A 144,179-nucleotide genomic window follows, 5' to 3' on the forward strand; every position below is an offset into this window, starting at 1 on the left:
GCCATTGAGGTATCAGAAGTGGCAATACAAGAGTTTGATACGGAGTAATTGACTCTCAGCAGGTAAGCTGGTTAACACTCAGTTCCTTGCTGCCATGGATAGCCTTCTAATATAAACTTCTAATACTTGACCAGCCAGCTTAAAATTAACTTGGCTATCTCTTTGCAGTGCTGCACTAGCTACGTTGTCTTTATGTGATAACTGCTGTGACTTACTGGCCTAAAATGGTTTCTGAATTCTCTTTTTTTCTTTCTCCTCCATTCCAAAATAATAGTAATACATGTTCATTCATATAGCAAGATGTATTTTTCTTTTAGGAGGGTAGAATTTAATTTCTGTAGTCGAAGTCCGTCTTCTATAAAAGTTCAATTTCCATAAGTTAAACCCCCGCCCTCCTTTCAGCTGACTGGAAGAGAGGTTCAGATGTTTCATCCTGGAGATCACCACCTTGAGCCTCAACATTGAAGATACCTAAAAACAGCAGATGGATTTCTTACTGTACCAGATGAAGTAGAAGGAGTTAAGTATGGTGCCAAGGTTGATAACCTGTTTTAAGACATTTCTTTTATGTCCAATGACCCTTAACATTATACTCAAGTAATAGTCATTCCTCAATTATCGCTGTCGAGAGTGTTACCATACTGCAGTATGTAGCAGTTCCTATTCCATATGCTTAGAAAATAGGTCCAAAGACAATCACATGAAAAATGTCCAGGTTTTTATTGCTGTGCCGTCTGTGCTGAATAATTCTGTAGTTTCTGGCTTACATTGACAGCATCGTGAAAACTGATGATGAATAGGGGGGAAATAATAACAGTTTCATTCAAAAATTATTCCTGCAATTGCTGAAATCTATGCATTTATCAGATAATATGTATTTAAACATTTGGCTTAAGGAAAGTTAACATTTTGAGCAATGGTAGGTATGGAAGGGCAGGCTACAGATCTGGCTGAGAAGTGAATGGACCAATCTTAACTGTGCTATTCAGGTAGTATGATACCTATCATATTCTCTCAGTGCTTGTCCCTGCTGTTTTTAAATTCTTCATACATCATTTTCCTTTTCCTTTCTGTAGGAGTGAGGAAAAAAATGCATATATGTATGTTGTGTGTGTGTCTAGAACAGCTTAGGAGAAACCTTAATCAAAGAACTGAGATTTTAGTGAGAGATTTCTACTGTCTTTTGAATGTGATGAGATTTATAGTCATCCGCTATTGCAGAAGAGGCTTCCAAAGTATGAATCCAATTCTTGAAAAAGTTCTGTTTCCTGTCATGATCCTTCCTGCAGGAAGGATGCCATAATATATTTGTAGCTTTCTCTGAATTCAGAGAACAGTTTACAGATACGGAATTGCAGTTATTTACAAAGACCTAAAATAATTTTGTATGGGTTTGGGAAGGGAAGGCTAGATCTTAAATAGTTTTGTATATACAATGATTACTTTTAGTTTCAGCAAAGTGGAAATAAGGAGTTGCATAAGCCTTAATTATACCTAGTAATTGTATTTCTCAAAATAAGTAACAAAATCGAATTGCTGTTTAAGAAATTCTTGTGGCAATTTGAAACGTCTGCTGTACTCTCTGCAGTATTTTTTCTATAGGTGCATTACAGTAGTGGAGAAATTACTTTTACAATCAAATTTACTGGGAAATTCATATTATTTTATTCCTTCAACGTGTTTACTGAAGTACATAGGTCTGTATTCTGTTTGTTGAAGATGTTGGTTTAGGTCTCGGACCTGCTCACCAGTCTGCGACCTGGCAGGTGCTGCCTGTGCTGACTATAACCCCGCAGTCGTGATCCTGGCGAGCGGCATGCATCCGCGCAAGTCCTTGGAAATACGCTGCTAAGTCTCTTCCTAGAGCTGCGTGCCAGGTGGGCTCTAACAGGAGCCACGCCTGGTGTCGCCTGCAGGTACAGGACGTGTGGACGCTTACGGGATCCGCGCTGTGTAACCAAGGGTAGTACGTAGCCCAGCGCAGGGAGAAGAGATTCTCGCAGAGAGGCTACCTTGTGGTGTTTAACAACCTGGATCGTAGTCTTGCTTGGTTGTGGGTCTTTTGCACTCAGAGGTGGGAATTTGGATTTCTAGGTTGTTAATGCTAATTATACAAGAAGATACTTAGCAGTTAGAATGCTAGGTTTCAGGTTTTTTGATGGTTTTTTTTTTTCCATAAACACTGAATGGCTATGATGTTACATTGCTGAAAAAACTCAGAGCATTTGGGCCATAAATTACTAGTCTATTCACTGCTTTAAAGATGAACCTGAACTATCTGGGGATGAATTGCCCAGACTGAATTGCGTGAAGCCAGAACCTGCAATATCTCTTTTTATCCTGAAGGCAGGTACTAATGCCAGACAATTCCAGGCACCTGGTTTCAGTGCTGCAAACTAGATGGCTAATCTCTCTCAGTTCCTGGTAATGAGCTTGGTGCTCTGGACTAAAAAGACCAGTGCTCCTGCAGAAGTTTCTCTCCTGTCACTCTGTAGCAATATCTAGCTGGCTAGATACCATTTCTGGAGCATGAGTGATGTACACCCTTCTTAAGAAACTCTGACATAACTCCACAATTTAAAAAACAAGGGGAATGCATTTATAAAAAATTTCAAAACTCTTGCATTTGATATATTATTCTACGCTAAGCTGTATTTTTAAACAAAAAGTTTACAAAGGTAAATACTGTCTTTCTCAATTTTAACACCATGGTTACGGAGGAACCTGTCAACTGATGTTCTCTGCCCTCTCTCCCTTTTTAATTTTGTACAGGCATTCATTTTGGGACAGGGAGGGGACAGAAGAGAAAATTACAAAAGAGAGAAGATGTATCTGCAATGTCTGATTGCTGGGAAATAAATATATCCCACTGATTTCTCTATATGACACGTTTCAGCGAGAAAGTCATGTTTTTCAGGTGACTACTTTTTTGCTGTGTAAAGTGTTAATTAAAAAAGTTGTTGTTATCTAGGCAGTGAAGACCCAGCCTTGCCGTTGCCCTTCGCTCACAGGGGAGTTTATACAGACGGCAGGATTAGACATGGCTGATCTCAAATCTTGCCCTGTGGTGGCTCTGAGTCGTAACATCACCACCAACTTCAGAGGACGATGTGTAGGACTAGTGAGTGTCATTGGCTGACTTTGCCCATGAGAAAGCTGAAGACATTATCAGCGCGTCCAGTTCCACCCTTCCTTGTTTCATTTGTATGGGCTTTCTCCAGTCTTCTGTTATAACCTGGAATCTTGCCATAGTATTTCAGAAAGCTGTAACATATGCTCTGTTTCATATGAAAGTTGTCTAGCTTCTTCTAATTACAATAGCTCCTTCTTCCGATGCCAAGAAAACAACATCATCAGCTAGCTGGATTATACAGAATATTACAGAATAAAGACAACAACAGAAATACACTGTTATTTTTCCTTCCTTATATCCTGCCTTATGACAGGAATCCCTCCCCCTGCTAAGTTCATTGATTAACAATAAACAAAGCTGCTTTCAACAACTGTCTCACTATAGCCTCTGTGGAGCATAATATAGTAGAGCCGTGATAGTATTGAAAAACTGGCTTACCGTGATAGTTCTGATTTTTTAGTAAACTTTATTTGACTTATAACCTCTCCTAAACAGAGATGATACCCTTTTCTTGCATCCGCATAGAATGGGGTGTCTACAATCCCAATAATAAAGAATAGCATACATAATTTTCTTTAGTAAGTGTTTTATTAACATCAGCAGAGAAAAAGGTTCACTGCAAGAGATACAGTGTCACCACAAAGATTCCAGAAGTGACCAGAGGTTGTAGTTTACTCAGCCTGGAGATTCTGGGTTGCCTGTATCTTTCATTCCTATTAACAGAAGCTTTTGTCACTCAATGTTTTTGGAAATTATGTAATGGTATTTGGCTGAATCTCAAACACTGATTTATCAGAAAACATTTTTTAAAACCTTAAAAATTTGTCTACTTTGCCCAAGGGAAAAGCCTTGAGGAAAGGATGAGGACTTCACATTCCCTAGCTTTAGGTGACTAATTTTGGTCAACAAAATTAAGACTTTAATTTCCAAGGACTCCCTCTGTAGTCAACAGAGATAAAGAGGATCTTCTAGGGGATTCCTGACCAGAAGTGTAACTCAGATATTCTGTGCTACCTTTCAGAGGAGGCTTGTGTGAGAGACGAGAAAACTCTCTTAGATGCCCTCAGCAGTATGTGAGGGGCGGACTTGCATTGGTGGTCCCAATTTTCCAGTGCTGGAGGCTGGCTGCCAGGTCTGGGGCTCTCCTGACAGGGTGCCATGCACAGACGCAGAGGGAGGTACCAGTTTTCACCAGCTGTCATGCCCTGCCTCCTGCAGAACTGCTGCAGAAAGGTGGTGAGTTAGGGCCATCTTGTGTGCCCAATACCTGACTTGTTGGCCACCAATTCAGTCACCTGTTCTTAGGAATATCAGTCTGTCCTTTCTCTTCCCTTACAGGTTCTCTGTCATACCTGGCTTTTGTTTTTCAAGAATATTTTAGATGATGTATCTGACATTTTGGGGCAAGGTCGTCTTGCTCATGCTTACGCCAGGCAAATTATATGGCATTAAGTTCTGACTAATGCTTTGCTCCACTTGTGGTTGTCAGCTGTGGATGATAAGATCTGTATTCAGAAAGCACTGACTGTGCCTTTGCACTTGAAGAGTGGTCTCAGGAACAGGCACAAGTACCGCAGGCCGTCTGACCTGCCCTGTGCTGTCCCCACAGCTGTCTCACAGACTGACCACGAGGAGCCTGTTCAGTTGTATCTATGAGACTGGAGTTGCTCAGGTGTTTGAAGTTGTGGGTGCACCCTCACCACATCTGGGATTGTCTTTCCAACTTCACAGTTTTGGATCTACCCAAAACTGGACTTCAGAGAGGTCACTAACAGACTTCAGAGATAATGTATGCACTGACTGATTTACTTTAGACAATCCTCTAGGTGGGCACTGACCTCCTGCATCTTTGTGCTGGACAGTCTCCATTAAGAAGTCCTGTAACTTCCTGTCCTCTTTTGCACTGCACTGCTATATCCTCTTATTTAGTTAATATTAAACTTTGACTTGAACAGAATGCTTTAAGTATATGGATCTTGAAATTTGTTGCCAGATTCTTTAGTATTCATCCTTCTCATCCAATAAAATTGCTCAGCTCTCCTACAGCGATTACGACATAAAAAAACTTCCCTGAATCTGAAACTTTGGTGGGTGCAAAAGTCTGAAGGCTACTGGCTCTTCTGAGTATAATGGCTATGCTGTTTTCTTTGCTGTTATTGGTGTTTCTTTTTATTAACAGATACTATGTTTTCTTTCTCATTTAGCATGGCAGCCTAACGTTTAAAGTAGGTGAGAATCCGATTTTGCTTACAGAACATTTCATTTATTTAAGGCTATTTGAAATGACTTGTTTAATGAATGTATTGTAACTTAGTTGATGACCTCATCCTCCTTCTGTGCAATTACAGTTCTACATAACAACGAGAGGGCCATATGTATCTAGGGGAAACTGAATCACTTAAGCAGAAACTGAAGTCTGTCAAAACACTACATAAATGCTGTACGTGCACCTTTTTAACTAAGCCTGGTAAATTGAGAAATTTCCAGTGTATTCTGAAAGTGTAGTCCCTGGACCAAGTCAAAAAGTGATCCACCACTCCTCAAGGTAAAATATAAGTCACAAGTCAAACAACTAGTCCTTTTAAGGAACAGTGAATATGTGTAAAGTGGTGATCATTTTAGAGCTCCTTGGTTCAACTCATCTCATGAATTTAGTTTATCAATTAAGAAAGTTGCTGCATCAAGGACTTCATTGCCACCCTCCCCGCAGAGGTGGAACCTAATGCACTAAAGTACAGGCTGACATAAAAAGTGTTTGAAGTTTACAGTGCTAATCAGAGGTGTGCCTGTATCCAAGAGTAGCTCTTACAGTACATTTGGCTTAGCACGTGCAAAAGACCTTCAATATTTCTATTTCGTAATGAGAGCTTTAAAAACCTCCTCTCATAGGGAAAAGACTTGAAGGGAGGGGAAGAGGCTTCTTCACTTAGTGATTCCTTTCAGTGGTTCACTGCTCTGCAGTGGCTCTCTGAACTGCTATGGATTTTAACATTTACTCGAGCACAGCTGGGCATTTTTTTTTCCTGGCATTTTTTATTCAGATATAAATAGGTACTAGAGCAATATTACCAAGAATATTTTTAAAGAAATAACCACTGAAGCCATAAAAACTTCTTGAATTAAGGCCTTCCAGAATGACTGCCATCATTTTTATGGCATCTCTTCTGGGTGCATATGAGGCTGTCTAGTAACTGTAAACTTAGAGAAAGAAATAGAAAGGTGTATGCCAAATACAGTAGATGGGATCTTTAGTGTAACTTCTTCAGAGATTCTTTTTGTTAATGCAGCGTTATTTCTGTCAAAAATGAAATGCTTTGAAAAAATGCTGATTGGATGTAAATCAGAGGAAAAGGAAAACTGATAAAGTACTAAGGAAAAAAAAAATCCAGGAAAGAACATTTTGACCATTTTTAGAAAATTTTGAAGTGTGAATTGTTCTATTTAAAACAATTCAGACATTTGAACTCTGTATGAAATGTATTGCAACTACAGAAAAATGGAATTTATTAGGTTGAAATGGGAAAAAAATTGGCAGCATGAAGTTTCCTGTGAAACAGAAAATCCAGTTCCTGGCCAGGTCTGTTCAGTGACAATTTTCCTAAATCTGTAAATACTTTTGATTGATCGTTTTAAAGAGAGAGAAAATTCTTGAATGTCAACTCACAAATGCAAATGGATTAAAATCTCCCAAGCCACCTGCTTACTGTAGTGGGGATGGCTTGAACCTAATGTGGAAACCCTGTTCCGCATGTTCCTCAGAAAGGTGCCTTAGTACTGAAGCTAGTCGTGCCCTTCTGTGAAAGCTGGCTGAAAATATTTTCCCAAGCTGTAGATATTAATGGTCTCAGACTAATTATGCTTTTGCAAAGCCTAAGACTCTCAATTACCTGAAGTGTAGGTTGCTGTTCATTTGCTGGCTGCTGACAACTTGTGAGTTCAAGTTGGCCTCTGTATATTTTAAATTGGGTATTGCCGTTGAAACAAAAAGAACATGTCGGATGAGCTATTACCACATCTCTCATGTCACCACAGAGCGCCATGCCATAGGTCTCACTGGGAGCATGACAGTGACAGTGGAAGAAAGATGGGAACTTGTTTTATTTTAAAGAACATCTTCGTAAGTGGAAAAAGTGTTGGTGATGACAAAGTGTCAAGGAAGCAGAGCCCAGTCATTAGGTCTTCTTTCTATGTGGGAAATTGAAACATGAAGTAAAGAAGGACTAGTTGCACTGTGCAACTAGTTGCTGTGCAATGAGCATTGCATCGTGCTTTGAATATAACAACCACCGAGTATAACAACCATCTAGTAGCCAGCTTTCTTTTTTTTCTCCAGGTATTTTGATCTATTTCCTGTAGAAGCAAATTTTTTTGTGTCACATCCATGCATTTCCCATCCCTTTGTAAGAAATCCAGTCTGCCAAATTAATTAGCTAGAATTCTCCTACTAGGAGACCGTGTAGGAGTGTGTAGACCTTAGAGGAGTGTTTGTCACCAAATGAACGTGGCTGTGCTAGTTCAAAATGCCCTTCAAGCTATGTCTGAAATATTTCTCTGTTCAAATGAGTTACTCCTCCTGGTGAGTGGAATGAAGAATCTTGTCCTTCATCTTTATTTGTATACACTAGGTTCATGACAGAGTAACTTAGTCATACAAAAGAATGCAGATACCACCTCCCTTCTACACCATGCAAAGCTGTTGTGAGCCAAGGAGTTGTACAGCTAACAGACTAGTAAAACCAGGCCTGTGACGTCTACCAAAACAATCGGGATGCAAACTCTGCATAGTCAAGTTAAAAATCTAATTTGGCTATTTGTATGGGTTCTTAATCATACATGTACAAGTTCACATTAAAATTAGACTTAGTCACATCTCTCAACTCATCAGTCTAAATGAACAATGCTTTGCTGAATGTAGGTTTGGTTTTTATAAATATCCTCCCATTATACAGCAACTGAATATTCCTATTTTACCTTGGCTTTTGGGTGTGGGAGAGGCACTCTGAAAACTAAATATATCCAATATTAATTAAACAATGTATCTAGGAAGGACAGCAGGACAATTCTTTATAGTTTTATAATGAGATTTGTCTGTACATGAAAAAAACTCTGCCATTCAACATTTTTACTTCAATTTTAGATCTATCTTTACATCTGTGAGAGTGACCAACAATTAGCTCCTATATTTTACAACCTGGTACATGTGAAAAATGAGCTTTTGTGAAATTGAGTTTTAGAAATACTCAGAAAATGGGAAGAAACAATGCACAGGGAAAAAGGAAATGGGGAAGAAAACATGGAGAAAATGGTAAAGATTTTTGGCATCTAATGGAGAGAGAAATGCCTGTGAAATTTGAATCTGAACATGAAAGTCTTGCTGAATCCTAAAAATGACGTGCAGTATGTTAGATCATAATTTTCTGTCTCTCTCATGTCTCTCGCCCTATTAATCCCCCTACGTATACCACATTTGATGTGTTCTCTTTGTGCTTATCTTCCTTCCTAATACCCCGTATGAGCTAGCAAACTTACCATGGCTTCCCTTGAAGCCCGTGAGGCTGTAGTACCTACGTTTTGTGCCATGAGCAGTTTGCAGAGAGTTACCATCAGTCTAGCTAGCGTAGTGTGGTACGGCCCTCTCTTGGCACGCACACCAGCCAGCACGCGTATCGGCACCATGCTGTCCTGAGGCCGTGATGCTGCCTGCAGTTCCCGGGCCTCTCTGCGCTGTGTAAACATGCCCAGAATCTTTAATGATCTCGGCTGGTGGCTCTGATGCAGAACCACAAAACCCAGAGGCCTTCTTTTGCTCTCAGCTGTCTGCAGTAACCATGGAAAGGTTTTACCTCTACCCTGGATTCAGCAGGCGGCCACCAAACCTGAAGGTGTTGTGAAGTAAGTGCTCTGAACTCAATGAACCAGAATTTTCCCACTGAAGTCTTCTGCTTGGAAATGGGAGAAGTCACAGGTTTACTTCATCCATCACGCAGGTACCCTGTTATGCATAACACTTGTTTTATTCCTTGAACAAAGCAGTTTACCCACTCTCAGTCCAGGGACGAGGACAGAGACAGCCTGGCAAATTGAGCTGAGGTTGTTCAAGGCAGAACCCCTCCAGCTGTCTGTCCCCTGCCGCAGCTGGCCTGGCAGGGTGGAGCACCAGCACGTGTCTCAGCGCAAAGTCTGCTGTCTTAGCACAAACCAGCTTTCATCAGCGCTTTAAAGAAAATTGCTAGACTTTGCATCTGAGGCATGTTCTCAACCGAAAGAAAAAAAATGTGGTATGCAAGCACCGAAGATTCCAAATAAATATTTTGCCGAACTGCCTGTAATTATGCAAAGTAAATTTTATGCAAGGAGTGGCGCCACCTAAATGGCAACGTAACGTATGCACACATTCAGAAAGGAGTCTTTTCAAACCAACTATTGCCACCATCCTGGAATAGCTTGATTCTTCAATTACAAGTTAATCTATCCTAGTAAAATGAATTCTTTAATGTTGGGAGTGGTCCTCTCATTTTTTACTAGAAACTGTATTCTTTCTACTATTCAGTGTCGAAACAGTAAAGTGGCGTTACAGAAGGCAGAATTACTGCCAGTATGAGCGCCGTATGTGGCAACATGACAGCAGTTCTGCTGCAGCTTTCCTCATGACAAGGTAAGAAATCCAAAGTTAGATGGCTCAGATGTTACCAAGGCTGGTTTATAGCTAGAGTTTGTTAATTTCTCACTTCAAACTCAGACCTGAGCAGTAAGTTTTGTACTAGCAACAATTCCAATACTTAACGGTTTTCTCCCAGTTACCCTCTTTTCTGTGTTTCCTGATTTGTAGAACTGGTTCTTGTGGCGTTGGGCTGCAGTGCTTTCCCTGCAGACCCAGAGGAAATGGGGCACTTCCAGCCACCACAGTTAGTATCTGCTGTCTGCTCCTGTGCCATGATGCATCTTCTTCATGCGGCCTCTCCGGGGAGCTCAACTGAAGTTACAGCACTGTGTTTGAGAGTGCAACTGCCTTGTAGAAGGGAAGGAGGATACGAGTTTATAGGTTGCAAACTCGAAGCTCCCTTACCTAGTTGGTGCAATGAGCCGGCTTCTAACTGCCTGCATTTTGAAAGTTTCCAGAAAGTCCATGAAAGGGGTATCTGATGTGTTGGCGCTGCTGCAGTAATAGCTGTGTCAGAACCAGAAGGTGTTGCAACTTCCTAAGCAGTAATAATAGATGGGTTGATACCATCTACTTCCTTGGTTTGTCTTTTCCTGCTTTGTCACAAGGGTGTCTGTCTGGCAGGGCTAGAAGAGGGAAGACACTTAAGTTTTGAAAGATTTGCAATTGTAAGCAGCTGGGAAGGAAATGAGTACTAATTCTTGTCAGAGGCAGACTACTGCCCTGAAGGCTCTGCTGTGCAGTGGAGCAGGCTGAGTGACGAACTGTGGGTCCAAGCTCCACCACAGAGAAAGGGGAGTAGTGAATTCAAAAGGTAAGAGTCTCAGTTGGCCTTTAGTAATTCTCCTGGTCACCTGTGAAAGTCTTAGGCATGTGCCTGGCGATAGAGTCATATTATTCATGAATCTAAGTTTAGGACACTCTAAAAAGCGTAGCAGGCTTTAAGAAGAAAATTTGAATGGATCAGATTGATTCTGAGAAAATAGATGCCTTCATCTAGGACCTTTCCAGATGAGTCCTCAAATCCATGACCACTTGTGGCAAACTTGACTCTACAGTCCATACAACCTGGTCTTTAAGTATGAACCCTAGAGCCAAAGTTTTCTTTCCCCTAGTGAAGATCCAAACTCTTTGTTATTGCGTGAATTAATAGATACGCCCTTTGAATCACAGAACCTTACACAAAGATGTTTAATTTGTGTATTACATTGATCCATGTGTCTTCTCTGTGGAGGCCAGAGTCCCCTAGAATAGAAAACAGTTTGAATTCTCTTTTATCATATATATGAAAGAAAACAAACAGACAAACAACAACAAAAAAACCCACACCGTATAAGATGTGTTTACCTGAACTTCTTACCTTATTACAGATGTACATTTGGTGGGATGGGGAATTCTGTGTCTTTCGCCCTGCTTGTCTTGCTCTGTCACCATGTGCGTGGAACTCATATTTCCAGTACAGCATTGTGACTTGTCTTTGACATGCCATGAAGGTGTGTTTGCAAAGGCTCAGAGAGTGGTGGAGGCACCGTGACGTGGCCACCTCCCAGGCTGCATGCTGCAGAACTTCCACGCCAGTCACCCAGCCTGGTGCAGAGGGCTTGGTTGCCTTCATACTGTGGTTTTTTTCCCCCACAGTCCCTCCTTGCTACTGAGTATGTCCTTCTACTGTTAACATTTTGCCATCCCTTAGTACTGTTTAGCAGTACCATCTCCCAGCCATGGTAACAAAAAGAGAGCGAGCCCTCAGAATTAATAGCTCTGCCCCTGTTTTCTAGATGGACCACTAAACTAAATGCATGAGGCTTCACCTACCTGTAATGCTGACCAGCTACTGTTAAAAAACCTTCTTACCTGTCTCTGCCTTCATGCTTAGATAATCAGTCCCCATCCTGTTCATGTGATGAATTATTTTACTGTCTTCATTTTGTCCATTTTTATAATATATACTTCCCTTAGGTTTTTGCCTTTGGAGTTTTTCTTGCTTCATTGATTCTCTGGAATATTATGTTGAGCTCGTTTTAAATTGCAAAGTACACGCGTGTGTAACATGCCTCAGTAAAACGTACAGGAACTGCTGTTCAGGGCGGCTCTTGTTGTCAATTGGTACATGATGTTTCTGATGGGACCGCGGCACCCAAGTTCCCCAAAAGCATTGTCTAACGTCACCCTCTCAGTCCTGTCTCCATTTTAAGTCATGGACTCTCCCTCCCCTCCCCCAAATTAACCACTGCTTTAACTGTGCAGCAGGGAGTCCTAGCTAGTGCAGCACTCCCCCCCTTTCTGCACAGATGTTGAGTTTCATGCCGGCAAAGCTTGCCCCGAGAATGGTTTCCCTTGGTAACGTGTACCAAATGTGCAATAGTGTAAAAAGTTCAATAAAGTTTTACCAATGCAATACTAAAGATCATCAATGAAAGTCCCCACCGAGAAGCAAGTGCCGCTGGAGATCATTTGTCAAACAGTGTGACTAACGCAATTTATGACCCCATCTCATCTCATCAGCCTCCTGTTTATCTAATGTGCCACCCTTTAAGTCTTATGTTTCACCCCAGCTGTCCATGTTTTAACATTTAAAGGCTTTGCGTCTGCTGTGCCTGATACCGTAGTAGTGAAGGTCACTAAGCTGACTTTACTGTTAGGTGGGTTTCATTTTTATACACCAAACGTGATGAGGAAGAGTCATAGTGAAGTCTGTTGACAAGATCAGCTTTAAATGTTGCACGTATTAAATTACTTGCTTTCAGTTGGTTGTCTCAGCACAAGTGGGACTGGAAATCTCATTAGAATATATAAAGTGACAGATTTTGCGGTGCCAGCTGTACTCTTGGAGCCCGATATTGTCCTTCGTGTGAATACACAGAGAGTATAGTTGCATATTTATTTGGAGGTTGTCCTACAACTGTGTCTAGAGCGCCCACTGACAACAGCCGCACACTACCCGCAGTGCTTTTCTGAATGGGTTAATAGCAATAGGGAGGTTTTTAAAGTGACATTTTATATTGATTAAAAACTTTCTTTTTCTTTCTTTCTGGTAGGTAACCTCCCCAATATTAATTATTAAAATGTTAACTTTTTAATCACCCAAATGAACGCTGGGCTCAGATAAAACAAGTCAAAATATGGCAGAGATGTGAAATGGTCTGCAACTGTCAGCGTTCTTCTGTAAAATTTAAGTGAAGCAGGCTTGTTGGTTAAAACCATGAAAAGAAAACAAATACTTTTTTGTTTTCTCAGATGCCTTCTGACTTACAAAACTGCTATTGTTGCAGTCAGTAAATGTGGTCAAATGCCATGGGTCATTGAAATAACATGGAGAATATATTATTTTCTGCCAAAAAATATTTTAGAAAGAATTATTTTCTACATACAGGTAAAAAATAAAAGATGGCACGAGCCTGACCATGCACATATGTCAGTAATGTTTCACATCTACTTGAATTTTTACATATAATTTCTTATGGTAAATAATAAGATACAAAACAAACTGACACTTATTCAAGAAAATGAAGGACATGTGGTCCCATAACTGGATATAAGGGAGAGAAAACCTCTCAGACAATATAAAATAAGCAAGCACGCAGTTAATTTTGAAGAAGTTACTACATCTACTACTTAGTAGTTTTGTGTGATCCAAACTGAGAAGTATTAATTTTAAAAAACCTCTGGGCTGAGGGCATGAAAACTTTATGCTATAAAAATCCTACAAGATCCTATTAAAATCCTAAAGGTCTGTTTTGTCCTCTTTTTTTTTTCCTTGAAAAAAAAAGCTGTAATCAAGTCCTGCCACGGAGCCCACGGTCATTTGTGAGGGACTGTCTGATCTTTCCCTAATGTTTCTAAGGGCTGAATACAACAAACCTTGTGCTAATAACCACCATGTTCTATAGAAAGTTACCTGTGTACAGCTGGGTTGACTGAAAATACAGATCTAAAAGAAAAAAAAAAAAAGCAAAGTCCCACCTAAATTTTTAGACAAACAAATTTTCATCGGGAAAGTTTCCGAAGTCCTGGGGAGGCTGTCTTTCTGTATGTGTGCTTCCACCCCGCCAGGGCAGAGTGCCTAGAAATGTTCCCCAAAAGGGTAGCAGTGGTATTCCCCAGTTCGTCTTCCCTGAGACCACTTGATAGCTATGCTTTGAGCACGCTGACGGGAACGAATCAACATGACACACAGCAGCCTTGGGTGCTTACATTTAAAAATACAGCCAGCGAGGGAGGCGGTAATGATGTTTGTTCCTTATTTAATCTCCTCGTGTTTGGAATACTCTCCCAGGAGATGGAAGGTTTGGGTGCCGTGTCCTCCTACACCGTCAGGGGTTTGGTGTCAACATTCCCCTCGTTCCAGAGGAGCGGCCAGACAACGAGGCTGTAGACCGTGCTGCGATAAGGAAGTGGCATGGTTGGACGTGAGCAAGAATCATTAAGCTTCAGTTGTGAAACGTGAATCCTTATCTAAAGCAGCTTCCCACCTGTTCAAAAGTAGCTTCCCAGTCCATAGTAGGGGTAGGATATTAGGCACGTGCCTCTTTCAGCAATTTAGCAAGTCAGAGGTTGCTGGATGTTGTAGATCCCAGCTTGCAGCATCCAAGTCCCTTCCATACCTAGGGCAGGGAGCTTAGGTAACTAGCTGAGGTGTTTTGCTATTGCCCTACGAACTGAATACCTGAAACCTACGTGAAATAATGCACTTCAGTGAGCTGAGTCCTTTCATTTCTCTATCTTTGAGTAGCAGATTATGGGTGACTAGACAGGCATCAAAAAATGACAGAAGCAAAAAATGTGAATTTTGTACTAGTCCCATCAGCTTTGTCTTCTAGTTTTATCTGTGGATTACATGATTCTGATGGAGAGCAACCTTCAGATGTAAGGTCATTGGTTAAGAAGCAATTGTCTGTCATTATTAAATTAAGCAAGAGTGTGTGCATGTACATGACTGCATGTATGGGAAACTTGTCCAGGAGGTATGATAGGCTGTCATCATGGTCAATGAGCATTAGCTTGAACAGAAAGCAAGAAATGACTGAGAAGATGAGGGGAAGACAAGGACGTGACTTTTTACTTTATAGGAAGCTCTGCCATTTGAAAAAATATATTCAAAGTAAAAATGAAAAAAAAAAAAATTTTGCCGCAGAACTGGCTTAATTACTTTGTAATCCAAAATAGGTTGTTTAGACCTTGAATATCTGAGTGTTACACACTTATGGTGCTAAAAATTTTAAATGTTTCAAAATAAACATCGGAAAGAATCATTAGGTGAAGTTTAAAATGGGGGGCGTGTGTGTTTAATTATTATTTTACCTAAAAGGAAATTCATTGGAGATAGTAATTTGTTGTGAAACATGCTCCTTTAAATGAGTTACTTTTTCAATGACAAAGAAGTATTTTGGGGACAAGTTCTGAAACTTTCTACTGCTTGATAAATGGTGGGTAATGCCTATTGGGAGGACTAGTATTCATTGCTGAGCTCTAAATTACCTCCAGCCACGTAGGAAAAAACCTTATTGCCTCTCAGGAAAGCCGTATGAAATATATGATCAATGCGCAAGTGTGGTCAAGAAAGTAAATAAAATGTGAAGATGGCTAAGGTTAAATGTAAGGCACTTGAACCAGGTTCTCAAAGAATCCATAATTTCTGTGGAATTCAGCTGCAGTTACATGGACTCAGGACTTGAAATACCAGTTTTTTATTTTGAATGCAGCATCTGACTTTTAGAAGGTATACGAATAGGCATCTACTGTCGGGAAGCAACTGGAAGGTGAGGGACCTTTAATTTAAGATATGTAAACCGTGGAATATGTAGCTGTGTTTTGTGCAGTAACAAAAACTACATTCATATCCTTTTAGTTTTACTTTTAGATTTTCAAAGGGCTTTCAGATAACGATCGCCCCCTGTGCTGCGTTACAACTTTGGTTAGTTTTTGGTTTGGTTCCCTTGGGGAATAACCAACATAAGATTTTGCAACCGCAGAAGCACTGTTTGGATGGTTACCAGTGACAGAGAGAGTAATTGTCAAATTATGATTTAAAAGGTGTCGTGCTTAAAAAGCTTCTTGAGTGGCGGTGGTTTTGTTTCAGGTGGCTGAACTATTTACTGCAAGGCAAAAAGGCCTAAGTGAAAGTGCTCCAAAATGGGTTTTATAAATGCGAACCCAGAGAAACTCTTCTCTAGGGTTAATTACAGAAGCTGTGCGTTTGTAGCATTTTCAGCACTTTTTTAAAGCAGTGCAATATAGCAGGTTACACATTTGCGAAAAGAAAACCAAGAAGTGCTTGACTTGTACTTCCCCAGCTGTAACCAATGCAGCCACAATATAATTAAAGCTCTAAATAAATGATGCACTTAATTAAAGACAAAAACCAGCCTATTGAAAACGGAGGGAAATAATGAGCTATTTCTTGTTGTACATGATCTTTGTATACAATAAAACATGTGCTAAAGTGTTTTGTGGTTGGCTGGCGTTTCGTTTGCTCTTTACAAAAATGGGAAGAGAAGGAGCCTAGTGGGCTTGGAACACGGTTTGCACCCAACAGGTGGTCTGCAGATCAGAAAGGCGCGATCACTTACTGATTTAAGAAATAGGTGAAACGAAGCTCAACGGCTATCATCGCTGAGCCTGTGTCACCCTCTCTTTTGGGCCGGCACAGCTGTTCATACGGCCAGTCAGTGAACCATTTTGGGGAACTGATCTAGCAGAAGAAAACAACTGGTTTAGGGGGGAGGGGAGGCTGTGGTTGTATTTCAGGTGGATCTCTTCTCCAGCACTGCTGGCGAGGAGACCATGCAAACAGGGGTAGCCTTGCCGAGGGGACCAAGCAGCCGGAGGCAGAGGTTGTACAACGCGTTGCCAAATGTTTAACAACCAAACCCTGTAATACTGTTAAAAGGTGAGGAGCAACTACGTGGAAATACCATAAACTTCTGGGTAAATATGGATGGCTGTGCCTTTTACTATTTAAGGTGTTAAAGGTACATTCAGGTACATTGCCCAACTTGTAACCAACAATATAAGCAACAGGAAGGGATAGAAAAAGAGAAATGAATTTCAGCTCCTGAGACTCATAAGCAAATGTGATCACCTCTCTTTCTGTGCACTAGTATCATCAATAATACTAGCAAGAAAATGCTTGCGGCTCTGGGAGTGTGACAGCTAAATGATCACTGCAGACTAGCAACGGGAGCTCAGAAATTTAAGACTGTGGGCTCTTTGTTAAGGTAGCATGTCTCAGAAACAGTACTTTACAGGTAGGAGATTAGATGATATTACATAAGTGGAAAAAGCAAGTCTCCTATATGGTTCTTTTTTTACTGTACCAGTACAGCTTTCGGACCTTGAGTTATCATGCCGAATTCTCTGCTAGGTTCACACAAAATTCATCTGGGCTCCAGTCAATGGGATTTCAAGGCAGAAAAGGAAGGAGGGCTGAAACCAAGCAATCTGCTTTTTTAATTTCTGCTGAAACAATAGTTCCTTGATGTATTATAGACACTAAGGAATACTAATATCATCAAGTCAAGAGCTCTTTCTAAATTGTGGCCCTGACAAAATCGTTAAGTGTTTTCTGATGAGGTACGAATTCCAGTCTTGTACTCAGTGTAGTTCATATAGAGCTTGTGCTACAGATGGAACACGAAACCCTGTTCTGTCTGGTTTCCAGCAACACCATATGTACGACAGAATCCTAATTTGCATGGCTACGGCTCAGATTATGTCAGTATTGCAACGATAAAGCCCTGTCTCGGGAGTGGATTGCTCAGCCTTTTTTTATTTTAAAGAAAGTGAGGAGCCCTCAAAAGTGATAGTTTTGTTGGGAAAAAGGGGGAAAGAAGGAATTCAATGGAAGAGGATACTTTGTCATCCTATCCTGATTTGAGGCGAATTGGACAAAAATTAAAATTTCTTTCCATCACTTTCTTTCTCCACATATTCTATCTGTCAGCGAAGCTCTTCCATTGAGTTAAATGAAAGAGAAAAGACTTGAAAAAATTATTGCAAGACAAATGTATTTTTTAAAAAATGCTGCATCAAAGCAAATATTTTCAAATATAAACAATGAATAGCTTTGATGAAAATTATCTGAACACAAATAGTGCAGCATTTGTCAAAAACACAGGGTGTAGAAGAAGCTGTGAAACTGTATGAGGAAAAGCATGACTATATATTGGAAGAGAAGGACAGGGAAATTGGTCTAGCACTCTGGCACAGCAGTGCAACAGAAAACTGTTCTTAAAAAACCCCCGAACTAACTACTACTGTTATCTTTCTTACATGTAGCCATCAGCCTGAGCAGAGATCATTTCTGCTCTTACCCCCAGAAAAGTAATTTGCAAGCCATTTCTGATCTCATCTGCACAGTTTGTCTTTTGCACAATAAATTCTTTGGGAACATAATTTTTAAAAATCGCCTTGTATATTGCAGCATAAGAGGCAAAAACATTAAAACTGATACAATCTATGAGCAACAGACCTTAGAAGAGCAAATTTTGATCAAATTGCAACATCTCCTGCACAGAAGCTACAGTGAAATAAGGCAGTGTTTGCAGGCTGGCACGAGCTGTGCAAAAATCGGTGTTTTACTTGAAGTCCAAGAGCTTGTAGTGATGTTACTACCTGATAATCTCAGCTTTAAAAAGATTCATACTCCACTGTGGGGAGAGGGGGGAACTGAATCACAGACTCGTAAATGCTAAGGCTCTGCGTGACAGACGAGCAGCGGCCACGAGTCATTTCGTTGCATTAGGCTCTCAGCTCACGATTTTTAGGTACTTGGGGCTATCAGAACCGTGCTGCTCTCCTCAGCTTTTCCTACAGACCAAGCTTCAGCAGCTTGAGAAACCTAACCAGGATGCAGCTACCATTTATTGTGCAGGCATCCAAAATATGGGGTGGGTTTCTCTGCGTCTGCTCAAATGCATTTTGGACGGCCCAGTACACCCGGGGCTTTCCAAGACTGGCTTTCCCCTGCTTGTGCCGATGCCCAGAGCCGAGTCCTTTCCCTTCGTTGCCTTGACGCCACAGAGCGGAGCGACAGAGGGGCAATCTCTTTCCTAATACCGTTTATCTGCGGTGCCAAAATTCACTGTGGGTTGCCGGGACCCGAAACCCTTCCCATAATCAGCAGTGAAACAGTTAAAAGACGTTCCCGTTTAATTTGAATGCCGAATACGATCACCTCACGGCTCACCCTAAGCAGGGAGGGGAAGATTGCAACGTTAAGTGCCGCTTGGTGCCGAGGTCTGCTGTCGATACGAGCGGCCAGCGCGGGAATTGGTCAGAAATTTCCTGCAAAACCCCTGGAAAGCGCCGGGTTCTCGAAGCCGAAAGAGGCTGATGACCGTCAGACTGGACTGACTGCAGGGCAGGTCCCCCTCGGCTCCCACGCCCGGGGAGAAGCCTGCAGCCACCCCACGCACCCCCGGGGCGTGGCGCCGCTCCCCGGCGGGAGCGAGGTGCTCTCGGTTTCGCCGCCGCCGTGGCCAGACCGCGGCTCCCCCGGGCGGCCGCGGCGGAGCGGGGGAAACTTCGCTTTCCCTCGGGACGCAGCGCGGTGGGGCTGCCCCTGCGAGGGGCGGAGGGAAGCCCGCACCCGGCGGAGGACGCGGGGTCCCTCCCGGCAGAGCGGCCCGGGGCGCCCAGGGGCTCGGCGGGGCCGGGCTGCTCCCCCTGAGGCCAAGGCCAGGCCGGCGCTGTCCCGCGGGGGCGGGCGCCGCCGCCAAGATGGAGGCGGCCGGTGTAAATACCGCGGGGAAAGGGCAGGGCAGCAGCGGCGGCGAGCGAGGGGCGCCGGGGGGCTCCGCCCGGGGCAGGTGCGCGGGGCGGCGCCGCCGGGGAGCCGCTGCCAGGCGGCGGCGCGGGCTGAGCGGAGCCGAGCCGAGGGTGGGGCCGGCGGCGCGCTCGGCGCTCCGGGCACGCTGGGCGGCGGCGGGGGCGGCCGCGCTGGGAGTGACAGCGGGGCCTGAGCGGATCCGCGCTGCCCCATGGCGGCCGCCCGCCTCGGCGGCCCGCCCGCCTGGCGGTGAGTCGGGCTCCCCCTCCCGCCCCTCCTCCTCCGCCACCGCCTCCTCCTGCTCCGTTCGCCCAGCCCGGGCCCGGCCCAGCCGCTGCCGCACGGCGCCGCCGCCGCCCGCCGAGCCCGGGGCGCAGCCGGGAGCCGCGCGGGGGCCATGACGGTGGAACAGAACGTGCTGCAACCCGGCGGCGCCGCCAAGGTGAGACACCGACACGGCCCGGCACGGCCCGCCGTCCTGCGCCGCGGGGGCCCGCCCGCTGCGCCAGGGCCCGGCCTGGGAGCTGGCTGCGCGCCCCTCGCCGCCTCCCTGCCCGCCGGCCTCGCCCGGGCCTGGCCCCCACCCCCTCCCGGAGCCGCTCCTTTCCTGCGCGGCTCCGGCGGCTGCCCCCGCACCCGGCCCCCGCCCCGCCGGCAACTTTTCCCCCCTGCAACGGGGGCGCAGCCTCCCTACCCCACGCCGCCCCCCGGGCCCGTGGGAAGCTTTCCCCGGCCGAGGGGTGGCCCGGCCTTCCCCGCGCCGCGGCCTCTCCCTGCCCCCGCCGCTTCAGCCTCGGGCTGGGGCCGCGGCGACCGCGAAGCCGCCGGCGGGGCGCGGCGGGGCCGGGCGCTGCGCTGGGGCGCGGCCGGGCAGCGGGGGTCCGCCGTCACCCCGGCACCAGGTCAGCCCCGCTCCGGGCCGTGTCCTCCCCCCAGCGCCCCGCGGCTCGGGGGAGACCGGCCGCTCCCCGGGCCGGCGAGCGGGTAGCCCCGGGCCGGGCCGGGCCGGCGCCGGGGCCCCGGGCGAGCGGGCCTGTTGCACTTGCAGAGCAGCAGGACGGGGAGCAGCGTGTCGGTGAGGCCCGCGAGGTCCTGCCCGAGCCCCCGGTGTGAGCCTTGGGCTGGGAGGGAGATGCTGCACACGCACGGCGTGACCCTGCTGCACCGGCATCCGCGCCTGCTAAAGGTGAACGCTATTTCCAGCGTGTGACACACGGCTGGCCCTGACGCGCTCTTGCTGGAGTAAAGAAGTGCTGGATTTAGGGACTCGTATTAACGTGCATCATGAAATGGGGTTAAGCGAATGGCAGCGTTTATGAGTCTTTTACTGCGCGCCAGGAGTTGCTGGAAAATGTTTCTTTGTCAAAAAAAAATGGGACACCTTCTACAGCTCTTCTTTGCTTGAAGTGAACAGAACTGGCAAGAGAAAAAGAAACCTAAAATTAAATCGCAGTGCTTTTTAAATTATTTTTTTTATTTTTGAAAGGTAACTGTTGCTGGTTAATGCAACTCTTGTGGTTAGTGATGTGACTGTCTCCTCCCTGTTTTTTTTTTTTTTTATGGCATGTGATGCTTTTATGAGAGGATAAAGGTACATTTGCTTTGGTATAGTCAGTGTGGAAGTTTAATGTCTCCAGTCGTAAGAGTGGACAGTGAGAATGTGGTGATTGAGGTATAATTGGTTAAAGTGGTACAACTTGCATTCAAGAAGCTCGTTTGAAGGGAGAGGCATGTCTCGCCAAAGACTGCTATCATAGTTGGAAGTAGTTAGCACTGATTTTGGCTGCTTCAGCAGGAGGGCAAGGGCGGAACTCGCTGATTTTGTCTCTTCGTTCCTCAGTCGGTAGTGTTTTAAATTGAGGTGTGCTAGCAGGTTAACGTAGCAGAGTTTTGCTTCCAGGTCCCATGCTATGTGTGTGTCTTGTATGTTTAACACAGCTTCATTTGTTGCTACAGTGCACCTGACAACTTCTGTGAGCAAGGTTATCTTTTACAAAACCTGTTGTTGATGGTTTACTTAAATATCCCTTAATTATTGTATCAGCTACTCTGTTACGTAATACCTGGTAGACACTGATCAGAGCTGCCTGTTTGCACTTTCTGTCAATAATACTGAAGAAGAAATGTTAACAGTTTTCAACTAAACTGCTGCTTGCAGGTCAGTAGTTCAGGATTGCTTTAGTTTTAAATTGAGGATAAGCTTAAAGGGTGGTTGGAGATTACCAGGTGATCTGCCACAATCCATACTGCAGTAAAAATGAAATTAGCAATAATTCTAAAGTTGTAATCAGCATCTATGGATGATGATTTCGGCATCTATGGATGAGGATTACTTGTCTAAGTATCTAGGGAAACAGTATAAAATAACAAGCTTTTTTCATGGCAGGGATTTTCTTTTTTTATTTCTGTTGAATCACCTGATTATTATATTACCTGAAACTCCTTGTTACCTACGTTATCCCTAATTGCATTTTGGGGTGGGGAAGGCCAATCTTGAGAATATTTTGTAAAAAATATTATTTGACTCCAAAGCAAGTATCTCATTGCTTAGTGAGACTAATGGATAGCTAATTGATGACAAACTTTAACATTGTTCAGCTTATTTGCATGTAAGAAGAAAAATTGTGAAGGTACAGTGGGCTGATGCATGGTTGAAAGGTGGAGAGATTACCATACCACTAACTCATCATCTTTCCTCAAAAGAAGAAAATTCTGTGCTCCATGAGTAACGAGAGTTTGTTCTGGAGACCTCAAAGTTTGTCACGATTGTTTTCTGTTAGTGTGAAGAAACCACATACAAGCAGAAATATATTGGATTTCCAAGAGATGCCTGAGTCATCAGCATACCTTATTCAGAACTGTGGTTCCCAACATTGTTCATCGGATGTTTTCTTACTGTCATACAGGAAGTATGTGTCAAACTTCAGCAGTACTTGGAGATGTAGGTTTGTATTCATAAGTGCTCTAACTACAAACAGCCCATTTCTCACTGAAGCTAGCTTTAGTTTATTGTGTAGTTAAAGCATCTGGATCATGTCAAAAGAAATTTTTTCTTTCATGTTTACTGGTCATCTTGACTCCTAGTTAAAACTTGTAATTCATCTCCTGAAGCAAATAATTAATCATGTTACTCTTGTTGCTCGCAGCTCTTGTGTGCTTCTCTAACGTCATTAGGTGTCTCTTGAGTTATCTGTAATGTTCATATTAAGACTAAAGCATGTGAATAAAGGTAAATGGCCTGGGAAGTTTAAAAAAAAAAAAGTAGCTTCTGATTTTGCCCGGTCTGTATTTCCGTCCAGTAAAATACTTTTTATCAGGCATTTTGCTGCTGAAGAGCTAAGGCGTGTGTATCGCAGGATTCCCCGCACTCCAGGCAGTCCGGCACCGCTGATGTAGGGGCCGCTTGCACTGGTGCATGTGTACGTCCATATTTTTTTTTTTCTTCTCATGGAGGAAGACCATCCCAGGCTGCCCATGGTGCTGTGCAGACCCTTCCCTCGGCCAGTGTCCTCTACACAGCGGGTTCAGTGATGGGGGTGGGTAAATGGTGATTTTTCTAGTAGTTGGAAAAAACGATGTGGAGAGGTCATACGTGTTTCAGCAGTGTGTCAGCTCTAAGTAATAATTATCATGATGGTCATCTCGGAACAACAGACTGAAGAAACTGGATTTTAAAGGGTGATATTTAGCTGGCCTCTCAGCAATGTGTATTATCAAGTTCTACTGCTTCTGGAGAGAGACCGAGTGTTGGTTGATAACACGGATTTAAAGTCTGTTTTATCTGTCCTTTGGTTTCCCACACCCACTGTTATTTCAGACCTGTGATTCAGCAGCATATTGGCAAGTGTAATCACTGGAATAGCAGAAAAAAGGTGTGTCAGCTCAGCCCTTTTTTTTTTTTTTTAAAAGAAGCACAAACCTTTAAGGATATTTACGTCTCGAAATAATGTATGGTGTTAGGCAAGGTCTAATACTACTTACTTCCTCTCTTTGCTCTTTTTTGAGGTAGTAAGGAGAAAATTGTCATAGCACGTGTGTGTGCTTCTCCTCATGCCATGCATTTGATGTACTTATTATTGAAAAATTTTAGCTAATAATATGGTACGGACTGCTTTTCTTTCCTGAAGGCAATAGCCACTAACTTCTTAATACTGAGGTAGTTCATACAGAAGATGATAGTTGTATGTCTCCAACAATCAAAATAGGGATGTTGATGCAGTCCTGAATGGCAGGAGGTGATCGCATGGAATATCCACTCAGGACTTGGTACACAAGGCAAGTGTTCTGGGAGTTGTGCTCTTTTTTTTTTTTTTTTTTTTTTTTTTTTTTCCATCTCGATAGGTGGCAACCTTCCAAGGATACAACCTTCACAGTTTTTGTGTTTTGATCAGTTGAGTTCAGGGTTGCCTGACTGACCATTTGCCCGGTGGATCCGAGAGGCTGCAGGCTCGTGCTCTCATCCTACGGCCAGAGCTGCGCTTGCCTGTGACCAACATGCAGGTGTCCTCCCTTACCTCAGAAATGCACCCTGGGTCACGTAGTGGGGGTGGGTTACATATCTCCCCATGAATGGGCTGCATGTGTTTGGACTGTGTGGCAGGCGGGCTGCTTGTGTGATGGGCTTGAATATGGGGGGTTATACCTGCTACTGCTGGTATTTAAAGCTTTATTGCCTCTTGGTGAGGGAGAGCGGAATAACCAGACTGGTTTACTGAAAATGTTCGTCCCAACCAAAGGGATGTGGTTGTGCCCCTGTACTCGGCACTGGTGAGGCCGCACCTCAAATACTGTGTTCAGTTTTGGGCCCCTCACTACAAGAAGGACGTCGAGGTGCTGGAGCGTGTCCAGAGAAGGGCAACGAGGCTGGTGAGGGGTCTGGAGAACAAGTCTTATGAGGGGCGGCTGAGGGAACTGGGGTTGTTTAGCCTGGAGAAAAGGAGGCTGAGGGGAGACCTCATCCCTCTCTACAACTCCCTGAAAGGAGGTTGTAGCGAGGCGGGTGTCGGTCTCTTCTCCCAAGTAACAAGCGATAGGACGAGAGGAAATGGCCTCAAGTTGCGCCAGGGGAGGTTTAGATTGGACGTGAGGAAAACTTTCTTTCCTGAAAGAGTGGTTAAACATTGGAACAGGCTGCCCAGGGAAGTGGTGGAGTCCCCATCCCTGGAGGTATTTAAAAGACGTGTAGATGAGGCACTTAGGGACATGGTTTAGTGGGCATGGTGGTGTTGGGTCGATGGTTGGACTTGATGATCTTAGAGGTCTTTTCCAACCTCAATGATTCTATGATTCTATGAACTACTAAGTAATTGGCAAGATTTACTTGAAGTGCTGTAGAGTCACTCTTTTAGATACGCACATCTTGTTATTTATTTAAAAAAAAAAGTTCATTAAAAAAGTTCATATTACATGTAGTTACACGTTCCACAGAGACTCCTGTTTGTATTTTCTGGATGCTGGAGCAAGGTGCAAAGTTCAGTGATCCAAAGTAATTTTGAAAGCTCTTGTCAGACTGATGTGCTAAATGCCTTCCGGTTTTGTGAATGTCCTGATGGGCTTTGGTGGGAGGGGTGTGTGTGCGTGTGGTTAGGTTTTTTGGGTGGTTTTTTTTTTTGGTAGCTATGCAATCCTGCTGAATCTTGGAATTTTTTTGTTGGTGTAATATGCTATAAATCTGTACCTTTCAGAAACCTTTAATAGCAGTTTAAAACCTGTTGCATTCTAGAAAACCTTTCACAAAATTTCAGTAATGATTTTGATTGTGGTAGCAGGAGTTTAGAACTATAGTACTATCATTAGCATCTGTCCAAAACAATGTCTTTAAATATCTTTTGGTCCACACCTTGAAAGAAAAATACTGCTTCAGAACATGAAAACGTAACGTTTTTACATTTTCCTGTTAACCTTTTGTAATATTATTTTGAAATATCTTTAGTACTTCCTAAAAAATATATATTTTTAGGATAACACTGTATCTACAACTACTAGGAGCAGCAGCTACAAAAGATGACAAAACCCATCAGCTTCTATGCAAAGGTCAAAAAGCAAATTACCCGTGTCTCAAAATAGAAAAATATTTCACATTTCTAAAAGTGCTTTATAAACCTAAGTGGGAGGATAATTGAACAGTTGCTTTTCTTGCACTCTTATGCCTGAAAAGGTATGTTAAGGCAGGAAGTAGCATCTCTTTAATCCTGTGAATTCAGTTGGTGTTCATGGACTTCTCTAACTGAAGATGAATGAGAGATAATTTCCATTCTGGTTTTGGCTAAATCTTCTTTTATTCCTGGCTGAAGAACCCATCCAAGTGTCAACAGTCCGATTATTTGGTCTGCGAGAAGCTGGCTCCGTAACTTCAGTGGTGTGAATGGTTGGGTTGAGGGACACCCTGGACGCTGGGGACCGGTGCAGTGGCAGAGTTGTTAAATTGACCTGATGCCCCAGCTGACTTGGAGGCTGCCTTCGCAGGCTGGGCCAAAATCTTTGCAGAACTAGCTGGGAGGTGTTTAACCCTCACACGTCACCTGTGCCGGGAATTGTTTGGGGTGCTGCATCAGTCACCCCCTTAGCGCCATTGCTGGCAGTGCCAGTGATAGGGGGGGTTATCCAGGCGCCCAGGGATGCTTCCGGAGTTCCTTTATGTTTTATTGCTCTTCGCTTTCTGTAGTGAAGATGCTGATTTGCAATTCCCAGCTGGTCATTTAGCAAAAGCTAAGAGCCAAATGTGACATTCCTGATATTCCTTAGCATAAAAAGTAAACAAAAAGCTTAAGAGCAGCATCTTCACTTAAATGTTTTCATGCAGGAGTAAATTCCTTTAAAAACCTGACTTTTTGGTTTTGTTTGTTTGGGTGGGGGGATTTTTTTTGTTACTGACTTCTTGTACTTATTATGGAACAGAGCTCTTAAAATTCTGAGGGGGGTGTGTGTGTTGCCAGGACCTGGACGGAGACAGGAAAGTCTTGCTTACTTTCACTGAGTGGGAAAGCCACGTGTGTGGGAGCAGCTTTTCTGGGAAACGAAAGTACCCTGCGTGCTTTCACTTTCTAGTTCTCTTGTGATAACCAGTGTGCTTATGTAAGGGTGGGGAAGGTTGCATTGAGTCACAGCAAAGGGGTGGGGTTTTTTTGTGTGTGTGTGTGTTGGGTTTTTTGTGTTTGGTTTGGTTTTGTGGTGGGTGTGTGTTTTTCTGTGTGTAGTGAGGTGTTTTTTTTTTTTTTTTTTTTCCCCTGGAAGTGTTAAACTTCCCCATCAAAACCCAGTGACTGAGTTACCAGTGTGATGGTCTTCAGTCAGCAGATAGACACCTGTAATTTGAGAGGATTCAGCTTCTCACCAGGGGGCTGTTGACTTGTGCCTAGGGTGGCAGCCTAGCATCACAGTGCAAAGAGCAAGCCGGAGTGTTAGGTGAGTAATGTAGGAGAGGCTGTTGTGACAACGTATTTCAAAATGATTTTATGAATTCAGGGTAGACTTCAGTCTTTTTTTTCCATTAGGAAATAAAGATCGCTTCTGTTAGCTGATGATTACACTTCATCAGTTGGGGTGCTGTTAAAGAAGTCAATATCTGCCAAGAGTAGAAAATACTTGACTGGAGTGAATGTTAGTTTAACCAAGTTCAGTGAAACTAATATAACTTGCATGTGACTTCTGCCAGAGAGCTAAGTGTGCAATAGGTGGGGTGGTGACTCCTTCCATTCACTTTGGGACTGTGATACGTGCAAAGTTCTGGTTAATGGGTGGTCAAGTATAATTAATAGGGAAAAGCTAGTACTGGGAATCACAATAGTTAGTTGCATGTAAAACTATGTAAAGTTGAAACTTTTCTGATAAATTCTTCATTTTTTTATTATTTAAATAAAAATATTTTTTTATTTAAATAATACTTTTTATTATTAAAAAAAAGAAAATACGGTGACAAAGTAATCTAAAGGTGTGAGGCTGAAGTAAAGATGAGGTGCTGAGATGCTTTACTGCTGAACAGGATAGCGGGGGCATGCGTTGCATAATGGTACAAACTCAGGCTTTATGCCAAGTAAAAGGAAATACTTCTTCCCCTTTCCTGCATCAGGTTGGCAAATGGCATCTCTTGCCAAGTTTTTGTGAACACTTATAACTTCTAATTTGTCAACAATGCATTCTGAACAGCGCATGTCAGATTTTTAATGTTACCTTACATTAATGCTGTGCTGCATATAAATGTTGTCATAAGCTGTATTGTGCCAATGCACCTCAGCCAAACTTGCAGGTAGAATGGAGAGCAGCCGTAGTGTGTGCCATGGCTGAGTACAATCACCAACTAAAACGTTGCTTTTTCACAGCATTAAAATGTCCACTCTCTCGTTGTATTGCAGGCTTTAGATTTTTTTATCACTAGATCTCTTTAGCACTTCAAAACTTGCAATACACTAACTAAGGGCTCTACAGACCATTAACAGAAAATTTTCATGAAACTTCATTTTGATTAATCTTGTTCATACCACCTTTCTGCTCTATGTTACCATCCCAGTTTTCAGAGGTAAATAAAGGGAATGCAAGTGTGACTCTCTGCTGTCGTGGGTGACGCCTCCCTGCCCGGATATTCGGGGCGAGTACACTGGTCTGTGATCTGGAGTGGCAGAGGTGTTGTGCTGCCTTCTGCTGATTGCTGCAGGGCTGTATCTTCTGGTAGAGGGGTGGTTTTAACACACTGAACTATGCAGTAGTTTTCCTGGTGAATGACGTGCAGAATCTGTGGGTTTAGGCTTTAACAGGAATGAGATGCTAAGCAACATTTTTAGTCAATATTGAGATTCCTGTGAAGTGCTATGAAGGAAGAATTGGTCCTAAGATGGTGTAAAGGACAAATTGACACAAAATGTCCTGAGTAGGACACTATGATAACTTCAGTCGTCTGCAGCAGGCTTTGTGAGTTCTTGTCTATTCAATTATGGATTGGTTTTCCATGTATTTAGTAACATCATTAATTCCAAGCATTTGAAAATCACAGTGAAAATATTTAATCTATTTAGACGTAGACTCCTGCAATTTAAGAAGGCACTGATAATTTCTTCAGTTAGGTTTCATAGTTTTCATTCTTTTGAAAATGTCATTAGCTACATACTTTTGCTTTTCTTTGCCATAACGGATGAAATTCAGGAGCATGTTGAAAGCCATCAGCATGAGAGTTTTCCCAAAACCTGATGTTTCCTGACGGTGGGACTTTAACAGAAACAGCACTGTTCTGAGAGGTGGCAACACTTGAGTGTCCACAGTTTTAATGTAGCTCTCTGAAGTAAGGATGTTGGAGAGGTGAAATCCAAAGAACATGTGATGTGGAACAGCTTGAAGGCTGGAGTGCAACTAGGTTAACTTTGGAGACATCGCCTGACGCAGATTTGTGTATGTAAAACACTTTTTTTTTTTTAAGGCAGCAGAAATATCGGTATGCAAATTCTAATAGTTTTTATTCTGAGATGCACAGCTTTGTCTTGATGCTTTTGTTTATAGTAGGTTTCTGAATTATTTTAACTGGTGGATTCTTGCTGAAAAAAATTATACCCTGTACAACATTTCTTTTAAAAATGTTTCTGTTATCAACTAATTGGCAACAGTCAAGCTTATCAAAGTTTAGGTGTCAAGCAAATGCAAATTGTGCTTATAATATTCTTGACTAAAGCTTTTTTTAGCCATCAGGTGAAAGCATATTTTTAAGCTTTACAGTAAGCACACGTAGACAGAATAATGTATTTAATAAAAGCTTTTCAGAGAGGCATTAGTGTTTTCAAGGCATGATCCATAACTATTTAAATTTATTTGACCCGTGGATCTTACCTTGGTCTAGACGGAATTCGTGGAAATTAATGCATGTGATAAAATGGCATTACCTCTGTGGCTCCTTCCCACCAATTGACGTGTCATCATTTCACTTGTGTTGTACCCCATAATCCAGAGGGCTCCCTTTAATTAAAACAGGATGTTCACTTGACATTAGGGTCTGAGTCTGAGACATAAAAGTTTTGGACTGTCAATTGTGTAGCTATATTTAATGCCATCTATTACTCTTTGTGAATAAGTAAATGCTGAGCTTGAGTTCGTGCACGGTTGCTGTGATAGCTGTTCTTCTCACAGCTGTATGACTTCAAGAACAGTCAGATACCTGTGCTGAAAATTTCTATTCTTATTCTCAAATAAAAAATGACTCTTCCTGAATTTCAATAAAATTCCAATTAAAAAAAAAAAATCATTTTGAGAAGTTGAATTTAGCTGTGTTTTTACTAGGATTAAGCCAGAAAAAAAAAAGTGCTATGTGGAAGTTGAAAATAGTATTCATTTACATTCAGGTGCATGCTTTGAGAGTGCTTTAAAGTAAGCAGCTGGAAAAGGCTGGGTATGCACGGGCACGTGGCATTCTTCATTCTTTTCAGAAGAGGAGGAGATAGAACCGACTCCTACTCCACTTTCCTTTTGTGTTCAGTTTCATTTTATTTCTCTGAAAGTTAGCTGCTTTGAAAAAGAAATTTCTCCTGGGACCACAGCTGTTGGAAATGTACTTTTCTTTAACACTTTCCAAAGTGCATAGTTACCAATGGCCTGGTTAGAGGACTGAATACTGCGTATTTCATCGTATCCCAGAAATCTTATGTTATGACTGAGAAAGCATTTCTATATTTTGCAGATTTTAACTTTTGCTTTGTTTTGGTACAGAATCATGGGAAAATATGTAAGAGAAAGTTTTTAAGCTTGTGTCCTGGTTTTGGCTGGGAAGGAGTTAATTTCCTTCCTAGTAGCTGGTACAGTGCTGTGTTTTGGATTTAGCATGAGAATAATGTTGATAACACACCGATGTTTTCGTTGTTGCTAAGCAGTGCTTACACTAGTCAAGGACTTTTCAGCTTTTCATGCCCTGCCAGTGAGAAGCTGGGAGGGGGCACAGCCAGGACAGCTGACCCAAACTGACCAAAGGGATATTCCATACCATGTGATGTCATGCTCAGTACATAAACTGGGGGTGTGGGGGGGGTGGGGGGTGGGGTTGGCTGGGGGAGGGGGGGCCGCTGCTTGGGGACTGGCTGGGCATGGGTCGGCGGGTGGTGAGTAATTGCATTGTGCATCACTTAGATTGTGTATTCTTTTATTATTATTATTATTATTATTATTATTATTATTATTATTTATCATTATTTTCCCTTCCTTTTCTGTCCTATCAAACTGTCTTTATCTCAATCCATGAATTTTATGGTTTGTTTGTTCCCCCCGCCCCCTGATTCTCTCCCCCATCCCACTGTGGGGGTGTGGGAGTGGGTGAACGGCTGTGTGGTGTTTAGCTGCCTGCCGGGTTAAACCACAACAGGCCTTTTGGCACCCAACATGGGGCTGTGTTTCCACCCCTGGGCAGTCGGTTCCAGGTGTACTGGACGCCCCTCCAAGTGAAAGCAAACTGTGTCCTGCACTCTGCCGCCAAAGGGATTGAGTAAAACGCATTAGCGATATCAGTTGTGGCATACCACTTGGCTGCCTTTGAACAAATTAAAGAGGAGATAGTTCACGCAGTAGCCCTTAGGCTGGTCTGGGGTTGGAGTAGCGGCAGTGCCTGTTGCGGGGGTTTGAGTAGAAAATTAACTCTATCCCAGCTGAAACCAGGACAGATTCTAAATACGATTTTAAAAAAAAAAAAAAGGCTAAATAGCTTTTGGACAGCTTGTTGCAGAATTGCATTTCCCTTCTTGGTATTACCTACTTTCCCATTTGTCAGCTTCTTTTCTTCAAATTCTGCTTGTGTCTCTCATGTAATTTCTCACCTGTTTGAGGACCGTGCTCTTTTCATTTAGAGACTTTCCCACTACCGTTTTCTCTTCTTACATTAGAACCTTTTAATTATTTGGTGGTAGTAATTGGCAAGCTTTTTTGATTCAGGCACCTAAGTTTATGACTTTTTTTTAATGGGGTACTAGAATTAAGCCTTGTCTTTCTCTCTGTATTCCTTGTTTGGAAATTAAAAAGTAACCAACATCTTACTGGCAACTTTTAAAAGTTCCCTCTAGCCTTGCATGTGTTCTATGAGACTTGGTGCTGAAAGCTGCCAAACATCTCTCGTGACAAGCCTGGCTGGACCATAATTGTCCCCTTGCCTGAAGCTGACTGGGCTGCTTTTTCGGGTACAATCTGCTGGTCTACTGGGTAACCTCTGGATTTGTTGATGGTAAAGATGGACAGAGTTCCCCATCATCACCGGTCCCAGCTCTTGCTAACTTGGCATGTTCTCTTGAAGCTTTTTCTGGGGGTGACTTAAAGACGACTGGTGAATGTGCCACCTGCTTCCTAGTGCTGAGTGGGGATGTTTGCAGTGTACAGACTCTGCTGTGTTGTTATAGACCAGGGAAGGAGTTTGCAGCTGCCTGCCATCCTCAGCAAAGATGCCAAAGTCTCTGTTGCTTTGTGACCTTACTGAGGAGAAAAGGGTTAAAAATTTTGCTATTGGAGTTTATCATCTCTGTTTGATGGGGAGTGTGTTGGCATAATGTTGCTACTAGGAAGGCAGCACAGAATTTTAATTTTTTTATGTTTCAAATTATTTTTCAAAAAAGTGAACTCTGTAGAGGAGTCTTTCATACTCCTTTTACTCAAGTCAGCCTGTGAAGTTTCGGTCAGGTATGTGGTGATGACGGATGGCAGGAAGTCCCTGTTGATGATATTGCCACAACACCGCTGAGGCAGGGGAGACTGATAGGGCTAAATTATAACAAATAGCAGTTAAAAACCAAAGTTGTCATAAGTTTCTTGAGACTATGTCCTTACATATTCGAATATAGCACGTTCAGCTTTTTGTGGGAGCTGAGGCAAATGTGCGTTTCAAAATCAGGTAATTCAAAGTCCATTAAAAAAAAAAACCCAAAGATTCTCAAGATTGCCTTTTTTCTTTCTTCTTGAAAGAAAACGGCCTAGAAAATTTCAGCTGCCCTCTGTGGCGTGCGCTGCTGAATTTACTATTTCTTTAATTGTGAGGTAGTAAAATTATATGCTGATCCTCGGTACAAATCTCAACACATCTTGAAATACTATAGTGTCTCTGTTGTGTTTTAGGCTCATTTTAATTCTAACGTAATCTGCATCCGTTGAGGTTATTACTTAATGAAAACAAAAGCTGCTCGCTGACCTTCACAGGCCGACAGTGCGTGGTGTTGCAGTGGCCTTTCTGCAGGGACGCAGCACGTGCCGGCGGCTTCCTGGCACTTGACCCAGGAAAGGCTGTCTGGCTGGAGAAACTGGAACTGCTGTCGGAAACCTGTCACCTTGCAGGCAACCTGTTAAATACTGCCCCGGATTTTAAGTGACTTAATGTTATCTGTAGTCTCGTTCTTCTGAGAGTTTGTTTATTTATTAATTTATTTTCCCCCTCAAGCTAACAATGTGTGTCTCTTCACAGGATTTCTTTTTAAATTATTAGTTGGGGGCAGGATAAGCTATTAAATAATTGTACTGACTGCTGCAAATAATGGTGCCTGACTCTTCTGATGGAATTTCATCTTGTAATGCACCTCGGATTAAAAGTTGGGGTGGGGGGGATCCGTTGAGGCTGCAGGATGAGTTCACCTCTGGAAGACCTCACTGCAGTGGGGTGGAGGTGTTCCCCTCCACTCTTCTTCCCCAGCCCCCTGTGTCATCTCACCTAATTTCTTTTGGCCTGGGAAGAGGGCAGCAGCAGGCAGTGCGATCGGGAGCTGCATGCTGGCTGGCTGAGCTGCCGGGTGCAGCCCCTGGGCTCCCCGGAGGCAGTGGGTGCTGCCAAGGGTGTCGGGGAGCCCCGGGCTCGGGCCAAGCTGCTGGAGGTGGCCTCGGGCTGCCGGGGCTGTTGCTCTCGAGAGACAGGAGGGCAGGTGTGCCTGGGTACGTGCATGCTCTGTGCTCACAAGGCCCGTTTCTTTGGGCAGTCAGGTTAGTAATTTTTTTTTTAATCGGCCTAAATGGAAAAGCCTTTATTGAAAGGCTTTCTGTTAAGCTTTTTTTCTTCCTATTCAAACCAGACAGCTGAGCTCTTTGCCCAAACGTGTCCCTGCTATTGAATACTGTGGACTCTGTAATAGAAACCTGTCATAAAAAGTGCAATTTAACTTTTATTTAGGATTTCCATGCTGTACTATTCTGAATTTTTTGTGGAAAAATTGTTCGTGAAATCTTCCCTGGTATCGCTTACCTATGGCCCATAGCGGAGTTGTCTGAGGTGAGGTGGGATCTTTGATACTTGTGCCATTAACAGTTGCAGCAAATGAGATCTTTCTGGATGTGAACACCTAAACCAGGGAGCAGAGGGCAGCATACACGGTTTCAGCCCATGAAGGAGGGGGCCCGGGTGTGTGCATTCGCTTGCGTGGTGTGCAGCTTTGACCACTGAGGCACACCAGGAGCATCAGATCCCTGCAAGTGTGCTGTTGCTGTATGAATTTTATATTCACCTCTTGTTGGACTAAGTTTTCTGCAATAGTGCCTAAGTAGGACGAGGACTGCAGGAGGCTTCCCCCCCCCTCAGTTTCTCTCACTGGATAAAAATAAGATTAAAATAAAGGCAGAGAAACAATTCACTCTCATAAGGCTGCTGCTCCACAGTTTAATCCAGTGGAAGTAGGCGCAGCTTTGGTCTTGTCCTCTCCCTTGTGCCACCCCTGGCTCTCACTAAGTCAGCAGGAAATTAATTAAAAGCAAACAGCGGCTCTCTGATAGTTTATTGAGAGCCCGGCTGGCTTGCTGGAGGTTCAGGCAAGTGGCAGTGCTGGCTCAAAGGGAGGAGTGGCTCGTGGCCAAAGCGGGTGGCATCTGGCAACACCAGCCTGGGCTGGCTGACGTGGGCAGGAGCTAAAACCAGGACAGCTTCTGAAAGTTACTGCCACAGAGCGTGTCCTTTTGCTTCCTTGAAGTAAGTTTGCTCTCAGTCCAGTTGCAGGTGGGTAATTATCCACTTTGCACACGCTGCTGCTAATTGGCGGGTTTTGGCAGTCTGCGCAGAGCAGTCCCAGTCTGAAAATCTGCAGTCTCTCTGCACGTCCTTTGCTCTCCACAGGTGATTTTGTCCAAGCCAAAGCTGAGATGCATTTTGCATTTGTCTGTATAAAAATACATCTTTACCTACTTTCTTAGAGGATGCAGTGTCGTGTAAGAGGTTTCTCTTTTCATGACTGAACAAAAGGAAACCCAGTTAGCAGATACCAGGCAAGGGAACCTAATTACCCCGTGCTCTAGGAAATACTGTAAGAATGAACACCTTAAAGCCAGTGCAGAGATTTAACTTGGTCTTTGCACTGCTTTTAAAATATATGTATACATATGCCCACTTTTTAATTTACATATTTTTATATATATATTTATTCTGCACATATACACACAGAGAAAAATCTTGAGGAGAGAGATGATAAGAGCAAAGACATGCAACAAAGCCTTCTGGAGTTGACTGTGTGTTTTCCCTGTGTTTCAACTTAGTATCTTCATGGAAGGAGTTAGTTTTTATTTACCTATTTGGAACTTGACCAACAGCTTATTTAGAAGATGGTCAATGTGTCTGTGTTGCTGGAAGCCATAATGCTCAGCAGTGTATGTGGGCCTTTTAACTGTTCCTGGGAGATATGATTAATGTGGCAGAAAATGACATTCACAGTAGTAATTGAGGGTCTTTAGTATGCTCGTCCTTTGTACGTTAACTATTTTTTGTTTATTTGTTTGTAGCAGAAACTTAAAGCCTTTTTAGAGAGGATTACATTCCTCTAATCTCTCAGTGTTCTTCTCATTACAGCAACATCATATGAGGAAACTAGCTTATTAGCTACTTGTCTGCAAACGTACCATTAGCAGGTCCACTGCAGCTCAGCTTACATTAGAATTGTCTTTCATATAAAATATTTTGTGCAATGTCATTCGGGTTTTCCTCCAACAAATAGCTCTTGTAAGTTGGTGTTGCACCAGAAAGTAAAGTAAGCGGGTTTTCTGCGGAGGGACTGAGTCAAGATGCTCTTCTCGGCATTTGCATTTTCCCTCCTCTTTCTTTTTGTCTCTAGTACAATTTTTCATTCCTTGAAGGAAGGGATTGCCATAGTTCATTTTCATTATGTACTATTTAAATGAACTGCGTAGTGAGGCAGTAGGCCCTGTTTTCTCCTGGTAATGGTTGGATCATCTCATTTATTACTAAATGTACGACTTTTTCTGTGCTTGGAAACTGAAGAGGGTTGTTTTATCTTCTAAGTCTGAAAGTGCTTGTGTTGCAAATACAAATATTTGGATGTTGCCATGAATAAAGCCAAAGCTTACATGTACTTCAGAAGCTACAGAAATGAGAAAATAAAAAGATCAAAAGGTGGCTAATTTTTTCCCCCAAATTTATCTGCAGTATAATTCAGAATTAGTCAACTTATGAGACTTACCTTGTCCAAAAAAGCATGTGTGTAATTTAGCTTTTTGCTCTGATTTTGATAAGTTATCAGAGTTTACAGTACTGTTGTGGAACTAACTTGGGCACAGTATCTCCCTAAGCAGATAATAGTGTAGATCCTTTTCTGCTTCACTAGTGCTGGCACAGCTACTGAGTATGCTATTGTGTGAGGTTATAAACCAGATAATCTTAATTGGGCATTTCCTGAGAGGAGGGGAGGGATGTCTGAAAAAGGAAAGAATTGGAAATAAGGACATGCATTCCTAATATACAAATTTGGCTTCCGTCCAGGAAAATGGGAGAACTTCCTGTTAGTTAAAATCTTCCAAAAGCTGGAAGCCTGGAGATACGTGCTGCATACCTCGGGGAACCAGAGGAAGGGGGAAGGCTGGGAATAGCTCGTGGATGAAGGCCCTGGGGAACTGATTGCTGCATGATGCGGTGGGACTGAGGGGTGTGAGCAGCTGATCTTAGGGCAGCTAAAGCATCAGCGGACCATCTCCTTCGCCTGGCCAGGGATTTGGGTTGTCCTGCAGCACTTGCACCAGCAGAGTCTGGTGTCGTAGATCAAGTCCTGGAGCCTTTTTAGAGTTGAGTCAAATGCAATTCAAGCTACATGGAGTATATGTGTGTCTATGTTATATATGTGTGTGCATGTATAACGTAACACATTTGGTGGTGCATGTACACTGCAGATAAACGTGGAGTATTGACTCACTAAACTGGAGGATCTGTGCTGTAGGTAAACTATGGAATCTGTTGTGTAAATTTGAGGAAAGGATGGCAAACAGAAGTGGGTACAGGCAAATAAGCTTTGAAAGAACTGAAGTGGGTTTCTTTGCACCAGTAGCTGCACCTGGTTCTGTTGGAATAACCTCTTTGGATCTGCATTTGAAGAGAGAGGTTGCTTATTAAATTGAATTAAAGTGCAGTGAGTTATAATTCAGAATTTGAACCTCTACTAATGCAAGGTTGGGAAAAACAGGGAATCGGGGAAGAGCTGTGTTGAAAAAAGGACACAACTTCTTTATGTTAGGACTGCTAGTTGTGTTCTGAATCTCCCTCGCTGACCTGATTTAATTAACATATATTAGTGTAGATGCTTCAGACATTTGTAAATACTTGTAGGCCTCTGGCTTCATTTTTTAGCTTTGCTTTAGTGGTGTGAGCTTAATTTTGAGTATTTTTGGTAAGCCTTTCAGTGAATTATGATCATAATTGTTTAGAATAGCTACATTAGTGTTTGTGGATGTTTGAGGGTCTATATGCTACAGTCACTTCAACTCAAGATAGCCTAGGCTCCAGGAGGGGTAAAGCTTCTAGGGTAGATGTAATTGGGCGGAGTATTAATAGGAGTAAGGAGGGTGGCTCGCTTTGTGTGTAGAAGTCTGTCCTAAGTATTCTATTCAATATCAGTTACAATACAGAAGAGACTTAATTGTTTAGCAGTTGCATTAGAAATTGATGTCCAGACTTCAGTCATGGGTAATAATAAAATAAAATCTTCCTAAAAATCATCCTATATGCCACAATAGCATGTACTAAAAGACTATAATTCAAAACAAATAAGCTTCACCCGTTTTGACTTTGGCAGTCTAGTGCAGATGCACTAAATTAAAGTTACATCAAGAATGAAGTAATCCCAGCTCTCTGAATATGAGTACAATTGTGTTTCTTAAATTTCTTAAGTGAAAAGAAAAACAAAAAGAAAATTTGATCTCGTCCTCTGATTAACGAATGAGAAAAGGGTTTGCACTGTCATTTGTAATGAAAAGAAATAGAATTACCGGCATTAATACAGTTTCATGGGTGATAACATATTGTCAGTTTAATAGTAAAGGAGAATAATGGCGGTTAAACATGCAGTTGCAAGAAAGGTCTGTACACAGTAAAGATGGTGCAGTTATGTCAGATTTGAGAGGATGAGGGGAGAGCGGTGAATGCCTGGAAGAGAAGGCCACCAGTCTAATGCCACATTAAGGAGTTTTTAGGTGCCGTATGCAGTTTCAGAATTGTTTCTGAAGACCTGTTCTATTAGAAGGTATTAAGAGAACACATTGATCAGGTGGAAACAACTTTAAATTATACTTTTTTGTTGTTGCTTTGTTTTTACCTTTTTCCTCCTCCTTCTAGGAAGGGAAGTGCATTGTCATTCTTTAACTTCTGTGTGATTTGAAATAACTCAATTAGAGATTAATGGCAGCTTGTCCACATTTACCTGAAAAGCCAGTAATGTATAAATCAGGTGTTTGTGGTCCCAAAGCAGTTTAGCTCCATTTGAGGTATTCAGGATAACTGTTAATTTTCCTCTTAATTTCTGTCACTTGTAACTAGGATTCTTATGGATTCTCTGTGTTGTTCACTTAATTGCCAGTTAGAAATTTTGGAGCTGAGTGACTTAAACTCTTGGCCTTAAAAAAAAAAAAAAAAAAAAAAAAAGTATATTTAAGTACTTAAATAATCTCTTGATGAGAAAGGAACATCTCTAGGTCTGGTTCTGATCTGTTAAATGTGTATGTCCTTGGGAAGGGGGCCTCGAACCACAGCTTTACACCGGAATACTGAAATCTGGATATAAACCACAGATGTCTAGGTTTATAAGTTGCAGCTGTGCTCATAAATTAACAGCCAATATTTTGAACTGCTAAGAGATTGTTTGTTAGTAAACTGTCTCTTCTGTATTTTCCCAATCTCTGTGAACAATGAATATCCTCCAGTCAGCCTTTCCAAGTGTTGTGTATATTGTGGAAGATACAGAAATCTGTTATAACTTGTCATAATAATTTATAGTGAAACTATTTTCCATTTTATTAACCATCACGTTGGTAGCAAATACAAAAAGAAATCCATTTTGTTGCCATGCACTGCTCTTGAATTGCTCCTGCCAGTTTTAATGCTGTTGTAATTACTTTTCCCAAATACTCTATTTCTTTTCTTTGCTTATTGCCAGACTGAGGGGCAGGAAAGCAACTTTATAGGGGAAACAAGTCCTGCCTTTGTACAGTGCTATGAAATGCACAGAGTAAACAAATGAGGGGGTGAGGGATGGGGATAGAGTGGGAGTTTGTTTTCCTGCATCACTTCACTTTTCTTGTGCCAATAGCAGGGTTTTTAAAAAGAAAAGGAAAAAAAAAAGGCAAATTGGTTTGTTAGCAGTGTCCCTTAGGATCATAAATAAAGGGAAGATTGTGTATATAATTCATAAACATCTTGAACTAGATGCCTTCTATTTCAACTTATTAGGGTATGAAGTAGCGCCTGCCAGGTTAATTTCACACTGGGGAATTCAGCATTCATGCAGCTCTTAATTTCCTCTTCTACACAAAGCTGTGATAAGGAGAGAATAAGGGTATTTGAATATTTGATTACAAATAATTTGTTTTAAAGAAAAGTATTTTATAAGTAGCCGCAAGACAATTATAGTTGTGTTTTTTTTAATTGAATTTGGAGATTAACATGAGAACGTTTATTTGTCACTGGTAGGAAATATGCTTTTTGTCTAGCAGACAAAACCCTATACTTCACAAAATCTTGTCTCTTATAGATGAAATTATTGTTTTGAGTTCAGGATGTGGTGGGCAAACAATAAAAAAGAAAAACCACTTGCAAATACCACCAAGCTTTTCTCCTTTTCCCATCTGCTAAAGGAAGAAAGGAATTAGTATGTTAGTATGAAACAATGGTCAGACCTCTGTCTTAATGGTTTTAATGGTTAACTGGAGTTCAAGGATTGTTCCCGTCTAGTGCCTGCTTTTTGCTTCTGTGACGTGATACCTGAGCATGAGTGGAGGGAGGTGTCTGTTGTCTCTAAACAGGAGTGGGACCAGGTTTTTATTTAAAAAAAAAAAAAGCCTCAAAATTCATATGAATTGAATATTTAAGAGACCCGGAACCTCTTATTCTTTTCTAACTCCAAGTGTTATTTGAAACTCAGTCATAGATGCTGACTGATGTTGTGATTTGGGAGGGTTGGATTCAACTGGTCTAGGAAGGTGGTTAAGACGGATTCCTAAGGTTTTGCTTTAGTCTCGAGAAACTCTGTTTTGTGTGGATATTCTTACAGTACTTCTCTTAAAACACCTAAATGATCAGTAAGGATTAATTTCTTAGTTTTGAGGTAGGAATGGCTGATAATTGTGTATGTTAAGGAAATAGTGGGATTGAGAATAATTGGGAGTTGAAGAAGCTGGTTTTGATGGGAGTTCAGTCAGCTATTTCCCCTGCTGCCTTTGGAAACCAAGCTATGGAGTTTTATTTGTTTAGGAGGGCCAGTTGTGGCTTTATATAGGCTCCTTAAACCCGTGTTGCATAAGCTCACCCATCATCAATTTTTTTTTTTAAAACATCAAAACCAACCAACCAAAAACATTACATTTGAGAATTAAAAGTGCCCAAGTTGCAGAAACTAAGACAAACTTGAATAACAAAGGCTCCCTTTGTAGTGCATAAAGCTTATATGGAGATACTTTTAATGTTTGTAGAGAAGCATACTCTTGTAAGTAATTGGTTTTGCTGTTATTTGGCTCTTATCTTGATGATCTGTTTTTGTTTTTAGCACCAGCAAACATTTTTAAATCAGCTGAGGGAGATCACTGGTATCAATGACATCCAGGTACTACAACAGGCACTGAAGGTAAGATGGATGTGTCTGACTTGGAGCTGAATGTATACATCTTAACTGCCTGTGAAAGCCGTAAACCCCACGCTTTCTTACTCTAGTCTTCCTTCCCTTCCATTCCCAGCTTGAATACTTTTTAGATTTATTTCAGGGAAAAAAAGCTCATCGTGATGGCTTGTTCACTTTAGAGGGAATCTTGATCTGTTTTGGTACTGACATAAAAATTAATCTGGTGTTGAAAAATGAAAAGACAGGAATGGTATGACTTGCCCTTAACCTTTGGCTAAAGTGTTTTGAGATACCTTGGTGCTACTACAGCTGGTCAACTCCTGATGAGTTAAGTGTTGTTTTCTTGTCAAGATGTAGTTAAGCTTTCTATCATGGACAAGTCCTGTTCAGTATGTAGAACGAAGAACTCTCCTTGAACTTGCCACCTGTTGCTAATTTGCTATTGTTTCACTGTTTTTTCAACCATTGTAAATTCTTTCACAGCCCAGAAGAGTTCTTTGATGCAAGTAAAGACTGGCAGGTCTCTGTGTTCTGTTTCCCCAAATATAAATACAAATAAAATAAAAAGCCTTGTCTCCCTCAGGCAGAGCTTTTTAGCCATTTATACATGGTAAATGAGGATTTAGTGAATTTAAATTTTGTGTGTATGTATATATATATATATAGTTGTTGCTTCAGATTCAGCATAAATCATGTACACAACTGCCCCTCAAAAGCCAGTATTTCTGGCTTTAAAAATGAAATGGTAGATTTTTCAGAAGAATTCAGCTGACTGCTGTTGAAGTCCGTGAGAGTGTGCTAATTATGCTTGTTGAGGGGTTGACCTACACTACAAGACCTTTAATTTTTTTCTGAAATAAGTGGAATTCTACCAAAGTAAATTTTTTAGAAGATGTTTTATCTTAATTTTGGTTAAAAATAGTGAAGTATGCAGAATGTGTCAAGTTTGGAAACTTTCTTTTCTAATCAATATTTCATTTGAAAATACAATGTGTCATTGATCTTATAAGTTGCTTGTAATGTCGTCCTTTGCTGTTAAGAAAAATTAAAAAAGGGTGAGGGGACTCTCACTTCCTATTTTGTTGGTGCTTAAAGGACAGCAATGGTAATCTGGAGTTGGCTGTGGCTTTCCTCACTGCGAAGAACGCCAAGGTTCCCCAGCTAGAGGAGGCAACTTACTATCAAACAGCCCTTCCTGGAAATGACAGATACATCAGCGTGGGCAGCCAAGCAGACACCAGTAGGTATTTTTTCTTTTCATAAGTTTAGTTTAAAGGCAAGGAAACTAAAAACTTGCCTGTAAGATGACTGTTAATCTGCTGACAATTCTTACTTAACGATTCTTAGATTATTACGTATTCTTTCTTTCCTTATTTCAGTGTATCTTTATTTTATTTGAGCTATCCTTTAAGCATTACCTTTACATGTATGTATGGTAGTAATCAGAGGGCAAATAACTGGGTTTTCAATGGTTTTTTTCCTTTTCTTTTCCCCCCTATTACAGGCTTTATTTTGCGGTCATGCAGTAAATAATTAAAGGTGAAAGCTGGGTACTCTTCCATCAAAATAAAATAAAATCGGAGAAAAATCTGTGAATGTCTGTCTGAATATGCTAAAGCTTATTAAGAGTAGCTTCTCCCTGACAGGGATGACTTTCCCAAAGGGAGAAGTGAGAGGTTAGGTGTGCATTTTGTAGGAAAAGAGTACGTATTTTATATGTGAAATTAACATTAAATATACTTAATTTTAAACAATTTTATTTAGTTGATGCAGGACCTCCCACAAACTCTCTTTCTCTGAGCCTTGCAGGTTCTATTCCTTTGCTTAAGTGCATAGTTATTTTTATGGGGGGGAACAAATGTGTTAAATGTGTTAAACATGTTAAATGTGTTCTGCAAATAAACATGGGAAATAACATGAAAGAAAAAGTCAAAGGAAGTTTTGTAGTTGAATTGATTTCTGTAAAATCTGAGTTTCTTGATACTGTATTTACATTCCAACATTCTAAACATAGATGTATTAATTACATATTGATCCTTTGACCATATATGTAGTACATCTATGTAGCTTTTATTAAATGAGTAGAATTCTTTAGCTTCACCCACAGTAGGATTTGGCCCCCCCCCCCCCCACCGTTTCACTAATATTGGGGTGGCTACGGTGGCACCATTGTAAAGAAGTTTAGTTAGATCTCCTTGTCAGTTGTACAATTGTCTTCGTCTCTGGCACCTTGACATAAACTTTTTTTTTTTTAAAATTAGAGATGGGTTTATTCCCAACATCTTAGATCTGAAAACTGCATTTTAATCCTTGGTATTACTAGCAACCCTGTATAAAATGCCCTGAGTGCATTATAGGTAGTTGTATTATTCCCCCACTAAGTTGTGGGAAGTAGTTCTGTTTTTTTGTGTTTTTTCTTTTTCTTTTCCCTCCTTTGGAAAGAAAACACACACAAAACCCCACATGTATTTAATTTTCAATGTCAGAAAATTGACATTGAGGAAATGGAGACTATTTTCAACAAACTTTCTACTGTTGTCATAGTCTCCAGTACTGAAGATCATCTATGGCAGTGGAATAGTAAGCTGGATTCTCTTGAATCTGTGTTTAGATTTATTAGCAATCCCATTAATAAAGTGTTTAGTTTTGCTGTCACTTACTGTGTTATGCAACCTTATTGAAAATATGAGGTGACAAGGGATACGAGAGGGAAGAGTCAAGCCTGCAGAGTCTATATTACCCATGACTGATGGTCAATCTAAAAGGAGTCAGTCTTGAGTTGCACATTCCAAGCTGAATTTCAGGATTCTCTCCTCTTTTGTGGAGGGCTGAAGGCAGACCCAGATTCCTTACAGTTACATAGTGCCACAAGTCAGTACTCAGGAAGCGCCAACTGCTGTGGAAAAAGCAGGCGGACTTTTTTTTGTCGCATCTTCAGTGTCTGGTCAGGTACTCACTGGCAACAAAGGTGAGAGCCCTTTGCCAGCCTTTGTTTTAGTTAGACTGAAAACATGTTATGAGATAAAGGCATCTTGGCCAACTTTCCTTCATGTTGGAGGACTCATGGGGCAAGAACTAAACACCTGCAGCAGGACAAAAGTCTAAACCAATCTCTGATCATAGAGCCCCCCCCCCCCCCCCCCCCAGTCTGTAGAGATCTAGTGAAAGCTTCTTGCAAGAACCCTACAGTTCTTTTTGTTGGGATCTGCTTGTCTGTAATTATTTTGATTATGAATTTTAAAAATGCAGTACACTTAAAATGGACAAGGTTCAGAGCCCTGCATTGGTAAGTACTGTCATGTAAGGGAGCGTGGTGAAAGACATTGGATGACCTGGGAGAAGAGGATGGAAGGGTGGGCATAGATGGAAAACATATTCAGTAATGATTGCTCCAACCATCAACATTCCCTTCTGCAAAGAATGTTATTAGCACTTCTCAGTAACCATGCTGAGTTGCTGACAGTATCTTGCCTTTCAAATTTGACTCCCTTTTACTATCCCACGTAGGTATAATTACATGAAGATAATTATAACTCGCCCTTACTGTTCCTTACTGCTTAACTACCTCTGTGCGTTTGGAACTTACGATGTTATGAGTCACTGAGCTTCACGGTCTCACCAAGTTAAGTCATCCAAACTGGGGATGAGAGGGAGTTATAGATAAATATCAGAACTGTCTTTGATGCCGCAGAAAAACTCCAGCCACTTACAAAGGCTTTGAATGTATGCCTTTCATAAAGGTGTATCACATGTATTCTGCGAGCTTGACTGACTACATTTCTTTGAAATGGTTACTTAGTTAAGGGGTAAAATAAAAATGTATGTAACAGGAAGTCATACCTTAACAATCAGTGGTTAGCCTGGATTGTGCACTGACTCTTCCAAAAGTGGCAGTGGTCATTCAGCTGTTTGAGAGTTGCATTCTGTATGTTAAGAGGTATAAGGAAACCTCATTTCTCTTATTAGCAAATGCAACACTTCAGCAGCTGCAAAAATACTGAGTTTGCATAAAATTTACTCCATCTTTAAAAGCAAAGGCTGACTTGCACAGTGTTATTCATAACGCTTGCCTTTTTGCCTGTTCAAAATGGTATGTGCAAGCACCTGTAAGTGTAGCTTTTTCATGTCAAGAGTGATGCATGCTTTATCTGATCCGTTTGCGAAGGTGGTTTTTTCCTTTCCTTCCTGCAATCTGTTAGTGAGCAGAAAGTGCTTTAGTATTAGGGTTGCAATGTACAAGTGAACTCCTTTTAATCCAAGATCACTTTAATGTTCTGCTTAGTAGCATGAATGCTAGGTGCTGCACTTAAAGCAAAAATAAACGAAGTTGTTTAGTACTACTTTCCAATGTTCTCACTTTATTGATTTCTCTAGAAACCTTTTTTTTTTCCATTTGCAGTAATTCAGTGTATTTTCATCTATGGCTGCACCATAGAACTATTGCATTGCTAAACATTTATCCATTTCCTTCTCGTTATTTGAGAAACTTGCAGAACCCAGGGTTAAAGGAAGCAGCAGAATGAAGAGAAGACATGTTTTAGAAGATGTATTGTCTTCAAATGAAATAGCTCTCAAGACAAATTCTCTCCCTCCCTTCTTTTGAAAACTCAAAATTCTTTTTCACAAAAACTGAATTATCAGTCTTTGCAATTGCACATTCCACAGCCAAGACAAAAGATTTCAAACCCTTTTATAAGGGCATAGTACAACGTAACTATAAAATACCATGCACACCAGCTTGAGGGTTGTAGACTTCATTGCTTGTGGAGATCTGGCTTTTATATCTTCCTGTTCCTAGAGTTTGAGCCTTTGCATAGGTTTCAAGAGTCATTCAGTCAACCCTTTTCAATGAGGTAGACTTGACTGCACCTAAAACCTCCCTAAGTGATGTCTATATAACATTTTTCTTAAAAACCCTTCTGTTCTAGAAACTCTGAAAAGTTTATAGAGTAATTTGTTTTGGTGCTTCACTGTCCTTACTTTTAGACTCCTAATGTCTCGCCTAAATCCCTCTTGCTTCAGGTTAAGTCTTTTATTCTTTGTGCTATCCCCTATGAGGATTATAGTACACTTCATTCCTTTTGTCTTAGATGGAGGGTTGCATGCTTGAAGACAGTGTATCATAATGTCCCCTCAGAGTTTTCTCAGCTCTAAACTAAACAACCCAAATTCTTTCCAAGTCTTTGGATGTATTTCCTATACCTATTGTCAATTTTTCTCTCTTCTGGACCTTCTCTAGTTGTTCTGCCTTTTTCGTGAACTGTGGCATTCAAAACAATAACCAAGACTTCAGCTGAGTTCTTAAGAAAAATGGGTGAATCTCCATAAATGTCCATGTAGTACTCTGACAATATACCTCAGTGTAACACTTGATATTTTCTTCAACGCTGTGATGATGTGAATTGCAGGTAGAACATGAATCAGCTGTAGCTTCTAGATACTTCTTGGCACAAGTCCTGGTCAGTTCTCATTCTACAGCTGTGCATTTTACTGTTTCTGTGAGTAGAATTTGACACTAGTTTCTTCTGTCACCTTACCTAACTTGGATATTGCTATGTGTCTTCATGACGTTTCCTTCTATTTCAGGGATTATTTGTGTCATCTCCACCCAGGTTCCTGGGAGTGTCTCCAGCTTGGTATGGCAGGATCCCTGCTTCAAAACGTCAGGAGTCTTGTACCTTGAGGTCCTCCTTTTATCTTACAGATTCACTTGTTCCTTTGTTCTGTGACTACCTCTTTCCTTCCCATCCTTGTCAGTGTGAGAATCATCAGTTTTAAGGTGTTATCATCCTAGGACAGTGTAAATGCAGCTGAGATGAGGAAGTTCCTGTAAGATAGTGGTGGCTAACATTTGCTAGCTCTTTCATCAATAGAGCTGTTCGGGTTGGCTAAGCAGCTGCTGAGATCCTGTGTATTCTTTCCCCATCCAGTTTTAAACAAAATTGGCATATGCAGCCAATTAAATGCCTTTTAATGTAGGAACTCAAGACCATCATGACGTTTAATGTCACGTAGAATATAGGATCTTGCTTAGCTCTGCTTGTGATAAAAAAACCTGATGTAGTTTCAACTTCATTTTTTCTTTCTTTTTTTTCCTCTTTTTATGTTGTTGGTGTGTTGAAATTGAAGTCTTGCTGCTGGATTTCCATACTTGGCACCTGTCCATTGAACCCATCAGGCCTGCCCCTTCATTTTCCTCTCCCTGTGCCAGCGGTTGCATCACTGTGGTTGTTTATTGCCTGTCTCTGGGTTCAAATGCTACTTCAGATCTGTCCCTCATGCTGAGTTTCCCAGCCTACTTAAGTTTGAAGTTCCTACTCTCTGCCTCCTCTTGGTATAAGTAACAAGTCAATAACACAGTAATTATTTTAATGACCTAGGCACTTACCAAGTAAGAACCATTTATTTAAATGGTGATAGAAACTTCCTAAGTAAACAGATAAGGTTTTTTAGAAAAGAAAGAAGATATAGATAGATAGATATAGTGTGTGCATTTACTATATATACACTAGCATATTTGTAACAAATATCAATATACAACTTAAAATTGCATTGTAGAATTACAAATCATGTCGAACTCTCTGGATCTTATGTACCAGAAGCACATGTTGTTATATAATAATGTTGTAAACAAAAAATACATTTCTTAGTAAAACAGTTGAATAATTCTGCATGTTAATTTTAGTTGAATAAACATCATGAATGCACTAAGCCAGACTGTTTTGATGAGCAGTTTCTTTGTTCATGAAGAATTTTTTCAGAAGCAAACTTTTTTGTTTGTTTAGTAGCCATGGCTTAGCTAAGAACGTTTGCATTTTCTAAGGCTATGTGATATACAATAAGTATCTTTATGAGGATGAGTCAGTGAGAACTAAAGCATTCTGTGGCCTAAATGAGGAATATTACAAAATTGGTACATGTAAATTAAAGTCAGGTAACTATAAATTTGGAGAAGTGGCATTATTCTTAATTCCTTTATGAAATGCATCCCTCAGCCTATCACAGGAAACTCATTTGTGTCTGATAAATACTTTGGGTAGAAGTCAGCTTTTTCTTTTTTTCTTCAAACTCAGACCTTGAACGCAGAAATCAGTTGGTCAGATAGGAAACTTCCGTAGATCAGTTTCATGAATGAATTCCACTACTAATTGCTATAAAATAAACAGTCACAGGTTTGCATTAACACTAAAATTGAAGTAAAATAAGTGTTTTAAAAGTAGGTTAATGTTGAATTTATTAATGATTGTGAGAGGAGGCAAAGTGATCATACTTGTAGAATAACTGCTTGAAAATTGGACATCTTTTCACTAAAAAAAAAAAAATCCCCATGTAAGAATTTACAAAACATCAAGATATTTTAAAACAAAACAAAACACCTGCATGAATTTCATGTAGTATATGTGCATTTGTATAATTTATAACCAACTGACAGGAATGCAAACTGTGCAGACAAGCTGATTTTTATTTATTTATTTTTTTAAAAAAGAGTTTAGTCTCAGACTGTTCCCCTTCTGTATGACTTCTATTGATATTTCCTCTTTGTAATCCTCTGATTTAGGATTCAAGTCATACGTGAACTGTTGCAGCTTAATGAGTTTGTGTCAGCTGGGATGCTGAAAAAGACCTTGGACCTGCTCCAAGTACAGCAAATGTGAGCTAAAATACATTAGCTTAAATATCCAAAACATTTTTAGTTTACATTTGCTACAAACTAAAGGCTTGCATGGAGTAGGTTACCAAGGATCAGCTGATATTTAGAAATGTATTTTTCTGACATGTTACGCTAGGTAAACCCTCTGTGACATAAATCAATTGCACCACTCACATGTGGTGGTAGTATCTGGCAGCAGGTCTTCACTGTATTGTCTTTTTTCATGCAGATCAGGAACAATGTATATGTGAAAACAACATTTCTAAAGAGAATCCTGTATTGTCTGCTCCAAAACTCTTGCATGCCAAAGGAAACCGTTGTGTTGATCTGCTTTCTGAAACCAAGCAGAAGTCAAGGATTTGGGGTTTTAATATTAAAGCGATGTAATCACTGGAATATGAATGGTAATAAACTTCTGAACACATAGGGTGGTGGTATAGATTAATAAAGATTAAGGAGCTAAGAAGGTGCAAAGAAGTTGAATAATTTAATGAAAGTGAGTTGCAGCTGACCTTGATGGATGACTTTTTTTTTGGGGGGGGGTATAACAGTGGGAGCTTTTGTTAACCACATAGTTTTCAGCTAGGTTATGAGTTCTTTTCTGAAAAGTACTCCCCATATAAAGGAGCTTACTTCTTAATCTAACTTTCTTCTTTATTGTTGTATAAGAATTTCATCACTCTTACCTGACTAGCTAAAGGAATATTCCCCTCTGTAAGTAAGTGATCGGAGTAATCCCGTACTTCTCCATCAGCATGTGTGGCTGCTGGATTGAGGCTTACTCCATCTTCAGTTGTGACCACTATTACTACTACTTTCAGAAAAATGGCTTGTCTCTAGTGGAGATTGAGGTGCTTGTGTGTGACTACCTGCAAATGGGTAGAAAATACAACGTAAGCACCACATTTTAGAGGTAGTGTGTGTGGTCACGGGATCCTCTCATCGCTCTCGACTTTTCTAGCCTTTCTCTTGCTCTCAGGCTGTAGAACAGAGTCATGCTTGCATGTGACCCAGGCTGATGTATTATTTTAGCCCGAATTACATTGTTCTCAACATGGCAGTTCATGTAGCAAAACTCCTCTGGGTGAGACTTCTGCTGGTGGTTCTTGTAATTGCTTTAGTACTTCTGAAGGAGAATTTCAGGCATCTAAGTTAAGTATCCTTCTGATATGCTGGAAGATCTGAGCTGACTATAAAAGACATGAGAATAAAATTATGAAGTGCTTTTGTGGTCATACTGTTTTTTCCATACTTCCAGATCATGAAAATTTGCCCAGTTTACTTTGCAGGTAAGACTGCTTCCTTTAAAGGCTCACTAAATAAAATAGAAATTCAGCCATCTTTATTTGGGGGAAACAGGGCTGAGCTGAAAACTAGTTTTTGAAGATGCTGGTGTTAACAGCTAAGTTTCTTTTACAACTTCTCTTCGGTTTCAGCATTCTGTGAGGACAAGTCATCCCATTTTCTGTTCATACACAGCTATGGCAATGATATTTGTATCGTAAGTTCAGTGTTCTATTTCGATCCAATGAGAAATGTCACAGACAAGTAAGCCCAGGGAAATGGGGGAAGCTGTCTCTACAGCGAGTCAGCCCATCCAGGAGAAAAGTCAGAAGCTAGACGGAGAAGCTCTTTGGGTATGAGTAATTGAGCTGGCCTGTGAAAGGAGAAATGCAGACAAGCTGCTCATCTCTCTTTTTGTGAGCAATCATCAGTTTTGAACCTGTATCTCTTTCTCCCAGAATCTTTTAGCTTTTAATGTCCAAACTCCAGGCTGGAGGGAAGTCCCTTTCATAGCTCTTTGGGTAAACTTTGGCCTTGGAGGAGGGAGACTAAAAGCAGCCAGTGCTCCGAGTGTGTGTCTGTCTAATAAAAGTCTGCTTGCACTTTCCCCTCTCTCTCTGTCTGGCTGACTTGCAAATTGAGACTTTTGGCCCTTGAAATCATGATAACCAATGACCTTGTTTTTTCTGAAGGTCTCGGGCAGTTGATGGACATTCCTGTTGGCCCTGGCTGCTCTGAAAGTATGGCTGTGCCCAACGGGGGGATAATTGGTGTCACGGTGCGATGTGGGTAGTGAAATCCCTCCTTACTCGGGAGGGGGAGTGCTGTCACTACCCTCAGGAAACAGGGAGGTTTATGGGGGGATGTTAGTATTTCATTCTTTAGATAATGGGAGCTGGAGAGGAAGGCAGAAGTAGGGTTGTTTTTCTACTTCATTACCCAGTTGGTAGCCCATCCAGCATTCCCCACATGTCCAAGTATGGATCCTCATTTTGACTTCAGTATTTGTTTTCTTACTTCTTCTGTTGAGATGGGATACTTCCAGTAGACAGAAATTGGATTTAAATACCTTCAGAAAAGGAACGCACAGACAGGATAGAAAATAGTTAGGTTTTAAGTAAGGAGCTCTCCCACATGTCATGAAACTGTGTGAAAGTATTTGGCTCACCAGTGCACAGAAATACTTGTAGAATTTGGGGCTGTTTTGGGAAAACTCCGCATGCGTTCCTTCATGAGGAGGGAAAAACAACTATGCTTGGTTAAGGTATCCTTTTTAAGAGAAGGTTGTCTTCATGATGTGTTCCCTGGAAGCAACTGATTATGGTAGCTGAAGTAATACATTCAAGTGCATTGCTTCAAGAGGGCTTTCAGAAACCATGGATTCCTAAATTTGTCCCATAGCTTTGTGAAACTTAAGATCATTAGGAGGAAGGAAGACTATTGCCTGTCATATCTTAGCAAGAGCAAGCTGCTGAGGTTTTTATCTGGCTTGGAGGTGGAAGGGAGCTGTTAGCAGGGTTAGTGGTTGGAAGAGCGCAGGGCGCAGGAGGGGTGGACTGGAATGGCGCTCAGCAATCCACGTGGGCTCTCTCTCCTCTACAGTAAGACTTGCCTTTCATTCTGTTTCACTTTTAATTTTGAGAAAGATAGTTTTGCTTTTCAGATGTGATTGATCTCACTGGAGATGATAAAGATGATCTTCAGAGGGCAATTGCCTTGAGTTTGGAGGAATCAAACAGGGCATTCAGGGAGACTGGAATAACAGATGAGGAACAAGCCATTAGCAGGTAAACGAACAACTTATATAAAGCAGAAATTAAATTAAAGAGTTGGAGATTGGCCTGTATTGCTTTTTTTAACTTTAACAAAGAATAACTTGTTTACTTTCACTTGTGCTACTGATATGCCTGGCTTCAGGATGTTGCTTTAATGTATTGTATGTTCTACACTGGAAAATAGTCTATTATGTGTGGACTAGGATTTAATAGTATGTTTCATGTTGATGTATTTGTTTAAATATTGAGGAAGTGGATGGAGATAGAGGATATACGGTCATATTTAAATAGGATCTAAAACTAAGAGTTTCTCTTGTGTATCAGGTAAAAAGCAATGAAAACAAAATATAATTAAGCAGCTAAAAAATTCTTTGTCCTGTTTTTTGCAGTGTTTATTTTACAGTAACATTTTCTTACCTCTGTGCTATGGCTGAGTTTGAGGGAGGGGACAGTAATGCTATGACTTGAGTATACTAAGAGCAGCTGCTGTGTATTAGCTGATAAAATATGTTATTAACCTATTTAACAAATAGGATTTATAAGCTTTGAGTGAAGTTAACTTCTTGGTTTAAAGTTTTATGAACTTAACTTATCACGCCCAAGTTGAGAAAGCTAACTTTTGATCAGGTTTTATAATAACTTCTTGTACAGTGTGTGTTTCTATGTAAATATAGATATAGCTATGAAATATTTGGGACTTGAACTAAGCCTGGATGTAGGGTTGTGTGGGAGGGGTGTTGGTTTTTTTCATCTGTCGCTGGCCTTGGGAGGGATGTTGGTTTTTTTCATCTGTGGCTGGCCTTGTTCTAGGGGAGAAGGGCAATGATTTGATCCTTGTGTTAGAAGGTTAAGTACTGCCTCCTTGTAAAAGACTAATTTTATAAAAATTGATTTAGATGGGGGAGATTCACCACAATAATTCTTTTCCTCAGTTCACTGTATTTGACAGTCTAAATGACTTATCAGAATAGTCCAGCTCTGAGAATATGAAGAGTGTTACTTTATCCACAGTCACTTTCTTTTTCCTTTTGAAAAATAAATGTACTAATTGTGAGAATAAACATACCCTTCCCTCCCTCCTCCCGTTTGTGATAAAAGCCATCTTGTTATATGGCTTCAAGATAACATCTTTTAGGAGAGAAAGATGGGATGAGGGGGATTTGTATTATCATTAATAATTGGAAGAGAATGTTAAGGTTTGGGTTTGTTTTTTTCCCCTAAGACCTCAGTATGTGCATGTATACAAGATTATGGTGGGAGTTCTGTCCAGTTCTGATTCAGAAGTTCAGCTCTTGCATGTTCCTTTTTGAAGGACAGAATTGTCATAATTAGAGTTGTGATTTAGGCAGACAGTCAGAAAGGTGGACCTATTTCTGGATATGGAAATGTTTTTTTTCCTTTTTTTTCTTCCCCAAGTTTGGCTGCTTCTGCTGTGCTCACTTCTTGGAGCCTCGAAGCTTCAGATTTTTTCCTGTAGACTTTGTTTTTTCACTTCTCAGATTAAAAAGCCCTTTTTGGTCTTATCTGCTTAGCCCATAACTAAGTATTATAAATACATACTACTTAAATTATGGTCTATTTTTTTCTGGTTGCAGAAAATAACAAAGTATGCCACTTTTTTTCCTGTATGTACAAAGGCATGTAGGCAATCTGTTCAGTTACATACAGAGAAAAATGTTGGTCTTCTGATGAAAGAGAGATGTATATTTGAGGGCGAAATTACGGACAATAGCATGTGCCAAATTAAGAGCTTGTGGCTACCAAGGGGGATATGGCCTGCACACTGTACCACATCTTCTATACTTGCCGTAGTATTCTTCGGAGCATTTGTTGCATGAGTTCATCTCCTAAGACCATACGAAAATACTCACTAAAAGATCCAGAGTGTGTCATGGCACAAGAAAGGGAAATGGGATTTTGCTTGTGAATGGAGGCAGAGAAGAGTGAGAATCTTCGGGGTTTTGGCAGTATTGGGGGTATTAAATCAACTCGGTTACATACACCCTGAGTTGATGGCAAATTATGTCAGAGCTGTACAAATACAGGAAGTTCTGAATTCTTGATCTGAACTGTTCAGTTTCCTTTCGGACAGGACTTCAGACCAGTTTTTGGTTTTGTGTTTTTTTTTTTTTTAAATAAAAAAAAAAAATCAGTTTTTAGTTCACACCCCACAGAAGAATGTTGGCATTCCAATAGAAAGCACAGTATCTGTGCAGGACTTCTCAAAACAAAAAGTAGAACGCTGTGGTTGTTAACAAGTCATGCTGCAGCCATTTACTTTTGTTTTTTCTAGGTTAAGTAAGAAGCAGAAATCAAATAGGAAGTAAATAATAAGCAAATTAAGCTATGGAAATCTTTCATTTTTAATAATGTAGTATGTGTGCATATTTAAATAGTCTTTGGTGTGGAGGATATTTTTTTCAAAAGTATTCATAGTGGTTTGGAACCTAATTTGCGCTGATTTTGTTAAGGTTTCCAAGGGAGCATTAATGGAATTTCTTCAGTTGTGTAATTAATGTTGTAAGGCACGTAGAATTTGTCTTCCTGAATGTAATTGCCTTGTGCTACTTAATGAGGACGGATCTGATTACTATGTAGGTGTTGAGAAGAGTGCAGCTGAAATGTCCAAGTGTCCAAGCTGAACATCTTGTACATGGCACGTTTAAAGTTTTTTACTATTCCCTCTTTAAATCTCCCAGGGAAATGTGCATGATCAGTCTATTTCCTAATATGAAAAAGTTTCTCCTGTTTATATTACTTTTCATGGACTGAAGGAGAATGAGGCTAGCCAGATAGGGCTTCACTGGGGAAGCGACTAAGATATGGCTGAAAAGAGACATTAGCTGGCCTGTGTTGTGCCTAGGATAGTAGCCATATTAAAAAGAGAGCCCATACGGTAAGTGCATAAGGATGTGCACAACCCCTAGGCATTTTTTTTTTTTTAACATGGTCATTGAAACTGCTGGGGACTCTGTGCTGTGGTTAAGCATTGTGTGTATAGATCAAAGGTGAAACTGGGGAGGGATGTAGTGTTGGGGATATTGCTGGATGTCCAGCTGTAAGACAGTCACAGCATAAAGACCTTTCCTTGTTCTTTTAGCTGAGTAGCCTGCTGGAGTGGGCTTTTCTGCAGCGTGTTTAGTGGGCTTCCTCAAAATGGTTTGGTTGAACTTTTGTGCTGTGGACTCGCTTTGCCCGAGGCTTATTGCATTGTCTGGCGAGCCCCGTGCAAGCAGCTCTGCAAAGCTGCTTGGCTGTGCCCAGCTTGTTACAGAGAGAAATAAAACACTGCTTTTAAGCCCCATGCCATGCCTGGCATTAACTAACCCTCACTCCAGAGTTTCCTTCCAAACAAGATTCCAACGTTTGGAGGTGGGGAAGCCTTTGGTCCCGCGAGGCTAGAGACATGCCATACCCTGCACGTAGCTTATGGCTCTGCTGCTAGCGACTGCCTCTGTGGTCTCTAAGGGTCACAAAGAGGGTGTTTCAGGCTGCGTGATTGCTAAATCCTTGTACTAACTTTCTGGAAAGATGCTTGTTTTGTTGAGAGTAATGTGTGAGTAAGATGCTTTGTAAAGGTAGTCTCCCAAACCAGGACTGTATGAATATAATGTAGTGAACGTTATAGTATAAGAGATATACTCACTATGCTGTTAAATACATTTATTTGTGTAGGTTTTGAGCTGATCATTAGGTTCCTGTTCACTGTGCTCACTTTTATTTCAGTTTGCATCACAGCTATCATTATGGCTGAAAAAGAATTTGGCACATAGGGTGTGCAGCTATTGCATGTGCTCTCTGAGTACAGATAATGTTATAAGTAAAAATAAGGAAAAATATAATGAAGCTTTGAGAATCAAATACTTTACCTTGATGGAAACAGATTTGAGGTGGAGCTACAGATGAGGAAATTCCTCACCTGCTAAAGAAATACAAAAACAAACACAAGGAAGAAGTTTTAGCAGGTAATTAAGTTGATAAATGGTAATACCCTTGGGGTCAGGGAACTATTTCAGTTTGAGAATATATATTTTTCTGAACTTGAATCTTGAAATATCTTGAAATGTTCTTGAGCTTGGGGGGGGGGGGGGTAAGTTTGATTGTTTCCTTGAAACAAAAGTGGTATGGAGTAGGTATTGTAGTCCTGTTACAACATCATGCTAAATTTATTCCAGTCTGCCAGAGTCCCTTCAGTTTTAAAGGTCCTTTCAGTTTAGTTTAAACAAGAGTTCAGATAATTCTACCTGAATGAGAAATTATTTGAAATATGTATGACGTTTGTTTTGAATTAATTTTTAATGTCCCCATCAAATAACTTTTACTTTCAAAGCAGAGATACACTGGTCAGCTAACATTTTTGAAGGATTGTATCAGTGAGAAGGGAAATGAATTTGACTGGTTCCTTACATTTTGGGGTTTGCTTAGGAGATAACGTTATCATTGCTAGTGTAAGAGTCTCTTACCACTGAAGAATCGGGTTCCATCCCTGTGCATTGTTTGAAGAGATGTCCGAGCAGAAAGTCTTAGAGGATTATATAGCTGTCCTTTCAGTGTCTTTTGAAAAAAGATGTGCTGTTTATGGGGTAATATGTCAAAAACTAAATGTCAGAAATTGATTAATCCTTAGGAAATGACAAGTTTTAGGTTCTTCCTGAGACATATTGATGCAAAAGTGGTATTTATACCAAATGGGCTCTCAAATTCTGCATGCTTCCCCCCCCCCCCCCCCCCCCAAATAAGTAGCAATAACAAATTAGTATGTCCCCCAAAGCAGTTACCTGCAGTAAATTCATATGTTTCATAGTTCTTGTATATCTTGTAAGATACCTTTTCTTACTTTGACAAGAGCATAGCTTGAAACAAAAATTTACAGTTAGGAAACTGAGGGATTATATTGTGTAGTTGTTTTTTGTGGTGTCCCTCCACCCTGCCCCTGTTTCTTTGTTTTTTTTTTCAAAGGTGTTTAAACTTTGTCCTTTAGTAACTACATTTGCAGACCAGCCTTAGACCTGCCTTTCTTTTGATGTTTAGTGAGTCTAGAACAGAAGGGGGCAACCCTTCAGGACACACAGATTACTTCAATGCTTGTTATGCAGCTCCTGAAGTCCTGTGCTTGGCGAACGTAGTAGTTCAATAGCAGCTCAGCCCTTTGTGTGATAGTTGGACTAGACGGTTGGGGATAGTAACTGTGTCAGTAGTGCACACGCCAGGCATCTTTGCTGATTGGTTAGAGCCATTGTTATATGACCTGAGTGTATCCATCCCCATCTTTCTATTTAGAATTTGTGGCTACCACAAATTACCTTTAAGGTGTTCTTTGTCACCGGGCTAAGGATATGTGCTGATGCAGAAATACTGTGTTGAGTGAAGCTTGAGTTTGGGAGCATAACACACATCAGATCTTACTGTCATGTGAAATACAGACATTCAGCATAAATCACGTAGGAGCAGTTTCCTGCAAAAGAGTGTGGTCATTGAAACGTACAATTAACTTGTTGGCTGGCATTTGAAAAATTGTGGGGAGATGTCTTTCCGTGGCTCATAAAGTAATTACTTGCTATGTAAAGCGATAAATACAGTTGCATAAGTTACAAAAATGGAAACTAAAAAAGCGTCTTCCATTTGTGAAAGTTGCCTAGCTAGCTTCAGTTTCCTGTCAGTAAAATAAATATTGGTGACTTTGTGCTTTGCATACCAATAAAAGCACTTGCAGATGAAAGCACTATACTAATAGCGCTGCCTAAAATTCCTTGTTGTCCGTCCTATTTGAATCTAGTTCTTAAATAATTGATGACTTACAGACATGGCTCTTGTATCTGGAGCTCTCACAGGAGATTCACTTACTCACTGATACCATTTTCCAAAAGGTAGTGGAATTACTGTAACATATCTAAAAGTAAAATAGCATCTTACTTTTGAAGACATATTATTGCATATAAATTTAAAACCAAGTTCAGTAACAATGTTAGTGAATGATGTAATTAAGATGTCTGTATTAGTAACTGAAGGTGGTTTACTATGTCTTTTTTTTTTTTGCTTTTTCTCACATTTTTCCCTCCCTTCTGTTCCCGAAGAGTTCTAGAAGCCAGTATTGCAGAAAATAAAGCAAGTTTAAAGAGGACACATCCAGAGGTATGGAGTGACTCTCCAAACCCTTATGATCGAAAGCGGCAAGACAACTGTCCAGTAGGATTAAAGAATGTTGGCAACACCTGCTGGTTTAGTGCTGTCATTCAGGTAAGCACCCTCTTCGATTAGCTGTGTATACCATTCATTGTATTTAATGTGAGGCGAGTTATCTTATTTTAAGTGGGTAACTCAAGATATCTGGTTTCCTGGGAAGTTTAGGCCACTGCATGATATGTTTTTGAGCATTACTTATTTATTGCATCTCTTAACACGTTCAGCCATAAGTCTGAAGTGTAGAAAGTACTGTAGCATAACTAAGTGAAGCTTCAAAATGTTTCTTATTAAAAAGTTGTAAGACAAGGAGTTGAGTCTCTGAAGATCCTGGGTGTCTGCAGCTCATGCTGACATCAATGACAATTGTGGATGCCTAAAAACATGTGAAAATTGGATTACAGATGAAGAACAGACTTTTAATATAAAAAGGAACGCATGCAAATGACTGAAGGGGGGTGGCTGACAATGGAGGTATGTAGAGGAAATGAGACACCCTCAGTCATGGAGTGCTTACTAGAATAGCTACAAGGAAATAGGTAGTTGAGTAGGGTAAAAGAAGGAATAACTGATAGAGAAGGAAACTTGAGAAGGAGAAAAGTGAAGGTTTGATCTGGATGCAATTGTGTCTGTTTTGGGTTGTTTTACCTAATACAGCCAATATGTGTGTCCTTATTCTGTTTTTGTGTATATTTAGCTGAATTAAAAGCTACCTTTTTTTTTTAAAGATAAGGTCAATAGGGAAATGAGTACAGGTACTGCAACTTGTCTAGTGAAATATAATGTTCTAATATCAATAATTCATTGTACATAAACTTTATGAATCCATCTTTTAAGAGATTTTTTTTTAGAAGTGATTGCTAAATCTGTATATGTTTCTGTAAATAATCTGTAGATATATTCATAAGCATTCAAACTCAGAATACTGTGGGTGAAACTGGAATACAATGGGGGAAATTTATTTTTAGTCTACAAGAAGTGAATTCAGCATATTGTAACTTTTCATAGTCTGACATTTTGAGAGGAAGCAAATAAAATATTTAATACCCATTTTTAACAAATTACTGTCAGGCTGAAGCACTTCAGATAAACAAATATTGTTACTTTCATAGTGATGGCTGTTGTACTTCAGGCTGACTCCATTTAGATCAGTGTTCTGCCTAGCAATTTCTGCAAATGGGTGCTTACAGAGGAGTACAGTGTGCGTGATACTGCTTTGTTAAAACACTCCCAAGCCTCCAACTGCTTTCATCTTGCGGGATTTTCTTGATCCTTTGCAGATTGTTTAGTTGGTAATCCCCAGTGGACCTCTCTTTTATGTACTTGTCTCCTTTGAACCTTGCAAACTTTTTGCACCCATAGGGTCTTTTGGGTAGGAATTCCATAGTTGTGCTCCCTATTGCATAAAGAACCGCCTTGTTTTTGTTTGTTTTTTGAACGTGGCTGCCACTAGCTTTGGTGGCTTCCATGTCTCCTGGTGGACAAGACAGTTAAAAATTGATTGCCGTTACAGTTCTGTGGACTGCTGTCATAGTCTCAACAGGTCAGTGGTCTCTTTCCAAGCTGACTGCTGAGTTGTTGCCTATATAAAATTTGTTCTAACCTCTGATCCACCTTGTTGCTGTTCTCCAGATCTTTTCTAGCTCTAGTAGCATTTTAATTGGGGGACCAGGAAAATTCTCAAGGTGTGAGTGGGCTATGAATTTGTGAGGTGGTATGATGGACAGATACAGGCTCTTCAGGAAAGACAAGTAGGGATGACAAGGAAGGGCATTGCCTTCCTTGTGAAGGAGCAGCTCAAACGTATGCAGTACTTGTGTGGGGCAAGACAGTTTAAGATGAGAGTTTGTGGGTCAGGATCAGAGGAGAGGCTGGTACCACCCTGGTTAGTCTGTTACAGACCACCCTCCTCAGGATGAGGATACGGACAAAGCTTTCTTTAAAGGCAAGGAAGTCTCTGAATCATGGTTTATGGTTCCCGTGGGGAACTTTATTAAACATCCTGACACCTGCTGGAAGTCCAACACAGCAGGACACAAGCAAATCGGATTTCTGGAGAGTATCAGAGACAACTTCTTGATACAAGTACTATGGGCCAACTAGGGGTGATACACAGCTGGATCTGCTGTTCCCTAAAATGGAAGAACTGTTCAGAGATGTAGTAATGTGGGTACTCTTGACTGCAGTGACCAGGAAATAGTGGAGTTCAAGATCCTGATGGGAGTGAGGAAGGAGTAGCAGGGTACAGACCCTAGAGTTCAGGAGAGCAGACTTTGGCTTCTTCAGGAAGTTGGTATCTGGGATCCCATAGGAGGCAGCTCTAAAGGGCAGAGGGGCTCAGGAAAGCTGGCAGCATCCTCTAATTGCAAGAAGGGTCCATTCTGCTGCTCAGGGAACTTATGGTCAAGCTCCAATGCAAGCAGGCAGTGTTCAGGATCTGGAAGTAGAGATGGGCTACTGAGGATGAGTTTGGACATGTTGCCCAGGCATGAAGGGATGGTCTTAGGAAAGTGGAAGCTAACCTAGAGTTGATGCCTCAAGGGACATCTAGGGTAACAAGAGGAGGTTTTGATGCTACACTAATCATAAAAGGCTGAGCAAGGAGAACGCCGTTCTGTTGCTGAAAAGAGCAGGTGATTTATTGACAGCAGGCTTAAATAAGGCTGAGGTACTCGGTGCCTTGCTTTGCCTCAGTCTTCACCGATGAGGTCTCCCTGACCACTGTGCTTAGTTGGGGGAGAGGAACCCTGAGCAGTGGTTAAGGATTGAGTCAGAGATTACTCGAGGAAACTTCACCCATGTAAGTCCACAGGACCCACTAAGCTGCATCCAGTGGTGCTGAGAGAACGGGGGGAAGTCTTAGCAAGGCCACTCTCTATCATCTTTGGAAGGTCATGGAGAATCAAAGAGGTTTCTGATTAATTGCAGACAGGCCAAAAAGTCAACCTGGGAAGCTATGGGATGGTCTGCATTAGCTGACCTTTGAGAAGATGGAGCCAGGCTTTTCACAGCAGTGCATATTGGGGGGATGAGAAGAGGCAATGGGAGTAAGTTGAGATAAGAGAGATTCAGCCTGGATATAAGCAGCGTTTTTCCCATGAGGGCAGGCAGGCAGTGGAGGTTGCCCAGGGAGGCTGTGCAGGCTCTGTCAAACCTTGAAGGCTTCTAAGACGTGCCTGGAAAAAGCCCTGAGCAGCCTGGTCTGATCTCACAGGTGACCTCCTGCTTTGAGCAGGAGGTTTGACAAGAGACTTCCATCAGTCCCTTCTGAGCTGAATTATCCTATGATTCTATAGTAATGTTTTCTGTTTCATTCTGTCTTCCTTTCTTAATTATTTTATTCTGCTTTTAACTATTTCATGTATTGAACTAATACTTTCATGGAACTATCTGTCACAAATTCAAAGTTTTGAATAATACTCATTAGCTTGGTGCCTGTCATTGTCCATAAATCTTAGGGTTGCTTTCCACCATGTACCTCACTGTATGCTTATCTGTGTTGAATTTAGCTTTCTTATTACATAGTCACTCAGTTCCATATGATCTTTCTGTCAGTTCATCTTTGCCACCTCTTGTTTTTACTACATTGCCTCTCTCTGTACTGAGCAAACTTGGTCATCTTGCTGCTTGCACTCTTTTCTAGATCACTTCTGAATTTTGCTTACCAGCACAGACTTCATGAATTTGCAGTAACCTCCCTTCAGGCTGGAACAGATGGTTTGCTCCTGCCCTGTTTTTCTTTTTGATTGCCTGTTTGTCTGTGCCTGGACCTTCCATCTTACCTCATCACTGCTTAGTTAAAAGCTTTTGTTGAATGACTTCTTCAGAAATTACTCTGAAATCCCAGTAGACTACATAAATTGGATTGCTGTTATCTGTGTTCTTTTTGAGTTCCTGGGGTGTGGTGGTTTTTTTTGTTTGTGGTGGGTTTTTTGTTTGGTTTTGGTTTTTTTTATGGGCAGGATTTACTTACCTGCAGGTAATACCTGGGTAACACTGTAAATAATGAAATGGAAAGACTTCTTTATTTGTTCTACCACCACCCTTCCCACCAAAGTTTTTATGTACTTAGGCCTCTTTCCTTTCAGCATCCAGTAATTTATCAGGAGTTTGAATTTTCTGTTTTCCTGACATCTTTTGATGCTTCCCTTGTTCATCTCTCCTCCTTTCCTTATTCCTTCACATGCGTAGCTCTTTTTCCAATAGCAGAAACATTGTCGTGGTGCTAATATAGAGAAAGATTTTATTTCCACAAAGCTCTTCGTGGAGCTAATATGACTTGGCATTTTACCTTCTCTGTTGTGTAATCAGATTTTACATTCCACAGTAGTCCCGAATTTCAAGATGACTGATTTTATGTGTATGTGCATTTCTGTAAAAGAAATTTATACATAGGAAACTGCAAATGTTTAAATAAAAGTTTTCAAGAAAACTTGAATTTTAATTTATTAACCACAGAGATAAGAACAGAGGCTAGGGAATGTAAAAACCTATGCTAGACCTATGATCTCATGTTATTTATACCCGATGTGCAACTTTATACCTTGAAAACGGATTACAAAGAGGGTTAGCTCATTCTATGGTCACCACCCATATTATGTGAAAATCTGTGGCATTTGGAATTATAATGGTTTGATCCTAAAAAATAGTTAAACTTCTGTATTTAGGTCTATAGAATGTAATTCAAGTAAACCACTGAAAGACTTATAACTTGGTTGAAAATTTGGGTTATTAATATTGTCTGCCAGCCAGGAAGACTTATGTTTCAAACAACCATCCCAGGAAATGTAATGCATGTTAATTTAGAGCATTAGCTAATACCATATTTATTCACTGGGCAGATTGACTCCTTGGGTTGCATTGACTATGTAGAAGTATTTTCAAGCTTTCTTTAGGAGTGTTTTGAAACCTGACACATCACATAGGTCAACAATATCTAAATGTTAACTACTGTCAGTCACAATGATATATTGTGTAATATAATCTAAAACTAAATCAGAAGTAAAAAGGTTTTTCTTTCTCTGCATTTAAGGGGTGCTTGTTAAGGGGAGAAAAAAGCTTTTGACATTTTGACAGTTTCCTTGTGCAATGTATGTTTTTTAGAGCCACCAATGAGCTGACTTAGTCAAATGCAATCATCAACGGTTTGCGGTATTTGTATTAAGAGCATGAAATTCCTTAAGTTGGGTTTGCAGTGAGTGACAGCAAACCCTAACAAGATTCAAACATTGCTCGAAATACTGCCTTTTAATCTTGATTTATTTGTGCGTTAGAGAAATATGCACATGTTGAAGTCATGCTTTTCTGTATGGGAAGAGGGGAGTCTCTCTTCAGATAGCTCCAAAACAAAGTTTCGCTTTCAACAGTTACATTCAGCATCATTAGAATGAACAGTAGTATTTTCTTCCACAGTGTAGTTTCTAAAAATCTGTCCTGCTGTTGAAGACTTTTGACTTGATAATAACTTGAATTTAAAACTGAGTCCTGAAGAAAATATGTCAAAACAAAACTGTATTAAAGCATGTTCGCTTCTTCCTTACCTGCCAAGAAATGAATCAAGTCCCTCAATGATTTTCCCACCTCCTCCTGAACTTGTAATAAACCTACATTTTTGACAGGAGTTCACCCATACATGCTTTTGCTACTGTTTAGTTAGATTAACTTTTATAGAAGGATCCCTAAATCTTGAGGGTTTAGAATATTTCTAGAAGGTTGTGTGGTTTTTTTTAATTCTCATTATTGTAACTGCATATTCTGCTCCTGAAATAGAACTTAAGATACCAAGTTCTTTAAAGAAACAAAACATGAATATACTACTACATGTTTAGATTAGATGTAGCCACTAGATTTCAGTGGCTCCCTTGTAAAAAGGTAACTTCACAATTTTCCGTGGTTTTAAGAGTTTATAGTCTGAAAATGGCTTATAAAGAATATATTTATTGAGCCTGTGAAGCAGCTTCTTTGTGTCATGCTGAGCACAAGTTAAGTGTTTGCAGGACATAGGATGTAGAAGGCAGGTAACTCACAGGACACAGATGCGCTATTGGAATAGTGTCTGTAGGCTTGCTGCCTCTGCAAGTTGTCTCCCAGGTGTTTTGCTTTAAGAAATTGCACAAGACTAACTTTACCTTTTGGAGTTCCAAGTAGGGTTTCAGTCATGTGCGAGAAGTAATGCTCTGGCAGTACTTGCCCCTTGAAAAACGTGTCGTGGGAGATACTGAGTAGTTGGTCGTTTAGTGAATATCGTCCACTCAGTGCACTAAGACAAATTTCTGATGGAAGGAAGAAAGTGTGTGGGGAATCACATGAAAATTGTACTGTCAATTCTGCTCTATTCTCCCCCCCCTACTCTCCAGTCCCATACCTAAATTACGAGGTGCAGCATTTTCCTGGGTCTCATGACTACCCAAGGGCCTGTCCAGATTGAAGCTTCTCCCTTTACCAAATAAGTTATTCCAGCAGGACAGCTGGGGTTTGGCATCTCCACACTCTTTTCTTCGGGAGTCTGTCAGTGTCTGGTTAGTCATTCAAAAATGAGAAGCTTTAATTTTTTTTTTCCCTTCCCCAAAAGTGCATAGCTTGCAGAACAAAGAATTAACAAGCTACCATCTTACAGGCATAAATCTCCATGCTCTTTAACTTTTATTTTCAGGGTCTCTAACACTTCTGGCATTTTACTCTGTTGCACTGTGTTTAGGAGCAGCCTTCTTGCCTTCCTGATGTCAATATATTCGGGGTTAGGATCTCATTTGATCCTAAGCTTTTAGTTCTGGGAGGAAGCAAGCCAGCTTGATGGGTGAGAATCAAGCAAGTATTTTCTTCCCAGTTGGTGGCTCGGCTATTGTTCTTACCGTCTTTGAAGCAGCCTACCACAAGTATCCAACTTTTGCATTGTTTTGTTTTTCCTATTTGTCACGTTGAATGAAAAGGATTGTGATGAATGATGTGGTAGTGCATTAATACCAAAAAGCCTAGTATTATATAATGAGTTGCATATATGTACATTGTGCACGACTCCCTTGCTTCCCTGGGCATGCAATGGAAGGTTGCATGCTGAAGAACATTCAGTGCACAATCCCCATTTGAGTTAAAATGGTCATTGATGGAATATTTTCTTTCCACTATGTTCTCTGTGGAACAGCCTGGGGCAGGGGTGGGGTGGGGGGATATGATATAAGCTGTTCTGTAGGGTTTCATGGGCAGAGGAATAATGATGTTGGAAATCTAGTTTCTTGCTTTCCCTCCCTCCATCACTCCCTCTGTTCCCCTATTGAATAAAGAACGACCTGTCACTTCCAAGTTGAGTCATCCTATGATTTTTGCTGACAGGATATTCCTTTCCCTGCTTTTTGTTCTTCTCTATGGTTTCCAGTTCCCTTGGGTCGCTTGTGCGATTTTTTCAAACTCTTACCCTATATTTAGTGGTATATAATACTGCAAAATTTCTGTTGTGAAGGGTTGGAAAGCTTTAACGGATGATGGCTTTAGCTTTGACTCATAAATAGTTGTTCATTTAATTAAAATAAAGGATACGGAATAAGTGTTGGGTTGTGATCCTGTGTGCAGTTCCTAGGTTTAGAGGGGCATAAAGCCATTGTGTTGTTTAGGTGTGCTGTTTAAAGTTATACCACAAACTTATTTCATGTTGTTGCGCATTTAGACAGGAAGTTGAAAACTGTAACTATGTAAGGAAATGTTGGCTGTTATTTTATGTCCTAACAGATTTTTTTTTTTTTTTGCTTTGAACATGTAATAGAGGAGTGGTTGAATGGCATTTTTTAGTATGTGCCAAGACACAAGTATAAAGTGAATTCTTCTGGACACATCTCATATCGTATTTATCTGTCTTCTGAATTGCAGTAATGTTCTGAGTTTGTTGCTATAAACAAGTAAATGTTCTCTAAATGCAGGCTGGTAATACCATGGTGAAGCTGTTTGTTTAAAATGTTGACTTAACCCAAGTCTGCTAGAGGTCTTAAGTTAGTTTGACTTTCTAGATCAAACAGTATGAAAGCTGTTTTCCATCTTCTTCCATGTTACACCTCAGCTTTTTGGAAAAGCAAAACATGACAGCTTAAAACTGCATTTTATACCGTGGTTTTCAGCAGTTTGGAATGCTGATTGGTTGACTGTTTATAAATAAAAATGTCCTTTTTGAGATACTTTTCAAAGCTTTTAAGATCTGGGATTGAATCTCTCTGACTTTGAAAATGCTAAATGTTTTCCTGACCGCTACCACTGTACGTGTGGGGTTGTTCTGCTGAAGTTCAGCCATGAGATAGTGTCCTATCTGTCTGTAGGAGTCTTGTTTCAGAGAGGGAGAGAGAAAAAACCTCCTCCTCTTATACTTTCACAACTGAATTTGAACAGGAAACCTGCTCGAGTCCCAGCTTTGAAGCTATTTTCCTCTTCCCTTCCTCTTCCTTACATGCAATTTTCTAAAGAATGCGAGGATTTTCAGGAAGGCTTTTGACTGTGCCAAATTCTCAGTGTATGGAAAGAAGCAATAGCAGGAATATGTTTCGGGTGACTTCCTCATTTTCTTGAGGCGTTTTTTTTTTTTCTCTAAAAGGTAGAAGACAATACACAGGGCTACTATGTGCTTGAGAGAAAATATATTTAAAATTCTCTATAGTCTTCTTACAATAATTATTTTCTATGTTGTAAGTAATGTGTTTAAACTAATTTGCATATACATATAGCAGTCAGTTTCCTTTTAGTTTAAGCATTATAGGAAGAATTCTTGTTGTATTTATGCTTGCGGATTTTTACTGCTGTGCAATGCTGCATAGGCTCAAATATAGGCCTGATGACCACATTTAATGCCTGTTATTAGTCTCTATTCTGAAAACAGGATTTACCACTTACATGAATAAGGCATGCACAAGTGGAGTAGGAGACAGCCCCAGTGTGACTTACAGGGAGACGCTGGGTAGAAAGGAGCGTAGCGCAGGAGCAGAGCGGCCAGTGCAGTGGCAACAAACAGCCATTTCATGGACTGTGTTGTGAGAAAAGTAGGTTCAAGAATATGAACCAAAAGGTAAAATAGTAAAATAGATCAGTAAATAGAAAAAGTGAGGAAAGCCTTAAAGAGAAGGAAGAAGTGATTCTCCCAAATTAGTGGTATAGAGTCCAAAAGACTTGAAAGTTGGAGAGAAGTGGACTTAGTTGCCAGTGAAGTTGCTTATGTTTTTGCAATATGGAGCTTTGCTGGACATCAATATTCAATCAGAGGCATGCAGGAGCGTTAAGTCACTAATAAGCCTAAGTGCAGTATTTAGGAGTACTTTTATTTTGAACCCTTAGCACTTCAAATATTGATAACTAGTAAATTTAAAGTTCTTAATGTTATTGGAAGAAACATATGGTAATGCGTGCAGGTGTGAGCATACATTCCACAGCGTTATGCGTTTTGTTTTAGATTATTGGCATGAATAAAAAGTTAACCCTAATAAAGGCCGATCTATGCCACTAAAACTAGCTCTGTATACAGTAAACCACCAAAATTGTTTATAAAGTGAAGTGAGAATGTAAGTCTAATTTGTCATGTTGGCAGAGGCAAAGTATTGCAAATAATATACTTAGTGACATAGGCAGAGCTCTATTTTTGCTTTTTATTTTTAGAACAATAATAATGTATTCATTCTTTAAGATTGCTCTCCGCTTGCTATACAAAACGAAGGTAGATATGGTCTCTGCTTTCTGGCTTTAGAATCTGAATAAATGTAAAATTGGAAATGTGTAAAAGGCCCCAGATGATTAAATGAGGCAAATGGGTGTTGCAGTGTGTTAATGCATATATAAGCTTTCAATTTACACAAGATCATGTTTTAGCTAAATGCCAGTGTCTGAAGCAATTCGTTTAGGAGCTCTGTAGGAATGCATACTTTTCTTCCCCCCTGCCGAAGAGTTGCTTTTCAAGCTGTATTAATAAGATATATTTAGTTTTTGGCTGCTAGCCAAATTAAGTCCTTCCTAAATTTTCTTTGCCAAAATTCAGGTTAGTCTTTGTCTTTTTCTCCTGTTAAATCTCAAGCCTTGGCACTAATTTGGACAAATTCCTAGCCAGTATTTGCTGCTGACACATAGGTGTCGTTATGCGCACCTACACTAGTTGTGGCATCCTTGCCTGTTGTTAATCCCCTTCACTTTAGTAAAAGGGACCCTACGAACCGGCCTGCCACAAGACTAGAAATTGTGCAGCTTTTCTTGGGCTGCTCTAAGAGACACCTGAATGATGACTGCATTTCACAATATGCCGGTGGTGTTCCAGCTGTCTGCCAGTAGGGAGGTCCTATTTTGTTTGCTAAGCTTCATTTTTCCCCCCTGCCTCCCCTTACTTGTCACCTTAGGAGAAGTTTAGGTTTTCTGCAGTCGTTATAGCACTGGTCAAATGTATTCATTCTACTTAAGCATCCTAGATGATTTTCTGCCAAATGAGAATGTTTTTGGCATCTTGCTGACAAGTTTAGAATTAGTAGCCCGAATCTCTTTAATACGTGTTTCACAGATCTATTTGAAAATCCGTCCTTCCTTCCAAGCTTAATCTTTAGGAATTGAATGGAAAGATGGCTATGTTCATAGTATTATGAAATTATGGCTTTCGTGTAGAAAGGTGATCAACATTAAAAATTCCCCAGTTCTTGCACAAAATTTTTTGCTTTTTTGTTCTCAACAGTGGAAACAAATATAAAATTGCTAGTCAAAGAAAACAGAAGGTTTTCATACATCTGCTACTGAAACAGCTGTTTTTAGTGCCCTGTGCTTACAGAACTTGCAAGAATCCATCAGAGAGCCTGTCTAAAGCCCTGTGCAGCAGCTTGATAGGTCATCTTTTATCTAGATGCAGAAGTACTGTCTTCCTACTCTCCAAGTATTGTTGATGTCAGTACCTTTACTATTTTAGGACTCTGCTGGCAGCTCTTAATGATCTGTGTTGCATGCCAAGCTTTATGGATTTAATATGCTGACTAATTTATATTCTTGCAGTATTAACGTAGCATCACAGTTCTTGAATGTTAAGAATTAATCCTTTACTCAGGCAACCTAAATTCTGCCGAGGTCCTTATATTTGATAATCCTAGATATTAAGGGGGAGGAAAAGGGATAGGCAGGGTGTTTTAGGTGAAACGAAGGCAGCTTATGTTCTGAAACTGTGTTTGGACTCTGTATAATGAGGGTAGACATTACTTAGAGAAGTGAATGTTTTTAACATCTTATAGTCTTGAAGCTACAACTCTACCTAGCTCTTTCTGGCATGACAGAAAATACGTCTACATCATTACCACCTATAGCAGAGGAAAGCCACAGTATGTCTGTTGTCATTCAGCACGGTTAGTTTGAACACCCTAAACTGATGCTGGATTTTTGTTGTTGTTCAGTCTCATTTTTCACTTACTCCTTTTGTTCAGTCCCCAAACTGACATACTAGGAGGCAGGTATTCTGAAAATCTGTTGATTTTCATGATAATTTGAATTGTTATAACTTGCCTTAGCCTTAGCTTGGTCAAGTTTCCAGATGACAGCTTTTTAAGTAGGTTTAAATACACTGGGGAAAAAACCCAAAAAACAAAACCCCACCTTTTAGAGAATTTTTCTTGCATGCATAAGTTTTGCATACTTTACGTTGGTAAATTTTAAACATATTTGACCAAGGCCAGTAGATATAAAGTATCCACCTTTTAGATCCAGCCTGTTTTCTTGCGCTGGGACTCCTGACACCTTTCCGTAGCTGAAGCCAAGTAGGTGAGAGATGAAGTGCTGCCCCATGCAGCATGTTTGGAAGGCCAGTGCTTTGGCCTGGGGCCAGCGGGTGGCACTCGGGCCAGGGACAGTCTCTGCTGTGTTTCTTTTGGTGGCTGCAGAACAGCAGCTTCTGCTCCATGGCATTGCCTACCCTGGGTGTAGGAAGCTTAGTCAACAGGTGGCTCAGCAAATTGGGAATTGTTTTGCCTAGCCCCTTTCTGAAGCACTGGGGTGGTTGACCATGGGAGGTCTCTGCTGCAATGAGGGCTTAGGTGAGCTCACGTATATCTTCTTACCTCAGGAACGACTGTAAGTTCCTCCTTGAGGTACTTCGGGCACAAAAATTGTTTGGTCTCAGGCACACTTACTGTATACTTGTTTACACTTACACTGGGAAATTATCTTTTTTTTTTTTTTTCATGAAGATGGAAGTTTCCTGAAGTTGATTTAGCTCTGTATATGAGAGCTACAAGATGATACTGTCCTGTTAGCATTAGTGGTGTTGGCGGTAGATTAACTGTGAGTGTTCTGCTGCATAGCCGTACGACCACTCACAGTGTAAGCTGTTTTGGAGAAAAGTTTAATAACTAAATATAACAAATATAACAAATATAACAAATATACATATAACAATATAACAAATAACATAACAAATTTTGAGTAGAACAAAGTTGAAGAAGAAAAGAGCATATCAGACAATCCTCTTAATTATTCTCAGCAGCTTGCAGAAATACGTTTGTTCACCTTAGTAAAGCATGAGTTACATGTTTACGGTTTAGAGTTCTGTATTAAAGAAATACAGTTTTTGTGAAAAACTTGTGGATTGAATGTCAGGCAAAAATTCTAAACTTTAGTACAGTTTTCTGCACTTAATTCGTGTGTGTGTATTACGAAATTGGCCAGCTCAGATGCTTGGCACTTTGATGGCACTTGGATTAGTCATGGAGAGAAGTCAGTCTTTGGACATTATACTTCAGCAGCTGGTTTATTTTGTGCATAAGACATTGCTATGTTTTGCTGATGAAGAGCCCACCAGTGGAATGCTGTTACATCATGAGACATAACTTCAATTAGTATCAACTTCTAGAATGACACTTGAATTAAATATTAACATTTTCTATGCTTTGAGTAAGTAAACAAAGGACTCTGTGTTTTAATCTCCCTTCTCTGCAAGGACGGATAAAAGGGGAACCTGTATTTTGAACAGCAAAACAGAGAGAGAAAAAAAAAAAAGCTTGACTACTCAATTGCCTGTGTTGATTTAGCAAGGTCAGAAAGGTCTTTTTTGGTTGGTGTTTTTGATTTTTTTTTTAATTTATTTTTAAATCTAAAAATGTTAGGAAAGACAACTTTAGCCTCTTCATTTTGCTGGAAATGCTGTATACTGTGGGGTATGGGAAGAGGTTAAACTCGGTACAGGCTCTTTCATGAGCAGAGTCGGGAATGTTGCTACTTTTCACAAACATCTTTTGTTTTCCTTCCAACATGTTCTAAATTATTAGAATAAATGCAGTGCCTCTTTACAATTTGAGTTTCACTTTCCTGGCACTGTAGGGTTGAAATCCTATTAAACCTGCTGTGGTCTGTGACTTAAGTCTTTACCTGTGTAGGACAAGTTGTGGGATCAAAGTCTATTGCTGGGGTAGGCAAGCTCTGCCTTTCCAAAAGAAATAGCAGTATGTGATCAGGGGGAAAAAACCCATTAATTATAGATTGTAAAACCAAAGGGGATGAATAGGAGGGCAAATCTTTCCTGTGCTTCTCTGGTGAGCATGTTTAAAATACTTCAGAACTTTTCTGCTACCCTTTCTTCATTAAAATGCTAGTCTGTGGTAATGAAGTGAACTTTAACTAAAGTGCTTTCTGCCTGGACAGAAAAGCAACGATGCAATTATGCAAGTGCCGAAGACTTCAGTTCTCGGCCACTGCTTTGGACTTTTATTTTTGCAACCTGGAGTCATCTTATTCTTGTACTCTCTTGGCTCCAGGCTCTGTGTTACACTGTGGGGTTCTTTGCAGGTATGCCTGTAGACACCTGTTTTCATGTATTGTTGTCCGTAAAATGAGAATGTTACCAGTTCCTTACCCGCAAAGATGTATAACCCAGTTTCCTTACTCTAATGTACAGTATTCAGATCCTATAATAATGGGAGAAGTGGACAGAATGCAAAAAGTACAGATAATTGGAAGTGGATTTAAGTTGTGTATACAAAGATGTACTCTCTCTGCACTGAGGAGGTAGATGATAGAGGGGCTACAAGATGAATTTTACATGGCTAAACAGGCTTTAATTTCGCTTTGAAAACTGACAGTTACAGAATTAATAAAATTCTTGTAAAAAGTAATTAACTTATTTAAAATTATTGTTCCATTTATGTGATTAACTGTAAAGAAGTTTTTTTCATTATGCTGTTTTCTTGGCAAAAAGTCTTCTGTTGAAAATATGTTTAGCAAAGTTAAGTGACATCATACAGCTTCTGAAATGAAACTTTGCAATTTCATATGTTCGACATTTTATTTAATTCACTAAGGCACATTTGGAAGAATTTTGTATTGTTTACAGAAGTGCTTAAACGTTTTTTTATTTTTTTTTTTTCCTTTTCAGTCATTATTTAACCTCCTGGAGTTTCGAAGACTAGTTTTGAATTTCAATCCTCCTGCAAATGCTCAAGACTTGCCCCGAAACCAAAAGGTAAAATTAGAAGCTAACTTCCCCTAGTGGCTGATAAGGGCATTTCTCTCTTTAATTGAACTTTGCGCTGTTCTTTGGCTCAAATTAGCATGGGTTTTATAGGTGCCAATTAACATTTCTCTGAGCTTCCTGTTGCGGATCTTACGTAAAATACATAAGCTTCACAGTAGAGTACAGGGCAGGGTGTTGAGAGAGGCAGAGTTTTCTCTGTGTACTGCTGCTTAGACCAGGTTCAGTGGAACGGCTTTGCTGATACAGCTGTACCAGCACTGCTGCTAGTTGGGGAGCATTTCTAATGTGAATGGAGCTTGTGTTAACAAACATCTTTTTATTTTAGACCCGTCGCACTGTGCAGCTGCAGGCATGTTTTTTGGTTACCCGCATGTTTTTGATCTGTGTAGCTTTGCCAGCAGCATTGTTAGTGTTGGCCTGGCCATGTAATTGTTTTTTTGGGGATGTTAATTACTAGTAACTCATAATCTGAGATTAAGCTTTTGGTTATTAGCTTGTCTCTTCTGGCCTTTTCATGAGGTGATTGTAAACATAAATTTTCCTATGTTTATTCTGGTACTCGTATGGGATTGGGGAGGGGGGGCCTTGGCTCAGGTTTCTTGCGACCTCAGACTAGTAAGGGGGAATGGTCACGGCCTGAGGGACAAAACAGACCTATTTTTCTTCCTTCATGGATGCCCTCTGAGGAGAGATACATGGGGGCACCTTGGTTTCTATGTTATGAAATGGAAAGGAAGAAATGGGAAGAGGAAGTGGCTGTATGAAGCATGAAGGCACTTGATGCCCTGATTTTTAGCAAGGGTTTACAGAGCAGTGAATTTTTGCATATCCAGAAATTAGATTATTGCCTTTTACCCCTTTCTTTTGGATTTTAAAAAGGAAGTGTGTTGTCAGCCTGTTCTTAGTTGTTTGGCACTTCAGGCTTGACTGGAATGTTTGCTAGCAAAAGTAAGAGCTGCAATTAAAAAAGCAAAAGAAAACAGACATAGAGAAGATAGTGTCCATTTTCTAAACCTCTAGGTATATACCATAAAAGGGAAGTTGCATGTTCAGTCAGAACTGTATAATTTCTCCCCTGCCCACCCCCACCCCACCCCCCCCCGTTCAAGGAGCAAATTGTCACTTGTTTTTTTTTTTGTTTTGGGTAGGTTTTTTTTTTTGTTAGGAAAAAATGTTTGCATTAGGTCATGAGATGGTGTGCAAATACAACATGGGTAGTATCGGGAACATGTCACAACAGGGTGAGGGGACACTGTATAAAAAAGACAGGATAAAGTCATGCTTTACCAAAGAGTTGTACTGAAATAGTTATGTTTTTTATTTTTAGATTGACTTTCTGCCTGGTATTTCATTATTCGTCATACAATTTGTTTTAGTAATATCCTCCAGTACTCAGAGTTCTTTACCTTCATTTTTCAGGGCATAAAAAGCAGTTGGCATCTAAGAGGTGGGATGAAATAGATAATAACAAGCTGTTGTCTTTGAAAAACGTCTTGCCCAAACATTGACACTAGCAGCCGGACACCTTTAGCAATTCCAAAGTGTTATTTCTTAGAAATACTGACCATGACAGACAATATTAAGGCTGTGTGAAATGGTGTGACACCAGGCAAGTATATGGATTTGTGCAGAAACTTTGCTTTCTGCAAGCCTGCTAGTAAGAATCTCTGGCAGTAGTTTGTATCCTCTCCTTTCTTAACTTAAATTCCAGAATGAAATAACATTATTAATTGATGTACTCATCTGTCTTATCTACAGCTGAAAAAGGATTGTCTTAGTGTTGAAATATGTTTTGGGGAGAATTTAGAAAAAGAGATGGCTTCACTAGTTGGATCTTAGACAAATAGAAGAAATAAGCATGCATGCCCCCAAATATGGTGCTTTTATTTCTTTACAAGGTGAAGGCAAGTAGAGGCAAATTGATTTGAAGTTGTCGTATAAGCTACCAGTTAACAAAAAAAAGCCCTGGAATTTACTTCCATCTGCTTACTCGTTTTAAAACTATCTCGACTTAGTTTTGTTTTGGTTTTTTTTATTTTTAACCTAGTATTAAGTACTGTATGTGACTGACACTCCCTAGGATCAAATTTCCTTGCTAATAAGGACCAAGTTTTAATAATCCCAGATTTTCAAGACTTTGGTTTACATCTTCTTGTTCTTCCAGCTGGTGGAAAGTAGAGTTTAATGCTAGGGTCATGACAATCTCTTCATTTAGGATTAAAGCATGTGGTTGTACTTCAGGGGGTCTTGCATGGTGGGGTGTTTTTGTTCTTTCCTATCAATATATTGAATCCAAATGCTATTAATAATTTGGTATATAAAATTTTTAATCCAGAAATCATTGGTATAAATTTTGACTTAAAAAAAACCAAACCAAAACAAACAACCACCCCACCCTGTTTGCCTCGGCTAATTGGACTTTGTTTTTTTGGATTGGAAACTTGGGCATACTTAAAATCTCCAATCTGGTTTTGTTCTTTTTCATTTGAAATTAATTTTTCTTCCTTGGTGTGTTCCTCAGCTTCCTTCTGTAGAACAAATATGTTTCTCTGTAGTTACTGCAGCCTCTTTGGTGTCTCAGTTCTCTTACCTCTTGCCGTCATACGAACAGATCTTCTTTGCTGTACGCAGTGAGGCCAGCTACATATTTGGCCTCAACAATATCTTCAGGAAACGTTTTATCAGAGGAAGTGGGTTACTGTGCTACAGGTTAGCACATCCTTCCCCCTGTTTCAACATTATTGTTATGCCAGTGTCCTGGCATACTGATTCACAATAATGAATGTTTGCTATGTATTAAACATGTAGATTGCTTTAGAAGCATTTCTTAATCATAAATTGTTCCAACATCAGTGTATTAAGAAATTATTTATGCAGGCAGGATAGGTGATAAAATAGAGAATGCTTTTGATTATGAACTTTCCATACAGCTTTTATTTTAAAATCAATGTTAATCTTTTTTTGTGTTATTGCACCTATAGTATGCTTTAAAATTGAGAGCTGTATGCTGTGCTGTGATTACTTTATTAGCTTTTTTGTTTTAATGTGCAAGTCCTTTGTGGAACTGTATACCTTGTCTTGGGGACTGGCTCATGTCCTTTTGAAGATTTTAGGCTTCGTTTAGTCAGAATCACTGTTTGTTGTGGTAATGCCCACATAATCTGGTCAAGGATCATGCCTAATGCATTAAATCGAGCTTTCTCAAAAAACAACAAGGATTTTTCTAGTTTTAAAGAACTTTTATAGGCTTTACAGAGATGTTTGTTCTGAGTAATCCTACTGACATCAGTAGCCAGTTGTTCAACCTAAAGCTACAAGTATGCTTAAAACTCAACCAAACTAGTAGTGTAAATTTGGCTAAGTAATGCAATAATACTCACTGCCTATGTACTTCAAATTTAACGAAAGGAAGGTGAGATCTAGAGTATTCTGTGGTCAATCATCTATATTATACATAGAATTATCACTGGTATTGAAGCATCTTGATAAAATATATCTGTATCTAAACTTGATATTCTATTAATTTTTCGTAGATCACTTTATGAAAATAGAAAAAAACCACTTTCACAATTTGTTTCCCTGTTTTGTTGTTATAAAGTGCTTTAAATATGTAAACAGGAGACTGCTTTTATTCTTAAATTATGATGATTTAATGCTGAATTAGGGTGGCATTTGATGAAGTCTTCAGCCTTTTCTGTGAACGTTGTTTATAATTGGCAGGTGTTTTGCACGGTGGACTAGAAGAGCAAGTAAAACTTGGGAATTTACATGACTAGAAGTTATTTTTTAGGTATTATGCAGAACATATTCCAATTCACCATGCACAGTTTTTAAAGCTGAAATAAAACAGACTTTATGTACAAAAAGCTTTATGCATACTGGATTGACATAGGAGTGACTAAACAAGTCTGCTGTTTGATGAGCATGTGAAATAGTTTGTCATCAAGTAATTCCAGTTTGACCAGCATCTGACATCTGTGCTGCCTTTGAACGATACTTTGTTCTAAATACAAGTGGATATTACATAGGTTTTAATTTCACAAGTTATTTGCCAGCTATCTACTCAGGAGCATGAGTGATATCCAATCTCCACAGCATTTGTAACCTGTGGTTTAATCTATGGTATGATGGATTTGTGTTTCAGTTTACTTGCTTTTCATTATACAGGCAGAAGGTATTTCTTCTGCTTCTCTCCTGGAAACCAGAAAAAGAACTCCATATTCCCCATGAACTATACTTAAAAAAAAAAAAGTAGAAAGGAGAGCAGGCTATTTCTCTTACTCCTTTCAAGAGAAATAATAAAGAATCGTGTACACCTTATAAATTTAGTCTTCAGTAAAAAATAAACTTTAAAAGGTACTAGGCAGTGTGTAGGCTCACAAGAAATTCTGCTAGAGGTATAGAGGAGTACTAATTTCGATAAAATCAATGCATATTGTTGCAGTGCGTTACTTAAGGCTTTGTAAGTCTTGGGAACAACAGTTCTGTCTTAAATGCAACTCAGTTTGTCCACTTGTCCATTCAGCCCCATTTCAAGTCAAACAAGCACGTCTAGATGTGGTTTTGGGGAGCTTTCAGTTTCTGAAATGTAATTTCTTCCCAGAGAACTACATTATTTTGTAAAACTGACAAGTAAAAGGCATGCAACACTACCTTGGTAGTACTACAAGTAAGCTTATATACTATTATGATGATTGGCTGGATATACGCTTAATTCATTGGGTAGCACTTCTGTAAAGTACATTTTTGTGACCTCTTTGTTAAATATTTTTATTTCTTCTTCAAATACAGGAACATAGGAATCTGCCTTTCATGCGTGAATTGAGGTACCTGTTTGCACTTCTAGTTGGTTCGAAGAGAAAATATGTTGACCCATCAAGAGCGGTTGAAATCCTTAAAGATGCTTTTAAATCAAATGATTCCCAACAGGTGATTTCTATGTATTTTTATTCAAGTTTATGCATGTTTTCATATGGTCATCTGACAATAGGAAATACTTAAAATGGACAACAAAAATTCAAAATGTCCACAGAAAAGAAACTTCGAATTATCACAGTCTTTGAGCTTTTTCTCTAATATTATGTGGTCTCTTGTCACTTTTATTTAAAAAAAAAAAAAAAAATTCCAGACAGCATGACTATTTTATTCAGTACACTTTTCCTATTATTTTAGAAACTAACTAGTAGTTCCACATTCTTGCTTTTAGGGTTTAGTTTAGCTTCTAAGTCTGTGGTTTTTGAAAGAGCTTTATTCTTCTGATCTAACAGTACATCCAGGGCTGGTACAGTCCTAATATACTATTTGTTTATGTAGATATTGGTTTGGAGGGTCCTAATATTCATATTCAGGATTCTTGTCTAAACTGTAGTGGGTATGTTTTGCTTTCCTGAGAAACACTTTTTCTTCAGGTGCTTTATTTTTCCCAGATGAGGTTATGTAGCTAAGGTGTTTAATTACAATAGCATGCTGAATTTAGTGCTCGATGAAAGTAATATTAGTCACCACTTGTTAGATACCAAAGGGTTTGAACAATAGGATTCATAAGATGCCTTTGGACTAGCATGGTATGAAAGCTGAGCCCAAGTAATAAGGATCACAGGACAGTGTAATGGCTGAGGAACACCAGAGCCTTAGTGTGCTCTAAGAGCCACCCATAAAAAAACCAATCATGGCATAGTCTTAAACATAGTGTGATTCTGGAGCTCTTCAGGGCGGGGAATACTGCTATACTCATCTTGTAAGGTGGCACTTCATTGTGTTCTGTTACATATGTGAACATGTACTAATCACTTTATATTTTTCAACAGCAAGATGTTAGTGAATTTACACACAAATTATTAGATTGGCTAGAAGATGCCTTCCAAATTAAAGCCGAAGAAGAGAGGTAAGATTTTTTTTTTTTTTCCTAGCTCTGTATCCAACTCGGTTGAATCTTTTTCAGCCATACAGTGAGAAGTGGATTTTGGTTGTTTGGTTTGCTTTTTCTCATCAAAATGTTCATTATACTTCTCTTTGCAGAAGTAAATACTCATTGTTTGTATAAGTGAACATCTATAAACTGTCTTTGGAATACATAATTGTTTCTAGAGTGTTGCAGGAAATAGTTTTTACAAGGGTTTTGTACAGTTCAACCACTCACGAATAGAATCTGATTTACATAAATTTTCTTAGAATGAAGCACTTCTGAAAATTTTCAGAATGTACTTATCATTGCAAATATGTGAATCATTGTTACTGTCATTAGAGGAAAGTACAAAACTTAATGAACAGTAATTGAGTAAAATAGGCAGCATTTCCATAATGAATTCAGAATATTCTGCTCATAGTTTTATAAAAGTCCATAGCTTTGTATTTGATTTTTGCACTAACGCGCTTTCTGTTTTCAGGGATGGAGAGAAACCAAAGAACCCAATGGTGGAGTTGTTTTACGGGCGATTTCTAGCAGTAGGGGTACTTGAAGGTATGCATCTGAATTTACTTGGACTTTTGTGCTCATGTCTGTTCAGTGCTTGTCTAAGTACATAGGTGAATGATGCAGTTGTAGCACTTTAGCTACTCCTGCAGAAGTACACTTGGAGAATACACATTTGGTCTGTGACAAAAGGTTTGTCCTGAGAATATGAGACTGAAGGTAAACGTAGTGAGCTGCATTGGTCCAGAAAGACGGTTTTGATAACTTTCAGGAGCTGAGCGTATGTACTCAAGTGCAGTAGAAGGTAGGGTGAGATGCTGAGCAAAAATGCTTGCAAGAAATTATTATCAGGGCACTTTTGCCACTTGCTAATGGCACACAGAAGGCAAATTACTGTATTTCATTGAGCTAGTCTCTCGCGCTCTCTCTGCTTCATCTAATGCAATTTAAAATTTCAATTATTGCATTTTCTTCTGCACAATTTCTGGTATGGATAACTCACCCTCTTAAAAGTACAGTTTGTTGAAAACAAGTCAGTGGAAACCTGCTCAAGGGCAGTGTCGGAGAGAGTACTGAGGAGGAAGAGACTGTACAACAAGCTTCCCTTTATCTTAACTGCATATAGTTAGTAGATCTGCAGAATTACAGCGTCCTCTATTTTTAGGAGGCCAGCAGTTGTGAAAGTATTTTTAATGTTGGTGATTCTGTCTCCCATCCCGAGAGTGAATGACTCCTGAGATTCATTGAGTGCCTGAAGAGCAGCACAAAGGAACCCCAGCCAGTAAGACAGCTTCATCGGAGGCCCAACTTAAATGCCTCTATGCAAACACACGTAGCATGGGGAATAAACAAGAGGCGTTAGAGACACGTGCACGCCTGCAAGGCTACGACCTTATTGGCATCACGGAGACATGGTGGGATGGCTCCTATGATTGGAGTGTTGGGGTGGAGGGATACAGGCTCTTTAGGAACAGGGAGGGGAAACAAGAGGGTGTGTCGCCCTCTATGTCAATGACCAGCTGGAGAGCATGGAGCTCTGCCTGGGGATGGATGAGGAGCTGACCCAGAGCTTGTGGGTCAGGATTAAAGGGAAGGCAGAGACAGGTGACATTACGGTGGGGGTCTGCTACAGGCCACCTGAACAGGAAGACCAAGCAGATGAGGCCCTCTACAGGCAGATAGGAGCAGCCTCACGCTCACAAGCCCTGGTCCTCATGGGGGACTTCAACCACCCCGACATCTGTTGGAGGGACAACACGGCAGGGCATAAGCAAACCAAGAGGTTCCTGGAATGCGTCGATGATAACTTCCTTCTCCAAGCGGTAGAGGAGCCAATGAGGAGAGGTGCTATGCTGGATCTTGTTCTCAGCAACAAGGAGGGGCTGGTGGGGAAAGTGAAGCTTAAGGGCAGCCTGGGCTGCAGGGACCACAAAATGGTGGCGTTCAAGACTCTTAGGGCACTGAGGAGGGCACACAGCAAGCTCACTACCCTGGACTTCAGGAGAGCAGACTTTGGCCTCTTCAGGGATCTGCTTGGTAGAGTGCCCTGGGACAAAGCCCTGGAGGGAAGAGGGGCCCAAGAAAGCTGGGTAATACTCAAGGGTCACCTCCTTCAAGCTCAGGAGTGATGCATCCCAACAAAGAGGAAGTCTGGCAAAAATGCCAGGAGGCCTGCATGGATGAACAAGGAGCTCCTGGACAAACTCAAACACAAAGAGGAAGCCTACAGAGGGTGGAAGTAAGGACAGGTAGTCTGGGAGGAATACAGAGAAATTGTCCGAGCAGCCAGGGATCAGGTTAGGAAAGCTAAAGCCCTGATAGAATTAAATCTGGCCAGGGACATCAAGGGCAACAAGAAAAGATTCTATAGGTACATCGGGGATAAAAGGAAGACAAGGGAAAATGTGGTCCCTCTCCGGAACGAAACGGGAGACCTGGTTACCCAGGATACAGAGAAGGTGGAGGTACTCAATGACTTTTCTGCCTTGGTCTTCACAGGCAGGTGCTTGAGCCTCACTGCCCAAGCCGCAGAAGGCAAAGGCAGGGACTGGGAGAATGAAGAGCCGCCCACTGTGGGATAAGATCAGGTTCGAGACCATCTAAGGCACCTGAAGGTGCACAAGTCCATGGGACCCGATGAGATCCATCCATGGGTCCTGAAGGAACTAGGGGATGAAGTTGTTAAGCCACTATCCATCATATTTGAGAAATCGTGGCAGTCCGGTGAACTTCCCACTGACTGGAAAAGGGGAAATATAACCCCCATTTTTAAAAAGGGAAAAAAGGAAGACCCGGGGAACTACAGGCCAGTCAGTCTCACCTCTGTGCCTGGGAAGATCAAGGAGCAGATCCTCCTGGAAACTATGCTGAGGCACATGGAGGACAGGGAGGTGATTTGAGACAGCCAGCATGGCTTCACCAAGGGCAAGTCCTGCCTGACTAACCTAGTGGCCTTCTATGATGGAGTGACTACATCAGTGGACACGGGAAGGGCTACAGATGTCATCTATCTGGACACCTCTGTGAGGCCTTTGACACGGTCCTCCACAACATTCTTCTCTCTAAACTGGAGAGGTATGGATTTGATGGGTGGACTGTCCGGTAAAGGGTGAGGAATTGGTTAGCTGGTTGCATCCAGAGGGTAGTGGTCAACAGCTCAGTGTCCAGATGGAGACTGGTGACGAGTGGTGTCCCGCAGGGGTCTCTATTGGGACCGGTACTGTTTAATATCTTCATCAGTGACATAGACAGTGGGATCGAGTGCACCCTCAGCAAGTTTGCAGATGACACCAAGCTGAGTGGTGCGGTCGACACGCCAGAGGGACGGGATGCCATCCAGAGGGACCTGGACAAGCTCAAGAAGTGGGCCCGTGTGAACCTCATGAGGTTCAACAAGGCCAAGTGCAAGGTCCTGCCCCTGGGTCAGGGCAACCCCCGGTATCAATACAGGCTGGGGGATGAAGGGATGGAGAGCAGCCCTGCCGAGAAGGACTTGGGGGTACTGGTGGATGAAAAGCTGGACATGAGCCAGCAATGTGCGCTCGCAGCCCAGAAGGCCAGTTGTATCCTGGGCTGCATGAAAAGAAGCGTGGCCAGCAGGTCGAGGGAGGTGATTCTGCCCCTCTACTCTGCTGTGGTGAGACCCCACCTGGAGTACTGTGTCCAGCTCTGGAGCCCTCAGCAGAAGAAAGACACGGACCTGTTGGAGCGGGTCCAGAAGAGGGCCACGAAAATGATCAGGGGGATGGAACACTTCTGCTATGAAGAAAGGCTGAGAGAGTTGGGATTGTTCAGCCTGGAAAGGAGAAGGCTCCGGGGAGATCTTATTGCAGCCTTTCAGTACTTAAAGGGGGCTTATAAAAGAGATGGTGGCAGACTTTTTAGCAGGGCCTGTTGTGACAGGACAAGGGGAATGGCTTTAAACTAAAGGGGGGTAGATTTAGACTAGATACAAGGATGAAATTTTTTGAGGGTGGTGAAACAGTGGAACAGGTTGCCCAGAGAGGTGGTGGATGTCCCGTCCCTGGAAACATTCAAGGCCAGGCTGGACGGGGCTCTGAGCAACCTGATGTAGTTGCAGATGTCCCTGCCCACGGCAGGGGGGTTGGACTAGATGGCCTTTAGAGGTCCCTTCCAACCCACAGTATTCTATGATTCTATTTGAATGGAGCAGCTATAATCTTTAAAGTGGCTTCCAGGTTGTTCCTCAGCCTGGAACAGTGTATCTAATGATTTGTTGTCAGATTTCAAAACCTTTCTGCAGGTTCCTTGCTACTAGCTAGCTTTCTCGCTCCTTTGCATTTGGGTACTTTCATCCTCACATTCTCATCTTAACTGAGGAGATGTAAAAACCAAACCAATGAAAAGAAACTGACAGATGTAAGAAGACTTGTTACTGACTTTAGGATGAAATAAATTTAAATTGTAGATTGAAATCACTTGTCACCCATATTTCTCCTCATGTTTGAGCTTACATCTTTATACACTGTTACCAAATTATGATCTTGTTTTCAGGACAGAAATCATGGATGTTCTGTTTGTGGTTTATTTTTGCGAAACGTACTTATACAAAGGGCTGTTTCATACCAGCAGTTTCACTGATTTTGCCGATACAATGTAGGGTTGTATTACTGAGCTGCTGTTTGCAGGAGGAGGACAACTTTGATTTATGTGTGTGAAACTTCCCATACATCTGTGGTGCCAAGCCATTTTGAGTTTTGCTTATTACCAATAGTTGCAAAAACAGTCTAAAAAATGGGCTGGAGAGGAAAATACAGTAATTTTCAGTATTATGTACAAGCAACTTTTTCGAGTAACTTGTTTTCATACATATAATTGAATTGTTTGATAAGAAAATGTGGGTATTGTTCAGTAGACTAGGTCAAGTGACCTAGGATTGTTAGGTTTTTTTAAAGGTAAATGTTTGTCCCTAAAACCTTAACTGTTTAATTTCTTATGTGAAGGTAAAAAATTTGAAAACACAGAAATGTTTGGCCAGTATCCACTCCAGGTTAATGGCTTTAAAGATCTGCATGAGTGCCTAGAAGCTGCAATGATTGAAGGGGAAATTGAATCTCTCCATTCAGAAAACTCTGCAAAGTCTGGTCAGGAGGTGAGTTAAGGGCTCCTGTGGGCTTTTCTCAGGGTGTTGTTGTAGTGCTCTTTGTTTTTCATTGGGGTTCATGGTTGTTTTTTATGTGACCTGCTGCTGTGCAGGTTCTGATGTCTGGTGTAACTGGATTGTTAACTTGGGGTTTGTATCTCTTTTGGAGTATCCAGAGTATCATCTTTTTATATTTTTCAGAAGATACAAAGTTCATGCTTATTAAAAGCTGGTGCAATTAAGTGCTTACAGTGATTTGGCACAGGCTGATTCCCACCTGTTGCTGATATTTTGATCTCCAGGGAGGTCATGGGTATAAAGTCCTGTGGTAGCTGACCACTGCTCTCACTGACTTGCTGCCCCATGCCATGCTGTAAACAGCATGTGCAAGCTGTGCGTTTGACCATTGCTTTAGAGCATTGTTGTTATTTCTCTGTGCCTCTGTCTTGTAATTCCTCAGTGCCCTAGTTGTCTTCCCCCTCCCCTTTTTACTGATGTTTCCCAGCATCCTCCTGTTTGCCCCCTACGGTGGGCAGTTCTCCTCCTCTTTGTGGCGGACAGACAATACTTGCTCTACGGGCTGCTGTTCCTCCCAGGAGAGCTCTTGCTAGAGCAGGAGGCTGCTAGATGTCAGAGCATGCTGGAGGCATGGGTGGAGGGATTCAGATGGAGCCCCGCTAAGAAGCGGGGTATGCAGTGTATGGTGTTGAGATGAGGTGATGAATGAGATTTCTTGTGCAGAAGACACGGTTAGGGAAAAGAGGTAGCTGGATCGATGGTGGGGTGTGCTCTGAAATGTCCCCTCTTATTGCTGGCATGCATTTACTATGCCCAGCATTTTTTTTCTGGCAGAGCTCTCTAATAACCTGTGGGTTATTGATGTGGAAATATGGGAATCCCCATTGCCTGTAAAGGATGAGCTACTTTCTTTTTACACCGTTGTTCGTGTTTCATTACAGTTATTTTAAAGATGTGAAATCTTAGGAGGTTTCTTCTACTTAAGTAAAAAGTTCAGGTATAGTTTCGTCCTTGATGTCAATCTTTGCAGTAATGAAATCTTGCTTCCTTTAATCATATCAACATACAGACAGGGTTTAATTACGAAGCCTAGTGATGCACACTGAAATCATCCTCCAGTCTGAAGTTGTATTTCCAATTTTGTTATCAACAAAAGTTTTATAGCATCCTTTTTGCAGTCTCTTTTTCTGATCAGCTATTATTGATCAAATATTGATCAACGAAAGCAGATGTTAACAAGCATTTTCAAATGTATTTACCCATCTTACTGGATGTGTTCTTCTTTCACAGGATGTTTCTTTTTTTTTTTTTTTTTTTTATTCCGGCACTTGTAGAAATGACTTCTTACAATGAGCATGTTTCCTGAAATATAACTGGAAGGAAAAAAAAAAAAATCTCATAAATATCTTGGTACAATCCAAAGTTCAGTTTCTTTATGCAAGGTGAAATCTTGTATGTACCTACTACAAGAGCACGATTGTTCATCTTATGGACTGAAGGTTGTCTTGCAGTTAAAACCTGTGTGCATTCATGCATAAAATGTCAGTTCAGTTATAAATGCTTGGCTAGGAATGTCAGACTCGGGGGTTTTTTCTGTTTTGTTTTTGAGGTTTTTTTAACCTGTAATGTCAGGAAACTATGGGGAACAGAAGGATAGTCATGTACAGGTGTAGAGTGTTAAGCTTTGAGTTCTGTGAAAATGTCAGCTTGGCTTCTTAGCATGTGGAAGTGAAATAGTCATATGACAGACTGACAACAGTGGCAAAACAAGAAAGGTAATGTGTTAAGTCCTAATCTAGAAAAACATTACTGCATTATTACCACGGCCAAGTAAATTGGTTATATTTCCCTGAACTGCGGTGGTTGCTGCTGTTAGTAGTTATGCTTAAACATAATGCTTCAAAGATTTTACAGTGCATTGGAAAGTTTGGAAGTACTGAAGGAAGCTGAATTTCTTGTAGTTTTAACAAAGTCCGTCTCCGCTGAACAAAGACTTCAAGTGGCATTCGTCCGAGCTGGTAGATGTCAAAGCTTAAAGAGAATAATATTAATGTGGTAGTCGCATGTGTTGAAAGATCCATTTTATCCTGAAAGTAACATTCTATTTTTTTTTTCCTTGTTTCCACCATTGCCTCTAATGGGGTATTTAGCTTGTTTATTATTATTATCATCACAATCCTAAAAGCCTCAGCCATGGAGTTAGGGTGTCAGTAAGCAAGCTAATGTACGAACAGAAAAAAGAGACTTTCCCTGTCCCAAGGAACTTAAATCCACATTCAAGAGAAGATGGAGGTCAATGCACATATTCGGAGTTAGAAGTGTGGGGAAAATGAGATAATGTTTGTCAGCATCATGGTTGATGAACTTCAGCACATCATCAGCTTAGTCATCGTTAAGTGGTTTGGGGGCCTTACAATAAAAGGTTTTTAGGGGGAAGGGTTGTGGTGTGGCTTTGCTGACTTTAGCATTGACATTTACTGCTGTGTGAAGTTGCTGCAAGAGGGAAGTCATGATTGTCTCCTTTAAAACTGAAAAGGTGGCTGGTGGAGGCTGACATAGGCAAGAAAAGGGAAGGTAGCTCATTTTGCATGTAAACAGATGTGAGGAGTGATGCTGAAGGAAATGAGCTAGGAAAATTGAGCAACATCCTGGAAACCTGCTAGTGTGACAAGGCTATGTGCACTAAGGCCGGGCAAGGGGAGAAGAGAAGAAACATTGCACTGAGATGTGGAGTGATGGGAACCTAGACCCGAATTTTAGCCATGAGCATGGGAAGAAAAGGCTGTTTTGGAGGTATAGTGTGAAAAGACTATTCAAGACATTTGGCTAGATGGGAGAACTTGAAGCGAGCCCCGAGTCAAATGCCACATCTGGGCTGAGGGCGTTGACGTCAGAAATGTGTGGCAATGGTGTCCACAGCAATCAGGGAAGCCTGAGTTGATGGTTAGACATCCAAAACATATTAAATGGATAGACTGTGGTTTTTACGTTGCAGAGTGGGGAGAAAAAAGGGACTCTAATGCTGGAATTAGAGCTGAATTTGTCTTGTAGTTGAGAAATGAAGTATGTAAGGAAAGAAACGAGGACTAAGGGTAGACCTCTACTGAATACTCAAAGAAAGCTGGGGTAAGGTGATGATAACACAGGTTGGTCCATGGACGGATTAGTAGTGATTAGAGACGTGAGCAGAAACTTCAGGAGAGGTTGTTAGTACGGAGGAGATTTCAAGGAAAAAGTACCAGTCTTACAGTGCTGAGAGAGCTTGTCTGACCCAGCCCAAAGTAGTCGCTGATCCTGCTTCAGAGGAGGTCATTAGAAACTTTGAGTGATACCAGGTGAATGAAAGGGTCAGAAACTTGAGTCTGAGGCAGCTAGTGGGAAGAGCACTTGATACAGTATAAACAACCCTTTAGTGACCTTCGAGAGGTAAAGGAGAACAGGACAGTTGGCAGGGCAGGTAGGTTCAAGCGTGGGCTGCTTTTAGTACGAGCAAGACAAATGTGAAAGGAAGAAGCCTTCCCGCCTACTCTGCTTTAACGGAGATAGCAATAGATGAGTTGAAAAGCTCTGATGCAGCATGGGTGACAAATGGTCTGTGTTTACAGTGCAGGTGAAAGATGGGAACTTTGGAAAGCTTATGCCGATCCACCCTCTAAAACCGGTTTCTCCCATAGCTATGTCGGTCTGCAGGTATTGTAACATTATTACCAAAGTTCTGCTACTGGAAAGCATTCATTGTGGGGTTTTCTGTTTTTCTTTTGTTCAGCACTGGTTCACTGAGCTTCCTCCTGTCTTAACTTTTGAGCTATCAAGATTTGAGTTTAATCAGGCTTTGGGGAGACCAGAGAAGATACACAACAAATTAGAATTTCCTCCAATTTTGTATCTGGACAGGTACAGTATAATATTATCAGCAAAGTCCTAGTATGAATAAGAATTAAATCGCATGAGTTTGGTAAAGTTGCTGGTGCATCTTATACTCGTTTAAATCGCAGTAAATTTCTGTTCTCGCGGGACAAGTTAAATTTTTCATGGGTTTCATCTGTTTCAGAAAATATACATAACAATTTAAGACCTACTGCTGCTTTGTGCCAAAACCTGCTTACACTGCAGTCTTTGATTTATTGCTAGGTAGTTGTGTACACAGGCAAAATACTCTGAAAAAATCACACTGTTTATGAGTCCATTTGGGAAAGAGGGTGAGTAGTCAGATAGACTGCATGGATTGAAGAGGATTCTCAACATCAGTACATGCTGTTTATATGTAGAGGTGAAATACTTGGCTTTCAGTTAGCTGCTGAATGTTATTTGTGAGCCTAAGCAATGAAACGGGAGTATTGCTACGTGGTTGCTACTTAAACCATATAATTTAGAAGCTTTCTAGTATGCATTTGTGTACATTTATAAGACACATCCATGGTATGAACAGAGCTTTTGACACTGGGGATAAAGCATCTTCTGAAAGTTGTTAAGGGGAGGCTTAATGGGGTTACCATTTTCTTCTCAGTTCTGTTTTACTGCTCAACGTGTTGTAGGTAAAACAAGGCTCTAGAGAGGGTTAGTTTATCTTAGCACTAAGCAGCATGGCTGATGGGTACAGACCTCAGTTTCATTGTTGGAATACTATGGGCTGACATCTCTTTCTAACTTTCATGTTTTACAGGTATATGCACAAAAACAGAGAAATAACAAGAATTAAACGGGATGAAATCAAGAGACTGAAAGAGTACCTCACGGTTTTACAGCAGAGATTAGAACGGTACTATAGATAACTGTTCCCAGTGTAAATGCAAGTAGTAATATGGGCTACATAGAGTAACTCCTTTCAACTATGCACTTTGTGTGTAGTTATTTGCTCTAAATTTCCCTGCTGTATCTCTTTTCTTTTACCATTTTCCTTGGAAACTGTGTATAAATGCGGTAGTTCCTAGCACATTTCGTGCATCAGAAAGGCTTGCTTTACTTAATTGCAGTCAACCAGAAAAAAAATCCTTTTTTTTTTTTTTTTCTTAAAATGTGTGAGTCATGGCATTAATACGTTTTATGGTTAACAGATATTTAAGCTATGGTTCTGGTCCTAAACGATTCCCCTTGGTAGATGTCCTGCAGTATGCCTTGGAGTTCGCCTCCAGCAAGCCGGTGTGCACGTCTCCTGTCGATGACGTGGGTGCTAGTGCCCCTGCCAGCGGCACGCTGCCGGCCCAGACATCGCCCAGGTAAGGGCTGCTTCCTGCTCTCCCAAGGTGAGAGGCCAGTCATCTCCTCAGTGCAAACCTGGCTGCTGAGAGGGAGGGGAGGACATTTAACTGCTTCGTTCACCAGATTAATACAACTAGGCATCTCCTAAGGGGTATAGCGTAAAGTTTCTGCTCTCTTCCTAGAAGTATTTTTCAGCACGACAAACTTAAATAAATAAACCAAAATGTTAATAATCTGGGTTTCTCTCATGCACTTCTAAAAATGTCTTTAGGTGGAGAATTACCATTTTCAAACAAAGCACAATTCTACCTACAATTCCAAATAGACACAGTATCTGGTGAGGTCACTGCTTCCCAAACGTGTTATCTAAGAATCTGAATTTGGGCAGCATGTATGTTCTGCGGAGCTTCAAGGTTTCTGGTGTACAATTTACCTGTTAATTTGCCTGGGAGTTAAGCTCCTTTTCTGCTTTGCTGCTTACACTTCTGACTGAGATTGTCAGGAACCTAACAGTCTGACTTTTTAAATACAGACTAGCCAAAGTAACAACATGATTGGACCTTTATCTCCCTGATGTTCTCATTATTGAAGATAGTAGTAACTATTATAAACAGTTAATAAAGTAGAGTATAACTTAGGATAGGGTTTGGCTAGGTGGACACTAACGGTTTATAACAGAGCTTTTCATATTGCAATTGGAAAGTAGGGTTCTAGGTTCTGGTCCAGTCAAGATGGTTAACTTTGTAGTTCAGAGAAGTTAAAGGATTTTTAGACTCATTTACTTAAAAGATTTCAAACGTCTTCCTGATATCAATCATCATGATTTCTATTGGCATTATAAGAGAAGACAAACTTTTAAGATAGCATTGTTTTCATGAAATGCAGTATCAAAAGTAGTATACTCTGAACAAAGTCCTATATAGGAAGTTTGTTTTGTAAAAATGTAAGTATTATGACTTTTTGTCAGCCTGTAAAAACACAACAGCATGTTATGTGGAGTGACACTGTCAGCTCTTAATGTTCTCAGAACTTTTTAAACTACTGAAGAATCCAAGTTCCTCAGGTTGTGTCATGATGCCACACAAAGTAAAAAAACAATGGCCTGCTAGAACTTCAGATTCCTTTATGTGTATGATTATATATAGGTGGTCTTGATGGGAGGAGAAAAATCTGTAACAGATTTTCATTTTTAATATTCTGCTGCTCTTGTGGAAATCTCCCGAGTTGGCCACTTCGCTGTTTGAGTTACAAGAATTGTTTGGGACAAGTTTAGAGGGCTTGGTGCTAAATTTCCAGAGCGCCATAAATATCAGAGGTCCTTTCACTGTTGCTGTTCAGTTAAGGTGTAGGTAGGCAATTGGAAAAAAAGTCTGCTAGACATAAGGCATGAAGTTATTAAACACAGAACTTGTCTTTATTGGATTTTATGGTCAGTGGGCCATAAGACAAGCTGCTGCAATTTTTCTCTCTGCAGTTTGGCAGTAAGTGTTTCAAACCACAGCGATTACTCGTATGACGTTATTTGAATGTATTTGAATAGCATTTCAAGTAAAGCGAACTGTGGCTTGACTGAGCCAATTCCGTTATCATTGGTGATGACAACCAGAATTGTTATTGTGCTAACATATAATACACCAGAAAGTTTTCAGAAGTTATATAGTAATTCCATATTGATGCTGTAGGTACCTTTCCTGGATTGCGCTGTAGGAAATTATTACCTTTAAAACTTCTGTTTTCAGATGAAAAGTTTATTTTTATGGTGTAGCTCTTAGTTTGTATACATGATGATTCAATTTTTGTATTTCATGTTTTGAATGAATGCAGCACAATAGAGCAGCAGGGGCCTTCATCTTCAGATGTTCCAAGCACGTCTCCCGTACAAAGATCAGTAATACATAAACCATTCACACAATCACGAATTCCTCCTGATCTGCCAATGCATCCGGCACCAAGGCACATCACTGAGGAAGAGTTGTCTGTCCTAGAAGGCTGTTTACATCGCTGGAGGACTGAAGTAGAGAACGACACTAGAGGTAACGCCACAAGCTGGAGAATGCATTTGCTGTCGGAAAGGATTTGCGGAAGTGGGGGAAATCACCTTAATGTCCATGTGTGTGCTGAGTTGCTTGTTTCACACTTCCAAACTTATCTCTAGCATGCAGGAAGGGAAGTCAGAGATTGTAGTAGAGTGGAGGTATATAAACTGAAGATGCAAGCTGGGCGTTGAGTGAAGCGTACATGGGTGTTTCAACGCAGGTTTCTGTGTGCGTGGTGTTGAGGGGAGTTGAGTGAAACAGAGGTGGGATCCATGCCAAAGAACGTCTCTGCAGACGTGTCTGAGCTGTCAGTGTGATAGCGGCTGGGCCCATGCTGTGACTTGGTGCTCTGCGGGGGGATTTAGGGTAGAGTGACCCCTTCCATAAGGAAAAATTCAGCAAATTTCTGAGCAAAGGCTTTCTGGAGTGGGTGGAGCTTACGGTCTGTTCTGTTCCTCTAAGGGATACAAGGGAAGTAGTTGTTCCAGCAGGGGTGGGCTTGATTGAGCTCTAGGAAACAAGCAGCGGCGTATAATGAATCACTCTCTCTGCTTCATCATCTGAGAAGGTTTAGTGTTTGGCACGTAGGTAGATAAACAGATGCACCAAATGTGAAACATAGCCTTGTTTGGCTTTTAATGAGATAAAATAAAGATGTAGCCACGTGCAATTATGCGGCCTCATGGAAGAGAGCTTCTTTTTTAACTTTTCTTTTAGATTTACAAGAAAGTATATCTAGAATACATCGGACAATTGAATTGATGTACTCTGACAAAACAATGGTCCAAGTAAGTACAACTTCTGCATGAGAACTCAAAATAGATCCTTTTTGTCACTTTTATTGAAGTTCTTAGATGCTTGAAAATAGAGCAAGTATACAACAATTATATAAAGTGGTTTGAGAAATTTCATTGGAAAGTCATAATGGGCTTTGCAAACCTTTTAATTATGCAGTTAGATGAAAGACAGTGTTACAGTATTTTACAGGTGACATACTTAAGTTTAAGCAACTTTGATGAAAAGTCCAAATATGTTCTATCTCTGATCCACTTTTTTGACTTGAATGCAGAACTTCAGTTTTTGTATAACACAATAAAATTTTCTCCATATTGCCAATTTGACTATATTGCTAGGTAATCTTACAGCTTTAAGGTGGCAAAGCATTAGACACAAGAAACTATTATTTTTATACTTTGATGCTTATTGCCATTGTGTATTGCAACTTCCATACTAACACTTGGGAATTCAAGGCTCCTGATTTTAATTTGCAGTTGTTAATGCCTGTGGGTTTTGTTGTTATCGTTGTTTTGCTTTTTGCTGGGTTTTTTAAAACTGTCTAGATTTAGTATCAGTCACAGCCTTGACTATTAGTCTAAGCTGCCTTTTAGGGAGATTCTTATGCTGTGTAATCTGAACAGCATTTTTAGAATGCTTTACTACAGAGTTGTGGCTCCTCTGGTATTTCTTACGTTCACATACTCTTGTTCGCTCACTTTGACAGGTTTTAAGGTTAAGGATTACTTCCTCTGTTACTTTCTGTTAGTAAAAAGAACTATTTGCCTTCCAAGTAAGATCTGTTCAGCTTACAGTTTTCCTTGAGGTACGTTTTCATTTTGTACGTGGCTTGTAATAGTTCCTGGCAGCTGAACTCTGATATTAAGGATTTCAGGCAGACTTGCCTAGATGGCTTTCTTTAAGCTTGCTACTGGCAGGCATTTTTTTTTCCTTAATACTTGTGTTATAACAGGAAGGCTACAGGCTACATGTCATCTAGCAGTAAAATGAAGTAATTTGGTGATCTCGCATCCAAATATCCTATCTGTGTTGGCTTAGGTGTTATAGGAGGAAATACCTCTGGGTGGCGAAGATATTGGTCAGCAATCATTACAATGGAAAAAGGAGATTACTTAGTAAAACACTTTGTCCTAGTGCAGATTTGTATAACGTAGACTAGATTTTTTTTTTGTTTGTTTTCGTTTTGAAACAATTCCAGAAATGGAGGAGGATGAAGATGGTATATAGATTTGTAGAGGGGGTTCCTGTGCCATGCCTGAAAGTAGTGGTGTGTGTTAAGTGATTGTTAGGGAACAAGCACGTACTGAACCCATCTGAAAACACAAGCTGGAAGTGAAGGGTGCCCTTCTGTAGCTCAGCTGGTTTTGTCCCTGTGGGTGTTTTGGTGCAACAGGAAGGAGGCAGGTGCATATAGCTGTCTACTTTCCCCCTGCCTGCCTCTGCATGTGGGCGATTGCATAGCTTAGTATTGCCCCATTCTCTGGGAGCAGTCTCACAGTATTGATCTTTTCCTCTGAATGATACAATTGTAGGACTGAAAGCTTTTCTCTTGTGAGTCAATAAGGTCTGGGCACATAAATCTAGACTTTTTAAGGAAAACGTATTATATTTGCAGGATACTTCCTAGTGTTTGTATGAACTATTTAAGAAGCTCTTAATCTTCTCCTTGTGTCCCCTTTGATTCTAAGGAAACTACAGTTGTCTGTAAAAACCCTTGTCAAATTGTCATATGAAATATATTCCCGAAATTCTTATTTTGTCTTGTCGTCCTGAATGAACAGATTTCATCAGCTGCTTATTTGAGTATTTCCCTCCTTCCATGAACTTGCTGTGAGGAAATGAGGCACACCTGTTTTTCCTGTGGGAATTAATCTTTGATATATCAGCTTTGATATATCTGTTCTGTAGCTATATGTGACGAGGGTGGTGAAGCTCTATTTCTGTTTCATGAGTAATAAGTGTAAGCTAAGAAGCTTAATGCCAACTATTTACTACTTGTGTTGCCCTGTATCATTAATTGCTGTTGATATATAATGGCTTATCGCAGGAGACGCCTGTCGGCACTGAACTTGCCTGTCCCCCAGTCACAGACCTCTGTGCGGAACCTTCCTGGAAGCTCAGCATGGAGGACTGACAGCTGGTCCTCCAGAGCTGGAGCAAAGGGTAGCGGCCCTCAAGCTGACCCAGTTAGCGTGGTTTTAAGTAAAACGATTCAAATTCACCTGGGATTTTAATGCCCTATAATTAATGCCCTATTTTTAAGGTGAGGAAATTTTATTGTCAAAGTCTAAAGTGACTTCACTTTTTTTTTTTAAATCAGGATCTGCATATGTTAAGTGCATACACATGGGCTTGCAATAATTTTAAGAAGGCTTTCACACTGGTTTGATAACAGATGTTAAAAACCCCAGAGCATTCAGATTTAAAGACTTGCTAGGATTTCTTCTGTGTATACGTCTTGTGTTTGGGAGATTTACAGTGTGGTTTGGTCTCTGTCATCACAGTCTGTTTGATTCCAGCTGCTGTGCAGTCAGCCAGCTTTGCAGTTCAAGGGGGGTTGCAAAATCTCCAGCACTTGCATATAGCCTGGAAGAGAGCGATCAGGTTAAAAATAACTTCAAGGAGTTTCTCAAGTCATAGTTACATATGTATTTATGGTTACTAATTATTGTGGTGCTCAAATGATATTTGCAGCAAATATTTAGTACACCTTATGTTAAATAGACCATTTATCTACAGTCCAGACTGTAACACCAGTAAAAGATGGCTTCATTTTTTTTCATCCTAGCTAAGCTGCTGTCATTCAGGCATACTGTGCATAGCAGGGAAGATCAGTTTTCCTTTTTATGTTGCATGTGCTGTTTCAGCAGGTTAAAATGAGCCAATCACCAAGATGCTTTTAAAAGACTTGTAAATAAGGAAGCACTCATTCATTCTGCTTCTCTCTCCTTCAGATTTCCAACTACTTACGTAGAAACTAAGTTTCCCATTCTTCTTACTTGTGGGTGAAGACATGTAACCTGGGATACTTTTTACATTGATCCTAGAAACTGATACCTTCCTTCTCTGCCTCAGGAGGAGGAGAGGACCTCTTAATGTGTTCCATCCTTTTCTTAGCAGTGCATTCAAAATACAAGAACATGGTTGTATTCCTATTCTACTGTAAGAATTTTACCTTTGGGTAATGGAAGTCTTCAACTCCCAGATGTTCCTTTAAATAAACTCTCTTACTGGCCCATAGAAAACACAGAGTTTATTACCTTGAATTTGCATATGCCTTTCCAGACTTCAGGACAAGTTTACCAGGTCAGAACTGGAGCAAATCATAGACACTCAGGGTTGACATATTTGAGGGTTTTTTGTAGATACAAGGAAAGTAGGCATATTAAGGAATTAAGAAAAGAGGATGCCTGGAAGTAAAGACAGCAGAGTAGACATTTATGCTATAGACTCACTAATGTTTTTAAGATCACTTGTGACTAGTAGTGGTAAGTAAAATAGTTCAAATAGTTCAAAGTCCTTTTGCTTAGTGGGTTGCTAGTTTTACCTCTTTGTTTTTCCTCTGTGTCATGTTTTGATCCTGTTTAACCTTTTTTTTTTTTTTTTAGTTACTTTTATTTAATGTAGCTATTATTGCTGGCAGGTAGTAGAAACTAAATGCTGGCAAAGAGTTTGACATTTTGGGTTTTTTTGTTCTGTGTTTTTGTTTTGTTTTTTTTTTTTAAGGTTCCTTATAGGTTGCATGCTGTGCTAGTTCATGAAGGTCAAGCTAATGCAGGACACTACTGGGCATATATTTATGACCACCACCAGAACAGATGGATGAAATACAATGATATTTCTGTGACAAAGTCAACTTGGGAAGAGTTGGAACGGGACTCTTTTGGTGGTTACAGGAATGCCAGTGCATATTGTTTAATGTATATCAATGATAAGGAACAATACTTGATACAAGGTAATGTTATGGATATGTTTTCTGCATGATAGAATAGCTGAAATAGAAGCTCGCTTTATAAATATTTCAGATGGATTTCCAGATTTTTGAAATGGTTTTAATAATTATTGAAAGTTCTGTTTATGCTCATAACTGTTAGTCAGATTGTTTTTGTGGGTAGAACAATTGCTCTTCAACTTTTAGATTAATAAAGATAATGCCAGTGTTTCAGCATTATTAAGAGAGCAAAATAAACTAAGTTTGCTAATTTGTAAACATTTTAGCCAAGTGATCATGTGTTCAGAATTTTGGAGATGTTATCTCACTGAAAATTAGAAATATGGAAACACAGAAATGACCCTCTTGACGTTAAAATCCTCACGTGGCTTTTCATAAGCTTCAGAACTCTGAACATTACTGGACCATGGAAATGTGAAGCTTTATGCAGTATACTGAAATGTGAATAATTTAGCTCTACCAACCACACATTAAACCAAAGTAATGCATGGATTGGGAAATTTTTTTCAGGTCATGTAGTAGTATAAGGCTTGTATGGAAGTGTTTGGAGAAAGGGCAAAGATCCCTTAGTATGAGTTTTGTGGGGCCTGATAATGGAGGCTAGGGAGCTGACTGAAAATGGTCAGAGATTCAGTAACAGGTGGTGGAAAATTTTCACGATCCTGTCTTTTCATAGGGCAGAAAGCTAGAGTGTGCATTTGTTCAGTTTTTAAGTGAGAACTGATATTAACCTTGACATTTCTAGACTGCCAGATTAGTAGTGGACTTGCAGCCATAGGGTTTATAGGCCCCGTAGGGTGGTTGCTGGGGGACAATTACAGCTGATTGATCCCCCAGGATCAATGCAGTCTTGCAGAGACCATTCTCGAAGCAAAAAGGAAGTTTACTTCATGTAGCTGGTGTTCTTATCAGTTGACTTTCCAAATCACTGTAGGCCCACTCTCCTTCCCCTTTTCTGCTGGGAAGTTGAGTTGTATCCAACTCCATGTGGCAGTAATGCAATCGAGCTATGGTGTTTTTCTGTGACTTTTTCTGAATGTTCGCAATCATAGGGTGCTCATGGCCCGAAAGGCTCATCTTTCAAAATGGCAATGATCTGATGGTGCCCAAGAACGTATAACCCAAAGATCACAAGAGCAGTAGCGATGCGTCTCAGTAGCAGAGGAGTGCCCGACAGATAATAAAACCAGTCAAAAGTAATATACTTTGGGGGTTTGGTGCTGTACTGTATGTTTCCAGTAATTCACTTGAGGAAATTTGTTGAACATACTTTCTTTTCCCCTATTCTTTCTTTTCCTGAAATTTATATTTCATGTTACCGCAGAGGAGTTTAACAAAGAAACGGGACAGATCCTTGTTGGAATGGACACGCTGCCTTCTGATCTAAGGGATTACGTCAAGGAAGACAATAAACGTTTTGAAAAAGAACTAGAAGAATGGGATGCAGAACTCGCTCAGAAAGCACAGCAGGAGAAGTTGTTATCTCAGATACCCAGGGCACCAGCACCTTCACCTGCTCCAGGTTAGCTTCTTCTACCTGTTTGTAAAAGGAGTAGAACCAAAAATCACTGGGTTTTGTATATATTGTTTTGCAGCTTAAGAAAGGAAGAGAAAGTTAATTTGTGTAATCTTGAATTATAACTATTTACTTGGCCAAGGTAACTGCACTTGAAGTTTAGTCTGTTGGGTTTTTTGCATTTTATTTTTTATTTAAAGAAAAAAATTATTTGTTGGTTCTTCTGCCTTTTCCCTCCCAGTTGTGCTTAGCTTCCACTAAACTATTTTTTTTTCCATAGAAACTTTGGCCTTTTAAGATACGTAATTATTAACAAGTCTCACCGGTCTGTTTTGAGAATTTATTAGTCCATAAGTGATGTATAGTCTTCTGTTCAGAATGATTGAGTAGAAGACCTACCTTCTCATTTTAAATTAGGACAGAATTTAAATCTGAAAAGAAGAACAATTTATTTGGTGTGATGTATTGAATAGAGTTAGCAATAGTAGGGCCCACTTAAGAAATTATTATGTAAAAATGAGGGTGTTAAAATTGTGGAAAAAGCTCTGAACAGCAACAGTGAGGCCAATGCTGTTAGGAACTTAGCTAATAAGGACCACTGGCAGTCTGACTATAAAACATATGCCTGCTTTGACAGAGAAAAACCTGTCAGGTTTTAGGTTGCATCAACCTTTTGCTCCTTTGCAGAAGGCTGTATGTACATTATGTGAAAGATGACATGATGGATTTGTGTAGTGAGACTGCTGTCCAGATGTTCTCATTGTTGTCTTTGAGTCATTAAGACTGAGCATATATTTCTCATAACTATCTATGACTACAAACGGAATGTAAAAAGTGCAGTGATTTAATGACATTTCTCTTTTTGCAATCTCTGTGGAGAGTGACTTCATCTTCTGTATGTTTTGACTTCACAAACGCTTTAGGACTGGTTTTAGTTCTTTTGTTAGTAATGGAAAGTACTAAATGAATGTTTTATGTCTGCCAAAATTTGCTTTCATCATGTAAGGAATATAAGACACTATGCTAATCAATTTTATTGCCCTCAAGTGGGGGAGACTGAGATTTCCCTTAAGTCAGAAGAATATACTGTGTTGATTATTTTGCGAAGTAAAAATACATCTGGCACTCAAGTGGCTGTAGGTCATTCCATATATTGGGTCTGTATGCCACAGAAAGTCCAAGTAGAATCTCATCTTTGTTCTCGGTCATCCCCCATATGATTGATGAACACCCCTCACTCAAGAGCCTTAATGGGCCTATAGACAGGACACGTCTGTTGTTCCTAATATAAAATCATGGGTCCATTTGTATGAAAGTGTTCAAAATGACCCGAGATGCAGACTGGCGTAAAGTTGTGTTTGTGAATGGTGTGACCTACCCTGCATTTTCTGTGTGGGTTACCTTATCTATTCAGAATTCATGCTTATATTAACACGCAAAATTGTTATTTTATTTCTGTCACTAAGTTCAAGCAGGAGAACCAGAATATTTAGAGCAGCCATCAAGAACTGATCTTTCAAAGCACTTAAAAGAAGATTCTGTACAAGCAATCAATAAAGCTTTAGCTGAACAAGAAGATAGAGGTCCAGAAGCTATAATGGATACGGTGAGGATATTTTGAAGCTTGAAATACTTCTTTTGCTTTTATTTTGCAAGTGGAAACAATATAATAGCTGATAAAAGGGTGGGTGTGTGTGGAAACTTTGAACTGAAAATTGCTATTTCTTCAGGGACTGTCAACAGTACAGTCCATCCAGAAAGTGTGTACTACAGTAATGGGTGTAGTAGAAGAAAAATACTAAGACAGATGTCCTCTATGTGATTAAAGTACTTGTCGAGAATACAGCATATTATTGAAATGACAGTCGTGTTTGTGCCCACCATCTTTTCAAAATGTTAGATGGTTCCATTTATTTTTGAGGAGTAAACACTGACATTCTATGTACAAGACTTGAAAAATACTGATACAAACATTCAAGTTTTTATCTGAGAAATATAAGTTTATAATTGAGGTCCCTTGAAAGACCTATGGAAGTTAAAGTAGCATTCAAACATAAGGGTTTTTTTCAACAGTATTCTGTAGCTTTAATGCAAATTCACAACTTGGTGAAAATTATTTTTTGTGATTCATCAGATGCATATATTAACTTAAAATATTTACAAGAATTAGTGTTGGGTGATTCTGTTTTCACTTCGTATGACAAATACTAAGAGGAATTGGAAGTTAACTACTTCATGAGTTATTAATGAAACTAATATTTAACAGTTTTTTCTTTCAGCAATTTTTTTTTTGCTTCCATATAAATATATAGATAAATGACCGATGTATTTGCCACAAAAGCAAGTGCCTTTAAAGCAATACATACATCTGTCTTGGAACTGTATCCATAAGGATAAAACATACGAAATGTACAGTATAGTTTCCTTAGGCACCCCTAGTAACCACTAGAGATATGAACAGTTTAGATCTGTGCAAAAATTGAAGCATGCTTCCTAAGTTCAGGTATGAATCCTCATTAAACAAAAGCAGTCTAGCCCCAGATATCTTTGGGGCCAATGGGAAAGTCCTCTTAAAGCCTTTGAAAATGATGTGACAACTTGTTGAGTCTTACACCTGACGTGTTTTCCATCCCTCTCTCCTGTGGTGTCAGGAGAGCAGAGAAGCACGCTTTCTCTGCTAAACTGAAATCAAGCCAACAGGGAATCTAATCTAACCCTGGATGAAAAGATGCTCTACCACTAACGTGTTAGGCTACTGCATATCTGACTTTTTTTGAGTTCTCAGAACACAGAACAGCTTAGAGGGAGCCTGTTTAATATGAGTTACCTCCAGCTAAAGGGGTAGCTGTGAAGATACCAAACCCATGATAAAATGTCTTGTGTGATGCTGTCCTCCTCCTAGGGTCTGTGGGCATCCATCCTGGTGGGATGTGGAAGAATCTTACAGACTTGATTCCATGGATCCAGGTGTTTTAGTTTAGGCTAATGACACTTTGCACAGTGATGAGCCTTAGGACTTTACAAGACTGTGGTTGAGGAACCACATGGGGAACATTGTGATAGGCTTAATGAGGCAGATGCAGGTCGTCTTGTTCCAGTATTTTCACTGCATTGTTCTGCAACAAGGTGGATGGCTCTTTAAAAATAGAAACAAAAATCCCCAAACCATGCGAACTCTTTTATTTAGAAACAAATGTATTTCAGCTGTTAGAATCTAAAGCCAATTTCTAGGTAATCTGAAGGTACCCTGTTAAAGTTGAAAAGCTGCTCTCTGTATACCCAAATTTAACTCAGGCGGAATTGTGCTTCCTTCTCAGTGTGTCAGCATGCTTTTTAATTATTCTACTTCCATATGCATTCTGACATGCAGGCATATATTCCGTTCCTCCACTTTTTGTTTGTCCGTTTTAAAAGAAGGAAAGCCAACATCAGAACATGTAACGAACAGGACTGTAGGTTAGTCACCACATGATCATTTGTGTACATTTTTTGCCCTTTTGTCCTTTTTTATACCCTCTGCACAGTCTTCCTTTGTATTTATACAGTGCTGGGTGTAAGTAGATACTATGTGTGTTTCTGGAATCTTTGTTAAAAAAATGAGACTATTGTAATAGTTGAAGAACAAGTAGCATGGCACTCTGCTTAGATTGGAGTCAAGATTTAAGTTCTGCAAATGTTGTAAACTGGCTGTTATACAATGGTGGACTGCAGGAGCTGAGACTTGTCTCTGTTGTTGTTTAAAACTTACTTTAACATAGCAAGAATTTCAGTGACTAACATAATCTTCCCCTGATTTTCTGTCTAATTACTTTTCTAAAAAAATAAACCTGTCGAATGTAATGCACCTTTAAATATTCTTTCAAATATCTTAATTGCTAGAGACTTTTTTGTATTTTTTTCCCAGAGGATCAGGAAATGTTAGCCTTTGGCTTATTGCCATCCCTTAGTATGAATTCGTCAGATACTTCAGTTATATTTAGCAATTTTTTTGTGGAATGTATGAAAAGAAGTGGTGCTTCGTAGACTCATCCTTTAAGAACTGCCTTAAATTTGTAACGGATGTTAGAGTTGCAATACTGGCATACTAACCTGTAAAGATATAATTAGTGAATAAAGGACAAATGAAATCTTTTTAATAATGATGGCTTAATTTTAAAATGTACTGCTTAAAAAATTAAGAAACTGTAAGTAATTAGAGAATATAAGTGATATTTATAATTTTTTTCAGAACTTCAGCAGTGCACATCACTTTACTTGATCAGCCTGTCAGTTTGTGTCTCTAATTTTATCTTTTTTTTCTGATTTTTTTTTTTTTTTTTTTATTTCCCCCCACACATACTGATAATGATTTTCTTCTGCAGAGCTCTGATAATGCCCCAGCTCAACCAGCTCCTAACCAGCGAGTTGTAGAGGTGGCGATTCCTGATGTAGGGACTTTTGTGATTGAGTCAGAGGAGGGGGGTTATGACGATGAGGTACATTTGATTGCAATTGTGTGCACCGCTCCTCCTCGGTGCTTTCTTGTGCTGCCTGATGAGAATTTTTGGCATGTTTGCACATTGTGACACCTAACAGATTTCTGCAAAACTAAATGCTTAGCGATTTGTAACCTTAACAATGTCTTAATTTGTAATGTAATATGAAAGGAAAGCACTAGCTACTCTAATTGGGCACGCTTTGCATGGTACCATTTACACTGGAGGTATATTTGTCTTTTTAGCTGTTGAAGTTGAATGTTTGTGTTAGGCCAGATAGCCTTTGAAATGCTGGTGATAGACTGCGGACTACTACATTATTTAAAAAGTGACAGGATAGTGAGTGATGTTCTTAATGTCTGTGCTTTCTTGTCAGTTCCATAAAGCTAATGTTCAAGTCCGGTCCCTTATTTGCCAAGGTTAAGCTTTTCAGACTTCAAGGATTAAATTATCTATGGAAATAACCTGAAATTGATATGGCTGGTGGAGCTGACCTCTTCCAAAGCTTAAGGGGGAAAAAAAAAAAGAAAAATTCTTTTTTTCCCAATTCAGACCCAGGGTGGTGCGTGTAGCTGGTACTACTTGAGGAACAGATGAGAGGCCTGTGTTATCCTGAGACACATTACTTTCTGCTGCCCTATTTTAACAGCAGAAAGCAACACTGCCAGGTCATCAAACTGTCCTGCCTTGACACTGCTTGCTCCATGTTTGTTTTGGTTGGGGATAGTGTTGTTGCAGCCCATATTCTCAGGTGTCTGAGCATGTGTTCTTGGTGGGTTACGGGGAGCTTTTGCTTCCCTAGGTAAATGGATATTTCAGGTCATTCTGCCCTGTAATTGTGATCAGTTGTAACTGGGAGTACAGGATGGGGATTAAAGTGATTTAATTGACATCATCACACTGAGTATGGCTTCTTACAGATGTGTAGTCTCCACCTTTAAAGACATGAGGATTTAGCCTTCCCTAATGACCTGCTTTTTTGGGTTTTTTCTTTTTTTCACTGTTGTCCTCATGCTATTGTCTTTCTAGAGGATGATAAGTTTCTTTCCGATTTCCCTGTTCCTTTTGTAAGTGTATTCACTTTTTTTAATGTTCTTATGTGTGGGGAAACTATTCTGGAGAGTTTAGGGTTCTTCATCTTTTATTGCTGTGCCAGTTGCTCTGCCAGCTATACCTTAGGCAGGGAGAAAGGGAGTGTTTTTCTTTGCTCACAGATAACAAACGGGAAAGGCCTTTCTGAGTAACCTAGATGTATCAAATTGTTTGTATATAACTAATGTGAATAGCTGTGAGATGTGTGTCTTATGTTTGGCTTTGTGTTTGTTAAATGTTTTGTGTTTGATTTTTTTAAGAATTTGTCTACAAATGCTTCAGGGACCAATTGCATTTGCAGCAATGGGTTCCTTATTTTGATGTTGAAATACACATAAAATACAGGCAGTGTAGTTTACTATGTTTTTAGTACAGTAAATATAAAGTGTGATTGGGTGATTTTTCTACTTGAAGCTTTTTTTATCATTTGGTAGCCATGGGTGGCACTCATTCAGTATGCAGTTTCTGATGGATACTAATGCTGAACGATGCATGTTCCTTTCCTGGGAAGTTTTGACCGTGTAACTTCTTAAATTGTATTTGACACAGTTCTTCAATTTTTTTGTAAGCTTCCTTTAATCGTATGTTGTTACAGTAAAAATATATACACATGCCATGACTGACTTGCAGAATATGCACACCAGATCTGTATTGAAATGTGCCATTTCAATGTATGCATGCATTAAGTTGCTTTTTATCTTGCATGAGACTAAAAGCATATTGAATTTGGTCATTAAAATATTAATTATTCAAAACTTTTGCCTTAAATCCCTTGTGGCAGGTCATGCTGACCCCGAACATGCAAGGTATTATCATGGCTATAGGTAAAGCCAGGAATGTTTATGACAGGTGTGGGCCAGAAGCAGGGTTCTTTAAGGTACAACTAACATTTTCAACTTTTTCTCCTCTGACTTTTCTTGTTAGATATGCCCTCTCCCTCCACCCTTTGACGCATATTAAGACTGTTCCAGTGTTTATACGTACTCTTCTATGATATCAGTCTTCCATTTAGGTATTTCTCCCTTGAAAAAGACAGCTATTTCCCTGTTGATTCAGCAGTACACTGCCTTGATAGCGATAGCTTTTATACCTTTCTGCATTTTACCTTTCTAATAATAGAAAGTAACATGAAACCTTTCTAATAATAGCAAGTAACATGAAACCTAGATGTGTAATCAATAAAAATATGTTAGTGTTTTTCCCCTGTTAGTAACAAAAACCATGCCTTAGCCAGACTGTTTGGGACATCAGTTTTTTCACCCGGGGACATTAGTGTTCAGTCATTTGTTGTTTATTTCAAAGAGATGTTCTTGTTTTGTAATCCTTAAAAGATTTTTAGTAAATCTAAATTACTTTCTTTTGTGTAACTGCATGGATGTCAATACAATTTATTTATGCAGTGTTATGGAATTAGACATTAGGCTTTTTGTGGTTATTACTCTTCGCGATGATACCAGACTTAAAAATATGTTAGTCTTCTTAAATACAGAAACTTCTGAGCAGAATTTTTAGTTTATGATCTTTTGAATTTTCAGGGTATTAGAAAGGGAATTACGTTGACATGATGTAAAATCCTCTCAAATGTGATTTGGAGGGGGGAAAAACTTTCTTGCTTGTCATTGAGTACCAGTCTGTTTTCTTCTTATTTGTTCTGGTATAGTTGCACTAGAAGACATTGTAAAAACCAAAAGAAACAAAAAACCCCAAACAAACAACAACCAACCAAACACCCCCACCCACCCCCCCACCCCCCCAACAACAAAAAATTCTCTTAACCCCTTGGTAAGGAAATTGAAATCTCATGGGTTTGTTTGTTTGTCTGTTTGTGTGGGTTTTTGTAATGGATACTTAAAGAAGTGTTATGACCATAACAGTTGTTTGCAGGGCTGTCTCTGGTAACCGTGCCTGCCCTCAGGGAATGGAGAGACACCTGCCATAGCCTCTGTTCAGTGAAATAAGTTTTGTTTGGGATTCAGTGCTGGTGGTGGTTTGTTTGTTTGTCCCCCCCCCCCCCCCCCCCCCAAATTTATTACTTAATGAAAAGATGTCAATCTTTTACTTTTTTATGGAAAAAAAATCCTCATTTGATCAAATCAAACTCTTTACCAGAAAGTTTAATTACACCAAATTATTTTTTGAATATGAAGGGTGTTTTGATAATTTTAAAACAGAAATGCAGTTCAAAATAAAATTATATTTAGTGCTTCAGAATTATCAAAACAATGCTCAGTTGAAATGTTTTTCGGTCTTTAATTTTGAATGCTTAAACATTTTCACTTCACAGGGGACAGAATTTGTCTCTGAGTGAGAAAATGTTCTGACACTAAATTGTTGGAGAGTAGAAAAGTTTCCTTACTCATTTTCAGCTGAATCATGTTTGCAATAACTTAGAAGAGGTGGAACATGCTTCATTTTTGAAGAATACATTAGTATGAATGTACGCAGATGAAGTGGTCCTACTTAGTAACAAAATTTTGTATTTTGAAACGTATCAGATGAAATCTAACATTACTCCATAAACTCGCTGTAAAAGCTTCTATGGTATTTTTTAATACTGTTGTATTCTGGGTTTCTTCATGTGTTTTTTTTATAAAATGAGTGTTTACAGAAAAGTGTTGGGTTTTTTCTATGATGTCTTTGTTTTAGTGTAACCCAGGTAAAACCCATTTGACGTGGGTCATTGTTACTGCCAAGGTTTCACTCCCCCTTTAGATCTCAGGCTTGAGACGTGACTAATACAAACCCATTAAGATATTTCTTCCATCAGTGACCTCTTCCAATCATCCTCCTTTAGACTTTATAGACAGTTCCTTGTAGAATGTTTGCCTTAAGATCTTTATATAACATTCTCAGTGAGAAAATGAAAACATATAATACTTTCTTTACCATCCCTTTTTCCTGTATTGTGTAAAGAAATACTGTTATATTTTTTCATTGTACATAGGATTTCTGAATCTGTAGTATACCATTTTATTTTGTTTAAATATGTATATAAAAATATAGGATTTGTGTGGCAGTTTTTCCTACTTCTAAGTAATTCTCTGAAAAATTAAATGTCTGCTAGCAATTGCTTTTTGTTTCTGGCCTACCCCAATAAACAGGGTTTAATTGCATAGTTATCCATGTTGGTTTTCTAATGGTAGAACTTCTTCTGATGTAAGAACAGAAACTCTGTGGCTTTTGATATTTATAATCAGTTCTCCCGAACTTCCTTTTTAATGATAATGCATATGATTAGTACTTAAAAATATTGATGCAGAACGTTCTCCTAAGTTTTCAAGTTCTCCACACGCTGTGTGTTTAAACCTGTATAAATAGTATCCTACCCATGTGTTTAGTCCTGAAACAAAATGTGTGTTAGTAGAGGATGGGAGCCCAAATTTCTGATAGTTAAACGTCAAGAAGTTACCTGCTACTGCCAGGTATTTCAACATGAAGGAATTTGAAATATTGGACAGGATATTTTTCTGCCTGCTTTGGAGCTTTATTTTGTGTGTATGTTGTATTGAAACTTGGCTAGTGTGTGAAGCTACTGTGTTAAGTCATTTGTTTCAAGTCTACATTTAGTGTTAGCAAACAATCTGATCACCTCCCTATTTTGAGAGATAAATTATGGAACATATTAACATTTGTCACCATTCTTCTAATTATTTTTCTTGTTGTTGCTCTTGTTCATGCTGTATAGTTCCAGTGAATAAAATCTAATGAACGTAACAGATGATGTTCATTAAAAATCTAATGTGCTTGCAAAGCTGGAAAAGTAAACACTTCTGATGACCTCTAAAGTCGATCTAAAATATTCAGCGAGGACTCCGTCCTGCCCTGTAGGAGACTAATACTATTCATATCGAAGTATTATTTTCTTTAGAAATCCTACAATTTGATTTTTGTTGGAAGACATTTTCCATTCTCACTTAGTGTTTCCAAAATCATACGTGTTTATTAAACTTTCTGTAGAACTTGTTTTATTCATGTATTTGCATTTTAACCATGTATTAAAGGTACCTTTTTTACCTTATGAGATTTTAGAAGATTCTTTTAAGTGTCTGAAATCTTACACTGCTTTTGGACTGCAAATGCTTAAAGACGTCTCTCTAGGGATTGGATAAACCTTCTCCCAGGGAGATGTAGCACAGGATTGGGACTGCTTTTGAAGTAAAGGTCTGCCTGGGATTTTGGCAAGCTTAGCTGGGGAGAGACAGGAACAACTTTACTGTCTGTCTGGTTGGTTGGTCTGTTGTGTGGGTTTTTTTGTTTGTTTGTTTTTTTTTTTTTTTAAATGTAGTTCAGACTTTTTAGAAGGGTGGAGTGTGGAATTGTTAAAAAATAATTTTGTAGGCAAAAGGCCATGGGACATGAATTATCCTGTTACTGTCTGTGACGTTTAAGAGTTAAAAGCTAGAAAGAATAATGTCTATTTTTAAAATTACTTAGGCAATTAAATTGGAATACACGCGTCTGCTAAAATTAGCCCAGGAAGATCCACCACCTGAATGTGATTACCGTTTGCGTCATGCAATTGTTTACTTCATCCAAAACCAGGCACCAAAGAAGATAATTGAGAGAACATTACTGGAACAGTTTGGAGATCACAATCTTAGCTTTGATGAAAGGTAATAAGATCTGCATCTGTCATTTCCTGTGCTCACAAACGTTTTCTGATGGGTGGAGACACCCCTTTGTATTCAGATAGTGCACGTAATAGAGGGAAGGCTAGTGTGTTTGTTTGGCTTTATCTTCTAGTTAAGAGCTTGCAGGTATATTTTTGTAAAAAATATCATCTTTATAAAGATCTCTGTAAAAAGAGTAAACAAGAAGTTGGCTTTCTGTCGTTATGAAATAAAGATAAATACTCAGCGTTGCTCATAATTTTGCACGTAGATTTCTGTACCTTCTTTCAAAACACTGTGTAAGGCTGTATAGTTTGCATTCTTCACTGCCCTGAAAGCCAGCAGTAGACAGCAAAGCCTTGCAAGCTATATGGGTAACTTACTTGAATGCAAGACAACGTTTCTTTTCCACTTGAAATTCCATATATTTACTTATTTAAAGAAATAAATAAATGGAAAGGTAGAGAACATTAGTCTGATTTCTGCATAGTGAATGATCCTCTAGTGTTACTTTTGCAAAGTAAATACCGAGGAGTTTCAAGCCATCTGAACTTTGAATTAAAAAGAGAGACTAAGCAATGTGGCAATTTAGCAAAATAAAACAAGAAGTAATTGTTAAACAGCACAGGCCTCCCTCACATGTACTTCTAAAGTATGCCCTCTCCTGCTGATTATACCATGCATAATAACAAGCACATTTTCCACAGTGTTTTCATACTGTTTTGCATAAGGCTGTAACTTATACTGTTTGAGGCTGCTGTCTTTGTATGGATAATATCCTTTGTGAATTTCCAGTAATCTTCCATGATTTCTTGTTGCTTTTTGTAAGGTGCCGTAACATAATGAAGGTTGCTCAAGCTAAACTTGAAATGATAAAGCCAGATGAAGTAAACATGGAGGAATACGAGGTCAGTATTTTTTATGCTTTAAATTAAACTGTGACGTGAAATAGTTATCAGTAAGCTGACTTTTATCTTCACAAATTTCTTCTTGTCTTACACTAAGAAGTTAAAACTGGTTATTGGAAGACCATTTATTTGTAGGAATGCTGCTCTGACCAGGTGATCTAAAGCTGGTTTGATCACTGTAATTCCAGTGATTTAAGCCATAAATAAATGTCAAGTTTGACATTTGTTCTTACTCCTTAATGTGTCTCAACGTCACTAACAGTATTTCATAATTTATCACCATATGAGTCAACTGGCTTTTTCTAGTCAAAAACACCTAGCAGTGAAGGAGTGAGACTGGTCTAAGCCTAGCCTTACACATCTTGAACTGGCTCACAGGCACAGTCACATTTGTGCTTTTCCTCCAGCTGTCTCTGCAGCCATTCCCATTTTCTTATGAGCACCAAATTTTTTTGTTTGCTGAGACCATACATAACTAGTTTATGCATTTAATTTTTCCTCCTGCACTATTTAGAAAAACTCGGAAGGAAGAGCAAATCTCAGACATTAAATAATTGTGACTAATATTTGCCAAAATAATTCATCTCATATTTAACGCTAAGTCTGTAGCTGGTTTTACAACATCAGTTTCAACTCTGTGTAATACTGTTCATAAAGGCCTCTTAACAGGGGATATCTATGTCCTGGGCAGATTCCAGTGCACCACTTAAACCACCTAAACAAACCCGAAGTTTGTTCGGGAGGACTATGGGAGTAAGCTTCCTCTCAACAAACCAAATGAAAAATATTTACTTGTCATTTCTCATTACCACGTTTAGGACCTACAGTAGATGCCTACTACATTACAGCATAACATCCCTGACCTGTGAGGGGAAAGGACTCTCACAGTGGGATTTCTGTTGCATTTTTTAGGCTGTGCAAGGCTCAATGTCTTACCATTTTCTGAATGGCATTGCACAGGTAGAATAAACAATTCTGGACTTAACTTTAAGAGGGAGGGAGTGGGGTGTCTTTTATTCCCCTGCAGACAGAGCCACTTTTTTAGCTCCTGAAGCAGATAGTTGGTGGTTTCTCCAAAGGTTGTATCAGTATTTGTCCTCTGTAGTGAGTTGGCATTTCATGGACCCTTTCTCATGCTCTTTGTGTTGAATCTGTAAGTGGCTATATATTATGGTATGCTGTCCCCTATTTTATCTTTAATAAGCAATTGAAAGTTGGCTACTAACCAACTGCAGTAAAAGCACCTTTTTCACTTAGAATATTTACCTGTAAAGTGTACCAGTAGTCACTTCATATAAATGATGATGCAGTAAGATGTTTTACTCCAGTATAAATATCTCCACAATCTGAATTGTATGTTTGTTTACTTTGTCACTTCCCATGTCATGTGTTCAAGCTTTTTCTATGTCATTCTTTTATTGAAAGTTAAGCTTAATATTAGTCTATGAAAAAGCTTTCTAACATTTTCTGAGTAAATAACTGAGTGTAATGTAGGGAAGAAAAAAAGGCTATTAGCTTCTCAACTCTTTTTGAGAAGAAAAAGGGGATCTCCTATAATACTGACACTGATTGTCCAGAGATGCTTGGTGTTCCTTTCAAATGGTAATGCATTCTGTAAAAATAATCTCATTTAGAAATATTTTAGGTATTTAAGAATTTTCTTTTTATTGAGGGAGGGGGGATGCAGGCGGACTTTTCCCACATGCAAGCTTACTAGGAGTCCTTAGCACTTACTGTGAGTATTCAGCACTAAGTAATGTGTGTGTGTAGTAAATTGTATTTTATGTTTGCGGATGAAATTCTATATACCCTTTCTTATATGCAGAGATGGCATCAAGACTATAGAAATTTCAGGGAAACCACCATGTTTCTCATGGTAGGATTGGAGTTTTTCCAAAAAAAGAGGTAAGTGGTAGTATAGAACTCGAATGTGGTAGAGCAATTTGAAGGCAAAATGTAATATTGATAAGTAAAGCTATTTTTAAAATTAAGTATTGTTTAATGTATTCTTCACTTTATTTAAGCATTTATTCAGTCCATTAATGTCTTCTGTCTTGCATCTACCTTAGTTTCCCACAGCTTCCTATTCTTAATCTCCATTTCTTCTTTTCTTATCAAGCCACGTACTCTTTTCAGAGCACCCTCCACCTGTATTCCTCCTTCTCTCCTAATCTAAGTGCTCTGGGTATCCTTCAGACATAAAACCCTTTCCTCTCTGGCACCACATGTGCACATACATTTATCTGCTTTCATCAGCAATCACAATTAATCAAGTCCCCGTCTTACCCATCTTTTTATTGGGTCTTCCCACAGAAGCAATTTTGCATTCTGCATTTGTCTGAGCCAAAATTCTACCTGTGATGGGCTTTAAAGGTCAGGAAAAACGAACATATTTAAGGAAACTATCATGCGTAACTTATCATAGTTGTAGCTGATTCTTCTTAGCTCCATGAGGCAGTGGTGATTCATTCCCTTCTCTCTTCCAACCAAGTCAGGAATTGTGGCTATATAAAATTGGTGACATTTATGTACTTAATGCACTACAGCTAAAACTTATACTCTGATCTACTACATGCAACAAGGATGGTGATGACAGTATAAATGCCTCAAAACATTCTGCAGAAGAGAGTCTTTGAAACAGAATTGTTCAAAACTGCCTCTTCCTCCCATGCCCAGCCAAAGAAACAAAACGATTAGCTGCAAAATATCCAGTGACTGACATCCCTTGTGTGAAAATTGAGCTATCACATGATACAAATTTTTGACTGTGAAAACAGTTCTGCAATCAATCACTGATTTTTCCTGTATAACACAGTAGGTAGGGGAATTATAGTGGGAATCAAACTCTATTTCTTGTGTGTATGTTGTCTAGTAAATTGCTTCATATTTCTTTCTTGTCTTACATGCTCCCAAACAAGAAAGGCCCCAAACAAAACAGGAAAATTGATTGGAAAAGACACTGCCTTGTCTTTGTAACAAGCTACGTCTTTGTATAGTGGCTAAAACAATGAGCCCGTAGTCCTGTTTTGTCTTCTGGTTGCTAGTGTGTAATAAATAGTACATTCATTAATAATCCAAATTGCAGTATGCTACTTTGTCAGTCTTGAACAGCTTATGTACAAAGGTTGGTCAGAAGATTGCCTGGCCTATTTGAAAAATAAACAGTCTGGTATTGCTCGATCCCTTAAGGAGGCAAAAATGTCACAGGCATTGGTGTGGTATATAGGAACCCTCCTTGTTGCCCCTGGACTTCATGCATGCTCTAAGCATGCGGGCAGGAATGGAAGATCTTCAAGTGCCTTGGCACTGGGACTCCAGGATGGCACCTTCAACTGCAAAATACCAGTGTTTTCACTAATCCACTTCTTACCATCATATATTCTGATTATGCCACGGGGGAGGGAGGGAAGCACAGGTTTCTGCTCTGTGCTGAACAGCATTTTTGGTATAGTTTTCCATTATTTACATTAATTTGCAAAATTAGGGTGAGGCATTTGTTACCAAACATCTTTGTAATTTAGAAAACAAGCCTATAATGACCAGTCTTAGACTCTGATAATATCGTATTTTTTATTTCTGACCAATATCAGACTCATCTAACATCCAAACAAGTGTAGCATTCATTTGCTTTGGCAAGAAATGCAATTTCATAAATGCTTGGGCATTATGTAATGTCAACAAAGACAGTAAGACTAGGGTTAAGCATGCTTAGAGGATGGGCGAGGATCTGGGTATCCATTGACCTACTCTAAAGGCATCTATTGTACTTACGCACTCGTGTTTCAGCTGCAGGTTCCCAAAGGACTGAGAGATTTACTGAGAATCACATCTGGTACACTCTAGAGGGCAGTACTACCGTCCTTATTCTGAAAACGAGACTAAATTGATGAACTCTTCCAACTCCCTTATTAACACCGAAATCATAAAAATGTAACTTTAAAAATATTTATGAAAATATACTTTCATAATTGAAATATGACCTTCAGCAGCAGGACTCTTTTGAGGCTTTTTTCAGAAACCCATCTCCCTCAGTCGACCAACTTTTCTTAGTTTAATAACACTATTTGGTACCTAGCAGCACTCAATCTCTAGATGGAGCCAAAAATCGGCCTTTATCCAGGCAGTCTCTGATTTTCTTAAATAATTGTGCTGCATTGAACAAACACAAAATCAACATTAAAGAAGTAGTTTGGTGTATCTTTTTGTTCTCTGTGTAGCTTGCTTTTATAGGTCTTGGTGCTGGAGTGGGGAACATACAAGACCGCGTTTGAAGGTGCAAAGGAAACAAGTTTCTTAGTACTACTGAAAAATCACCTTATGCTGAGCACTGGAAAGTCATGCCTACTTTCAGTGTTCACTCATGATCCATTATGGTGGTTGGCAAGGCCCTCTTTTCACTGCAAGTGGAGAATTAAAGGGTCTTTCAGGCATATCTTCTCTGACTGTACTATAGAGTAGGAACCTGCTGCGGGTGAGACGAATGCAGCCAGCTAATGAACCTTGGCAGGAGTTTCACCTGCAGCTTGCTCTTGCGGTAGTAACTGAAAAGTGAACAAACCATAGACCTTAGCAGTTGCCTTTCAAGTTTCTTGGAAAGCCAATACAGTTTTTCAGTTTTAACTGAAATGCCTTTTTCAAAGCAGTGCTAAAATTTAGCCAACCTGTGATTTCTGCATCTTTTCCAAAGCCTAGACCCAGTGAGCTCCATAATTCATAATTCTGTGAGCAGCCTCAGTGGTTTTTAGGCTTAGGCTTCATAGGCTGGAGCTTATATACACTTCAGGTGTGAAAAGGCAGAATCTGTTTGCTAATTTACGCTGTAATCGTATTCCTCAGACTCTCAAGATATAGAAGGACTCTGAGCTTGGATGTACAGTAATGATGATTTAAAATAGCTTACATTGCTGTTGGATGGCACTACAGTTGTTTCAGGGAAAGGTCACACAACTGTGGGAAGGAGCAGGAAGAGAGGGACTGGGAATAAGGCCACTACCAGCAGCAAGTTTTTAATTTGGATCAACTGAGTTGTTGACGCTGCAATTTCAACCTGCAGTTTCGCAAATAACTGAACTAAGAACGGAAAGGGAGAGAAGGTCCTGTTCCTCTGGCTTTATATCCAGCAATTCCAGTTCCTTGCAATCATCATCTCCCCTTTCCTTCTACATTAAGTTTTCTGCTGTCTGGTCAGTTGTGTTGGTCATCAGTGGTGTGAAGAGTTTTCATGAGCAGGAGAAATGGACTTGAGGAGAGGGTAATAGACTTCTTTTAATGAAAGCATAGCTTTGTATTTTGAGGACAAAAAGGTGGAGAACAGTGACTGTACTTGTAATATATTAATTACTTAAGCAATAAATATTTAGAATTGCAAGAGGCTATGAGCAGATCTCATGGTGGAAGAAATAATTTCACAGTAGATTCTGAAATTATGGTGTCGGGCTTCATCTTGTTCTTCTAAACAGGGATATTAGAAGGTAAAGCTTTAAGGAACCATTGCTAGTTCAAGAAGCCTTTTCCCTTCTTTTTATGTTGTCTCATTGGGAGGCATTACTGTAAGTCTTGAGTTTGTCTACTTTGGAAAATTCTGACATGTATTTTTCAGGTATGCCCTGTGTGTGCTCACACATAATTTTTAGCCATTTTTAGTAGTTTGTGCACTCACTCACTCCTAGTGAGAACAGGAGGTCATGGTTAAGGTTTAAACTACCAAAACCAAACCACAATGTACTGTTCTCTAACCACTCCGTTAGGAAATTTCTCTTCCTAGATTTTTTTTAGTTTGAATAAAAATGAGATTTCTAGCTGCTTGTTTTTAGGGTAGCTGCCTGAACTGCTTTCAGTGGCTGTCTGTCATAGCTGGGTTTCTGTAAGTCAGAGAATTAACAATTTAAGGTGTCTGCTGGAAATGGTATGCAACAGTGTGAGGGGAGATTGTTAATCTGTGTGTGAAGGGACCTCTGTTGGTTATTAACTGTTAGGTTCTTAGGTCCTCTGTTACTCGTCCTATACCAATTAGGCTTGTATTTATCTTCTGCATTTAGATTAAAGACGGAAATATCAACAGTCTAGCATCACTTCTGCTTTTGAAATGTTGTTGTGGCTTCTTCCATCGCTTCAGACTTCGATAGTTTGGAAGAACTTGCAGTTAGTGAGGCTAAAAATTCACAATTTATTTTTTAGAAATAAGGTGACAGCTTTAAATCTTATTTGCTAAGGTGTAGAATGCTATCGAGCTATATATGGCAACAGAAGATCAAACCTAATGCGACGTAAATGCACGCAGGAAAAATTAACTTTTCATGTATACTCAAGGCTAATCCAAAGCTATTTTGGAAGTGAGTGAAATTATATCCATTGGTTTCAGCGAGCTTTGGATCAGACTTCATGTGCAAGTGATCTACCCTGATAATAAAATAAATTGTTCTAATGTGCATAAAAGATGAAATTGTGTGGTAGAAAAAACATTATGAAGAGATTGGCGGGGAGGGGTGGACTTATAGACAAACAGGCAGGTGAAGTTACCTGTCCTTTGAAGAGCACAGTAGTTAGCTTGAAAGAGGTGGGACCCGGATGTTGCATCTAATGTTTTTGTTTCTTTACTTCAGCTATATGGAAGCCTTGCTCTACCTTATCTATGCTTACCAGAATAATAAAGAACTCTTGTCCAAAGGCCCGTACAGAGGGCATGATGAAGAGCTGATATCTCACTACAGACGAGAATGTTTGCTAGTAAGTGAAGGGTGAAGTATGTTTCAAAAAGCTGAACTTGCTGCATAGCTTTAACAAAATTAATTAGTAGGAAAGTGTTGCCATCCTGTAGAACAAAACCAGCCAAAACCCCCTTTCATTAACAAGTTAATACTTAGACTTGGGTAAGGAAAAAAAGCAAAAGTAAGAAGGAAAACATTCTTCCCATTTTTTTTTTTTTGGAATAATCAATCATCATCTTTATGACTGTAAATAGCATGCTCACTGCCATCATGTTGGGGCTGGGTAGGAACAACAGTTGACAGTGCTGGTGAGCAGACTCACCCTGTTGCTACAGTTTGGCAGGGAGACAAATATTGGAAAAGGCAGCAGTAGGAAAAAAGAGCTTTTCCTGATTATCTCACTTTTGGCAATAGCGAGAAAACAAAAGCAGGTGATAGGACCTCAGTCTTAAAAAGAACAGCTGCAAAGGTTGAGTTGGCAGGTATCAAATGAAGTGGCACAAGATCAAGTGGTTTAATAGCGTGTATGTATCCTTGCTGTAAATGTTAAAGCGCAACTATGGTCCATACAAATTACCAGGTAGCTTTGTAGGAAGACTGTGCTTTAAACCAAACAGAAACTGATGCATGGTAGAATGTGAAATGCTGTATACTTAAAGGCTTTCCTTTTTTGTGGTGGTTTATGAAGAAACTAAATGAACATGCTGCAGCACTGTTTGAATCGGGAGATGATCAGGAAGTAAATAATGGCCTGATCATTATGAATGAGCTTATTGTCCCGTGTTTGCCATTACTACTGGTGGATGAAATGGAAGAAAAAGATATTGTTGCTGTGGAAGATATGAGAAACCGTTGGTGTTCCTATCTTGGACAAGAAATGGAACGTAAGTCATTTATTCATTAAGGTAAAAGGCCCTTGTGCACCTTTTTTATAAAAGCGATGTTTTCAATGTCTTGAATTGAACCTGTATCTTTTGTGTCTTCTTGGTAATGTATTTTGAGCTACCCTGACTTTTGAATAGTCCCATACATATTTAAATAAACAGTTTTTCTATATATTGCACTGGGGCATTAGGTCTTAAAGGAAACGTACTTTTTGAACGGAAAACCATTTGTGGTGTTAGACCATCTGAAGGGGCATTTATATTAACATCTTACTAGGAATTGGTATGTCCTAGTTATTGCTGGCAGACCTGAAGAAAGTGGATTATACTAAGTGAAAACTCCTCCTCTTCCCACCCATCAGTAAAAAAAAAAGTCAACGTTGGGCAGAAAAAGAAGAATTCCACATGCAGATGTAAATGCTTATGTTTGTTTTTCTTGTTTTATTTGCAGCTAACTTGCAAGAAAAGCTGACAGATTTCCTGCCAAAACTGCTAGATTGTTCTACAGAGATTAAAGGTTTCAATGACCCGCCAAAGTTACCCTCCTACTCCACACACGAACTGTGTGAAAGATACGCCCGAATCATGCTGTCACTCAGTCGAACTCCAGCCGATGGAAGATAAATTCTGCAACCTTCCTAAGCACATTGTATAAACTTTTTTAGTTCTTAAACCTTGCCTTCCTGTCACAGGGTTTGCTTGTTGCTGCTATAGTTTTTAACTTTTTTATTTTAATAACTGCAAAAGAGAAATGACTGTACAAACTTTAGCCAGACTGCAAACGAAGCTGAGAATCGCATGGCGCTCAGTCGTTTCAACCAGAATTGATGCAACATGCAAGTCTGATCATTATGGCAAAACTGCTTTTTGCCACTTATCTGTTACAGTATTACTTTGCTTTTATCTTAAGATCCTTTACTTTATCAACAGCTGTCTGGATCATTTTGTGACTGCAACTACTTTAAGTGTCCAGTGCTGTGTAAATACATGGTACTTGGTAGCTTGTAAATGAAATGAAAGAATAAAGTTTTATTTATGGCTACTTCTGTGTTTGCAAGCAGATACCTTGTATATTAGTGTAAAAAACGGGTATTTTTAGAAGAGGTACAATATATTGATGGGTTACTCAATTTTCTAGACAAGGTTCTTCAGGATTTGTGGCCAGTTTAGTTACAGGTAGTCGGAGATGACTGTATATGAATATATTGAAAAACTGTCACAGTATTATACACTATGGTTTTTTTGTATATTCTTTACTGATCTGTATGATACTGCACCTGAACACTTGTGTGTGTGTGTGGCCATGCCAAGTCTTTTCTGATAGCAGGGACTGGCTTCTGAAGCAAAACAATAATGGCACCTTCCTTCTATTCTTAGAAAAAAAAATTAGGAAAAAAAACTAAAAGTATTTTCAGTAGAAATATATTACATTCTCTGAGCAAAATTTCTAGAAATTGATTTAAGTAGAGGAAATAAAGGTTTTTTTAAAAAGTGGAATTTGTGAAGCTTAAGAACTAATCCATTTTTTTAAATTGGTATTTTAGTCATGTAAATGACCAGAAATAAAACTTTACATTAATTCCTTACTTGAAATGGGTTGCTATTGTTGCAACAAAATATTGCAGAAATTTATCTGTCCTAATTAAATTTCTATTGGAAGTGAAAGAAAAGATCTATAGGGCTTGTTTTGTAGAACTGAAATACTGTCTGGTTTTAATGAAGAAACAATTATTTTGTGGAAGAAGAAATTTAATGCGTCCTTAGGTAATCTTGTTACCTGACACTATTTTGATTCTTGCTCTTTATAGAGAACTTTCTGTGTTAGAACAGTAAAATATGTGAATATTTGTTCGTATGTTTTTATTGGAGCGGCACTCAACTTTTCATTACAGGCTTTCAAGTGGTGTTTATTCAAATATCTACTAATAAAAGAACACAGAGGGAGGGAAGGAGTGATTCAGTTCAGACCACCTAGAAATGGAGTGGGCATAAACATAGGCATCTCATGCAAGAAGAGACAGAGTTCAATCTTAGTAGGTATCAGTCTTGAAAGTTGTTCACTCTTGAGAGATACTGGAGCATAACATACAGTGAATAGAGTGTGGCCTTCAATTCAAGATCTTTTTAGGGATGTTTTCCTCTTCTGTTTTTAATATTGGAGTGCCTCATACTTTGTCAAACTACCCATTTATTTTATCAATTTTTTTTTTTTAAATATTGAACTCCTACAAGTGCAATACTACTCAGGAGCCTTTTTTTAGGTCTGAAACTATTGATGTGTGAAATACCACCTTTCAAGGAAAAAGATATACATATTATGAAAAGGGTGAAGATGCATTTTAAAAGATTTCATATTTTGCATCTGTTGCACTTTGATTTGAAACTCAATAATATGCTTACTTAGCACTGTATTTTTAAACAAGGTTTTGAACAGGTTATACTTCTCGTTTGCCGTTTTCAACGATGGTAAAAACAATTAAAAGTGAAAGAGCAATTTTATTTCTTTGCTAACAGGATTTGAATGTTTGTGAAAACTTTTAAGGAAAGCTCCCCTCTAACCCTGCAGGAGCCAGTTATCCTCATCATCTGTGTAATCTTCCATGACAAACACAGGGGAAAAGGCACTCTTTCTAAGGTAAAAGAGGAAGAAAGTATTTCACTTGGGAAGAATAACTAAGGTATTTACATTAAAAGGAAGCAAGCAAGGATGAGATTATTTGTTCTTTTTGTTTCAGTTTTTTTCAGTTCCTTAAAGTATGAAAATAATCCGTTGTAGTTTGTAGTACTGAAGATAAATATGTATTCATTTGCAGTGACTTGGAATTTTTGAGTTGAATTGAGGTCTGTCTAGTAGAGCAGAAATAACTATATATGTATTTTACTATTTCAATATCTTTTAAATACCTTGTATGAATTTAAACCTTCAGTTAAATCATTAAGGTACTATTTTGTCTTAAAAACCTTGCTTTTTTCACTGCAATAAGATAGCTGATAGCTTGGATTCACGATGCCTAGCACAAAACCTATTAGAAGTAACCGTGTAAGGTAGTAAAGCATACAGTTCATTTGGCTACCTCATAATCTGTGGCTGAATTGCGTAAGTAGATATTTCTCTTCAGTATGGGAATTGTGAGATTTTTATCAGGCTTTTTTCAGTTTATAGAACACAAAAAGATTAAGGGAATTTAACCCAAATTCATTTACTAAATCACCTGCACCATCAATTAAATGCAAGGGGTTTTTTTTCCAGGTGTTGCTTCATACCGTGGAGGACCCTGAAGGCACTGCAGTCTTTCAGTTATGTACCCGACATAAACAGCAGCACACAGGAAACAGTCTGATACTGTCCAACAAACATAAAGGTCCATAAAGAGAGACAATGGTGGTTGTTTATATTCTTCATTTTGTGCTGTTTCCTTTTCTCAAAATCCAGCAAGTCCAAATGTCTGTGGGACGCCTTATATAAACACAAATTAAGAACGTTATGAAAAAATGCACCACTCTAAGTGTATAATAAATCACCTCATCTATGCAGCATTTTCCAACATAAATACGTACGTTAATTTTTTTAAAAAATATATTCTGGTTTTGTGTCTAGAAGGATGCAAGAAAAATGGGTATCAGTGATGGCACTGAGAGGAAGGTGGTTGCATCTTTCCGTTACTTGCTTCTGGAGAGGATATTAATACAGATACAGAAAAGCTCTTATCCGAAGAGGTCTTTTAGCAAAATGCAGTAGGTATAATTCAAAAGGGGAGTGATTCTTTCAAGTGAAACGGAATTCTTTTTCATGTGATTGGTATCCAGTTTTCCTTATGTATTGTGTCCTTGAAGATCTTTTAAAATCCTGGGCTTGATGGATAAGCTCTGAACTGAAAACACTCTTAATTCCCAAGGAGCATCTTTCTTTGTAGGCAGACTAATGGTCTCGGTATTCCCCCATTTGAGTTTCCATCAGCAGAACATTCCTGCTTGGTTCAGCTCTTCTATTTCAGTTTTGATCCTTACGGGAGTGAAGCCACAAAACTTTTGCAGACATCTGTATTTCTTACAGCTCCGGCCATGGCTACCGTACACACGTGTGTTCCAACTTTATTGTCATGCCCTTAAAATCTTGGACTTAGCTATGAACTCTTCTTCACTGTGAATTTCAGATCCTCACTGTAAGTAGCAGGAAGACACTCGCTTCTCAGAAACACCTTCTTGAGGCAGCACTTTGAAAGAACAGCTTGACTTGCTTTCTGGGTGGTTAGGATCAACCCAAATCCCAAATTCTCACAGTCTGGGAAATGTATAGCAAGAAAGGCTTCAGAATGGCGTTCTCTGGATGGATTCATCATGAGTGTTAAGGATATGGTCATCCTTCATCTCTCCATGCATATCTTAATTGAAGTACCTCTCAAACAAAGGTTTGGGCTCCATGGTACTTTCACTCTTTTTATTTTTTATTTCCCCCCTGCCCTGTTCCCCATTTAAGTCACTCAAGTATCCACTTTCCAGGCTTTCTAGTTTGTTTAGTTTTTGCTTCACCATCAGCTGGTCTAACCACCGTGCCTTTGCTACCATGTAGAGCTAGTGATACGGAACCAGGATTATTCTGCTTCCATCTGGTTGGTGTGGGCTTCAATTTTCACCTCTATGGGCTCCTGAGTGCTTTTCTTGGAACCGCTCTGGTGTGTATGCCCATGCAGGATCTGTGGGTCAAATAACACCATCTACACACATGCTGTCTGGCAACTCAGTTGCCTTTCCTGAAATAGGAAGGGTATGGACAGTTAGTTCAAGCTGCAGATTTTTTTCTGTACAGTCTCTTTGCACATTTAAAAAAAAAAAAGTGAATCATTTGTTGGGAGACTGACTTAACCGAGCACTCTCTGAACTGAGCACTTCAGAAGCACGAGGGGTGTCTCGTGCACTGTATCTCAGCACTATCTCTCCAGGTTTATGAAGATTGTAGAGGCTGTTCCTGATGTTGAATAATCTTCACTTCAGTTTATCCTGATCCTCATGCTTTGTCTTGAATTATTAAAACTGCAGTCAAACATAAATTTTGGCAAAAAGCAGCTGTGTCTTGGTGTGCTGATTTAAGTTGGTATCTGTGCAGTCCCTACCCATACCTGTGTTTTGTATCTAGGTGTTTCCTATCACTTTGTGGGACTGAATCTTCTTTATTATCTGTATTAAAGTTATCTGAACCCATTTGTATTTCATGGACATGCAGGCAACAGGGAGAGAGCAGTAATTCCTGTAGATTTCCTTCAAGAAACAAAACTTGTATTTTGTCTGTGACCTTAATCTGTAACAGTGAAATTTTTAAGTGAACTGTGGACTAAGGGCTTGGAAAACCTGTGGGAGTTTTGGGAAGGGTTGCCTTTTTTTAAATCATAGACAATACAGAATCATAAGATGGAGGGAAATACTACATAAACATAGTAATTTTTTATATGGATTAGGAAAAAAACATTTTTTTAAAGTAAGAAGTTTTAAGCAAAACAAGTCAGTGTTAAGTAATGCAGTTTGGAGGGAGAGGGAAAAAAAAAAAACAAACCCAAAACCACAACCCTCATGCTTTCTTAGGGAAGAGGTTGGAGAGTTAGGCTTTTCAGAGAAAGCTTGACCTATGGAACTGAAAATCTTGTAACTTTTAATAGCTCAAGGTACGGCATTCTTGTAATCTGCTTATGAAGCTCTTTTGTTTGGAAAGATTCTTTGTTTTGCATCTCATGAAGCAGATTTTTTTAAAAACAAAACCAAAAAAACCCAGACAACCAAAATACCCCTCCCTACAAAATCAAATAACGAAACCCCCATTCCTTGAGGGAGATAAGACTGTTCTGAGAAGTCCAAGTTGAGTTTGGATGCTCAAAAGACTTATCTCCTCCCTTCCATGCTCACAGTCTATTTTGAACAAGTGCATTCTGCTTTGGAATACGTACAATTTCCCTTTGAATTTCTGAAGGAAAGTTTGTTACCTCCAATACCTTTGAACATGAGATTAAGACCTGTCATTGTATTTAGCACAGATGCTTGTTCCACTCTCAGCTGATGGTGATTTTAGTTTTGTGGTTGTTGCAAGGTGCTTGAACAGATGATTTCTTGCTTCAGTGTCCATCTGTAGGATGCAGTCGTCAATATACTTTGCATACAAAGATTTATACTGCTGTGTTTTAAGAATTGACACCCCTTCCCCTTTTTCTTGGTCCAGTTTAGTCCTCTTACTCAAATGCCTTGCATTGGGCGAGTAAAACTGTGCTGGTTTTGTTTGCCATTGTTCTTGTCTTTTCCACTGAAGACAGTGGCATCTCTGTGTTATCTGGGTTTCTTAAGAGATTTTTGTAGTGCTTTGTGCTCTGTGAAATTGTTTAACTGAAATGGAAGGTGATGGAGTTAATTACCTGCTGGTTGTAGTTGACAGAGAAGAGCCATAATGATGTTTTCTAATTAGTAAAAAAGTAAAATGAAATAATTTCTCCCTTGACACAGTGCCCCACAAGATTAGGAAAGCTGAGTATCTTTTCTAAGAAAATAGAAGCCACTAAGTAAAATCTGACAAGTGTTAAAACTGGCCATAATCCCTTAGGGAGGGCACTTCCACGGATTGCGTGTTTGTTCTGCTGTCTTTGTTCCTGGAGTAGGCATACAGCTAAAAATACTGACTCAAAAGTATTTATGATGGATTTTTATCTGCTCTGTAGTAATTTTATGGGTATTTTGCTTTATGTATGTTTGCTTTAAAGAGGCTTGTTTTGTAAATGCATCATGTCAATTCTTGGTGATAAGCGAGAAAGTATGATGAGTTCAGATGGCTATTTTCTATCAGAAGTTCAGTGAAGATGTGAAAGTTTGCACTTATCCTCAGTTATCTCTGCCCTATTAGGTGGCTAATTCCCCCTCACCCCCAGTCAAAACACTTTTGAAATTAAGTAGTGGACTCAGGGCAGACTATCATGTTCCTCTTTTTTTAGGGAGAAATCAGTTGTTTGGCAAAGAGGGTTACAAGAGGCCTGAGGTAGCTACCAAATAATGGTAAGCTTTGGCTAAGAGAGGCTTGTAATATAGCTAGTTTTAAACTGATCTGTTTTATGTATTATTTCTGCTATTAAGACTGAATAATTTGGTTTTAAGTGGTGTGCTAAGTGTTACTTATGCTATTTACAAGTCCTCTATAAGTGCTGTACAAAGAATGTCTAAAGGGAAGTGCTGGACTATGAGTAAATGTTAAGGGCTTCTAAGTACTGTAGTCTAACATCTCTTTCCAGAGTGAAAGTATTGTGGGGTTTGATCCCAGGAGAGATCAGAAAAGAAATGAGAGGTGTTATCAACTGCAGAGGCACTCGGAGGTATGAATGGACAGAGATATTCCTTCAGGATTTCTCTAGAGGGGGAGAGTGAAGGCTGCTGTGTTCCCTCATCTTGCATTTGGTCACCCCCTGACTCTTTGCCCAGAGAAGACTCAATGCTTCTCAGCAATGTAGGCAAAGCTGGATTTGGCTATGAGAGGTGGAGTACAGTACAGTACTCCCTTCTGCTGTGAAAGGGGGAGAGGAAACGGGCGCATTTTGGACAGGAGCCCTAGGGAGCCAGGCATGCTATTTCTGGAAGTGGGAAGGATGGCAACAGTTGAGAGAAGTCCCCTCTTTTCCATAGGAGTCACTGTCGGAACCGGCCGTTCCCCTCCTTCCCCTCATCATTGACAGGACTGCGACTCTAGGCTCGTGTGTCGGCGGAGCGGGCGCAGAGCTGTCAAGTTTGTCCACCTGTAGCCTGCTTCGTTGGCTGAGTGCCTGCTTTGCTACTCTCCTGTTTAGTGTAACACCTGCAAGCTCATTTTTACTTCTTTTTAAGTCCCTTCTGAGCCTCTCCTTTCTAGGGTACTAGCCCTGTTAGATAAGTGACGTTCTTGCTTCCTAAATAGTGAAACGGAGGATCCTATATTAAACCTGTACTCAGCTGCATCCAGCTCACTGAGTAATCTCAGCTGCACTGTAATTGACTGACTGACTCATGGCAATGTATATCCTTCCCTCAAATTTTACAGCATTCAGATGTCAATATATTACTTATATTTCAGCTCACTGATGAAGAGATCTTCGCAGGACCTGACTCCTTCCCCTCCCTTTCACTAGTGATGCTTCCCCTGGAAAGGAGTTCCCAGTAACAAGAAACCTGTATGTCATGACTCTGCAAAAACTTCTTTGGAATAAAACATAAACTTTTGGTCTTGCAGCCATCTGGGGCAGCGTTAAGAGCCACGAGATTGTAATGGGATAGCTCCTCTGGTCGTCTGTGGTCTCTCCCCGTAGGTAACGACGGAGCTCCCTGTACCACTTGGTGCAGTTAGACTTGGCACCAGCCTTTGACACCAGCACAGCGTGCTGTCATGAAATAGTTTTCGTGGTTCTCCAGAGTAATAGCAAATGTCCCAGCAGCGTGCGCAGAAGGGTTGTGTAGGAGATTATCAGGTTACATATGGGAAGCTACTTCTACATGTTAAGTCCCTGAGTTACAAATTTCAGCATTAGTAGTAGGCCTCCTGCACCAGAGAAAGATAAACACTCGGGTTAAAACGACATCAGGCAGGCTGCAAATGAACACAGATACGCTGAAACTGAAACTCTTGTTTTCTGAAAAAATCTTACATGGTGACAGCCTAACAATGAGGAATAGTTAACATACCTGAAGTTTCCTATTTGTTCAATTTTGACCAAGCTCTTACCTACTGTATTACAGTATTTTAAAAGTTTCTTATCTTAAATGCCCCATCTCCCTAAACTAGGAATCTGGAAGTATTCACTGGAGGGCTCGGTGACAGCATTAGTAGTACTAATTAGTAGTACTGTTTTTTTTTAACTTTCCCATCGAGCTTTTCAGCCGACCTATACAGGAAATAATTTAAAATGAATGCATTAATTTGGACAGGCTTTCTTCTTTAAGTGCATAAAACATATGTATTATTGACAATGCTTTTATATTGCAGATTTTACAGTGCCTGGGGTTTTGTCTGGACTGGGTTTGGTTTGCTTTTATGCCCGTCATACTACTTATGTTTTCTAGAGAGCGTAATGGTGTAAGTGATCACCTCAGAGTCTCTAATGACGTATTGTCTCAGGGAACAGGGTTCGCTAAGGCCTGAAGCATATCACTGCCGCCCTCTGTTAAAAACGTGAATGCTTTCTGCAGTGATGGAGACAGCTGCTTATCTGGGAAGGCTGCGGGGTTTTAATCTCCAGGGGAAAAGGATTCTGAAATATTTTAAATTTCTTCTGTCTGTATAGATTTACCGAAAGTATCGAAGCCTGGCTTTGGGCGATGAGAAACTGCGGAACAACAGCCGGAGGACGTTGCTCGCGCTCGGGGCGTAGTTCTGTAAGGCCTCAGGATGCTCTCTGCCCCTAGGCAAAAGATTTCCAGTCACAGGTAGGCAGGAGATCCCATTTCCTACACTTTGAGGCAAATTTCCCATGAGATTAATTCTTCGGCACCCCGACGTCGTCTTTAGGACGCGATGACAAACTTGCTCATGCCACCGAGAGGCGCGGGCCGCCCTTGAGCCCTGCGGCCGGGGTCGGCTGCGGTTCCCGCCGCCCGACACCGGTGAGATCCGGTTACGCGAGTGGGGGGCAGCGAGCCGTGCCCGGCGGGAGGCGGGCAGCGCCCGGCGGCCCCTCCCGGGCGGGGGCAGGCCTCGCCGCCGCAGCCCTTCTGCGGAGCTGGAGGGACACCTGCCGGTCACCGGCCGCCACTGAGCCAGCCCCGCAGCCGGGCTTCCGACAGGGGGGCACCGCAGGAGCTGCCCTTCGCTTTTATTTCCCTCTCCTGCCCGAGCCTCGGCAGGTCAGAGGAGTGCGCCGGTGGCGGCTGCTCACCTCTGCTACCGCGCAGCGTCCGCCTGAAGGGCGTTTTACGCAGACCTCCTCGATGCTTCGCTCCCGAATGAACACCGAAGTTACCCGAGTCATTAAAAAGCTAGGGCTGTTTTAAAACGCGTTTGATTTTTCAGCAGTCAATGCTGTGCTTTGCTCTGCCTGGGCAGAAAGGCACGTTAGAGGTTACTTTTTTCTCACGGCACTTCATACCTGCGTCTGGCTGCAGCAGGGGAGAATAATTTTTACGCTTTTTGATGATGTCTTCGTGTGAACCAGAACAATTTCCTTCTTTCCTTGGACTGGAAACATGGTGTAGATTTTACCACAGAAAGCCTGAAGCGATTAGCTATTTTGTTAGGGTAGGCAGCTTCTTTCAGTGGTTTGTTCTAATGGCCGTAGTTAGTGCTGCCATTCATACTAAGCAGCTTTCTGATTTTAAAATGGCCGGTGATTGGTAGTGCAACGTTTTTAGCGACTGGTCCTTTTGCTCTGAAATTCACTTTTTGATTGGTACCGATCCCATGGCTTTGGCAGGATGGACCAGCTCCCAGGAAGCGTTCCTAGGAAACTGGTGGGGCTTTCCGAGACCCTGGGGTGCCTGCGAACAAGAGAAGCAAGGATAGTTTATTAGAAAACGTTTAAAAACAATCCAACGTATTGTGAATTTAATCTTTCTACCTTGAGGTTGTGTGCTAATGACAGATTAAGGGTAGCCATGTGCTGGAAGTTTTCAGGAGCTTTTGTTGGAGGATTTTTTTTTTTAAAGTTTCTAGGAAAATAGTTATTTCAGTTATTTTTAATGGCTGTTATTGATGCCTAGCAGGGAAGAGAGAGAATAGTCTATGAAATGATGGAACGGTATTTCAGTGGATGCCCAGAGCCAGTTACTTACTAACTAGTTAGTGGGTTAGTAACTAGCTAACAGGTTTCTTGCCTGTTTGGAAATGTGTATATGTGAAGAAGCAATAGTGAAAACAAGATGACCTGACTTGGTCTAAGTCACAAAGGAAAAAGTCCACAGAAATACTTGAGTGAAGATACAAAAATTGCTGTCTATAATTTTAGGCACCGTGTTTTAACTGCTACTGTTCCTAGCAAACCAGATAATTTTTACCCAATGTGCCATGCTAGCAGCTCCAAAAATGGCAGTTTTGTCTCTATTCTAGCATGTATGGCAGTGTTCCCTGACTGCTTGATCAGCATCACGATACTTCAGTTGTTGATACCGGTACGTGAAGTCTGTGGCTTGAGCTTTTCTGCTGTATTTGAACTTGCTCTGAAGAAGGTGTCATTGCAGTGCCTACCTGAAAACAGAGGTGGTCGGAGGTCTCCAGCATCCTATTTGCTGTTTAAGCAGAAACAAAGAAGGAATTAATCTTTACTGCGTTCACCTAGTTCGAGATTTAGTAGGCAGACCAAAGATTACTTTAGCTAATTAGACTCTCTAATTGGATTTTAAAAGTTATTAACCTTTTAAATAGGCTCTCCAGAGTGGTATGTCAGCATGTACTGAGCTAATTTTCAGCCAGCTATTGGTTCCACTTGCAGGGCTGACAAGCGGAGGGCAGGCAAGGGTCGGGTCGCTCCTCGGCGAAGGGGAGGGCAGGAAAACGTCTGTGGCCCTGCTCTGCCGTGACCAGGGGTGCAGGAGAGGAAGGTGGCGCTCTGGCAGCAAGCGCACAAGTGAAGGTTCTTGGCGTGTAACGCTGGGCTGGGTGCATGCCCAAATAGCTTTCTGCCTTACCTTCTACATCACTTACCACTAATGAAACTAGCTGGGGTTTTACCAGGAGGCTGAATGAAGAAAACTCTTCCCAATGAGAGTTTTTCTGTCTTTTGACTCCGTCTTGCCTTCATGTTTGCCTTTCCTGTGGCACATACTACAACATTTCGTCATCCCACAGACAGTAAGGAGTTTCTTCTACACAAAACCCTGAGATGCACATTACAGAGTACCGAAAATGACTGGCCAAAGTTGTGGTGGGGACAAAAGCTACAAAGCAGCATGATATTTGCTGGATGTATTGGAAGTACGATTAGTCTTTTACAAATTTGGATCAGGACTGTTGGTGACTTTTTCATTCTTGATGAATTTAAGCGGTACTCAGTGTTAGTTCCTCAGTCCCACGTATACAAGGCCAAAATGGCACTATATGAAAATGTCAGAGAGAACCTGACATACTCATGATCAAAATCATGAAGATGAATGGAATTTGGGTCTGCTGTAGCATATCTACACGTGCTTTCCTGCAAGTATTTCTCCTCACCTGATATGCTTTAGGACTTCTGAAACTTTCTTTCTCGCCTTAACACCCTAGCAGTGTATGAAGTCATGTGGACAGGAAAGAAGATAACACATGTTTATTTACTCAAACTTGCCCTATTAAATAGAACCGAAATTTACAGCACAAAATCTCTCAGATACTCAGTTTTCATATATCAACAAGAAGTTTAAAACCCCCAACTCTTCAGATCTGTTGTGTTTTTCTTTCTTGTTGTAATAAATATTCTTCCACTGCTTGTAAGTTATAGCACTCTGTGAGAGCTGGAGAACTGAGGCCAGCACTAGGCCAGTTGTGGTGTCCATGCTAAAGAGCTGCTATTTGATGGATTTCATTAATGCAGCAGCTGCTCTGTGCTTGCTGCTTTCCTTCTTCTTTTCTTGACTGAAGATGTTCTTCTACCTGCTACACAGAGCTCAGCCTTACTGTCCCAGCTGTGTCACGCTGCAGATTGCTGGCAGCACGTCATACGGCTGTCAGCCTGGTGACGATGGACTTCTGTCACTTTGCAAATGGAAAGCTTGAGGGCTGACAGCAGTCCTCAGCTGCCAGCCTGCTCTATTAAAATCCTGGCACTGAATAGAAGGAAATATGTCATGCTTTCGGTGCTGAGCTTTTTCCGTAGTTCCACTTCCAAATGCTTTGCTGAAAAGTAGCAGTAACTTTCTTCAGTTGCATATCATGCTCATTGCAAAATATTCAGAGAGAAGGTTTGCCAAAAATCAAGGATGGAGTTAGTACATGCGGTAGTAACACTCAGTTCTTTTATCACATGGATCTTTGTTCTTCTTATGCAAGTTTGCTGGGTTCAGTCTGGAGTGAGCAACCTGTAGCTATGGAATGCCAGACTGAGATAGGGATTTTTCTTAACGGAGTACTTACAGCAGCGGGAGAAGTAAAATAAAAACAGATTTTCTTTTTTTTTAAATAAACTCCAAACAAACAGTACTTTACCTGTCCTTACATTATTACCAGCTATATGCATGCCTTGTTGTGGAATGAAAGTGCAGTAAATTGTTTTTTGTCATTATAGTCTTTGGTTTTGCTACTGTTAAGCTCTTTCTAGGCTATACTGGGAGATTTCTGAACTGATTCACTGTCCTGTGTGTCAAAACTAACATAGTGCAGTACTATCCCCTCTTCATGTATCAAGGCTCGTAAGTCTTCTGTGTGGTTCATTCAGCAAAGTTTATGCTGTAATGGAAATGTTCAGTGGGAATATGTAGTTGTAACCTGTACGGTCTGAAACGATGCACACTTGGAGAAATCTTAATGTGATACGTTGTAATGAGGGGTTATAAAAGTATGAAAACTAGATTCCTGCCCTATTCCTCCTCTGAAAGATTGATTATACGCTTCTTGGAAATGTGCTTTCAATTTTGGAGAACCAAGTATTGTCTGTCGTGGTTTATGAGCAGGTATCCCTGAGCAAATACAGCCCTTTGGCAACTGGACCTGACACTCACTTGAGGCAGAGGGAAGAACACAAAACTTCAAGATATGTAGTCTCATCATCACCACCTGGTTTGCGTTAGAGTATATTCTTGAAACCCCAGCTGAGAGAGAAGTTCTGCTGTTAGTGTGCTAAAGTCATTAACGGTAAGTGTGAATACCTATCTTGAATATCTTTTAATTTTAAAAGACAGAGTGGAGAAAGATATGTCCTCCCCAGTGTGTGGAAAGGAAGCTGAGCAGAAATAAAAGAAAAGGTTAGGCCATGTGGTTGAGGGCTACATTTCTGATCTGGGTATTGACTCTTACTTCTAGAACCACGAGCTTCTAGAGAAGCTGGTTGAATGCTCCCTCTTTCCCACTCAAGAAAGGCTAAAATATGTTAAAAATGAGTCTTGATTATGTACCGTCAAGCCAGTCTTCATCTGTTCCTCCTATAGATTAGACAGAACAATTGCTGGCTGTAGTCTGAGGTTGACACAAATGTGTTTGTGTGTGTGTATTCTGATTCTTCCTCCACAAAGGAGAAAACAGAATATACTGTATGTTCAGAAAAAGACAAAAACCTTCAGACTCGCATTTTAACAAGTTCTGGATGGCTGTAGGTTGCCCTGTGAGCAGATTTGTTTGCAAGGGCTTGATGGTTCCATCTTGAAAGCCGATAATCAATATTTTTGTTCAAATCTACTCAGACCTCTGCAAATATGCAACCTTAAAAATGATTTGAAGATTTTTTGTTGTTGTTTTAAAAATTAATAATTTTAAAAAATCACTTTCAAAAGTAATGAAGCATGTAAAAAGTATAAAAAAACCTGAAAAATCTATAGAGATAATAGGTCAAATACAAGTATACAGGTTTTGGAATGCTATGTGGAACAAACATACTTTCAGAATGTTAGGTAGCCCTCGGTATCTGATATATTCACACTCCAAGTCTAATCTGCGTTTCTTCTCTTGAATAACATTGTCACTTTATAGGTAATATGAAAGAAAATGTTATTTACAATATAGATGAAAGCAGAATAACACTCACTTTAGAATAACTGTAATGTCAAAGTCAATTAAAATTCAGTTTTATTATGCTGATATTAAAACTATTGGAGTGAGTGCACCATAGGGAATTATTCAGCTATTAGCTATTTCTGTGACAAATGGAATTTCAGCCAAGCTATTTTTTGGGGGTAAATACTAAAGATAAAAGTGGGACTTAAACTGTTATTTTCAGCTTCTAGTTTGTACCATTTTTCCTCTGTTAAAGCCTTTGTGTCCCAAGTGAACTGTAAGATTGGAGAGATCAGAAGTGTTTTGTGCGTGGCTTTTTGCATGGCTACTATGGACCACTGTTTGCATAAACAGCAGCAGCAACTTGGATACCAACGCAAAACAACCTTGTTGAAATGACCGGTTAGTGGCAACTGGTCCTAGGATCCAGCTTTTAGTCCTTATTTAGTTGTACTTCTCTCCTCCTGAAGGAGGGGGGAAAAAAAAAAGGTTTGCTGTCATCACTCATATCAGAATTAGCTGCTTTCCAGTCCTCTCAGTCGTAGCAGATCAAACCGCTGTGCAAGCTCCTCTTGGGAGTAGGTGGCATAAAGGCACTGAGACTCCTTCTCTGTGATCTCTGAAAAGTTTAGAAGAAAGAGAACTGAATCTAGAGTCACTGGTGCCACAGAAACCACACAGGTTTACAGGAGTTGTTTTCACTCAGTTGACGTTTCCTTGCAAAAATCTTTGGCATTGGGCTGCGAAATTGCTAGATAGCACCCTAAGCCCGTTGCCTTACCAGGACTCCTGTTGTGGTACTGGCATACAAGGAAGATGAGGCTTAGCTCTCTTTAGCCCTGTTAGTTTCTGGTGCTAAGTGCTTTTGGTACTCTTTCTAAAATAACAATAATAATAACAACAACAACCATCTCTCTGTCAATATTTTGCTTTACAAACTGATGCTGAATGTACTCCTGTAATTTCCTCCTCCAATTCTCAGAGGTAAATGCCCTTCTTGATTTTGAAGGGGAGGAAAAGTGCAGTTTTGAATCCCAGTTTTGGAAATCCTGTTATCTCTATAATCATGGAAGGCAGAGAGCAACATTAGACATATGTAAAACATGATTTTCTTTTCCTTTCTCTACTGCAGTCCCAACTGCTTTTTCTAAAATCCTATTCAGCAATTTGAGGAAAAGTTTTAAGGGCCCGAACAATTCAAGTACAAGTTAAAAAGTGTTTGTAAAAGGAGTGCCAAAACTAGGAAAACATGTAACAGCAGGCAATATGAAGCTTTGAATATATTGCTGCTGTGTTTTCCATAACTGGTATTCTGATACCGGTTGCATGTTGTGCAAGTAATAGTATAATTTATTTTAAGAAAATAACATTAGAAAAGAAATGCTGCTATTCTGACATCAGAAGTGAATGAAGCAGTGGGGTCTTTAGATCTCATTGCTGCAAAAGAATCTGGGGTGCCCAAGTCATGCTGGGTTTTTTTTTGTGTGTGTGTGTGTTTTTTTTAAAGCTGATTGTCTCCTGTGAAGTTCTACATGATCAGGGTGCTTTTGTTTGGCTCAGTTTAAGTACTGTGGAAAAAAAAATGGGGAAGAGTGGTGCAAGAAAGGATACTAATGATTAGTACATCTATGTTTATGCTTCTTACATTTTCATTTTAATTTAGGGTGAGCTTTCAAAAGACACTACTACAGTAAACACCTTAGTATCATTGGCATTGGGCGACAACACTTAATTTCCTTAAACCTTTGAAAATCCAAATACTTTCTAGGAGATGAAGAAATGTTTAAGCAATAAGATATATGAAAGCTATCTACTCTTCCTTCAAAAACAAGAATGTGAACTCTAAATACTTTCACAAATGTGTTCCTTTTATGTAGGTCTGCAAGTTTTGATGACACCTAAGCAATGTGTATGCACTGTTTTGCGGTAGTCATGTGAATTTACCCATCTTTCTAGCAATAATGAAGTGAAGAAGAGCTGTAGCTGTACTGTTTTAAATATTGATTGATTTATTTATTTTTTTCCTTAGAATGAGCACTTGGGCATCTGAAAGTCAGACTTGACGTGTATTATTAAATATTGACTTTTCAGAGCCTCAGTCAATCTTTCAAAACATTGAGGAATTTTATCATATAGGCTTGGGAAGCACTGTACTCTTAACATGTCTACAATATTGCGTTTTACTATCAGTTCAAAAATCTGATACTCCTATTCCTTAAAACAAGGTTATCTTTTCATTTATTTTTGTATTTTCAGAGGATTGAGGGGACCCTGTAGGAAGAATGGAGCTGTTCTAATGGAGCATAACTTGCTCTTCTGATGAAAGTATTTTCTTGCTCATCTCATATGAAATGAGTGTTTGTTAACAGTGTAAGCAGCCAACTTTTGTTCTTGTGTGCTTCAGGTAAGATATCTTTTTTTTTTTTTTTTTTTGCTAATAGGAGATGGAACTGGGCATTCCTTTCTTGCTTCTAAGTAACCCAATATTTGCCTGTTCAGCAAACTGAGACCTCAGAAGAATAGTCATATACTTGCATGTTTTCAAAGTAGTTTTAACTTACTGGGAGTGTTTGGAGTGGATCAGTGAACCAGATCATGGTATTAAAATAGCACAATTTAGTGCAGTTTCTACTGTAAACAATCTTTTAATAATGTTTTTATTAAATTATCTTAAGACTTAAGATTATATGTCATATAGCCACATATTGTGTCGTTGGCCTCCCACCAACTGTTTCATAAGGTGTCACGTACTTTTTGGAACAGTTTCTAGAGAAAGACTCTTCTTCCTTAAATGTGTTGTGTGGCTATGAGATTATCTGATCTACTTTCTTCAGTTATCCCTTCCAGCTGAAGTCTTTGCTCTGAGGGACTCTTCTCTTGTTGAGGTAGAGCTAAATGAGTCCTATAAATCCGGGAGGGCTTTAGCATGGTTGAGCAATGAGCCCTTATGTTGCTGGTAGCCTTGGAAAAAAACACCTGCTGGTTCAAGTAAGCCCCAACGCTGCAGGGTGTCAGAAGCTGGGAGCGTATAGTAGAGGAAAAATCACGATGTGCTTGCCTCAGTATTTCCCCTAGGATTCATTACTGGATAGCATCAGTGGCAGGATACAGGTCTGGAAGAGCTCTTAGCCCTGTCCAGTACAGCCCTTTTTATGTTTCTGCTATCTGATGCAGCTGAGCTTTCCTGCCTGCCTCATTCTGTGACATGGGCTTTGGTGGAGGGTCCTCCACCATGCCTTGGGATCCCTCCGGAAGGGTTGGGATGGGAAGCCACCCTGCACCTTCTGTGGTCATTTCCTGCCCATTTCCGCAAGAGCAGATGGTCTTTCATGCTCTTTGCTGACCTTCTATCAGCAAGTGCAAAACATTCCCTGTAAGGTGCTTGTGTAGGGAAAGAATAGAAAGTAGTTAAATTGAGAAACTTCTTTGACCAGCTGTGCTTTCCAGCACCTCTCAGTAAGTAGAAGGTGTTTGTTGTCTTTCTCCTGTCGAAACCAAGGCTGAAATTTAATTTGAATCTCCTCTAGCCATGCAATACCCCTGGGAATGAATCCTATAACACAGCCTGTATCAGGCCTGTACAAATTGTAGACCTGTTTAGTCTGAACGAGCTTTAACTTCATTATGTTAGTACAGAATAATTAGCAGAAAACCAAAACGCAGTTTTGTCTAAAGAATGGCAGTTCTGGGGCTTTACCTCACCTATAGCCTTGCAAGGCTTTTAGTGTCCTGACAAGCAATCTGTCAGAGCAGGAATGTTGAGTGCATTCATTTTTTACTTCAGTCCTTTTCTTACAGGAGCTCAAGTGACTCCACTGAAACTCTGGCATTTATCACAGACAAAATTAGGTCAGAAGAGAGCACGGAGGTACTGAACTGAAAAGAGATAAATTCATCCTTAGAAGGAAAAAAACCAAACTTGGGTTTAATTTGCCTCCTCCACGTAAGGTAAGACTTTTCCTAAGGGATTTTCCAGCCAAGCTAACAGTATCCTTGATATATACTCAAGTTCTGTAGGAAGAATATTAAACATTTTTTGTTGAGCTATGTAACTTCAAGTAATTAAAGAACAGTTCTTTCCCTAAACGTAAACAAAAACAGCCTAGGGAGGAGTCTGTTCCAGTTTGGTCTTATGGTTAGTGTCCAGTTGTGCAAGCTGCTGAGCATGTTTAGGTAGCAGCAAGAGTGGTGGGATTTGTTTGTCGTCATTATTTTGCAGGACCCTAGTACTTGCATTCTGGTTACTACCATCCTGATGATAAAGCTGGTGTGTAAAAACTGACTATATGTATGACTGACTACTGGTGTGACATTTTCCAATGTGAAAAATTGTAACTTTCTAATTGACGTTTAAGGAAGCAAATATTAGCATCTTTGCTATAGAACATATTCCTTAATTGCATACGCTGTTATAGTTTAGATAAGGTTTTGGAATTTTCACTGGGCCCAATTGAATACATACACACAGAAATAGCACGCTCTTAGGATGTAGCCTCGTGATGATGATGCCTCTGGTTTTACCTAAATATCTTTCAGAACGCATTGGTGTATTTGCTGCTTGCTCTTCACCTCATGTAAATCTGATATTACTCAGATCCTTTCCACAGGGATTCTTCTCTTCTAAAAGCTTTTGTAAGCAATTAATTCTTCTGTTGAATTCACTACATAAAGCTGTAACTCTATTGCCTCTAACAATAAACTGGATAAGTCTGGGTAACTACTCCGGATCTACCAGTTATTTTTGATAAAAAAAAAAAAAAAAAATTCTTACAGACAACCTACACCTTTCTGCAAGAGGGGAATCATCTGGTTCACACTGAACAGTGCTACATCTAACGTTTAATAGTCCCAGTGAACAAAGGCTTTTTCAGCAGAGAGGATGTGGGGAAGAATACTGGAAAGGGCAGGTAGGAGACAGGAGATGGTTTCTGATGATTTTTCTCGTGGTAATACTGTGTTATATCACGTACTGTGTACTGGTCCTATTATTTACCTATATGATGTGGCTGAATTCCTCGAGGCTACTCACATGTCCAGTCTTAAGCATATGTGTGTTTGCAGGCTCAGTGCCTTAGTCCGCCGGTTGTGTGATCTACGCACAGTCTTCTAAGAAAGAACGAATGGGTACCTGGGCGCGGGCATCTGCAAGCGGAACGGTAAGGCGGAAGCTGTTCAGCTGTTTCCTGATCAGGCGAAAGAACTTGACAGAGCTCTGGCCACCAGGCTGCGACTCTGACAGTCAACAGCCGAGGTGATCAGTGACCCCTAAAATATTTAAATACAGCATGAAGCAAGTCAGCAAAACACATGTGGTTCCAGATGTTCTGCAGTTTGTGTCAAATCAAGGTTATGAATAGAGTCCACATAGTCCAAGTGTAAAATAGCGGAATAGAAGCACCTCAAAAATTCGACATCTGCACCCTAATACTGAATCCTCATAGTTGAGGCTAAGTTTAGCAGTGTTTAGAAAAAAAAACTAGTCCTATTTTGAATGCAGAATGCATACTAGTTAAAAAAATAAATCTAGCTGAATGAAGATCTTGTTTTCCCTCATCTCTTAACAAAACTTTGCGTGGGAGTGTACTGCAGCTATGCAAAATGTATTTGACAAAACTAGTAGGTGTTTGTTTAAGAGCATCTCTTATCACAAAGTCATTTCTGATAATAGCTTAACTTTTGATACTTTTGACATTACAAATTATTTTTGTAAATATTTTTTAACAAATTGTCAAATATTTATGTAAAAGCATTTACTGTATTTGCAGCTGTATCTCGGGGTGTCAGACACTGACTTTTTTAGCTAATTTATTTTAAGAACTATTATCCTAATTTAGCACATCCCATAGTAAAATCAGGTCCTGAAAGGTAAGGACAGACTTTTTATAAGGTTCTAAATCAAAGTTATTCTGTTAAGATCCTACTGTTATTGCTAGAATATATAATTAACCAGCTTCTAAAGAATTACCACATCTGCATATGGGAAGAATAAATCACTGAGGTAGAAAGAACAAGACCTTCTTAATGTCCTTGTAAATAACATGGAAAATCTGAAGATTTGCCTGGGAGCCGATGTAAAAGAAAAATCTGGTTTAACGTGCTGACCTGATTCTGTTCCTGTTGGTAGCCTTGCTATAAGGTTTTAAATCAGATGGAGCATATTTGAGAACCTAATAGAAAGCAGTATGGATAATGAAGTGTTTTAAATGAAATGCAGAAAAATATTGGTTACTCTGGGTTTGGGGTTGGGGGTTTTTTTGTTGGTTTTATTTTCTTTCAAATATGGCAAATGATTTTAGAGCGTAAGTATATATACACCAAAGCGTGTTTGTTTTGACATCCTGTCACTTAAATTTAAAAAAAGAAAAATCTATGTCTGTGTCTATTCACATACATATGTATGTGTGTACACACACATTATATTTCATTGAGATGAAAGATAATGATTGTTTTCTTAATAACAGACTACGTTTTAACACAAGCTTTAAGAACTGAATGATGTTTTTCAGCTATTACTACCCCAAATGGCTGCAGCTATTACTTTCTTCAGGTTTGATGAAAAGAATCTCTTGAGACACCTTTTCTGCATCTTAAGTATCAGCCATGTTAGGTACCACAGCTTAAAAACAAGACTGAGCAAATTACGCCGTATGTCTTGCTAAGCAGTAGTACATTTGCAAAAAAGATGATAAGGGGAATTACAGGAGCTCAGACTAACTGCTTTCTCTGATACCAAATGGACATGGCACTAGAGCATTTCTCTTTGAAATGCTCCCAAAGCTGCTGTTGCTCAAGGGCTATAAGGGGCAATCATTTGAGACAAGGACGAGTCAAATGTCTCTTTTGAAGTGCCAAACTGTATTTTTTTGAGCAGTATTCTTGAAATGGAAGATAAAGTTCAGAGTCTTTTGCAAGAGAGCTTCAGTGCAATCTGCACTTTGGAGAAAAGTCACTGTGTTTTTAAGTGTGAGTGATAAGGACTTTTGCTGTAGTAAATGAAAGTGCAGGACTTCAAAGTTCAGTGTGTGCCTTGCAATGATTGCCAGCTTCTGGTATCTAGACTCAGAAGCGAGGTTGATCTTTGCTCTCAAAATTGCTAATTTTGTCTCAAAGGTTGAAATTGCCGGGGAGAAACCAGACTTCCCGAAAGTTGAATTCTGGTTTCCATTTCAACAGACTGCTTCTAGGTAGGAATTGTCAGGGTACCTGCACAGCTTTTCATTTGCCCCATGTCTGCCTTGTATGAATGGAGCTGATTCGGAATTTTCTAGTTAAAGAAATCTGATCTGATTCTGATTCACAAGCAATCTTCCTGACCACCCTTTGGGTGGGTGGAAGAGAAGAAGAGAGAAAGAGAAAGGTTCTGCTGTCAAATAGCAAGTAACACCGTTATGAAAGCTCCTACCAGGAAGCTGAGGTTCAGGCTGAGATTGCTGTCTCTCCCGCATGACCGGAGGGTATCCCCCAGCCACCAGCTGTCCAGGCAGGGTCTCTCGCTCTGTGTATACAAAGTCGAATAGCTCCAGCAGAGCTGGAGGTACTTTCTCCAAAACAGCTGGTGATCAAGTTACAGCTTTGGGATCTTGGAGACCAAGGTTCAAACCCCCTTTCTGAATCGCCGAGAAGAATTCACTTTTGGAACAACTTGAACACAAAGGTTTCTCTGCCATGTAAAATCCTACCTCAAGCAAATCAGACATGTGAGTCTGTATCTTGGATGGCTAGGCGGTGTGCCTTGAGAGCTAGGGTATTCTGAAGTGAATCTGGGTCCATAATTGCGAATGAATGGCAAACTTTGAAAGCCCTCGGTTTCTGTCCTGATGTGACTTGCTGTTGTTTAAATCTTGATCTTCCACTGGATTTCTCTGTTAATTTGTAGGGTAGTCTGTAATAATTCCATACAGGTATTATTGACAGGGTCAAATGGGCATACGACCATATGCCTCTCCCTTACCCTCTGCCACTTGCAGAATACTTGGTAAATGCCGTGGATTGCTCAGATCACCTGCAAGGAGTGAATTAGAGTTGTGTAGCAAAGTTAGGCTGTCTGTGAGATCCCAGCTCTGCTGTGGAAGGTATGTAGATAATGGGGGGGGGAACTGGAAAAGGAGGGAAGTGTGAAAGGAGGCAATGAATTGCAGACAAGTTAAACGATACCCCAGGTACAGTCTATACACTCCTCTACAAAATAAGTGTAGTCTCCACTAAATGAGCTACAAAATGGTTAGCTGAGGAAGGGATGACTGTCCAATAGTGGATTTCTGTGAACCGATTCTTATTTCAGTGTTTTTAATTCTCTTCATGAATGGGAACCACTGTCCTGTTCTAGTTCCGTCCGTTTGGAGACATCCATGTAACTTCAGCCTTGTTCTCTTATCTTTCATAATTTCTTCCTCCTTGCTTTATTCCCTCACTGTCCACCCCAGGTCTCTCATCAAACTGCTGCCACTTGCTCCTTGCCTCCCTGTCTGTCCTGCCCATGCTGCTGGCTGTGAAGCAGTGGGAGAATCAGACTAAACAAGATTTGCCCATGCTGAGCCCAGGTGAGTGTTCAGGCGTGCTTCAGGAGGGGAGCCAGTGACTGAAACAAAATTAAATCAAATAATGGCATTTTAAGTTGCACAGAATTTATGGACCAGTCAGGCTTGCTTGCTTGCTAAGGTAGGCTATTTGGAAAAGTTACCTCTAAATACTGTTGGATGTCAAAATATACAACTAGATGAAAGGATGTCCCTTACACTTAAATGAGCATGTCTTTCAAAGCATTTTGGAAAAACCTGATATAGTAAATACAGTTCTCTGACATATGAAAATAAAGGAAGCAGTGTTAACTGCATGTGTAGTGTTTGTGACACCAGGACCGTAACCAGTCCCAGTATTATTATTAGTGTGGACCTGTGGGGTTGTAACACAACTCCATGTAGCCGAGCGTTACATCTCTGACATCAGTAGAGGGTGCTTAAGGAAGAATGTGTAATGTATCAGCGTATGGTGATACTTCCCAAGAATATTTTCCTAACCTCCAGCAACTTGTAGTTCAGGAACTTTATGAACCAAGGATAGTGACTTTTCAGTGAAAAACTGAATAGCTACCCGTTTAGTATTTATAATGAGGGAGTGAATGCTCATTTAGCAAATGTTATATGAGCACATAAAGACTCTGTGTTCAGTCTGTATACGAGTGAGATGGGGAACTAATTTCCCCATTTCCTGCCTTATGAATGTTTTACGTAAGAACATACTATTTTTTAGTTAAGTTCTGAAAACAAGGGGAGAGTCCCATGGTAAGGAGTGATTTGATAGGGGAAGTCGAATAGTGATATTTAAAATAACATTAAGCAATGTTCTGGATGTTGTGAACAGTGTTTCTTATTCCCATTGCAACCCTAGCCTTTAAAGGTAAGCAAGTTCTTTTAAATGTTGTGGCCTTGTCATTCATTTTATAGGTGAATTATTTTAGCATTACTAGGACATTTAATCCATCATGTAAGTCTATCATATGAAAGTGAGGATGGCCAATTATTTTTTTTATATAATATCGTTGTAGGCACTGATATACATCTCTGCAGAATATTTTCAGGTAGCGTGAATAGCTGTTCCGTGTAAAATCTCCTCATGTTCTGCCTCTAAGAATCTTCTGGCAAACATATATCTATTTTTAATTCATTACCGTTCAAACTTTTATGTAAAAATATTTGACGTAGAACTATTTTTTTTGTTGTTATTGCAGAGATACAATAAAAAGCAATAAGCAAAGATTAAGTATGTTTATTTTGGAGAGGAGGATTTAGAAAATACATGTAACAATTCCTAATGCAAATCTTTCTGTATATTACAGTACATTTTTGAGATCCAAGTTTAGACCCTGGTCCTGCAAATTCAACCGTATAAAACGATGACATAAGAAGATTCTGGGAATCTGGTGCCTCCAGCTCTGAACAAACCCTGGAAATGCAGCCTTGGAAAGTCTGTTCAGGAACTCTTTTCTAGAGATGTCTAGAGATCTTTCCAAGTTAGCTTATCTAGAATCTGGTTCTTACCTAGCAGGAAGGAGATTTGTTCCAGGCCTCGCCATAGTGACTATTTTTACATTAGTCTGTTGTCTAAAAAGTAGAAGTAATATTGGAATTGAAATGAGGAACCATCTTATCTTTCCTTCCTGCATGGGAATGGCAAAAGGCCAGGTCCTCAAGTTCCCTCCTGCCGGCACCTCTTCCAGATCTATCAGTTTTCATCTCCTGATTGTATACTAGTGCAGGATGGAAGGTGCTCTTGGTGTGCAGGGTGTTCACCTGGATTGTGAGAGTAGCAGGGAGGGGTCTAGAACCCATTTTTTTCAATGCCTGAGAAAATGGTCTAAACATTATACCCTTTCCACAAAAGAAAGATGCTGTCAGCTTCCACTTCTCCGAGTTGCACAGGTAGAGGTTCAGGTGTCTGTGCAGATTTGTTCCTGGGTCAGCCTTTTGATCTTGTGCGCCTAAATTCTAGTTCCTGAATCTTTCCCACTTTGTGTACCTAAACTGTCAGTAGATTTGGCCTTCAGTCTGCTATGATAAATCTTGTTCATAGACACAATGATGAAGTCCCTGTCCTCAGACTTTGGTGTTACCATGTGGACTAGTGTAGATGTGACTGACTTATTTTTATTCATATGACTAATTTCCTTATTGCCAGAACCTCTTGTATCTATTTTATTTGTGGCTATTTGGTTTCTGTCAAGGAAAAATTTTAGACTGATACGGGAAAACTATAACACTTACAGACTACTAAGGTGATTTGGATGGTCTGAGGCTGTAGCATTCACATTGCCACGGTTATTTGCCAATCAACTATCTTCTCTAATTGGAGTATAACAACCCTGGCCATTTATCATTAAGCAGTGCAACATCAGTCTCTGGCCTTTTCCTGAACTCTTAAGAATTGTGACTTTTCTTTGAACTCTCAGCTTTTAGTTCCACTGACCCTATTGCCCATTTATAACTGGTGCGCCATTTATCACTCTCGGGCTTAGAAATATGGTTGGGGGAAAAGACTCAAGTGCAATCATTCACACCTTTGGTCTCTTTGTATTTGGACTTCACAGTTTCTGTGTAGTGTAACTGATAGGGAGAGATTAGTTACAAAAGTGTAATTCCATTGAAGGATTGTGATAATACCGTACCATAAACTGTATATGAAGCTCAAGAGGTTTGACATCATCGGGGTTCTGAGATTAAGTTACAGCATCTTCTGTTGGTCTCTGTCAGTATCTGTTTTAGAAGAGGGTTTTTGTGTAACCCTACTGTAAAATATAGGATATTTTGTAAGTTAGGAAACTTGCTGTTGCATTAATCCTCTCAGTCATGTTAATAGTGAAACTATAGCATGACATAAACCAGATTTGGTACACAAAGACATAAATACTTATTTTTATACGCTACAGAGAAATTCTCTGTACTGACTACTGACAAGGTCTTGGCATATCAGACTGAATTGGGACTACTTTGGCATTCTAACAGTTTTGCGTTCTGAAATAAAAAAAAAGTGGCATGTAAACCTATCAGAAAGAGTTACTGGTGAGCCTACAGTATCATTCCAGGAAAAAAAAAAAAAAATCAATGTGTATTTTAAAAGCAAAATGAACCTACTCCTTTGTGTCTCTTGCATTCCCTTTTCTCTGTATAGCTTCTTTTATTTACATACACCCTCTGACTTTTCTTGTGCCCCTACGAAACTATAGCTTTCCCTTCTTCAAGCTGTTCTTCACACCTTTCTTTTGTCTCATTTTTCTTCATCTCACTCTCTCCTGCCTTTTCTGGTAAATTTTTCTATCACTTAAGTGAGAAAATACATTGAGTATTTTGTTGTGCTTCAATGTAATTTTGGCTTGGAATGCTTATTTTTGAAGTAGTTTGCCTTTATGTAGAAGAAATAAGGAATTGCTTCAAAACTCCATCAAAGTATGAAGTTGTTTTTAATATGGGAGAGAGATCTTTTCACAATTCATGTGAGGGAGACTGGGTAAAGGAAGAGTTCAGAAAGCTGAATAGCTCCAGCTAAGACTTTGGGAAGAGCTCTCTTCTTCTGAGAATAACTCTCCTGTTATGAGAAGAATAGATCAAAGCTCAGGATTTCATGCCATGGAAATAAAAAATGTTTCCTTTGAAATCAGAAAAATGTTTGGTTTTTTGTTCATTACAATATGAACCACTCAGGAAAACAATGATTAGAATAATTATTTTGCTTGGCATTCTCTAATCAAATACTCCAATTCTTATACAAGATTCAACAAGCTTATTTGCCATTTTTCCTTATGCTTCTTTTTGCCTCCTGTGTCCAGGCTCCCTGGTTGGACGGTGTCTCCTCCCATCCCATACCTCCGTGATCACAGCATTCCCGTGCTGTGTTATGATGTAGGAAGGAAGGCTGCAGAGGTGCCTGAGCCCTTTTCCTAATGTCTGCCTTCTGTGTGCTTTTTTAGGATAGAGAAATATTAAGTTCCTGTGAAGAATTCAATTTATGCCTGATAAGTAATAAAACAAAATATTTTGCGATATATGTCAGATTTCCAGTAAATCTGTGCCAAAGCTTCCGACAACTTTCCTTGCATTTTCAAAACCACCTTTCTCTTTACTGTGAAACACAGCCCCCTCTCTGGTCTTACTTGTTGTTAGTGAAAATTTTATGAAAATTTACAAACTCGTTAGAAGGAAAAAAGCATGTGATAAGAGACTAGCTATCTTAAGGACCAATTAGCCAGAAAGTCTCAAGCCACAAGAAAAGACTCAGGAAAAAGTGCGGACGTAATTTTTTTTCAGCTTTGGATCCCCAGTGCATGTAGGCACTTTCTTGAAATTCTGATTAAAATGTCTAATGTCCAGGTGAGACATAAGACTAGAGAGCTGTTTGGTTTTTTTTTCTTCATTCTTGGCATTTCCTATTACCTAGCTCTAAATAGTTACATGCCAATGCTCAAACTTTGCCTCCTCAGTAAGGTGGTTGTCCTGAATCGTATACTGAAGTGCCTAACTCTGGTGAGAAAGCCTTGTCCCCTCACAAACAGATCTGAATTTCACGTATTGTTTGTAGGTAGCCTTATGTTACTTATCACTTAGCTTTGCAGTGATTACCATTTAGAATAAAGAAATAATGTGGTATCCCAATACAGCCATTGGTTAGGGTGCAATACCACTTATGTTTAATTCGTAGATAATTAGTCATTAGTAATTGTAAATGTTGAATATACTGCAGGCCAGCATTGTTGTGTTGAAAGGGTTTCAATTTTCATTCATTCAGGATAAGGTACTTAAGCAACTTTGTTTCTGTATTCAAAGTTAGTACTCAAACACAGCCCTGTAAATCTTTGTTCCCCTCAGAGGGAAAATGTAAATGACATGAACCAGTCACCATTAGATCTTTTAATGCTGGCCTGTTCAAGATGATGTAGTTTAAACAGTGTTTCATAAATCAGGTGTGTTTTAGTGTCGTTTAAAATACTCCATTTGGTTTTAAAACTAGGGCTGTAACTGAAGCGGAGACGTATAAGAAAGGGAAGGTTATTCTGGTTTCAATGTAGACAAACTGGTTAATTGTTTGATTCTTGCATCATTTACTGGAAGCTTCTCTGGTGTTTCCTTGCTCCCTAAGGTGTTGCTCAGCAGTTTTTAGTTCATATTATTTTAAATTGCTCTTTCACAAAGATAAAGACAAGCATTTCAGTGCAAGCTTCAATAGATTTATTTTGGAGCTTTTGTATTACGGGTAAAACAGGGTCAGTATTACTCCTCTTTTCCACAGAAAAAGACACCGTGGCCTATTGTAAAAACAAAAAAAGAAGCAAATGCTACTTCTAGAGATTGGAAAAGGAATCTTAGTTTCTTTTTGTGGACGATCGACTGAGGATTTCATTTAGTTATGTAAAAGGTGGTTCTCCACAAGAGAGCTGATTTCATAACTCTGCCTCTGTAACAACAAGTTTTCCTCAGTCTAAAAAGTACGTGCACGTATTTTACAGCTACCTGGGTGAAGTGAGTTTTATTTTTTCCTTAATTCAGAGAGCATTGAGAAGCAGTCTGCATCTTGTAGGGATATAACATCATACTCTTAAGATAGCCTCCACACATGCTCTTCTGTTTGGGGGTGGCATTAGCTTTTTGTTCCTGAGATGGTAAACCCCAGGGAATTTCCCTCCTGAGTGTGCAGAAGGAAAAATTGGGACGTTTAAGTTGCTTGTCTTTTTAGTTAATTTTTTTCTCAGTAGGTTATGAAAAATTAAATAATTAAAATCAGACTATAAATAATGTACTGAACTTGCTCTGCTGAGAGGTGCAATGTTGTCCTTCTCAGTAGGAGGACGATTTATATTGTACATAAAATGAGTTCATTCTGTTGTCCAGGGACCAAAGGGGCAAGTGGGAAAGGAGGGACTAGCGCAAGCTGCACAGTGGTAAGATCCAACTTTATCAAACT

General features: G+C 39.9%; 1 protein-coding gene across 5 annotated transcripts; it reads left to right on the forward strand.

Moving 5' to 3' along the window:
• Nucleotides 1-19,914: 19,914 nt before the first annotated feature.
• USP25 (ubiquitin specific peptidase 25) lies at nucleotides 19,915-116,171 on the forward strand. 5 transcript variants are annotated; one of them, XM_076352197.1, is made up of 26 exons: nucleotides 19,915-20,005; nucleotides 40,512-40,589; nucleotides 41,679-41,823; nucleotides 51,182-51,305; nucleotides 57,368-57,530; nucleotides 71,824-71,910; nucleotides 76,714-76,851; nucleotides 77,730-77,806; nucleotides 78,309-78,382; nucleotides 82,798-82,946; nucleotides 86,722-86,849; nucleotides 87,619-87,714; nucleotides 88,010-88,171; nucleotides 89,979-90,187; nucleotides 90,908-90,978; nucleotides 94,712-94,940; nucleotides 96,262-96,459; nucleotides 97,920-98,059; nucleotides 100,815-100,928; nucleotides 102,802-102,897; nucleotides 106,455-106,633; nucleotides 107,460-107,538; nucleotides 109,364-109,443; nucleotides 114,141-114,264; nucleotides 114,934-115,129; nucleotides 115,581-116,171. In XM_076352197.1, exons 1-26 carry the CDS (start codon nucleotides 19,961-19,963, stop codon nucleotides 115,751-115,753), a joined length of 3,354 nt encoding a protein of 1,117 aa, XP_076208312.1. In that variant the 5' UTR covers nucleotides 19,915-19,960; the 3' UTR covers nucleotides 115,754-116,171. The 5 variants fall into 5 exon arrangements, with proteins under 5 accessions (XP_076208312.1, XP_076208321.1, XP_076208330.1 ...); XM_076352206.1 differs by lacking the exon at nucleotides 102,802-102,897; XM_076352215.1 differs by lacking the exons at nucleotides 100,815-100,928; nucleotides 102,802-102,897.
• Nucleotides 116,172-144,179: the final 28,008 nt, after the last annotated feature.

The sequence above is a fragment of the Aptenodytes patagonicus genome, chromosome 1 (assembly GCF_965638725.1).
Source record: "Aptenodytes patagonicus chromosome 1, bAptPat1.pri.cur, whole genome shotgun sequence".
In the NCBI taxonomy this organism is placed as follows: domain Eukaryota; kingdom Metazoa; phylum Chordata; class Aves; order Sphenisciformes; family Spheniscidae; genus Aptenodytes; species Aptenodytes patagonicus.

Bases quoted from the DNA above. Each gene is read 5' to 3' on its own strand.
- USP25 (XM_076352197.1), top strand. From the start codon at position 19,961: ATGACGGTGGAACAGAACGTGCTGCAACCCGGCGGCGCCGCCAAG. The intron at 86,850-87,618 runs GTACAGTATAAT...CATGTTTTACAG, and splicing joins CCAATTTTGTATCTGGACAG to GTATATGCACAAAAACAGAG. The intron at 90,979-94,711 runs GTAAGTACAACT...TTTTTTTTTAAG, and splicing joins CTGACAAAACAATGGTCCAA to GTTCCTTATAGGTTGCATGC.